The 144179-nt window shown below is 40.5% G+C and overlaps 2 protein-coding genes across 6 annotated transcripts; both read right to left on the reverse strand.

Moving 5' to 3' along the window:
* Nucleotides 1–20945: 20945 nt before the first annotated feature.
* Nucleotides 20946–28846, reverse strand: KCNJ2 (potassium inwardly rectifying channel subfamily J member 2). The gene is made up of 2 exons (XM_032870738.1): nucleotides 28674–28846; nucleotides 20946–23640 (listed from the first exon to the last, which is right to left on the reverse strand). The coding sequence occupies exon 2, from the start codon at nucleotides 23423–23425 to the stop codon at nucleotides 22142–22144; it is 1284 nt and encodes a 427-aa protein (XP_032726629.1). The 5' UTR covers nucleotides 23426–23640; nucleotides 28674–28846; the 3' UTR covers nucleotides 20946–22141.
* A 30544-nt stretch (nucleotides 28847–59390) lies between these two features.
* Nucleotides 59391–103985, reverse strand: KCNJ16 (potassium inwardly rectifying channel subfamily J member 16). Of its 5 annotated transcripts, none has more exons than XM_032870741.1 (4): nucleotides 103887–103985; nucleotides 62631–62799; nucleotides 61418–61561; nucleotides 59391–60932 (listed from the first exon to the last, which is right to left on the reverse strand). In XM_032870741.1, exon 4 carries the CDS (start codon nucleotides 60842–60844, stop codon nucleotides 59585–59587), a length of 1260 nt encoding a protein of 419 aa, XP_032726632.1. In that variant the 5' UTR covers nucleotides 60845–60932; nucleotides 61418–61561; nucleotides 62631–62799; nucleotides 103887–103985; the 3' UTR covers nucleotides 59391–59584. The 5 variants fall into 5 exon arrangements, with proteins under 5 accessions (XP_032726632.1, XP_032726631.1, XP_032726634.1 ...); XM_032870740.1 differs by lacking the exon at nucleotides 103887–103985 and adding an exon at nucleotides 82459–82671; XM_032870743.1 differs by lacking the exons at nucleotides 61418–61561; nucleotides 103887–103985 and adding an exon at nucleotides 82459–82671.
* Between the last annotated feature and the right edge of the window lie 40194 nt (nucleotides 103986–144179).

Raw genomic sequence — 144179 nt, forward strand, 5'->3', positions numbered from 1 at the left:
TTTACTACCTACCCAAAGTAGCCTTCTGACAATGGCTTCCTGGAGGGATCATCCTTAAACCTTGAGGTTAGGGAAAAAATAAGCAAGTTAGGATTCTTAGATATTTGTTGCCATTCCAAATATTGAACAGGAGTTGGGTGTGGTAGGGACGTGCAATTCTATTCCCCAAAGTTGCCCCTTTGGGGAAAGATGGGAGAATCAACATTCAGAGGTAGACAAGATAATCCCTAAGCAGCTCAACCTTAGGAGTGTATCAGTTATTCTATGCACTTACTTATATTAGCATCTTGAGATGGGTATTGTTTCTGTATATACATATATATAATTTTCATATGATAGAGACGTATTTGTATAAGCATATAGTAATATCTTTAAATGCATGGGAATGCAAACTGGATGGGATTTGTTTTTCATTTGAAGGCTCCCTAGCATGTCATGGGAGTGTAGCATTCCTGGCTCCCCCTGGCATTAAATATTAAAAGTATGCTCCAGTGGCCGTGAAATACAAAAACACCTCTATAAATTCCCAAACACCAGAGAGTGGGGCTGCCCTGGGTGAGAACGAGTCCATGAACAGAGGCTGAGAGGTTAAGTCTCAGATACTTCCCTTTTGAGGTCCGGGGCCCCTGACTCCACCTTCACTGGTCACAGCAAAGACCACAGCTCTTTGTAAGGAGCTCTTCCCCATCAGGGATGGGATTGGCAAGAAACCACCTTCCAACTTCTCCCACTTAGAATGTTTGCCTTCACCAGGCCTGAAGCTGATCCGCCGTCTTTGAATCTCTGACATTGACAAAAGGAAGTACAGAAAGTACAAGGAAAAAAAAAATCAACTTGGGGTGTTGTACCAACTGTAAAGGACAAATGTGTGCTATACCCTCAACCCAATAGGTAACCCTTTGTTTTCAGGTCCTATTTTAAGTTTAATGAATCATTTGAAACATTTTAGAAATGTCACAATTTGCTTTCTGTACTTTGTAACTTTTAAATATTTTAATGAGATGTAAACAATGGTTCCAAAGTACTCTGGGAAAGAGAGGCACAGAAAATCCCCTGTCTAAAATGAGGGGAATGTCTGTCAAATCTGTCAAATAAATAAAATATTTAAAAATAAAATAAAATAAAATAAAATGAGGGAAATTAGACCTGTACAATGTGTCAGGCACCATGCTGGATTTTTTTTAAGATTTTATTTATATATTATTACAGACAGAGATCACAAGTAGGCAGAGAGGCAGGCAGAGAGAGAGGAGGAAGCAGGTTCCCTGCTGAGCAGAAAGCCCGATGCGGGGCTCGATCCCAGGACCCTGAGATCATGACCTGAGCCGAAGGCAGAGGCTTTAACCCACTGAGCCACCCAGGCGCCCCCATGCTGGATATTTTGTATAATGTTTTTTGTTTGTTTGTTTGTTTTTTAATATCCTCATACCAGCCCTGCATGGTTGATACTATTGTCACGATTTTTTTTTTAAAGATTTTATTTATTTTTTTGAAAGAATGAGAAGAGAAGGAGAAGGGGGAGGGGCTTGGGGGAGAGAGAAGTGGACTTACTGCTGAGCAGGGAGCCTGACATGGGGTTCGATTCTGGGTTGTGACCTGAGCTGAAGAAGGCAGAGGCTTACCCAACTGAGCCCATCCAGGCACCCCAATTGTCACCATCTTGATGTATGAGGAAACTGAGTCAAACAAAGTTTAAAAAAGCCTAAAAAGTATTAGTAAGACATATATCACTTTTAGAAAGGTTGATTTTAAATTTTTTTTAAAGATTTATTGATTTATTTGAGAGAGAGAGAGAGAGAGAGTAGGGTGAGGAGCAGGGGGAAAGCATCTCCAAACAGACTCCCTGCTACATGAAGAACCAGACACAGGGCTCGATCCCACGTCCCTGGGATCATGACTTGAACCAAAGCCTGCAGTTGGTTGCTCAACTGACTGAGCTACCCAGGTGCCCCTTGAGTTTAGAATTCAATGTGTCTCTAACTTTGATAGCAAATACTTCATTTGACACCTTTTAAAATGTAAATACATATTCTTCTATCTCACCCTCGTGGAATCCAAAGATAACCCCTCCACTGAAATTAAATTTATTTCAGTTATTTTTAATGACAGCTCCAAGAAGTGTGAAAGAGAAATTGTATCTGTCGATTATTCCGGGACTTCTCAGGAGACCCAGACTCCTGTCGTTGTGCCCTGTGAGTTAAAGATAGAACACCATGAGCTATTCTGGCCCAGATGCAAATACACCCGGAGTATCACATGGGCTCTCCATGTTCTGTAGAAAACCAAGAAAGAAACAAAAGCTGCATCTGTATGTGGCGAGGGTGTAAACATGGAAACAAGGAAGTGTAGGTGCCTGCCACTTGCTGTCCATTCATCCGTTTAGATATCCCATCTCCCTGTCTTCCTGATGCTCTGTGGCTGAAAGAGGGACTCCATGGAACCGAGTGGTTGTACGGTGTTTCTCCTGGGCTAGCTCATGCTCCTATATTTTGGTTTTCCTTTTTTTTTTTTTAATATTTTATTTATTTATTTGACAGACAGAAATCACAAGTAGGCAAAGAAACAGGCAGAGAGAGGAGGAAGCAGGTTCCCCACTGAGCAGAGAGCCCAATGTGGGGCTCAATCCCAGGACCCTGAGATCATGACCTGAGCCAAAGGCAGAGGCTTTAACCCAATGAGCCACCCGGGTGCCCTATATTTTGGTTTTCTAAGAAAGGGGTCATTGGCCAAACCTTTGATTTTTGTCACGTTTAGGGACAAAAATTAGCTGCATTGCTTAAAAAGCCAACGATACAATTTCTCCTACGGATCTTATTCAAAATGATCCCACATTCACTAGGCTTGACAAATAGTCATCACCGTAACTGTCAGAGCTACGGTCATTTCCTCATTCCCTTGAGCAAGCTATTTCTTCTTTCTCTTCTTATTCTTGTTAATTTTGTTGTTTGGGGTGGGGTGTCTTTGGTGGAAGGCTGCCCAGTGAAAGTGCTTTTCCTTCTCTTTTAGAAGTACTGACTTAGGCAGATTAAATGGGTATGGGATTAGTTACCGCACTTAAAATTCACCGGAGGCAAACATGGCTCAGCCTGCTCAACGCCGTGATATAAACTGGATGGCTTGAATGTCAACTCATTCATGATGCTATGCCAAGCTCTATACAGCCATGAGAATTCCAAGTCTCAAGCGAAGGATGTGAGGGGTTAGGTTAGTATGTTTTCTACCACAAATTCAGTAAGTCTGGATTAAAAAACAACAATGACAAAAAAGTCATTTAAACTAAAAATAAAAATGTGTGCTAAAGAATGAATTGCATGTTTCCTAAATATTATTAGCCTTTCGGGTGATCAATATGGCAATTATTTTTAACTTTGTAAACCTTCACTTCATAAGAACAGATCCACAAGTAGAAGGGCCCTACCTTTGACCTCTACTTAGCCAGTGTTTTAGAGTTTTTTTGCATGGGTCTCCTGAGAGTGTGCCATTTACTCACCCCTAGGGACTTTTGAAATTGACTTCTGACAGTTTTTCCTATAGTCAGTGTGATTTTGGGATTTAAAGAAACGAATGGCCGTGGTATAACTCATAAGTTGCCACCAGTGAATCTGAGGGCCAGAAAAATGCACATGTGGGAAGTAGAGTTAACACACGAGCAAGTTAATAATTCTTTTTCTCGGAAGCTTGCACCTTGCTGACAAAACAAACAAATAAAACAAAACAAAACAAAAAACCCCACAAAAACCAGGAAGATCAGTGATTCACAGCACGTTAAAAAAGGATAAATCTGGATCAACAGCCATCCTGCACAGTGTAAAGTTGTAATTAGTATTTATCAGACTCAGAGAGACCTGAGTTAAAATCCTGGCTCACCTTAGGACAATTTAATTTTGAGCAAGTTTCTCAAAATCTCTTCAATAATGCAAAAAATGACAGTGGTGATACCAGTCTGTTAAGGATTAAATGAGATCATACTGTATGTCAAATGCTTGTAATAGTGTGTAGCACATAGCAAAGTCTTTTTTTTTTTTTTTTTTTTTTTTTTTTTTAAATCACAAGAAGGAAGAAAGGCAGGCAGAGGCAGGGGGGGGGGGGTGGGAAGCAGGCTCCCCACTGAGCAGAGAGCTGGGTGCAGGGCTCCATCCCAGGACCGTGGGATCATGACCTGAGCCGAAGGCAGTGGCTCAAAGCACTGAGCCACCCAGGCACCCAGCAAAGTCATCTTTATTATTGTTGTTGGTCTCATGGACTTTTTTTTCTTTTTTGGTCTTGTGTTTTAAAAAGTTATTTGATTAAATACGAAACAAGCAAAGACAAATTTCATTCCAATTACAAACCAATTCAGTAAAAATTATTTTGGTTTGTTTTGTTCAGATCAACACCTACCTGAGCAGTCACCTAACATTTTGGGGGCAACAGTGTGAGAAATAAAGGTGAAGCAGTCCACGAAAGCAGTTTGTGGTGATTCCTCTTCCATGATCTTGTCTCATACTTCAAAATCACCTAAATGTGAGCAACAATGATAGTTTGACACAGCACATACGTGACTTCAGAGCAGAATTTCCAGAACACAGCTTCATCTCCGACGTCATTATTCGTTTACTATTTGTGAAGTTGTTTTTATAAAAATGCCAAAATGATTCACTTCTCAGGGATTTTACTCTTTGACAAAGAGAAAAAAGTCAGAACTCCCCCAACCTCAGAAGCATGTTCATGACCATGCTTTTCCAGGATCATTGTGGCCCTTTTCAAAAGCAGTGTTTTTTTTATAAAAAGTTTTCACAAGTTTCAAAGGTTGTCCAGAATGATCCAGAACAATTTCAGCTTTCCTGTAATTCTTTAAAAGGAAGACCTAAAGTTAACAACAAGTTTGCCAAATACCAGGTCAGTGGCCTTGAGGGCTAATTTTCCTTGCCATTAAAAATATTTATCTTTGGCTACTTACACTAAATCATTGTCTGATGACGAGAGGAGATGGAGGCTGTTAGCTAAGGCAAATCTTTACCCTGGGACGCTGTGAAGGGTGACACACCAGACAGTGGAGTGTCATTCGGTTTAATGAACAGAAGCCTGGATCTTACTCATAGGGTCTGCACTCGTGACCCAAAGGACTTTTTCCTCCCAATAGTTTCTGGATTAATGTAGGTAGTTTAGGAATTGATTTAAAGTTCTAACAGTAAATTGTTTACTAATGATGGCTCCTAAGTGACACAGAACCAAGGGGTTGGTAGAAACCCCAAGAAGTTCACTAAATCTATAGAATTAATAAATCCCTGTCCCAGTTTGCGAGTAGAAAATGTGAGTAGAGCTTTTTCACCCATGAGTAGAGTTTTTTCATCTAAGGTTGTCCTAGGGAAGAATGTGACAGAGAGAACTATTGAAGGACCAGGGGAAGATGATAACACAGGTGTGTGTCTGTGTGTGGATGCATCAAGAGCTAAAAGTTGGAGAACCCAGGTGGTTCTCCCCAGGAGCAGCTGGACTAGAAGAGTTTTTAGGTAGTGATTGGCATCCGTACCCAACCCAGTCCTAGTGATCATTTCTGACAGAATCCGAATAGGAGGGCTCTTTGGGACGGGAAACACTTGCTGGGAATAGAGATATTATTAATGCCATACTTTCCATTTCATTTCTATAAAATTATATCATTGTTGTGGAAGGTGTAGAGTCTGAAGATATTTCCCAAAAACTGTTCCAGATTGGTAAAACAAGAAGGAAGAAAGAATATGACTTAGGTCTTATAAGGAATAAAGGAGAATTTGTAAAGGTATTTTCTCCTTCCCAGGCCCCTAAGGAATTAATTTTTCCCAAATACTCTTCTGCAAGTCCCTTCCAGAGCCCCCGAGGATCAGTTTGTCTGCCTGGAAGTTCCGACGATTAAATAAAATATGGATTGATCCATCTAAATCCTTTAGACAAGAAACGTCAATCCATTCTATAGCTTTTCAAGAATTTATATTTTCTAAGTTTTTTTTTCTTATTTTTTTAATTATCCCACTCTTCATTTTTTATTGTTCTTTATCTTCTTCAAACTCAGGATTTTCATACAAACTTCTACTTAAAGTAGCCAGAGAAATAGGACTAGTTATACAGAATTGTGAGATTGGTTAAACTCTTCTTTTTCTCTCTTTCTTTGAAGTCACCTGCTATGATACTTTTGACTTTGAAAGCATTTTTAGGGGATTGTTACAGATCTTTGGGAATGTAACTATTATAGTTTCTATGGAAAAAACATAGAAGTGGCAAGGAAGGGAATCATGGCTTGCCAGCTGGGCAAAAATATCCAGGAGCTAGGTTCCCCAATGATGAGATGTAGCCTGGTAAGATGTAAGTTTCTTAGGATCCTGGTCAGTGAGGGATTGATGCGTCCACTGGCAAAAGTGTCCAAGCCAAGTATGGCAGATCAATGGCGTTGACCAATTTTTCTGCCTAGAAGGTGTTTCTTTGGTGGCATGTAGAAGGTAGTAAACTGGGAAGAAGAACCTTCCCTTTGCTACTTCCTATGAGTAGGAAGACAATGCTTCAGCAGGTTTCATGGTGTATCATTCTAGTCTATGTTTATCATCTCGGTGAATTTGACTAATGGACATGGAGATGAGTAGTGCAAGGAGCTTAGGTACTGAATCCAGCCCAGTTGATAAAATGCATAAAATATATATACTCCTGCCACTGGGACAGCTCCCTAACACACCAGTTAATAGAAAGCTCATGGGATATGGATAGAAAGAAATGTCATAATTGACTAGAGATCGTTGCCTTACATCATGTTTACACTTTATATCTTACACTCAAATTGCACGGCAAAAATATGGGTGGGATATACAGCATAGGTAGATACAAGCATCACATGATTCTACGGAGCTGGGAGCATGAGGAAATCCTGAAGTGGAAACAAATGGGCCTTGCATAAGTCAGAACAAAGTAAACTGGCCATGCTTCCATCTAATGAATACATCAAAATGCCTGTTTCTGGCTGCTGTGTACATCAGCTGTGGGCAGTGATTAATTCCTGGCCTCCTCTACTTTCACTCATGCCATCAGAGGAGGAGGGAGAGCGTATTTGCCCACTGCAAAGTAAGACATACATAATAACGCTAACAAAGCACCGTGGGTCAAGTTGCAGCAGGAATGATGGCAAGTACATAGGAATGAGTCAATGCAGGATTAGAACAAAGAATGTAATTCATGGAAACCTCTCAAATGTACATGTTGGGATGTGCTGAATGTCGACTTGAGTGGATTTGCAGCAGCATGTGAAGATGATTTACATAAATGTGAACTCATGCCCAGAAAACAAATGTGACTTGCAAATTTACAGCCCTGAAATCATGGACAATGCACACAGAAGCAGACACAACTTCTAGTAAACAAAAATCATTACTTTCCTTGACTACTGGGAAATGTTCAGTGCACTCCCATCATACCCTGCTGGGCTGAGCGTGGAGGAGGGGTCCTCTCTAGGGGGATTGCTGGAAAGCCAAGCCCATGCCCCCTGCCACCGAAGACTGAGAAGATTTCATTGTGGCGAACAGGGTGGTACCTTGGTTCTACTCAGCGGAAGAGTTTAGGAATGTAGACAGGAGTGTTCCTCTGATTCTGTCTGTGTTCTAGCAGCCTGTGTGATGTGTCCGTCTGTCAACATCCTGCCCGCACTACAGACTCAGTGGGTCTCCCCCCACATCCAACCAGCCCTCTCTCCTGACTCCCCTTTCTTAATTCAGCCATGCTGTGACCAACCTTTGATTCTTCCTGCCACCTTCCCCTCTCCTGTGATTTAAACAGTTCCCAAATCATGTACATTCTTCTTCTGTGGAGTCTCTGGAATGGACCACTTCTTTTCTGTTCTCAAGTTCAAGCACTTATTACCTGTCATCAAAATATTGCTGTTGGCTTTTAACCAGCTCCTATCTTCACCCCTTACTCCTCCAGTAAACTCTATGTATTTGACATTTCATCTTCCTAAAAGACACTACAGCTACACCATTCTCTTACTCCAAAAAATTCTGTGGTCGCTTACAACTTTGTTTCAAATAAAATTATTTAAAACCCTTAAGCTACTTTCCAATCTTATTCCCCACTAATGTCTTAGAGAAGATACACCCTAGACCCGGGCTTCTCAACTTCGACCCTATCAACATATTGGACTGGATAATTCTTTGTTGTGGGGGCCTGTCCTGTTCATTGTAGAATGCTGAGCAGCAAGTCCATCTTCCACCCACTAAGAAGCCAGTAGCAACCTCCCCAACTTGTGACAACCAAAAATGTCTCTAGACATTGTCCAACATTCCTGGGGAGAAAAATTCTGGCCCTAGACGAAATGGGTCTCTTGTGGTTAGCAATATATGCCTTAGGTTTCCCATAGTCTTTGTGTGTGTCTGCAGTGGGCCCTCTGCTTGGGATGTCCTCTCTACTATCTCTACTCAAAACATAACCATCATTTTGGTTTATCCAAAAAACTCCTTATTCTCAAAGTCTTCTCTGCGTTTTAACCAGGCTCCTTGAATTGAGGTATTTTCCTTCACCTTCAGATGACAAATAGCCCTTTATGAATTTCTTAAGCCATTTATCTTATTTTGACTGTTTTCCTTTAATTTGGTTCCTAACAACATGTACACAGAAGCATATTTTTGGCCCGCTAGTTAAATATATAAATATTAATGGCATGACTTATGTAAGCTACTCTATTCTGTTGGAACTTTACTTCCCTAGTTGTTACTGGGGTCATTTGTTTTGTTTTGGGTTTTTCGTTTCTTGTTTTTGCTTCTAACAAATCTGTTGCATCTTTGTTTATGAAATTTCTACCAGTGTATAAATACTAAAAACGATAATCTTGATGTAATTATCTCAACATCACTGATAAATGCATGAATGTGATGTCCTCTCTTACTAAATGAGATAGAAAATAAATTGTAGTGTCTTTATGGGGGGATGGGAAGCAAAAACTAGAGTTAGCTGGACCTTAGGGACTATCTAGTCCTTCCTCTGCCTCTTTCTCCTTGAGGAAACAGGATTCTTTAAAGGGTGAATGTTCCAAGGTGGTAGAGCTAGTCTGTTACAGGCAAGATAAGTACCCAGAGCTCCTGTTCAGAATTTATTGAGCTAGAGCACTTGTGCCCCCTGGGGGGCCCTTGGGCCAGTATCTTTGGCACCACTTAAGAACTTGTTAGAAATGCAAATGTTGGGGCCTCACCCCAAGCCTACTGACTTAGAAACTCTGGGGTGGAGCTCATCTATGTTAGGTCTAGTGCAGGAGTCCTCAAACTTCCATGACTCAGGATGACTCAGAAGATCTGTTTAAATACCAGTGGTCCTTTACCACACACAATGTTGGGTGAAAGGTAAACTATTGTGGGCTCTCAAGAGCAAACTGTGAAAGGCAGCTGTGCTCAATATCAAATTCACAACTTGACCTATTTCCTGGAATTTACAACTTAATCCAGATTCCTCTGTTGACATAGTAAAAATTGTACTCTGCTTGAATCACTGTAATGTCTGTTTCGTCTTCATGAAGAGAGAGTAATGAAATTGCACCAAATTTAAAATAAAGTCCAAGAAAACGCATTCAGCTCTAATTTGTACCATGTACAATAGGGTGCAGAAATGCCAAGCACGGGGATATGAGGAAAGGGAAGAGAGGTGAAGACATGTTAAGTTTTTGTCTTATTGGAAAAATTGATATACATACGAACCAGTCCTAAGCATTTTTGGAATGGCTTGTTTATATACAACTATCAAATATACAAGGACAACCACTAAAATAAAAGAATCAGATCAACAAAAGCAAAAGTAAAGACAAAAACATCAATATAGTAAAGGGCAAGAAGGAAAGAGAGAAGTGGCAAGGAAAATAGAAAACATGAGTATTCATAATAATGATAAATATTCTCAAATTTGGTATAAAAATCAGACATATAAAAAAATGACATAGAAAGATGTAATTATATCTAATTACAGAGTACAGGGAGGAAAAAACATATACTGGGTAAATACACACAAGAAAGGAAGAAAGAGGAAGAAAGAAAGAAAAAGGAAGGAAGGAAAGGAAGGAAGGAAGAAAGAAAGAAAGAAAGAAAGAAAGAAAAGGAAAACCACACACATACACACACAAAAAAACCTAAAACAGCATTGCCATGTTACTGACAAAAAAATAATTCATAGCAAAAGAGAGGATTATTTTATTTGATAAAGTGACAATCCTCCAATAAGATTGAACACTCATTAACATGAATATACCTAACAATATTTCACTGAGACGTACAGGAAGCAAGTGCCATTTGAAATACAAGTAGTGGGGTGCCTGGGTGGCTCAGTAGTTAAGTGATCAGCTCTTGGTTTCAGCTCAGGTCATGATCTCATGGGTCCTGAGAGCAAGCTCCAAGTTGGGTTCAACACTCAGCAGATGAGCCTACTTAAAGATTCTCTCCCTCTCTTCCTCTCCCTAGCTCGTGAGTGCATGCACTCTCTCTCAAATAAATCTTTAAAAAAGATAAATAAAACTAGAAATAGATTATTTCATCATCATTATAGAGACTTAAACATACTTATCTCAGTAGTCAAGAGATTACACAGATGAACATATTTAAAGGTATGGAATATTTGAATTATATAATACCTGAATTATAGAATGATACAATTAACAGGCAGATAAATGCATAGAATGTGTACCTCACAAAGTATAGATATAGTTTGATTTCAAATAGCCATGGCACATTTACAAATATTGATCATCGTATTTGAAAGAAAATAATATATTACATGTTTTCTGATCATGGTTCAGTAAAATTAGAAATTAAAAACAAAAGGAAAGAACCTCCTTCCACAAGAATAAAACAATACAAAAAATAAATATCCAACTGGATATTTTCAAAGATTGTTTTTGATAATCTTTGAGTTATTGCAAACTATTCAGAAATTTTTAAATACATTATAATGCTACATATCCAAAAGCCTATGGGTTTTGGCAAAAGTGGCATCCAGGTGATATTTTATAAATTAATGCATGTATTATAAAACAAAGAAAAAAAAAGAATGGGAAAAATGAGCCTTGTGTTCAACTCAACAATCTTGCATAAGACCTCAAACCATGATATCTTTTCACTGGAAAGTTATGGAAATTGTAAATAAATTATAAAGCAAAAAGTGAGACTCGGGTTAAATGATCTGGATTATGGGATGTTTGCACCATCTCCGGGCTGGACTTCTCCTTTGGTCTTACCAATATCACAAGAGAGACTGCTTAAAAGTAGGACTCTGGGAGTAAATGGAAACAGTGGAGTGCATTCCGTCTTATTCACACACACGTAGGTGGGCACACGTGGGTGCCGGTGCATGTGTGTGCACGTGGTAGGGTGTGGATGATGGGCAAAATGAGTTCCTTCCAAACTAAACTCCTTGTCAGGAATACTGCTTTCCTTTTAAAATAATTTGTCAAAGGAAAAGCAATGGTTCCTTCTAGCAAATTTTCCAGAAAGATTTCAGTGACATGAAAATGTAGTGATTTGGCTTGCCAAATGATTTGATGAAAGCAGTGAGAGAAAAAAAAAAATCTGTAAGGAAGTGATAGAGAACGAATCCTTTGGAATCTGATGAGGGGAAATTGCTGCAGACACAGAGATGGCAGAGAGGAGTGCCTTTCTCCTACAACCAACCCTGATGGAAACATAACCAATCCCCGGTGACAGATCAAGGCCACTCTAGATCAGCTCCGGCCCCTTGCACTTGGAAAGCAGCTGTGTTTTTGGCCAGCTGAAGCCATTTTCTTCAGCAGAACCCATCTGGGGTACCTAATGCATTTCTTGTTTGGGCATTGACCCTACTAGAAGGTATGCCAGGAGACTACACTCTTCTCTCGGAAAGAACGAGAAGAAGAAATAGCTAGCATGTCTTAACAAGTTGTAAAATCCTATTCTTCTTGCCCCCTGAATAGAATCCAATGCCCCAAGATAAAGGAAATCCACTCTGTAATCTGATAGGTTTGTTACTGAGCATTTTGCCAAGAACAACGCCTTTCCTTCACATAGTGCCAGGGTCCAGGTGCATAGACTCCAACCTTATAAACTCCAGTACAAAAAAAAAAAAAAAAAATTGGCATTTAGTCCATATAATATAACATGACAGGTAATGCCATAGATTTTCTCGGCAAGGGTGGGGAAGACTAGGCTTACATCTCTTGCAAAGACACTATAGTGGAGGTCTTTTTGACTTGAGTACTAAAGTCAGAGCACAAATATAGAAATCTAAAATTAGTTTACTGTGATTGTTGTTCTCATTCCCCTCACCCTGCGGCAAGCTCTTTGAAAAGAGTACTTTTGAATCTCCAACATACATCATAGTTCTAGGTGCTAGATGGTGAATGTTTCCAAAATAAGAAAGGGCAATTTTCTCTTTCTTTCTCTTTTTTATTTTTCTTTCCTTTTTTCTTTCTCTTTTTTTTGGGGAGGGGGGAATGGAGAGGGGAGATGGACAAATGTTTTGTATTTGGGGAAAAGTTGATCTATATTAGGAAATTTAAAAAATGGTTACTATAAATATAAAACTAATACATATAGTACTTTCAATCATAAAACACTCTTACAAACACTATCTCTTTTTAAATCTCACAAAATTCTGTTTTTGTTCTTATTTCCCAACGAGCAAACCAAAGTTCAAAAGTCAAAAGTAACTGGATTCTAAAAATCTAAAATTCCCAGACTTTTGTACCCAGAGGCAGGTCATAACCACTGAGAGGTTCCTCAAACACAGCTTTAAATATCTGCTTGGCTCTGAGTTCAGATGGACCCTTTCTGGTTTTTAGTTGCTGTTGTTGGTGTTGGTTTGATTTTGGTTTTGTTTTCCCCACATCGACCCACAACTAGAATTCAATTCCTCTTTGAGTCTTTCCAGAATGATTTAAAAATCCATTATTAAGCAATGTGGGCTCTGCAGAAAATTTCATATGGGAGGTTGAGTAAGGGTTTTCAACACAGGAAAAACACAAGAAAAACAAAAAAACATCTTGCAGGTCCTATCTCAATAAGGACATTTTTCTTTTCCCCCTACCCCCTTCACGAGGAGTGCCCAGCCAGACTTGGCTTTTTTTTTTTTTTTTTTAAACCTCCTAAAACCCAGGAAAATGCTGAGCAAAACAAATGGCCATGGGATTAGTAAGAACCTCCTGGCTAGCAACGGGCATCTTTGCAACTGCACAGATTTCTTTTTATATTGTATAATAACTAAGATGGACAGAGTAATAATCTCCTCTGAGTAGTTGTTACGTACCTCTAGGTACAAAGGTCTGAGAATTCCAGGTTCGTTAAAGTAAACATTTCCAACCTTAGATTGGCAAGCAAGTTCTTTAGCTCCATATGTTTTGCAAGCATGTCGCTCGTTCCAGCATTAGCAACCCAGCCAGCTTGGTTTTGCAAATGGCACCAGCTGAACCAGCCAGTTTTTACCTGCAGGCTGCCATCTCCATAAAGGAGAGATTCTTTCATATTTTATCCACAGGAAGGACTCATTTGCCTTGCAGAGAACCTCAGTGTAGGACCCACACACTATGGAACATGGTGAACGGGTGTACCCAGTCCTCCCAACCAAGAGAACATATTCATAGGCATATGCACAGACCACAAGGAACGTCGTATTCTTGCTTATCCGACATACCTTGTACCTTTGCATTTTCCTTTTTAAGTATATTCCATATCGCACACCAGTTCATGCAAATCACTACCAGGAAATGGCAACGCTTTTCAAATCTAGCCAGCAGGTAGGCTCTGAATGGTCTTGTTTCCAGAACAGGAGAGGAGGGAGAAGAGGTAAGCTTCTCTTCTGATCCATTAGCCCATCAGAAGGGTGAAAAACAGGGACCGCCACTCTTGTACCCACCCTTTCTCCTAGGGAAATATTACAATAGGACCGCTGTTGAGGTATGTGTGTCTCCCTCCTTCTCCTCTTCATTGTGAAAGGAGCTTGTATTGCAAGTAGCAACAGGATTGGGGGGGAAAAAAAAAAAGGAATTAGATGAAGAAGAAGAAGAAGAATTCTGTTAGCTGGCTTTTCCGCTGACTGCTTTCCTGGCATATTCCTGTCCAGTTTTTTTTTATTAACCTGCACAATGATCCTAAACCTATAGAATGTTTTAGACCAGGGAGTGCCTGAAGGCAGAGAGATTTCAGTAGGCCCTGGTGAGTCCAGGGGGGCTAATAACAAATGAACAGACACTAGAAATGGACCCTCTTTCAAAAGACTTCACATTCAGATGTTGAGTATGAGCTGGGAAAAGATAGAAATGCAGCAGACAGCCTCATCCCCTTATCTTGGCAAACCTGGGCTCACTTCCCTTAAACCTTAAATGAAGACTCCCGTTTTGAAGGGTTCAAATGTCTCGAAATAGAAGGGAGGAGCGAGCAGCAGGCTGAGGCTAAAGTACATACTGTATTTATCATCGAAAACAGCTTTTTAAATAATGACATCCTTGTGCACTTTTTATTTTTGGTTCTTGAATCAAGTCACTCAGATGAAATTAAAGAGGATGCGGGAGAAGGTGCCTCGAGGCTTCTTGTGGTTTCTATGGCAACGCCGGGGCATCTTATTCAGCTGCCTCATTGACAGAATATGCCCGAGCCGTGCAGGCTGCAACTTTTGGCTGCTTCTGGAAAAGGCAGGGAGGAGTGCTGTTGATCTTACGGCCACCCAAAGAGCTTCCGACAGAAGTGAAGAACATCTCTGAATGGCTGATTCGACTTTCCCTCGTTTTTGCATGAATGGCTGCCATCGGAGAGCACGTTTGCCAAGAGTATTTTGTTCCGGGATGTGCATACACTTGACATTTCCCTGTTGGTAAATAATCTGTTGGCACGGGTCTGTGTCTAAACCCCTAATGCAGCTATTTATAGATTTTAAAAGAAACTCTGATACCTTAGTTAGGGGAACATTCTGCAGGATCAAAGAAAAAATTGCTTCACTGGGACCTTAGATGTGGAAATGTATTAGCAAAAATTTGAAATACAAAAACCAAATAAAACGCTTACCCTGTGAGATTTGGTTCATTTCTCTGTTAACCAGGAGTGAACCCAGACACTTGCCCAAGGGATGTTTTTCTGCCCACGTGTCAGGATAGGGAAAGTGTGATTCCCAAGACCTAATCTTAGCAGAGACTGGGGTCAGAGGGGTCACTGAGCCTGAAGCGGAAGAACAGCATCCTTGGGAGCAAAATTTTTGCAAAACCAATGTAAGCAAGTCCCAGTAAGGTGTTGCAGAAATATTTGACTCCATGGCAACATCCCTGAAAAAAATACTTAATGAAGTGAGGATTCCTGCAGATGGAGGGCAAGAATTCTATCTTTGTGTAGTGCCTAATGCAAGTACCCAACTGGGAACTATTGTTGTTATACATAAATTTCTTATATCTGAAACTCAACCGCTTTTCTCGGCTGCCAGACAGAAACGGAGATCCCTCGGCACGGCTCATTTTCTAAACTATGATCTACATAAGACCAAGTCCATGTAGAAAACTCTGAATAACCCACAGTGTATCGTAATTCTTCAATAACTATCTGGTCAAGTTGAATAGGATTTTTCTAGAAGCCAAACCCCTTCCCAGCCTCAACCTCTTAGCATATAATCTGAAACCTGAAATTTAAAAAACAAACAAAAAACAAACAAACAAAAAAACAAACAAAAAACCAACAACAAAAAACTCTGAAAATGAGTGTGGTCACCCTATAGACCCACCATTCAAGCCATACTTTGGTGTCTCATCTGTGACTTTCCTGATTTGCCTGGCTGGCATTCTGATGTTCGTCATATAGTCCTTAGAATGGATTATCTTATTTCCTGGGCACAGAAGATGGGAAGCAAAGACCTAAATGACCCGCTAGGGGACTCTGGCGATGGACAAAACAGCAGTTGATGATTTCATGGACAAAATTTACAGACACATCCCACGAAGCAGAGCAGCACCCATTAGCTCGTGTACCACAAGAAAACATGAAATAACACTGAGAATTATGTAATATTTTAGAAAACCATTCCTCCAAAACAACTGATGCCCTTGAGGCAACAACTTTCAGTTATTTGGAGAAAGACACTTAGAGGTAATTATTCATCATTATTATTCTTATGAGTTAATAACACTCCTGTGTTGGATTTTGAACTCCTCCCCTTTCACGTTCTTCTTAACCGCATCTTTCCTTTCCTTCCCCAACACTCCACTCCTCTAGCTTCCAAACCAGGGGACTGACTCATCCCGGTTTGTCCAGCAGGTTCCCAGTTTTAGCACTGTGAGCCCTACGTCTGGGGAAACTCCTCTCTCCCGGACAGACCAGGACAGGTGGTCACCCTATTCTGGAAGCAGTGATAGGATTGTGCTGGTGCCTTGTGGGTATCACCTTGTAATCAGGCAATTTTTGAAGTCATGATAACAGTCCTCATATAGTGGCTCAAATCATCAGCTCACTAGAACCCTTAACTCGAACTATTTGGGGAAAAAAATAAAAAATAAAAAAGGCTCTGGATTCTTGAAATATGCTGATCACGGACTCGGTTCTTTACTTAAAGTGGGTAGAGCTAGCCTTCCTTTACTTATGCACCAATTTATTTAAATTGGGGAAGGAAATCTGATTGACTTAATCCGTTCTGCCAGCTCTAAGATGGAAATTTCTAGAGGGAAATTTGTTTTCTTCTTTGCAAGTGTGATCTGGGCTGCTATTGCTTCAGAAGGCCAGCATTTGGAGGTTTTTGTTTGTCGCTGAAAAGAAGCCTAAGCTTCTCAGAAGGACCCAGATCCCACCTCTGTCTTTTCTTTTTGCACAAATATTTAATAAAAATTCTTACAAAGTAGAGATGAGGCCCATATTACATTCAGCTCTCTGCCCGGAGGTACCATTATCTTGCTCCATGGGATCAATCACCAAGAAGCTCATGTTACACCTTTGGCTCCCTACAGTGGGAAGAGAGCAGAAGTGTGTGACGTGCTGGGGTGCCTGCAACTGGCTTAGTAACAGGGCTTTGTGGTTTCACCTGGAGTCAGGACTAAGCAATTCCTAGTTAACTGAAATTAATCTGTAGTTTGAAATTTACCCGAATTCCACAACCAGTGCCCTTAGTGTACCCTCTGTGAGTTGTTCCCTCTCTCTAAGAACTGGATGAGAAATGGTGGAGAAGATTTTGAAGGAGGTGGGAATCCTGGGCTCATGCGTCCCATGTGGAGAAACAGAATGCAATTTCATCATCTAGGAAAATAAAAACTAAGGAGCAGAAAGACCCCAGGGCAAATAGTGAAACTTTTACCAAGAATGCCTCCAAACGAAAAGCAGAGAGTACTGACAAAAAACCCAGCCAGGTGCTCAATGGCCTCAGTTTTAAATCTCAGCTCTCATACCTACTTGCTGTGTGTGCTTACCCAAAGCACTCCACCTCTCTGGTCCTGGTTCCTCATTTCTTAAGTGGGGATAATACCACTGCCTACTCCACAGAGTTGCTGTTAAGATGAAATTACTACTTATAAAGAATTCAAGAACCATGCTTGAAACACAGAAAGTGCCACGTGAGTATTTGTTAAAAGAATTAAGGAGCAACCCATATTCCAGAATGCAGATTTTCTCAAGATTTCCAATCATGTGATAGCAGTGAAGTTATTCTAAATATGCTAGAAGAAGTGGCATTTTCTCTGAGACTATGGTAACTTGGTGTCCTGGAACAATATACAGTTTAGTGGATTAAACTAAGCGTGGAGGCAGTTAAAACCTGAAATTTGAAATACGACCTCCATGGCCTCTTAGCTTTCAACTGAGCCTCAGTTTCCTCTATACCGGAGGTTGATAAATTACAGGCCATGGGCCCCACGTGGCCCATCACCTGTAGTTACAAGTAAAGTTTTATTGACACACAGGGACAATATTTGTTTTCCTGTTATCAATGATTGCTTCTGCGCTCCAAGGGCAGAGTGGAGACAGGCCCTCTATTCCACAGAGCCAAAGGTGTTTACCATCTGGCCCTTTACAAAACACTTTCATCAACTCCCAATGTACAATACAAGAAGAATATTATCCTAATCTGGGAGGGGGCAGGGTTGAGATAACATACAAGGCAGAACCCTATACAGAGTTTAGGCTCCACAAGGGATAACTATTACCATTAAACAGAGACTCAACCTAAAGATTAGAACTTGTTTCATCAGTGTTGTTTTCTCACTTGTTTTCTATCCTCTCTACCTACGACTGTTTGGTCCAAAAACAAAATATGAGCTTGACTTCCTCTAACTTGGATTAAGCTAATCTGTCACCCACCACCCCTCCCTGTTGAGGCCATTTCTATGGCTCTATTCATCCCAACGCTCAGCCTTTCTGCCCTGTGGTTCGGGAACCTTGCTTTGTTTCTTAGCAATGCTACAGTAATCATACAGGAGGCCCGCAGATGCCTGCACCAATGTGTCTTCAATTTTTAAATTTTTTATTTAGAAATAATAAAATAAGACATAATATATAAAAATATGTACAATCCATGGTTTGTGCAGTACAATAGGAAGACTTTTAGATACAAAAAGACGGCAAACGGGAAAATAGTAACTATCACGATTGTCAAAGGCCGGGACTGTTCAACGCACCAGAGCCCAGAGCTGAAACCCAACGTCACTAGAAAAGATATTCTAGTCAGGAGTCGGGAGTCGGGAGGGGGCTACGCAACACTTTTATTTTTTGCCTTAACATTATTAGACAACAGAGTGAGAAAGAACTCGCCCTGTTTTTCAGAACAAGCTCTTTGCATTTACCGAGTGACTTATTATAAAACACGAGCTGACATTTGTCATTTGCATGGGTAACATGATTCAGGGGATAGAGCTCATCACATAGACAGTCAAGGTTTGGGATGGGAGTTCACAGGGAAGAAGGAAAGTGAAGAAATAATGCATGAATAGTGTTTTTTGTGTTTTTGTTTTTTAAAAAGGTAAAACAGACTTTCTCCAGGAATTTGGAAATGGCTACAGTGCTGTACTGACATCCTTACAATGTCTGATTCAAGTATACTCTTAGAGGGTTAGAAAACTATTCCATTCTCAATAGTCAAAATAGAATTCACTTTGTCTATCTTTTATTTAAAAATAGGAGAACCAGGAATCTATGCCTCCTACCAAAAATATAATGCCCATCCAGATACGAGCAAAAATTCTTTGAAAGGGAGTAGTAAATTCAACAGCGGGGGTGGGAGGGTTTGCTTGCAACAGAGAAGCAACACGGAGCTGAGAACAGACCCCAGATATTCACGGCGAGTCTCCTCTGACTTCATTCTAATGATGTATGTGCACTAATTAAGGAGACCCAGTCAATAAGGACAAATGCTTTGAAGGTAAAATGCAACAAAAAAATATTGTGCATTACCTGTGTCTTGGCTCTTGACAAAAAAAAAAAAAATTGCCATTTAAAGCTTGTAATTGTTAAAATACTAATAACTAGAAAAAGCTTTCAAAGGAACAGTCCATGCTGAAATAAATAACAGAACATAGCAATACGAACCTTATAAGGCTGGTAAATATTTGCTAAAACCATGCTAACCGGTAGCATAGAGGTACTAGCTCTCCAAAATTGCTGCACTGAAATTGTACTTTCTATGGCAATTTTTTTTCCTTTACAGACTTCTATTTACATTTGGCTTTAAATATGAAAATATCTGATAAACTTTATAAAATGTACACTTTAAAAACATAGCTTCTGCAAAATTTTCTTGGAAAAACAAAACAAAAACAAAAACAAACCTGTGCACCAGAAATTTTAGATTTTTTTTTTTCTGTTTTTCAGAAAGAAGTTGAAAGATTTCCCTCCCTCGTTCCTGCCCCCAGACCACCCCCTTCCAACTCTCTTAAGTCTTTTGAAGTGGCAGCACTCTGTTTGGAAGGAGCCCTCTTCGTGGCCCTCTCCGTGCTCCACTGCATCTTCATTTGATTTACATATCACAGAATACTCTTTGGTTTGATTATTTTCCTTTGCAAAATATCGAAATAGCAGCAGCTGAAGCCCTCAGTAACCTCTCGCCCTCGACAGCCGAATCATTCCCTTGTCTGTCCATTCTTTTTGTCCACCCAACCCCAGTTCCTCCAACTCTCTGAACAACTTCCCCAACCTGCCTCTAGATTTGGATTTAAAATAGCAACCACTTGCTTGACATCTCTGCCTCGGTTTCCAGGAAAAGAATGCCCCAGTCTTCAAACCCATCGGCTTTGAGGGCTGAGAGCAGCAGACACTGTCCTATTATTGCAAGCAAGGCATTTCAGAGATGGCTCTGTAAGACCCAGAGACCATCACACGCTTCGACTTACAAAATACAGGATTCCAGAACAAGCTGTTTTTTAATGGCATACAGGAATATAATACCATAAGAGAGTTGATTTTGAGACTCCAATGAAAAAGAAAAGTCAGCAACCCCCAGATTTCACACATAAGGAACTTTAAACCAAACCAAAAAAGAGTTCCATGATTGAGTTAGAGCAGGGGAAAAAGAAAAAAAAAAAAGAAAGAAAAAAAAAATATATATGTTTTGATCCAGTCAGGCAGCCAGGCAGGACAGACTTCTGGAAAACAATGTGTCCTTAGTAACCTGCTCTTTGGCTCTACAGGTGACAAGAATCAGTTCAGATCCCATCTCAAATGTGCATCCATAAAGTAGAAATAACCCTTTTAGATCATTATCTCCTCCACTTGTGGCTGTGTTATATTTTGTATGGCTCTTGTTGACCCCAAAATACTGCGACATTTTCATTCCTACCCACTACCATGAAGAAAAAAAAAAAGTCACTTTTCTCTCCCTCCCGAATACTTAAGTGGAAGTGTTACATCAATGTGGTTGGTCCACACCTCACTGGCTCCCCCCCCCGCCCCCCGCCGTTGACATCTGCAACCTCCCAGATGTGGGAGGACAAGCTCCAGACAGGCTGATTGGAAGAACCAGCCTAGAGGCCAGGTGTGGAATCCTTGCTATCTTTCACGTTGGGTAGCTCAGATTTTGAGCCAACTAACTCCAACCTAGGTCTTATGGAATACATTTTGGAATGTGCAGAAAGGGAAAATCCAAAAAAATCTAAGAGCACATCACCTTCTTTCATCTTGTGCGTTGACCTGGCCAGCCTTAGCAAGCAGGAAAGAGAAGGTATTTTGATTGCATATGTGTGAATTTTAATTCACCTTTCTTCTTCCCCTATCATAAACAAGTTGCATGAAAGAGTGAAATCGGAAAAGCAGGACACTGACTAGACTCTGTGCGTATGATGTTGTATTTCTGAGTAAGTGAAAGAGGAGAGGGTAGTTCAAGGTCTTGCTGAGGTTCAAAGTTATTGTTTCTTGATTTCAAGGCAGCCGTGGGGCTTTCTATTCTTTTTAGTCTAAGCTCCACTGTGCAAAAATGTGCATTATCTTTGGTATTTATTTTAGGTAGTCTAACTTAAAATTTGAGATAACCCATTAACATCATGGAAGGGAAAAAACAAAACAAAACCCAGAGGCTACCATTTGGCTAGTGTTACATAATGCCCTTATGTAACCAAAGAGAGAGAGAGAGAGAGAGAGAGAGAGAGAGAAAATCAATTCTAGCAAACAAATTACTGGCCTCAAAAAAATCAGGCTCTCGTTTTGGCAGCTTAATAGCCAAATACTTGCCACTTTGAAGCACATATCATGAGCTTTCAACAAAGTTCAACACTGACTTTTAAATTACACAAAAGAAAAACTACACGGCAACAAAAATACAATTTGTGTTCATGTAGTTAGCAGCTTTTCAAAAATTAAGGCAGAGTCTTGCCTTTGTTATGCCATTAAAAACATTCTTGTTCCCTAAAGAGAAGCATTCTGGATTAGTCAAATACCCAACCAAGGCTTGCCTGCAAGTTCAAGTTTTGTAAAAACACAAAACAAAACATAAAAACCCCATAACTTATTCTACAACATGTATGTGCCATTGGGTCACGGGGAGGGGGGGAGGGGGTGGGGAGGGAGGCATGTTGAGTGCTTTATGTTCATCTCCGAGCTTACAGTCTTTCTTGGAAGCCATCATGCTCGCCTCGGTCCCTTGTGGCCACTCGTCTTGACCCACCTCTTCACCAGTACCGTCGTCTGAGTAACTGTTTTGGGCCTTTGACCAACAGACTGTTATTTTAAAGTAAATATTCCAGAGAAGGAAGCAGTCATATCTCCGACTCTCGCCTTAAGGGCCTGGGCTCTAGAGGGACACTTGCCTGGTTGTGAAGGTCTATGTCAGGGGGTGTGTCCGTACTGGTGCTTTCTGGAACCCCATTGTCACTGTCATCTTCCTCTTTGCTTGTGAGGGCAACTTCATTTTCATAGCAAAATGAATTAGCGTTTGAGAGGATATATTTCTTTTCTGCTAAGTCTCTGGCACTACAAAGAGGAGTGTTGGGCACCTCATAAGTCTTGTGGAACCTTGAATAGTCTACTTTGTAATAGTGCTTCTCCTCAAAGAGTACAGGCTCGTAGCGGTGGCCCCAGAGGATTTCATTTGCCAGATAGGAGCTCCGGCATTGTGTGGTCATGGCGGTGGCTTCCACCATACCTTCTAGAATGACCACAATTTCAAAGTCTGCGTTGTCAATGTCCTGTTTACTCAGATCATATAAAGGACTGTCTTCATCTATTTCGTGAACTATCGTGATCGGAGACACCAGAAATATGCGGTCAATTCCGCTGTCAAACCCGACGTTGATATCTATTTGATCCAGGGGGATGTACTCCCCTTCCGAAGTAATTCTGGATTTGAGCAGCTGGGCTCTCACGTGAGCTTCCACCAGGTGGCTTTTCCGAAGGTTGCCCACCCGCCACATCAAACACAGCTTGCCGTCTCTCATGGCGATCACAGCGTTGTGACTGAAGACCAAAGTCTCGTTTCTCTTCTTTGGCTTTGCCATCTTCGCCATGACGGCGCCAATGATGAAGGCGTCAATGATGCAGCCCACAATTGACTGGAACACCACCATGAAGACAGCAATCGGGCACTCGTCCGTGACACACCTGAAGCCGTAGCCTATGGTTGTCTGGGTCTCAATGGAGAAAAGGAAGGCAGCCGTGAAGCTGTTGACCTCAGACACACAAGCTTTGCTCTCTTTTGACGCATCCAGATCCCCATGGAGCAGAGCTATCAACCAAAACACACAGCCAAAGAACAGCCACGAGAGAACGAAAGCCAGGCAGAAGATAACCAGCATCCACCGCCAGCGAATGTCCACGCATGTGGTAAAGATGTCTGCAAGGTACCGTTGTCCCTTCTCCCCGACGTTGATGAACTGAACATTACAGTGGCCATCTTTCTTCACAAAGCGGCTCCTGCACTGTTGTCGGGTGTGGACTTTGCTCTTCCCGTTCCCAAAGCCGTTTGCAACCGCCATGGTGGCCAACTTCATTCCGTCTTCTTCTGAAGAGACAATGCTATAGCGGTTGGTTCGCACACTGCCCATCGCTTCTGCTGTGGACGCCAGTGCTTCTGCTTTGGAAAACAGTCTGAGTTTTTGCAAAACCCTTTGGAGAAACAGTTTTGAATGTTCAGTGAGGTCACACACAAAAAAGAAGAAGGAGAGATGGGGGTTTCCAGGAGCCTTGAGGGTCTACCAAGGTCTGTCTACGGACATGCAAAGCTACTTCAGTAACTCAGCTGACATCCAGAGTACATGTCCTGAAAACAACAACAACAACAAAAAGACATTATTTTTTTTAGAAAAGAAGTCATTATTAATGGGTTCTACTCTCTAAGTAACGACGTTTCCTAGCAAGACACAGCCAGATACAGATAAAAATACCAGTAAATTATAAGGCATTTCATTTCTTCATCCCCTAAAAATATTCTTATTGTATTTAAAAGCATGAAGTTATTACACACGGGAGAGTTCATTGTTTGGGACAGTCTTTCAATCAAAATTTCAGGTTCTTTTTCCCTCTATTGTTTCCAGCAATCTAGGAGATTCTATTTTTACAGATAAACCTCTCTTATTCTCTCTCTGGCCTCCCCTACTTGCTAGGGTCCCAAGTTATTAAGCAGAAGAAAGACTTGCTTAGTCCAGGGTTTGTCATGAGGCTTTGAGAACTCAGACATATCTAGAGAACAGTTCGTATCAAGGCAGAATGTTAATATTAATTGAGGTGCAGGTGCATTATGGGAGAATACCGGAGCCCTCGATGACATGATGGAAATCAGAAGGCACAGACTATTTTGTTTAAACGATAATTTAAAAAGAAAAGAAAAGAAAAAAAAAAACCTGAGCCTACAGCCCTTATAATGATCTGAAATCGGTCCCGATTTCTGAAGGCTGTTTGGGCTTGCTTCATCACTTCACATGCTACAAGCAGCCACTTTGCAGAAATGCCTGATAACATCTCTGTTAGTGCAAGTGATTCTGACTTGAAGGCGTAGGTTTGCTCTGGGGGATAAAGAGCGAGTCTGTTGCTTAGCGATGAGTCCTGAAATTCTCCAGAGATGGGACTGCCATGTGTAATGACAGGCTAGGAAGTAAGCACCTTTGTGCCAAAGGACCAGGTCTTTAGCGAACTGAGATAAGGCAGGAACTCATTTCATGTGGGTCCAATTCTGTGTTTTCCCAAACAGAGACAACTTTGTGGGACCGGATCATAATTGTCAGTCAGCTTACTTTCACTTCGAGCGCTGCTGTTTGCTATATGTTCCCATGGAGAAGGCACTCACCTTTACCTAATGTGAACAAACAGTAGTTTTCAGTTTTCTCCTCTAGCCTCATCCTAACCTCGAGAAAAGCGATCTATTTACTTCAACTTCCCCTCTTCACTCTAAAGAAACTATTTTTTTTTCCTTGACTCACAAAAGTCTAAGATAAAGTCCAAAGTGTTTCCCTGTATCAAACAGAAATTAACAAAATGAATACAGCATAGAATGCAAAACTAGTGATTCTCCCCTCATCCAGCCACCCAATCGATCTCCTATTGTAAAGGGGGACGAGGGGAAACAGATGGAAAGGAGCAGACATTTGCTGAAGCCCTGATAACAAGGACTCCACTTTTTCGTTCTCCCCCAAAACCACATTGAGATCAAGCTGAACCACCTGCAAACAAATCATGCAAGTCATTTATCTTGTTTCTGAACACCCCCTTAAAGAGGGGCAAGGTGCATTGTCTTTGAAAATGCCTTGTTAGAGTCTTTTCATTTCTCCCTCCTTATCCAAGTTATTATGCAAGAATGTGCCCCAACACATTTTTCCTGAGATTAGTCATCTGTGAAAATTGCAATGTGTGTTACATTTTGGCAGCTTTTGACACGTAAATGATGCCCGATTTGAAAGTGCCTTTGAATTACTTTATAAAAAGAAGTTACTGTGCCTTCCCAGTCTTCCACCTGCTTCAATGTTTTGTCTGCTTCCCTGTGAAGTTTGTACTTGGACAAAGAAATAAGACTCCTATCCCTCGGGGTTCTAGATCCTGGACATGGGAGGAATTTTTTATTTTAACAGTGATTTCAGATTATTGGACTCATATGAAATTGCCGAGGATTTCTACGCAAAACTAGAGAGACGTAATAATAGAACACCAGATGCAGGTGTACTCTCCAAAAAAGGGGGAAGGGAGGGAGGCCTCATTTAAATAGTGCTTGTATCTTGAGGTCTGAATGACTTCAGAATCTTACAAGTTGACCTCAAGAAATTCCCTTTTCATGATTCAAAACAACCCTTCCGTCTGAGTTACCATTAGGGACCGTGAGTAGACAGTTTCAAATTTCTTCTGACTTATTTCTGCACTCTTTCCAGATTAAAGCATAACAACCATATGAAATCTAAAGACTGAATTACGACCTCCCAAAAATTGTGACCCCAGGACATTCGTTCGAATTCCATAAAACACACAATACCAGTTCCCTACCAAGAGCCTCCTGCCTTTAGAACTTTGAAAAGAGCCTGTATTGAATGACTCTTATTGTCTTATTTCCACTGTTAATGACAGAATTTGTTCCACATGCAGAGCATCATTTAGAAATTTTACCATTCTGCCTGGAAAGGGGGGGGGGATTTTTTTGGCAAAGTGGAAGCTTCTGTCACTTCAAATAATACACTCCAAGACAGATTGGAGTGTGTATATGTGTGCACACACATTACATGTCTTCAGAGTTTTGGGGAGCTGACTACATAGCAAAAATCTGGAACCTGCCAGTCTGCTGGGGTGATTGTCTTAATAGTTCATGAAGAAGAACACTCTCCTTACTGACCTGCCTACAAGCCCAAGTGGCTTTAGGCAAGCAGAAAATTTCCTTGCCTGCTTTTTTCTCACTAAAAAAAATCACCAATTCGTGAGTGTCTGGGAAAAAAAAAAAAAACTTTCCTTCAGAATAGGGCTTTTGTGCAACTTTATTTTAGGCCTATATTCAAAAGAGTTCTTTTGAGAAGCATTTGATTGAGAGGAGATGAGAACACTAAGTGATCCGACTCCTTGATGGGTGCAATTCAGGAGAAACCGTAACTGATTTGACGGACAATGTGTAAATTCCCCTCTTCGCCAAAATATTTAAGGGCCTGATGTAAATCTCATAGATACAAATAATCATTTTACCCAGGCTATCACCAATGAGGTAGAAAGTATTTCTGGGAAATTGAGAGGCTACATGTGGTGCTGTTCATGTTAAGACTATTTATAGGCTGAGCCAAAATTAAGCATAAGCAATGGAAAAAAATAGTTCAGCCATTTCAGTCTTAGGTAGATGTTAAAGAGAGAGAGCCCTATAGATCAATTCAAGGTCAAGGAGATAACACTGTATAAATGAGTGCATCTAAATAATTTTTTCCCATTTAGGAAATATCTCCAATAGAAAACTAGAAAAACATAATTATGACAAATAAATGAGGATGAATGTACCTCATAATATGGTCATGTGTGCAATGGGTGAGAAAGTTTGTGGACTGCAAATAAGGACAGTAAAAGAAAGTGTGCTGGGTTGAGAGAGACGTCTGCTAATGAGTGTTCAGAGCAGTTATTCCCCAGCTGACGCCATATAGACCAGCCTGAGTGTGCTCTGGGCACATGTTGCTATGTGGGCACAACTGCTAGCAAAGCAACCTCTTAGGAGCTCAGTAAACAGAAGGGAGGGGGAGGGGGAAGAAGGGAAGGGCAGAAGGATCGGCATTTATCTCTGTGAGCACTTTAAAATCTATATTCAGCAGTGCACGGAGCATCACTCAGCATTTGCGAATGCTGAGAAATACACATATCTGGTGATTAAAAAAAAAAAAAAAAAACCCTGCAACGGTCTATCTGTTCAGCTAAAGATGTGGCCAATCTTTCATGCTACTGAGAAGTCATACAAGGACTTTGCAGCTACCCAGAGATTCTACACCTGGGGCAGCAGAAGAGAGTAGAAATATGGTGTGTCCAAAAAAAAAAAAAAAGGCCAAATTCACAGGAGTTTAGAACAAATATTCCTATGGATACCAATAAGTTTAAAGAAAGTATAGGCAAAACAGGAGGGAGACGGGTTAAAAGTAAAGTTAAATGACCTTGACCCCAACTTTGACCCCTCTCACCATCCCTGTAGTAACATCTCTTACTCCTGAGCCTTGAGATTTTTCCAGCTATTGGCAAATATAAATAAAGCATTAGGGATGGGGGGTGTAAGTGAGCTTACAAAATGTTAACAAGTGTACAGGTAATATACAACAGACCTAGGGCACTGGTTAGTGAGAGGGAAATCTAACAGCGGATTGATTATTAATGGGAAAAGAAAGCAAGTGATAAAAGGCAATATGCATTCTTCGCATACCCCAAACACGTTTTCAATGCCCTGTTTCCTAACAGGTAAGGTCCATGAAAACCCCCAGGATTCACAGCAGTATCCTAGTTACTATCCTACTGGTAAGGCTCATCCAGGCACAGATATTAAACTGCCCATTTCCTATCTCGATTTTTTTTTTTCAATTGTCATGAGGAGTCTATGCTATGATGCAATCTTTTTGCAGAATCCACTGTGCTTTCCTGAAACCACGCTGTCTTCAACTTAGGTATTAATGCTATTGTTACTAAGAATAATACGTTGCTTAGGAGAGAGTGGCATAGGATGTGAAAGTTTTGCGGGCTTCGGGCTCAAATCCAACTCGGGCTCGCTCTCTCTTTCCCCAGCAAAGCAACTTTGAGACGCTCGCTCTGTTTGGAACTCGACGCTACACTTGAAGCAATGACAAAGGAAAAAAAAAAAAAAAAAGAAAAAGAAAGAAAGAAAAAAAAAAAAAGACGCTAAGGATCAAGACTAGGGCTGAGTCCCAAGTCTGCCTAGGTTTGAGACCAGTGTTCTAGAAGCACTCCCCAGCCCCCGCCTATTTTTTTTTATTTTTTTTTTCTTCCTTCGAGCAAGAATCGAACACAGGCTCCCTCGCCCTTGTCTCCAAACTCAGTATCTCGCTACAGCTGGTGCATTGGAAGTAATGAGCACAAACAGATGCTGCGGAGAAATCTGTTCCTATTGCTCAACTGTTCCAAGCATGTCTCAGTATTTTTAGCTCTGGGGATGTTCTGGTGCGCACACAAACTCTATAGGCATGATCTGGGACTCCGCAGCGTCGGGAAGCGCTACAGCAGCGTGACAGCTGGGCACCTCTGGAGCAGTGGGGCAGGGTAGGGTTGGGGACGGCGGCCCGAGTCCACTCCCCAGGACACCCAGGCAGCGGGAGACAAGGAGGGAAGAAAACACACAGCAGCCCTTACCTGTTGCTGGCGCAGGAGCATGGGGACATGAAGTGGAAGTGGGGGGTACAGAGGCATGTAAGATCCAGTAGTTTGTAAAAGCGAGTGAGCCAAAGCAAACCAGAATCCCCAAGACCCAGCTTGCCGGCGCCGGGGAAGGCTGCGCGCTGGCCAGGGCTCCAGTGCGCTCTGCAATATCCTGGGCTCTTTTGAGATACCGGCCCGCCTGGCTCCGCCCCCCCGGCCCCGGCCAGCCAATCGCAGCGCGCCTGGCGGCACGGGCCGGCCCCGGGAACCGCGGCGGGGAGGGGACGATGCTACACCCGCGGCCCGCGACGCTGCCAGCGAGGAGAACCTGCCGCCGCTTCCTCCCCCCACCCCTCCGCCCTCCGAGCCGGGTCTGGAAGTCCGGCCCCGGCCGGGGAGGAGGAGGTGGCGCCCCAGCTGGGACAGCAGCAGCAGGTGGGAAGCTCCGCGGCCGGGCGTTTGCGGCTGCCTAATTGCAGCGTGGCCTTGGGCAAAGCTTCCTAGCCCTCTCCGAGCCCCACACTTCCCTTTCCTTCTGCTCGGGGGCGGCGGTGCCGTGCGTGCTCCTAGAGCGGCCCGCGAGGTGCCAGGGCCGGGCGAAACGTTTGCAGGCGGGGAGGGTTGCCTTTCAGCCCAGGCGCGTCTCCCTCTCCCCTCGCTCCCACCCACTGGCCCCCGCACGCCCCCCGCCCCCGCCCGAATTCCCCGCAGAACCTGCGGTGCGCGGAGGAGCCGCGAGTCCAACGGGGAAGGGGACCGGGACCGGGACCGGCTCGCGGAACCCGGCTGGATTTAGACTCGCACAACTGTTGCAACTGCAGAGCCGCTGGGCTCTTTCTGCTCCGGGCTGCTGGTGAATTACTTACAAAGCGCCCAGACTTCTCTGAAGGGTGAACGACTCGTTCCCTCTCGCACTGTCCGCCCTCAATCGCTTTCTCCACCACCGCCCGGCACGCTCTACTGATCTAAAATCAGAGCAATTAGAGTAATGAATTCTCTGGAACAGCAACTCCTACAGACACTCAGCTCTGCCCTCGCATCAGCGCCTCCCAGCCTCAATTCCCAGCAACCAGGCAAGAGCATGCAGACCCTTTAAAAAACCTATGTTAGCTTCAGTGTTAATCGCGTCTGGATCCTGGAACTTTGCAGATTGATCCGTGTGCCCGTGTGTCGGTGTGTGTGTCTGTGTGTAAATGGGGTGAGTGCGTGTTCCTCTGAGTACTGTGGTGTCATAACGAAGCTTTGCTCTTAAAGGACGCAATATATTTAGGAGTCTTCCTTACACGGAGTTTGAAATTCCTGCGTGTGTGTGTAATGTTTATTGCCTCCAGCGAGCAAATGCGTCTTTCGTGCAGTTTGGTTAAACCTCTAAAGGCCTTCCTAGAGTCGCCGAACTGCTTCGCCAAGCTGGCTCGGATTCCCGGCGGCACAGACCGAGTGCAATTTGCGTGTAGGGGACGGGAAACTGACAATTCAAGGAAAGGGTCTGCGCGGGTACCCGCTTCCTAGCCTCATACCCTCCTACAGCCCCTAGGAGGTGCTGGTGAGATAGGGAAGGTTTTGCAGATGCGTCCTTAACCCTGCTTTAGCAAGTGTGCCGCTTTTCCTAGCACTGAGCGAGATACTGAAATTTAAAAGTGTGGAATAAGTTGGGCATGCGGTGTTTCTGCTATGAGAGCCAAACGTATTGCCGTTCCATTCCACTCGCTGACATTATGCAGTCTTCCAAGCCCTGTAACCGCCTTGCCTTTTAAAACCCTGTGTGCGCGGCTGGGGGTGGGAGGGTGGAAAAGCCTCAGGCCATGGGGGCTGGGGGGGGGGGTTGCTGGGGAAGGAGGGGAAGGGGTCTGTCTACTTGAGTATTTATTAAGTAATGCATTACTTTTAAACAGCTTGAATTAACTCTGCAAAATAGATGGGTGTATAGAAACCCAGTCTGTAGCCCTGAGACAGAGGAGCTAAAATTCTATGTAGTCAAAGGGAGGAGAAGGAGTAACATTTCACCCCACCACAATATGCTTCTTCTGAAATGTGTTTCAGCATGGATTTCTTCTAAGAAACAGGTGGGAGAGGTCCAGTTAATCCCTTAAAACATATTAAGCCTAAGTGGGAAGAGGAAATTAATCATGATGTATGTTCTCTTCTTTATTATGATTCAATCCGTGCATCTGTGGATGGCTAAGAATTTTCCAAACCATGAATTCAGAGAGGCAGCGTTTTTATTTCCAGGTAATGAGCTCTTTTTGAAAATCAGTTACCCAGCAAGGGATCCCATTTCTCTGGAACATGGATTGAAATTGTTTTATTTTAATATTCTTCTCTAAATAAACTGAGTATACCATAGGCCAAAATAGTTTCATATAATAGAAGAATCTTCAAAGAAATGAACACAGAGTTATAAGATTATGGTTGGTTGCATAAATTTAGTTATGGGAGGTGGCAAATAAATACACATATCCTAATCTTTCTTACCAACATCACTCTTCCCCACCATGGGCTGATATACAGCAATGCTTATTTCTTGAAGTAGAAAGTTAGAGAAAAACTGATTATTTGAATAAGTACCTTCCCAGCCTGAATCGAAGTAGTACCTTAATTATTTAGCTACATAAGGAAAATGAAGGATTATGTTTTGTAAGTAAATGTAACTTTGTGAATGCAGGATAGCATTGATTAACTCCACTGTTTCCTGTATAAATGAAAAAAATTAAATGTGCATTTTAATTAGTAAGTGACTCTTCACTATATGCCTATTAGGAAAATTCTAGTGTTCCAAAGTCTTCAGCACTTTTTGGAGTGATGCATGATACAAATTTCTCTAGTCAGAGTATCTTTTTTGGCTGAATCAGTCCTTATTTAGCAAAAATCCCCGTTAGTTTTGGACACCAGTGCTGTTGGGTGTTGGGATCCATCTGTGGATTAATTTTTTCCAAGGAAATGACAGTTATGCTCTTACTGATTCCCTCCACAGTAACCACCTATAATATTAGAGCCAAATATTAGTCATAATCTAGATCTGTAACTCAGATTATGAATGGTTGTGTGACGCAGAAGGTGATTGTTCCACTAGCAGCACAAATCTTTCCTTTGCACTTATATAAATATCTCTAGCAATTTGATATATTTTCAGACTTCCATTAACTATATATGGCTCTCATATATAGTATATGAGTATATGTTATATAGTAAATGCTATATATATGTGTGTATATATATATATATATAGCAGTCCAATTTTACAATGATGAGAAATGAAAATCTCTCATTTGTATTTGCCGGTATTGAGAACCCCTTACTAATCTTCACAGTAATAATTAATAGCATAAATAATAAATGTTGGGTGAACTTAAAGTGTAGGAAGGATGAGTTTGCAATCTGCTGCAATGAGGACAAGCCATTGACTATGGTATTTTAAGGCACTGAATGTAATTTTTTTTTAAGATTTTATTTATTTGTTTGAGAGAGAGAGGGAATGAGAACAAGTGGGAGGGAGGAGAAGCAGCAAAACCAGAGGGAAAAGCAGGTTCCTGGCCAAGCAGGGAGCCCATTGTGGGACTCAGTCCCAGGACCCTGGGATCATGACCTGAGCTGAAGGCAGACACCCAACTGACTGAGCCACCCAGGTGCCCAACACTGAAGTAATCTAATCAATGGGAAAACAGCTCTGGCAATTTCACTTACCATCCTGGTAAGATTTCATCTTCATGTTAAATTCCATAAATGTATTTGTTGAGTAAACACTTTATAGCTTTGTGATAGGCTGAGTGATACGGGAGACTTAAGAGTCCTAGGAGGAACAGTTCATTCCCTCTGAGTCTCTCATTGACAAGATAAGCAATGCACAAGTGAAATCGAATGGCCAAATGACAGTATAAATAAGGCAGCTTATGATTGAAGTGCTAAAATCAATCATGCAAGGAAAAAAAAATTCTGGAGAGTGTCTGAGGAGTGAAATCAACTAGAATTCATGGGCATGTTTAGAATGGAGGTTTAAATACATGTGACATATTGCCATGTAGAGCTGGGTTAAGGATACTAAGAGAGAACCAGAAGACAGGATTGCCTCTTCATTCAGTTTATGTCCTAAAACGCCTGTTATGCTTCCAGATCTGTCAATACACATGTAATCATGTGTGTAAATTAGAAGCTGCTTCTACAAAGGCTGCATGTCTCTGCTTACACAGACTTTTTTTTTTTTTTTCTTCTAAAGCAGTGGGCTTTATTCCATAAGGCTTACTGGCCATTTGTGACCACTGGGGCACACACAGTGATGATGCCTTATTATTCTGGCATACATGGGAATGCAGCATATCACATCATAGCTTTTCCAGCTTATGGACATGTGTTTGTGCTCAGAATCATCGTCTCTAATACACTGTATGCATCCTCAAACTCTAGCTGATTGCCCCTGGAACACTCTAGCATGTTTTGAAGTTTTGTTCTTCTCATGCTATTACAAATACGTCTCCCTATATTTTTTCCACTTTTCAATATCCACTGCCATGTCTTTTTTTCTCTTTATATCCTCATTGCCTTGCACCCAGGCAAGGAAATACATCAGTTTCAATAAATGTCAGCTGAATGAGGGAATGAAAGTAACAGTGTTTTTGAGTAGACTACGACTTTTGAACAATGACTCAGTATCATTATAATAAACATAAACTATTTCATTTTTACCTGCAACAGAGGGGGACTATCCAAATACAGTGAAAGCAATGTCGTCTATGTTAAATGACCATAAACTAAGCTTATTTAAGTCTTCTGTTTGTTTTTTCTCTCTTCTCCACCAATGACAGCCTTCACTTCTCATTTTTGCTTCTGCCAAATATATCAGGCTGTCACCATGCTCTATCTAATTCGTTGATTCTCGTCTGCACTGGACTGAGAAATTACATAACCAAGGTTGCTTAAAAATATATGCAAAGTGAAAGCAAATATAATCTAAAGGGCTTAAAGTGGATATATATTTTTGAAATAGTATGAGCAGATACCAAATTTAGAGTTACCTTGTTTTGGTGAGTTTCCGTTTTGGGTCAAGAAGCTTCAGGATATGGATTTATGACATCTATTTTGGCTTCTCAGAGCATTTAAGTGCGTTAGTCCTTGCATTTACTGTGTAATGAATAGTTGAGGGAGACCTCTGGGTAAGGGAGGTGCCTTTGTGTCTGCAAATGTGCATATGTTTACATATATATATACAACAAAGTCATATATAGTCATTTATCAAAAGATCGTCTGAGTGCTTACTGTGTCCATTAATATGATCTTTATTTTCCATCAGATATGTTAAAGCCAACAATAGTGAGTGGGATTTTTTTTTTTTTTAATTCACAATTCCAGAGCAGCTGAATTATTACTTAGCAAATTACTCTTTTGTCATGCTCTGGAATACTTTACGTATTTCATGTGGGTGAGATGACTACACTCTGAAAATGCTGCATCCTCCAGACCCCCCATGACCGTGGCTCTTAACACAGTGATGATGATGACCATTTCATCCCTGTTGTCTGTGGCACATTAGCTCCCTTAGAGGTAATGACCCTAAAGTCCCGGGTTCATTCTCTGTTCAAGTGGATGGCACCTCCTCGGGTCAGGTAACTTTAATATAAAATGCCTGCAACTTGGTGTTTTCCAGAACTAACAACAACAAGAAACAACTTCAAACAACCATTGTAGTCACCATTGTAGACATTTCAGGACTATGCCACAAGATACAAAGAATATACAAAACATATTTTGAGTAATGTCAATGATCCTGTCATGTTACTTTTTTTTTTTTTTTGTCATGTTACTTTTGAAAAAAAGGGTACATACCCAAATGTCTATGTTTTGGGATATTGGTTTTAACAGTGTGTGTGTGTGGTTTTTCAAGTGTTGAGTATGTGCAGGTCTTTTTTTCTTTTTTTGTCAAAGCAATTATGGAAAATGTCCAAGATAAACATTAAAAATGTAGATAGATGAATGTAGGAAAACATAGAAAATAAATCCATATTCCCACCATTATAAATACTTTGGTATACTCCTTCCCCCTTTTCTTATCTTTCTGTTTCTATTTTTATATCTTTATAGATATATTTTTTATGATTTTAGGATCCATTGTATGATACATGAGTATCATTCTTTTTATGTGTGTTTGTCATGCAACTAAAATTCATTTGAAAGCATATGTTTTAATGTTTACATATATTTCACATCTATAACATGTATGAACCATACTTGGATGAATAATCACCTATTCTTATACCTTTATATATATTTTTTTGTTTTATACTTGTATAAAGATGCATTAACTGCTCCTGTCAATTATTTATCTTCATCTCCTCTTATCTTGTTAGGTTTCCAAATGTGGAATTACTAGGCCAAAAGGTATGCTTTCTTGGGCCTTTTTATTTTTTAAATTGCATTGTTTCAAGGCAAATGCCAATGCATTGAATCTCAAGGATATTCTAAGTTGTGTGACCTTGACAGTGGTGATGGCATTGCCTGGTGGGGAGTGTTTGGGCTTTGGGTCAGCCTGCCCTGTGTTTGTGACATTGTCCCAGCCAGCTGTAAGGGACTGTTACAGGGATTAGAAATAATGCCCCTCAAGTGTTTGACACATAATGAACACTTAGGCAGTGGAATTAAATACACTAACTCTTGGTTCTACTACTACTACTAATGAAGATCAACTTAATAAATAGAGTAACTTAATTGGGGGAATAAGATGTCTTCAAGAGGTATTTATATATAATAAGCCTTTAAATAACACATCGAGCTCTTGCAATGCCTGCTTCAGTGCAAAAATGATAAATGGAGAGGAAGCATCTGAGGAGGTTAGGGACATTGTCCCAGCTATATGGAAGCATGGGGTTGGCGTTAGAGGGAGAAGAGCAAAGCAGATTTTCCAGGTGATGGTCAGCATTTGAACACATTTGTGAATAAAGGGATATGAGGACTGAACATTAAATTGGGGCCAGACCATAGACCCATAAGACAAGCATGAGGAGTGACCCTTCAGTCTTTAGACAGCGAGGGACTTGCCAATGAGTAAATGCCAGGCTAAGAGAAGAGAGCAGGGCTGTTGGAACACTGATCCCACTGTCATTTCTCTGTTGGTGGCCTCTGGCTGCCATCCTACCCTGTGATCTTTTCTTCTGGATTTCTCTTCCTGTGGTTTCCCAAATCCTAATAGTAACTGATAAGGAAATAGAGAAATTCGTGTTGCAAGGAAGGTCCTCGTGTGAGGGGAGGCTGCGGATCCAGCCTCTAAGCCTGCGGATTTCAAGCCCAAGTTCCCCTCCTCTGCTTTTAGCAGAGGATGACTTTTCAGTTTCAGCTCAGACAAATCTAGAAATCATAGAATAGGACTGATAATTTTCACAGCCAATGACTAATTCCCCCCAAATGGTTCCTACATTGACTATAATACATAAAATTTGGCCTTGCACGCCTCCTACAGGACCTATTGCCAGATATTTGGCTCAATTCTTATGCTTCCCGGTGAGAGGCTTTCTTCCACTTTAAAAAAGTAAATTCGGGGGCGCCTAGGTGGCTCAGTGGGTTAAAGCCTCTGTCTTCGGCTTGGGTCATGATCCCGGGGTCCTGGGATTGAGCCCTGCATGGGGCTCTCTGCTCAGCTCTCTCTCTGCTTCCTCCTCTCTCTCTACCTGCCTCTCTGCCTACTTGTGATCTCTGTCTGTCAAATAAATAAAATCTCTAAAAAAATAAAAATAAAAGTAAATTCGATCAGTATCTGAGGAGATGACTGATCGTTTTCTCCTTCATTGACTTGTGTTCTGCAGGTAGATAGCCTTCATTGGCCCTTGGTCAATTTATCTTTTAATATTCAAATCCCTGTGTACAAGTTACAGATGAGTAACTTATATCACAACTATACAGAAATCAAATGTTAGACCTCATAGTCGCCGATCACATTAATGACTCCTGATAGCAGGAAAAACATCACTGATAACATTATATGATTTTTAAAAGAAAACCCAAGTTATGTTACTGCCCATTTTATAAGTGCTTACTTAGATATTTTAGTGTACTAATTAGGATCAAATTCAGATATTTCTTCCTCCCTTTGGATCTGAGCTCCATCCAGTCCATTCTAAATATAAAGAAATCCGAAGGAATGATCACTGGAAAGGAGCATTTCAGAAAATTGTTTCTATAGTTAGCAACAGAGAAACTGAATTTATTGCACAGACTTAAATTCTGTCATGGTGTTTCAGCTTCTGATCTTATCAGCAAGGAAGATCTCATTTTAAAATGTATATTTATGCTAAATCTGTCCGTTTATATGGTTGGCATAACTGAATCACCAAATTTTAGCAGACGCTATAAATAATGCCTTCTTGTCACCTCATGGTCATCTTCCTGCGTGTAAACTGAGACACAAAGTCTACAACTTGAGGGAAAAAAAAATCAATTAAAATACCTAGCTTTCTGAGATTAAACCTCTTATATGTGTTAACTTCGCCCACAATAAAGCTTTCCAAAAAGAAAAATCCTTGAAAGATAATGATGTATTTCCTACTTGGGCAAAGGTTAAAACCCAAAGTTATTGTTCTTAATGCCTATTATTTTTAAATAAAAATCTAGTGCCTCCTTAGTACTGGTTTAAGTGAAAGAAGGAATGTACTTGGTAAATTAGTGGATGCAAAGCAAAATTAAAGTGCATAAATGTGAAAATCACGCACACACAACGTTCTATCTCTTGACATCATGGCATCATATTTAAAAACCTCATAAGACGTGGAAGACGGTTCAATTTTGGATCTGTAGCTATTTAGTTCTGACAAAAGATTTGTAGCCTGCTTCCAGACTTCAATTTCTCGGCAACTCGCTTTCATGATTCTGATTTTATGGTGTTTAAGAATTCAGTTATATTTTACAATTTGCAATTTAAAAAATTATCTACTCACCCATTGCACACATATTTCTTATGCATGAAAATATGAAACTTTCAAAGCAGATAGTGGCGACTCTCTCAGTATTTTCCAAAAATAGAATGATCTATAAAGCTCTGAGGCTAAACAGCTTCAGTCTCTCTGCAAAACGCTAGCTAAGTACACATGGTAAGCAGTTCTTCCCTTGGAGCAGCAGACGATGAAAGTGTTAACTTGGATTTCCTGGCAGAAGTTATCTGAACATCTACTTGGTCAAAGCATCATATAGTGCAAAAGACTGTCACCGGTGCCATATTCACAGTGTCAAAATCCAGGCAGTATAATGGAGATGTAGGCAAACCTCCTTAATCCTGGGCTCAAAATGAATCGGCGCTCTTTCCTAAGTGAATTAAGCACAGATATTAATTCACTCCTCTCTCTGTTCTATCTTCTTTCCTCAGGCACTGCTCGCCTTGGTTCATTTTTCCTCTCCATGGTCCACACATTTTTTCAAATCCTACAAGATAAGAGGACCCAGACATAGCCAGCGATCCAGGCAGAGCACTTAGAATTGTATTATTAACATTATTCAGCATTTGATTCATCTCTGCAAATGCATCTCAGATCTGCATGATTCCAGCTCCTCGAGCTCCATTACAAAGGCACAGCCCATCAAAGCAACTTGCCAGAAAAGCCTCAAGCACCCTTAATATAAAAACCAATCCACACCCTGCAGGTAAAAGAGTCCGGGCAGCACAAAATAAAAATAAAAACATAAAAACGATTTTTGAAATTATTTTTTCCACAAGGGAAAGCAATTCTCTGTGAATTGACTTATGGGCCATGACATAAAACCCCAAAATGAAAGAAAGAACGGGAACAGGAGGAAGACCCCCCCCCCCCTCCAGGCATGGACAGGTGTCCTGTTCGTTCTCCTGTCTCCTGAACCCTCTTCAGAGTCTCTGACACAAGGAAGGCAGCCTGACCTGCAGTCCCATGTCAAGTAACATGGAGACTGGAGATCTCTCCTACAAGGTTTCACCCCCTAACTCCTCTGAAGACCTTCTCAGACCAAGAAAAATTTTTCTCACAGGAGAATTGGAGAGAGTCTATGAGTTCATGCTCGAAGTGAATTTCCTAATTTCCTCTCTGAGCAAATACCAGGGTATTTATTTCTCTTACGTAATTTCCAGGGAGTCCGCTCTGTGACCCAACTTCTATTCTGTTGGTCTACTGAGGGACCTTACCGTCAAACGGTCACCCGTGGTGAGAACGTACCCAAGGACTGATATATGACTGCAAAGGAACTTAACAATTCCTGGAAGGAAAAGGGTTAAGAGCCAGTAAAAACAGCATAAATTTACACATGACCTAGTATGATTACACTTTTATTCTCTTCCTTGCAAGGAACAACAATGGCGACATCCATAAGTAATGCTTCTGGTCTAAAAACCTTCTCGACAACCTTCTGGTGCAAAGGGATCTCTAGACAGAGAGATGTATTTGCTGCTGATTTTTCTTTCAGAAGGTTCTAAAAGGGTCATTACATCATGGAAAAATAATCTCAACTATTGGGAGCAGGGAGCAGCCTTGGGTGATTGGTTTGTGACGGTCTGATTCTCACTGACAAATTCTGGAATTACAGCTGTTTTGTCCCAATCTTAACCTTACTGTGAGGAGGGGAGATGGCTTCAACAGCCAAAGGAACTTGACTTCAGAAAGAATTATGAGCAGAAAACAAAAAAAACAAAAACAAAAACAAAACAAAACAAACAAAAAACGAAAATGGTCCTGGAGAAAAATAGGGGACATGCATTTGTTTTCTCTTATAGATGAGATCAAATTCTCCAAAGAGTGAACGAGCCAGACACTGCAGTCCTCTAGGTCCTAATCCTGCAGTGGAGGCTTCCCTCTGGGAGCAAACTAGTTGCACACTGAGCATTCTGTAGAGGGTCCAGTTTGGGGCGGTGGTGGGGTGGGGATGGAGGGATAGAAAGTGGCAGGAGCTAGAATGCAGCCCTCTGCCTACCTCCCAGCCCCCACCCCCCCCCCCCCGCCCTGATCCCCTAACTCCCCCCCCCCCCAGCAGTCCCCTTTCCTTTTTCCCCTTTCTCCTCTAGGAATTTTCCATCAGCTGGAGAACAAGGACATCAGTAGTCACACTAATGGGAAAAGTTGCATGTTTGTCTTTGGCCCTGGCAGTATCTGGGTAGCCATGTACTCGCCTAAGAAGCCCAGTGATGATGAGTGGTGCATGGCTGCCCCAGGGCCCTGTCCTACCAATGTCACTCTCTTCCTCCCCTCTCCTCCTCCTTCCTTGTGGTTCCTATACTAATGTCTCAAGGAAAACCTTTATGATGCTTCCTGGCAGTGGAGCTCAATGGCAGATCTAGATCAGAATGGTACCTGGAAGAGGTGGTCTTGGGAACTTTTCAATAGTTAACTCATAACTCTATAAAGAAGGACTCAATTGAAATGAAAAAGGTAGCAACCCGGTGGGGGGGGGGAGAAAGACATTTTGAGATAGTGTCTTCAGAGACTTTCTTCCTTTAAATACAATTTTTTTTTAAAAGACTTGATTCCTTGTGTAGAATTTTATTTTAAAATCCCCTTTATTTTGTTCATGGAAACGATTTAAGATTGAGGATTTTGATGGGAGAGTATCGACATCAAGAAAAGGAACCAGAGCCAAAATCATGATTTATATGCAAATGTCCCTGTATTACAAGACTCTTAGAAAATGAAAACTTTTTCCTGAAATCCGGACCTTTCTTTTTAAATCAAGGATGTCACCCTTTCACCTGTTCTGGAACAGGGTAGGATCTGCAAAGCTGTAGCCCAATGGACCAAAATCTGGCTCACCGTCTATACAGCTCCTGAGCTAAGAAGCATTTACAGTTCTTAACTGTAGGTGGAAAAAAATTGAAAGAATAATGTTTTGTGACACTAGACTATTTTATAAAATTCAAATTTCTATCTTCATTAATAAATTTGTAACTGGAATGTAGCCACACTTGGATGCTGACAGATCGTCTATGACTGCTGCTTCTGTGATGTAACAGCTAAGTTGAGTAGAAGAGACAGAGCCCCCGTGTGGCCCACAAACCCTGGGATACTGACTCTGTCCCCTTATGGACAAAGTTTGCTGACCACCGATCCAAAATACTGCTGTGGGCATTAGGCCAAACTGAGCATAAAGAGTAGGAAAGCCATTCCTCAGCTCTAGTAACTAGCAGCTGAATACATTTAATGGTAGGATTTATTAAACTGCTGGTGCCTCCTTGTTAAAATGGAGAGAAAATGCTCATAAACTTACTTTTAGGAATAACCATATATGGAGTATAAAATATGTATTCAAACAATAAATACTTTCTGTCAAACTAATTATAGCTGGCATATTTTTTTTTTAAAGACTTTATTTATTTGACAGAGATCACAAGTAGGCAGAGAATGAGGCAGAGAGAGAGAGAGGAAGGAGGAAGCAGGCTCCCCGCTGAGCAGAGAGCCGAATATGGGGCTCGATCCCAGGACCCTGGGATCATGACCTGAGCTGAAGGCAGAGGCTTTAACCCACTGAGCCACCCAGGCGCCCCTAGCTGGCATATTTTTGATCAAGTTCACGTCCATGTCAAAATTCAGTACCTTCCACGAAGCCTCCTAAAATAAAACTAAGGTTACTGTTCATATCAGTCCTTAAATCAGTGAACATCAAAACTGATTCTGTGAAGACTGGATTTTTGCAAATCTGTAGCTAGTCTGTTTTAGACTTGTAGATCTAGAGCAGACCTGAGAGTCTGTGAAACTATAAGACACATTTCTCCCTTTGAGTTGCGTCAACTCAAGGAACCTTTCATTCGATCTCATTAGCAATCGTTAAGTGCTGCATGTAAGAGTATTTAGTGATTGAAAAATATAAAGAAAAATAAATAACAGAAGAAAATGGATTATTTTGCAAAAGAGAAATTGTGTCCTGAAAAATGTTTAAGGGCTTTGAATTTTGAATGCAGATTATATCATATGATTCCATTTCTTTGAGAAAAGAAAAAATTTTTATATTTAAACCAGTTTCCAAATCTGAACCTCTCTCTATATTTGTCTTCAGTGCTAGGATTAGGGTGTGGTAAAGAAGGCACTACACACCTCAAGTATGAACTTCAAGAGGTGCAAAACAACAATGACAATAACAACCCAGTAATCAAGACAAGTAAGAGTTTAATGCATAATTTTTGAAAAATAAGAATGCAAAATAACCCATGATAAACAAGATAGGTCAAAATTGTTATATATATTCAGATTTGTTGAAATTGCCTGCAATAGTTGCCAAAATATTAATATATAAAAAAATACAAACTTGGGGCGCCTGGGTGGCTCAGTGGGTTAAAGCCTCTGCCTTCGGCTCAGGTCACGATCCCAGGGTCCTGGGATCGAGCCCCGAGTCAGGCTCTCTGCCCCGCGGGGAGCCTGCTTCTTCCCCCTCTCTCTCTGCCTGCCTTTCTGCCTACTTGTAGTTTCTCTCTCTGTGTCAAATAAATAAAATCTTAAAAAAAAAAATTAAAAAAAAAAATACAAACCTATTTCTCTTTCATGTAAAAAAACATCTGGAGACGGGCCTCCAAAATGGTATTCTGGGGACCCCAATGTAGTAGATGTGATTATAATTTAATTTTATTTCCTTATGCTTGTGTATTGGCATTTTCTCATTTTTCTCAAAATATTTATTATTTCGTGACAAAGAACAATGCCAAATATACTGTATCATTTTAAGACTAAAAGGAAGATGCCATTCCTTTTTTATTAAAAGTTTGTCTACTTGATTAAGACCAAGATGGCACTTTGATCCTTCGTTTGCCGAGGTGATTACAAGTAAATGCTCTCCTGGTGCACACAGATTTGCAATCATATTTCCAAACTCATTAGGGAAGCATGTTGTATCTGTCTAGAAACACAACTAAATCATTCATATAATATTTTGTCCTTTAGCTGTTAAATAAGTGAATGCAGGAAAGTTCTAAACCAGTATAAGTTCACTGGTGAAGCTAGGGGAAATTTCTTCCCTGGATTTAACAGGAAAAAAATGAAAAGCAGGATGCCTATTTTTAATATAATGCAATATATTGATTAATATATCAATGCAATGTACACCTTTACCACCCTGCCTCACAGAGGCAAATCCTGGTAAATTCCTTTGAGGAACGGAAGTACAAAGTCACCAAAACTTCTTCCCAGTAGAAATTTCTAAGAACTAATAGGAGTTTGGTCTTTTCTCTCCAAATGCCACTAGACATGCCTATAAGCCTAATTTAATCCTGTTCTGTAAATTACATTGTCTGTTTATTTTACTATCAGAAGCTCAGTATTAAATCAATAGGGCTTTGGGCTTCCGCTCATTTGAATACTTCCTTTAAAAGGGAGGGAGGTGGGAGCACATCCTATCATTAGCCCTCCTGCCCCTGGTTTGTCATCGCACTATTAATAATATGAAATAATAAACCCATAGTTGGACCCTGAAAACCCGATTCTAACGTGTGAAAATCTTCCTAAACATACTGATTTCCAGTGAGCTTATTCTGATAGGTTTGTCACCTGACATTAATTTTTCTTAAACCTGGTAGATAGAGGCATAACAGCTATGCTTCCAAGAGAACAATTTAGCCCTTAAAACATGTGGCATGAGGACAACTGGGTGGCTTAGTTGGTTAAGCTGCTGCCTTTGGCTCAGGTCATGATCCCAGGGTCCTGGGATTGAGTCCCACATCGGGCTCCTTGCTCAGCGGGGAGCCTGCTTCTCTCTCTGCCTCTGCCTGCCACTCTGCCTGCTTGTGTTCTCTCTCTCTCTGACAAAAAAAAAAAAAAAAATGTGGCATGGAGAAAAAGTTCAGAATTGCCTCTAGGAATCAGTCAAAGAAAAACACAATAGGGAGAAAAATCAAATATGATACTGATGGGATTTAAAAACTAATAAATTATTACATTTCCTGAGAAATTGTAGGAAGAGAATTCATCCAACGTTAAAAAGAAATAAAGCCAGCCCACTGATTTCAACGGAATTTTGAGTTTCAGAATCTACTGCAATGAAATGGTAATCGTGATACTAATTCTCTCAAACAACATAGGATCCCTCCCCCAAATCCTTTCTATTTAGTTTAATTATTTTTTTATTTTTAAGAAAAGGGATGCTAATGATCTTTGGGGTTAAATATTTTCCATCAATAATCCATGGATTGGGGCACCTGGGTGGCTCCGTGGGTTAAGCCTCTGCCTTCAGCTCAGGTCATGATCTCAGGGTCCCGGGATCGAGCCCCTCATCGGGCTGTCTGCTCAGCGGGGAGCCTGCTTCCTCCTCTCTCTCTGCCTGCCTCTCTGCCTACTTGTGATCTCTGTCAAATAAATAAATAAAATCTTTAAAAAAAATCCATGGATAAAAATCAATGATCTATTTTATCCTGTTTTAATAGTGTACAAACTTGGAAGAGGGGTTTGAGCAAGATTTTCCTTGCGGGTCTGTCCGAAGTTATTTTTCTGTGATTTCTTTGGCCAAACTAAAATGTAAGAAATTTTACCTTATGTTATTGGCCCTCTTAACTTCGCCTACTAGAAATAAAATTGTTATAATCTCTGTTCAAAACTTCCGCATGAATGTAAGTCCTCTGAGAGTCGTATAATTTAAATGATTAAGATAGTAAACACAGTTAAGTATGAGTTATTGCCTTAGTTCTCCATGACCTTGGTGGTTTCAGTCCTATGACATTTAATATGACATCAATATGTATTTCTTCTGTTTGTTTTTGCATAGTTATTTAATCTGATGATCTCTGAAGGTTGATATAAAGGTGCTGTTACTATTATTACTATTATTGTCATCATTATCATTGTAGTTTCCACTTCGGAGAATGCTAAGCTAGAGACCGCCTCTTTCTTTCTTCATGGCCAGTAATTGTATGTGAGTTTATTATGGATTATGTATATTATGGATTTCCTTCATATAGTCTCCCGGAAAAACTAATTAGATGGCAGCTATCATTGCAAACATGCAGAAAATAGGAATATAGTGCTTTTGATGCTTTCAAGAGTGTTCCCTTTGTAATAGTTTGTAAATAAGTATACTAACAAGTTTTTGTGAGCCTCTATCTTGTGTGTATCATAGTCAACAAATGCACCGTAGCTACCCAATAAACAGCAACTTTAATATAAACGAAATATAAGTTTAAATACAACCCTCATCCAAATGTTATAATTGAACTTATAATGACAACCACAAACTATGCCATCAGAGTTTTGTTTACATCATAAAGGCCTCTTTCTCAATACCTCTAACAGTATACATTGAACATTGTTCATTAATCAATACAATAATGCGTGCACTAATATGCACCCAAACATAGCTCTACAAATAGTGAATGCATTAATTGAAAAACCCATTATCAGACTTGAATCCATCACCCTCTCTCTTTACAATACATTACTTTTTTTTTAATTATGCTCAGTTAGCCAGCAGCATCTTTATAATACTTGAAATGAAAAGTGAACTTCTCTAGTTTGTATATTCTGTTGACTGAGTGAAAATCTTCCTATTAGATTTTAGCATCACTTAACTATGTGCTCTGTAATAGCAAAGTTCAAAAACATGAAAAGTAAATTCAAAAATCAAATTTAGGGGCCCCTGGGTGGCTCAGTCAGTTAAGCCTCTGACTCTTGATTTCAGCTCAGGTTAGAGTCATGAGCTCAAGCACCACATAGGGACTCTAAGTTGAGCATGGAGCCTGCTTAAGATTCTCTCTCTCTCCCTCTGCTTCCTCCCTCTGTAAGCAGGCACACTCTCTACCTCCCTTTCTGGCTCTCTCATTAAGAAAAAAAAATCAAATTTGAAAGGACTTTGTTACAATGAGATATCAAAGAATATCCCAAAGCAAGGCAGGACCCAATCCATTAAGATCTCTCCTTGTCCTCCCCCAAAAAAGAGTGGTCATGGAAAGTGTCCATTGGAGAAGTAATCAGTCGTAATCCAGGGTAGATACAGGGGGATAGAGGCTGACTTTAACTGAAAAGACCGGTTTTGACATTCCACGCAAACACATCGGGAAAAAAATCAAGCCCACGGATGGAAGAAAAAAAAAAAAAAAGTTAAACTAGCGTGAAGACAAACAAATGTCTGATTAAAAATCTTTCCCCTCAGTGGATGGCTCATTACCTCCAGCACCGACCCACGGCTGCCAGGGAGCCACAGTTCTAGAAAAATCTCAGCTCCAGACTCTGGTTCCCCAGCTCGAGTACTCTTTTTACTACACTACAATACCAGATCCTAAAAAGCTCGTGAAATAGTATACAGACCCACGGGCCAGGATGGAGTCCCAACACACTTTACACGTTTGCTTTCGACAGTTGGTTGTAATCGAGGACGAGAGAGAGAGGGAGCGCGAGCGTGTTGAGTCAGAGGCTTTTTTTTTTTCTCTTTGGTACATTTACATGGTCAGATGTTCTTGCTGAGCCCAAATGGTCATCAAGCCACGGCTTTCTGCGTCTTCCCGGTGAATGCTTCCATGGCAGATAAAATTACTTCTCTCTTTTATTGGGTTGTGTGAGCCCCTGTGCTACTCACAGAAATGAGATGTGTTAATTTCGAAAGCTGGGCTTCTTTGGGGCTTGGGGTTCTTTGTTTTTGAAACCGTTGTTGTTTTTTGTTTGTTTGTTTTTTTAATTGGTAAATTCTTGGGAATTCAATTTTATGTCAAATGTGATGTGACTTTCAACATGGTCACAGGCCTCCAAGGGGCTTCAGGAGCTCCTGACAACCCCATTTTATTTTCCTGGTCCATCCACCCTCCTGGACTCCTAGAGGGGTCCCGGAGCCGTTTCCAACTCCACTCAATCCTGGAACATATGCCTCGCTCTCAGCTGATTCCCTTGCTTCTCATCAAGAAATGGAAGCAGAGAGAAGGTTACCTTTTCCACCTCCCGGTCCCTGAACACTCCCCCGTCTTCATCCAGACGTGGTCACACTGTTCTCCCTCCGTGTCCGTAGCTAGAAGGTCCCCCTCCTTCCTCTTGAAGACCGGGTACCGTCCCTTCTCATCTATTCAAGGCCTCTTCTTTATTTATCCCCTCTCTCCTACATTGTCTATTTTTTTCCTTTCTATGGGATCGTTCCCATCTGCTCATAAGCATGCTGAACTACCTCCCACTAACAAAAGAAAGAAAAATACAAAGAATTAAATTAAAAAAAAAAAGTAAAGAAAGCTTCCCTTGACCCTGTACCTTTCTCCAGCTGCTACTTCATTTATCTCCTCCCCTTTTTATCAAAACTTTTCAAAAGATGTCCCTGTCTTCTCAGCCCAAATTCTCCATCCAGTCTCCTTGAGTCAGGCACCCACCCCCGCAGGCATTCTTCCATGCCCCTACACCCCGCACCTGCCCCTATCAACTCTGTTTCCTCACACTTGGCCTCCAAGCACTATTTGACAGTCAATCACTTGCTCACTTTTTTTACTTGGCTAAGTAACCCCTCATCTGTCTTTTCTCCTGCCTTATAGGACAACTACTTCTTGTCTCCTTTAATGTATTTATTCGCTTCACCCTCCCCATGTTGCAATGTCTTTGGCTCTGGGGACCATCCAACATGCCCCGTCCCCATGTCTCCACTCAGTTCCTAGGGCATCTCAAGCAAGCCTGGGCCTTAATAGACCTATGTATGCAAAGGGCTTCCAAATTTCCTTTCTCAGGTCTGACCTCCCACAGTGCCTCCGAATCCACATATACAATATCCTACTGCTTCCTCTACGTGGGGACATCCAATAAGGCATTTGAAACACAGCCTGGTTCAAACTGAACTCTTAAGTTTTGCTTCTCCACCAGGCTCTCAAACTTGTTTTTTGCTCCAAGGCCTCTGCCCTGGCTTGGAACTTTGTTTCTGCAGCTAGCCACACGATTTGTTTTTTCTCTTCTACATTTCTGAGCAAATGTTACCTTCCCTCAGGGGCTGTCTCTTACCATTCTGCCTAAAATGGCACCCATCACTCTCTGCACAGGTGGAACCCTTTCTTTTCTTCTTCTTCTTCTTTTTTTTTCTTTGCAATTTAACTGTGCCTGGCATTAAATGACGTTTGGTTTCTTGGTTTGTTCATTTGTTTGTTTTACCTCTCCTACTAGATTGCAGGTTCTTAGAAAGATCATTTATTCTGTTTAGTTTATTAGTGCTTTCACAATGTCTGTGAATGACCAGACATGATGTAGATGTCCAATATATGAATATCGGAATTAGTGAATATTAGAAAAATGAAGCGTTGCAATGGAAAATTTTTATCTCACTGGCTGCATTAATTCTAGTCCTGGCAAATAAATAGAAGAATGAGGGATGATAGATAGATAGATGATAGATAGATAATAAATAATAGAAAGTTAGTAGAGAGATAATGATAGCTGCTAAATAAATAATAATAGATGATAAATAATAATAGATAAGTAGATAAATAATGATAAGTAGATGATAGACATACAATGATAGATGATGGATAATCGATAATGATAAATGCTAGATAAACAATGATAGATAAGGAACAGGGAAAGGGAGGCAAGGAGAAAGGAAAAAAGTAAAACTAGCCAAAAAAATAAAGCCATGGTTTAGAATGAGGATTGTTGTTCATTGCAACCAACTCTGGGTAAGGATGTACAAAGAGGAGACAAGGGTTGGGTTGGGTTCTGTTACTTGATTACACTACTGTAGGCAAGATGTTCTCTGATTCTTAGCATCTCACTGATAAAGTTGGGCGAAGAGGTACATGGGAGGTATTTCTGTTACAGAATTCTGTGAGCTGCATCTCTAATTGACGGTGACATCATACCTCAAAGGGAGGCAGTGCTGGAACATGTTGACATGGATCTGAATATTAAGAATGGGTACTCTTTTCCCAGACAATAAAAATAGAGATGGGCACCACGCACTGTCCATGTACTCTGTGCTAAGTATTGTCTTACACGCTTTTGTATGCTGTGAGTCATTCAGTTGTCACAACAGTTGTGGGAGTCACATCCTTGTCCTCCTATGTAACACACAGGGAAATGGAGTTTGAGAACTTTGTGCGCGGCCACACCACTAGAAACCCACAGAACTGGGACTCCAATCTAGAGCAGGAGACCCCCGGGATTTCAGTCTAAATTAAATGAGAGAGTGTAGGGTGCCTGGGTAGCTCAGTCATTAGGTGTCTACCTTCGACTCAGGTCATGATCCTGGGGTCCTGAGATCGAGGAGCCCCATATTGGGCTCCCTGCTCCACGGGAAGCCTGTTCTCCCTCTCCCACTCCCCCTGCTTGTGTTCCCTCTCTTGCTGTCTGTCTCTCCCTGTCAAATAAATAAAATCTTTTTACTTTTTTTTTTTTAAATGAGAGAGTGTAACAGAGAAAGAGAGATGCAAAGAGACTACCATATAGCCTGTCATGTAGCATGCTTGTGTGGCAATGCCTCTGTGAGAATTTGTTAAACTCTCTGGTTCTCTCTCTCTCTCTTTCTCTGTCTCATTCTCTACACATACATACTACTTATAATGAGAGAGTTTGGGAACTTCATTCTTTTCTACTAGCTTCATCCTTGATAAAAGCTATAGCCTTGATCAAACAAGCCTTGATAATATACATCAGTGGCCATTAAATTTCTGAATTTGGTACAAAATATATAATTTAGTTCCAAGCTCACAAATAACTCTGGGGGCAGGTGAGCTGGTCCTGTCTTTCTCTGTTCTTTACATCAGGATGCTGACATAGTGGAATTTAGAAATTAAAATAAAATCATTTAAACAAATAGCACAACTCTTAGAAAAGCACAAAACTTATGAGACTATAACATATTTACAAAGCAAATCTTTACTCATGATAAAAATTGTGTTTATTAAGCTGTTTCTATATATGCATTAATGTGGTTATTCTAAGCTAGTATTGGGGATGGATACTTACATTCTGGTTGCTTTCTCTTACTATAATTAGATTACTGGATTAATAGATTCTCGATGGACATGATTCAGATTTCCATGTCTATATATGGAGATCAAGAATGACAGCCTAAATGAACTTTAGTGTCTTCTTCTAAACACATAATGCACATTGAGGTAGCAGAGGGAAAATCTAGTACATGGTATCCATAACTAGACCAATGTTACGCTAGTTTCTGATTTGAGTGGTACCCGTCATATTTTATTTATAGCCTTTATTGGCAATGTGCTTCCCAAAGTATTCTTCCAAATATCCTCCCAGAGTAGCAGGGAGAAGATAAAAATTTAATCGATTTACTTCATGGAAAAAAAAAAAAAATGTGTTCCCTTGTGACCACAAGGTGGCACAATGGTGACCAAGAATATTCAACATCCTAATAGAATTGCAATTACCACAGGCTTTTACATAATTGTTATTATTAATACTGTGTCTTATTATCATTATGATATTTCAAAAGATCGACATATCACCTTAGCCTTTCGGGGGAAAGATAAAGTGCTTTTATTTATTTTTTATCATCTTCCTTCTGCCTGCAGAATTATTAATATTTTGTTTTTCCCCAGTCCCCCACCCCAGGAATGACAAGTAGGTGTGTAGAGCCTTGGTTTAATAATTGCCCAAAGCTTTAAACTGAAGAGTAATGCCGCAGATAGTAAGTGATGTATCTGGAGAAGGATAAACAAAACTTTATATTGTTTGATGTAGATGACGTTGTTCTCAATTTAGTTTTCATCATCCTATGACCATTCTAATATTTATTTGTAATATAAGAATACAGAAGCCACCCTAGAAACTTTAGTTTACAGTAAAAGTTCAAGTTTGTTATTTGCAAATTGCTCTTTTTTTGGTCCAACACCAGACATGATCTTGGGAAGAACACCCAGGAGATTCTAATGTGCTGTCCAGTTCTTTTGTCATTGTTTGGTATTGAGATTGGACCATCTCTCCTCATGCTCAGGGACCACTAGAGCCTGGGAAGCAAGGTGCAACAATCATAAACAGTTGTAGTTATTTGGAGAGTATAAAAAAAGCAGCCACTTTTTCCCAACTGGAAACATAACACAGGCCGGCCAGATACAGTTGTTCAGTTGTTCACTGCATAAATCACCAATCAAAAGAAGCACATTTTAGTAGGAATACAAAGGGCTAGTGACATCCTTCACTGAAAATTTTTTCCTCAACTTCCATAGATCAAGTGTACTGGCATTTCACAAAATTTAGTAGCGTATTTGGTGCCCTTTGTGAGTTTGTCATAAATTTAGGCTGTCCTCATGAGAATTCTGTATTTTTCATGCCAGTACTTGCTTCCTGCCAGTGTAATTAAAAAGCAACATTTTACCCTTAAAAAAAATCAGGCTTGTATCATTTTTAAATTCCTTGAATGTTGTTATTTACAATAGATCTTATGTCAGAAAAAGACTGTAGTATCAGACCTGAAAACTAAGTTCAACAAGTATTATTGTAGCTGCATTGTCGATGTATTATCATGGAAAGTAAAAAGGCACATCACAGTTACACATTAAAAAAGGATTTTATAGGGCACCTGGGTGGCTCAGTGGGTTAAAGCCTCTGCCTTCGGCTCAGGTCATGATCCCATGATCCTGGGATCGAGCCCCACATCGGGCTCTCTGCTAGGTGGGGAGCCTGCTTCCCCCTCTCTCTCTGCCTGTCTCTCTGCCTACTTGTGATCTCTGTCAGTCAGATAAATAAATAAAATCTTTAAAAAAAAAAAAAAAGAAGGATTTTATAGGGGCGCCTGGGTGGCTCAGTGAGTAAATGGTCCGACTCTTGATTTCAGCTTAGGTTATGATCTCAGAGTTGTGAGATTGATCCCTGCATCAGGCTCTGCGTCGGTCTCCATGCTGGGCATGGAAGCTGCCTGAGATTCTCTCTCTTCCTCTCCCTCTACCCCTCCCCCCCTACCAAAAAGAAGAATTTTTGTAAGAAGCAGGAAATAACAAAATAGACCTTTCCTATAAAATTCAGTTAGTACAGTAATCATGTGAACAGGGAAGATTATGGGAAATTACATACACTAATGAAGAAAAGCAGAAAAAGTCAACAAGAAAAGGAAAGAATCAAGAGAAGAAGTAGAGGGAGGGAAAATCATCATATTTTGAGGCTGCAAAGAATTATGGGATAACATAAAACAACGTCCCAGCCATAAGTGTTCAGAAACAGTGGAGCAGAAGGGTTGAGTAATTCCTCTAAATCCCACAGCTGATTAGTGGCAGTTCTGGGACTAAATCAAGTTCTCCTGGGAGCAGGCAGAGAATACATCTAGAACGTTGATTTTAGACACCAAGATGAAAACATGGTTAATTAGAAAAAAATAATTCTGTGATAATACAGCATTATTATCCTAAAGCTGATGATGTGTTTGCTTGCAAATCCTTTTGAAAGATGCTACTACTAAAGCACCTGGCTGGCTCAGTCTGTTAAGCATCTAACTCCTGACTTCTGCTCAGGTCATGATCTCAAGGTAGTGAGATCAAGGCCCACATCATGCTCTGTGTTGGGTATGGAACCTGCTTAAGATTCTCTTTCTCCCTCTGCCTCTGCCCCCTCCCTCTCCCTCAAAAAAGAAAGGAAGGAAGGAAGGGAAGGAGGAAAGGAGGAAGGGAGGGAGGGAGGCAGGGAGGGGGGGGGAGGAAGAAGGGAGGGAGGGAGGAAGATGAAGGAAAGGGAAGGAAAGGAAAGGAAGAAAGATGCTATTACTGATTTATATGAAGGAAAAGAGGGAATATTAGTTTTATCAAGCAAATCCCATGTACCAGATAGTTACATATATGCTTGTATATACATACATAGGTACGTGTGTGTGTGTGTGTGTGTGTGTGTGTGTGAGAATATCCTGGTACACACTTCACGATTGGTCCATGAGGTAAATACTATTATCTGCATTTATGCTCATGCAGGAACACAGGCTCAGTGACAACTAAGAATTGCTCAAGTTCACATAGCTCTCAAGGAGCACACATGGAATTTGAACCCGCTTCTGTCTGGTTTCAAGACCACAATCATCATACTACTGTAGGTCATACCTTAGAGAAGACGGATTGTTCTTCCCTCATCCCAGATGACTTTGCCACTCATTGGGACACATGCAGTGTGGCTCTCAGTCTTCTGGGTGCTTTGCCGACTCATGGGGCCCCGCACATTGCAAGCCAGCAAAGGTTTTCCAAGTTCAGTTAGCCATGGCTTGACAGGATTATGATGGGTCATTTCTGGATAATGAGCCTGCTTCTTCCAGAAACCCCTGAATTTGCTGTAACATGTTGAGAAGTTTGAATATGATGCATGATATTATGACATGAAATGGTTAAATCGTTTTTGAAGGGGCTTAAATGCAAGGCCCAGTTGACGATTTACACAGCAGAGTATCCTGTAGGATCTGCAATCTGATTTTTTCCTTGGGTTGGTACTATTCATGAAACCTTCTGGGTAGATGAGTAGAATAATATTTTTATTCTCAAAGCACCATTTTACTAAGTCCCGATGCCTCAATGGAGAGGAAGTGTGGCTTGCGTAATCCATTGTGGTTTTGGTAAGAGGACACATATCATTTACCTTTGGATGAGAATATTTTATATTCCTGCTACTAAATGTTACTTTTAATAGCTTTTGTTTCCTTTTTCTTCTTTTTTTGGTTGGTGGGGGTGCTTAAGTCAATGTCAATTGTCAAGGAATATGAATTAATTGACAAAACCCTACAAGAGATGAGGAGTTTGTCTCTGACCACAATAGCTTATACTTTATTAGCCCTCATTATGAGCATTTTACAAATGTTACTGCACTCCATCCCTGCAACAACTGTGAGGTGGGAGCTCTTATTTTCCTCACTTCATAGCTGAGAAAACTGGGGCACAGAGAGATGAAGTAAATTGCCCAAAGTCACACAGCAAGAGTATGGTAGAAATGAGATCTAAACCTAGGCCGCCTGGTTCTTAAGCCTGCTGTCTTAACGATGGCTTAATTCAGCAAGAACTCTAGGGTAGGGAACTAAGAATCAGAAATGCTACCCAGGTTGTTCAAAGTTGCACAGTTAATAAGATGACTGAATGCTGTGAGCTCAGATCTATATAAACTCTCTCAGCTGGCCCCCTTCCCTTGTAGGTCCGACCTCAAAAAAATCCGTGCCCGTATCCTGGATGAAAAATCCCACTCCACATTGTGTTTATTTATTCCCTAAAGGCCAGCCCTGCTAGAGGACTAAAGGTTCCTGCTTCCAAGGCAAAAAGCCTGGTGACAGTAGATTAGTGCACAGCGGTATGTCCCACTGGGCATTGGCATGGCCCTGGAAAGGAGGGGAGGGGGCCTTTTTTAATACAACCATTTTTTTTTACATCTTGGAGAAGATTATCCTCACTCATCCTGACTCTTACTGGCTGTTTCTCACATTTTTTTTTTTTTTCCTTGCTTACTCTCCAGTCTCTCTAAATAATCAATGACCATATAACAGTTCAGTTCAGAAAAACACTTCTAGAAAATAACGGACTTTTATTTGACAAAGGGTCTTGGAATGATCGCTTTTTCCATTGCATGATTACAGAATGAAAATAGCCCAACCTCAGGTAGCAGCAGAACAGCTCAGTGCCCTGGGCCCTGAGAGTTTTCTTGCTCGGCCGCTTCTGCATGGCTGGTCTCTGTGGCCAGATAACCTCTCTAAAGTAGGACGTTTACGTGTTCGTAAAATAGAATCTGATTAAATGAACTAATACCTCTCTGATGTCTGAAAAGTCTTTGGTTCTGGAATTGGCAGCTGGCAGAGGCTAGCTCTGTCCTTAACCCGTCCCCTATAGCTAGCCTCCCTTTCCCCTGCAAACTGTTATCGAATAGAATCAACAAGTAGCAAAATACATAATTGATCTCTGATATGTGCTCCTAATTCAGATAAAAAGCCTTCCCTACCCACAGTGCAGAGTGCATGTGACTGATGCATTTTATGGGCAAATTTGTAGGTTTTTGATAACTTTCTGTAAAGAAGTTTTCACGGGGTCTAAACCTCTTGGGGCTCTTTCCGTCTCAAGTTCAAGTTACTTAGTGATTAAGGATGTTTTATAGGCTCTTGTGGTAAATGATAGCATAGAGAAAAAGCATTCCTTGGCCGTGTAATTTAGCAAGACTTAAGCTGTTTGGGTTTTCATCCACTGGGCTTGCTGAAAACTTTAAATGATTAACCTATTTCTCTGCAGCCTGCAGAGGCTCCAACATTTGCATCAAGGGCCCGAGTTCAGTGATTACCCAGCTCAGGTTGCCTTCTTTTTTTTTTTTTTTTTTTAATTTAGAGAACTCTTCATCTCAGTCCAGCTGCTTTTTTCCTGGGACAACAGACTCTGGATACAGTATTCTTTTACTCTGCAGTATTTATAAAATAGTAGAAGTCAATGAGACCAAACAGCAAAAGTCTGTTGTTTCTTTAACTTAGTTTATTTGACATTTTTCCCTGCTTGGTATTTAGCGACTAAGAGCCTATTGAACTTTGAAACGCCCAGCTGTGTCACCTGAAATCTCCAGACTCTGCGAAAGATCCCAAACCACAGCCTGGTCGCTCCCGAGGGAAGGAGCACAGGGTGACCTGATGGGACAGATGCGGGCTGCCCTCAGTCAAACGTCACCCCCCACCAGCCACACAGTCCTAAAAGGATTGTGTTAAGTCGCTTTAGAAAAGTGGGCTCTGTGCAAGAGGAACTTGGGAATCCCCTAGGTCCTACAGTTTTGTTACCCAAACAGAGCTCCAAAGCAAGGCAGACATGGAGGACAGTTTCCGGGCAACGTTCTGATTTTGCCTTTTCAGGAAAATGGAGGCCTTGCCTGCTCTCTCTGCCCACAGAGTCATCGGACAGAGTCTCCACTAGGAGCTTTCATTTTCGAAGACCTCCTATCCCGGAGAAACTTCTGCGGTGTTTGCCAAGCCCCTCCCTGGTGCTTCATCTCCCTCTGTGTCTGTGTCACCATCCCTCCTCGCCTTCTGTCAGTGGCACCCAAAGTCCTTTTTTTTTCCCCCGGAATGTAGGTCAGGCTGCTTATTTAAAAATGAAAGTGAGCGAGCCAGAGAGGTCATGCCAGATTTGGAATTGAGGGAGGGTTTTGTGTTTTCTAGGGTATCCCAGGGAGGATAGGGGTGGTTTCTGGGAGTCCACAGTGGAAGCTTACGGGGGGAATGGGGGGAAGATGGGCTTATAGATATGCCTTAGAGAGCATTCAGAACTGAAGAATCAATGCTTATAATAATGGAACTCATAAAATATTCTAAACCAAGTAGAATTTAGTGCCTCATCATTGAGGCCCAGAGAATCAATTGCACACATCTCCTGGCCAAATCAGAAGTCATTCAGTACCAATCTCTAAAGAGACGATCTAGATTTCTTGGTGCATATTTAGTGTCCTTTTGAGTCCCTGGAGGCCGTTGGGTCGCACTGAGGGGCTGAGCCAAGTATTAGCAGAATTTTGTTTTTCTCCCAAACTGCGCAGTACTTGCTTGCCCGGGTCTCTGAGGGTTTGGGTCACTTGTCCTAGTGAAAGTCCTATTGATGTAATTCCAGGGGAGGGAAAGGAAGGAGATAAAGGGCAGCCCCACAGCAGGCCTCCTCAATCTTCTTATCAGGGTCACTCAGCCGTCCATGTCTCAGAGGGATTTCCAGGCCCAAAGTAATTCTTTCATGTTTGTTTTACAATATAGTGGCATTTCCTCAAGTCCCCAGAAAATAGAGACCGGCTCTATCCAGTGTCAAGTACAAGTACGAGCTGGACCCAGACAGCCCATCATTTTTTTTTTTTTCTCCCTTACCACTACCTGTTCAGTGAGAAATCATTTCTTTTCACTCACGCAGAAGAAGTCTGGAGATAGGCCATCCAGGGCTGCCTACTTTCCTACTTTTCTGATATCCCTTGTAAGGGCTGTCCTCGACTGCCCCTCTCTCTGAATGGTTGCAGGACCTTCAGCTACAGAGTGTGAGGTCTAGGGCAGAAGGATGGATGCAGGCAGTCAAGGGGCATATGCCCCTAACTCTGACCCAGGGAACGGGTTTTATTAAAGGTCACACCCAGAGAGCTCTACTGTCATCTCATGGGCCAGATCCACGCCATTTACGTCACCACCCCCAACCCCACCTGCCACCCCCTAGATGCAAGGGAGAAGCTTAGTTATATTAGTTGGATACACACACACACTCACACACATACACACATATATTTTCTTTCCTGGCACATTGTTGCCCCAGTTGGGAATTGGCTAGTTAGGAAGAAGCAAAAAATGAGATATTTGATGATACGGAAATTAAAAATATCCACCCCACTATTCTGTTGTGAGGACAAAGTGTATGTGTGCAATGCACCCAAGCGTGCTTGACGAACCAGGGTGACGTGAAATGGCATTTCCTTCTCTCTCCTGGTGCTCCCTTCTCTTTGGGGGCCCCGTTCACAGGCGGAGCACACAATGGAGAATGCCTTGATGCCACAGTGTGGTTCCCATCTAATTACATCCACTGAATAATTTCATCTTTAGGGACAAAAATAACTGCTACGAGAAAAAAAAAATCAGCCTCCCTCTCATCGTGGACTGAGCGTCTGAAACTAGAAATGGAATTTTCTTGGGAGCCTTCCTGCAGAGCTTACAGAAACAACAACTATTAATTCAGATAGAGCCGTCCTACAAGCTGTTAAAAACCCATAAAAAATGCTTTATGATTCTGCCTACGTTCTAATTCTGTGAGGCAGCAGTCTCATTTTTGGGTGCCCTGTACCTGATGCTGACCATGTCGACAAGAGTTTACACTAACCTGAAATATAGGCAAACACACACAATTTCTGCATTACTTAAGATCTTTATTATTAAGTAACTCATTGGGGGTGTCAGAGTGTGTTATGAGTCTAAACAGAAAATTGAGATAAATGTGACAAGAGAACACGGATTTTATATTCTACTCGGGGTAAGAGGATTTAACCAGTGGAAGCGCATAGCACAGGGAAATGTAATTATTGGATATTGACAGTTCTATTCTGATACTAACAAAATGCGAATCCTGGTTTGGCAGAGTCCAGGAAGCAATGCAAAATGAAATGAAACTAGAGGTGTGTGAAACAATCTTAGAAAGTCGGGTTGGTGGTGGGGAGGGCCTCTGGGTTTGTCACAGTGGTGGTAGATTTCTACTTGGTAGATGGTGGCCTTCTAATTTATCTGAGTAATTGTTGCTACAAAATCTGAATCTACAAGGCATGTGTAATTTTAAAAATGGGTTTTGCATTTCTGGAGCAAGACAGAAAAAAATGCATTCTTTAGATCTGTGATATTAAGCTTCAGGACAGTTTTACAACCTGGGACCTGAATGAATCTCTTATCCATAAAACAATAGGAATAAAAGATTTGCACACATGCATTTAAAAAAGTTACTTCAGTGCTCATGGTCAAAAGAAAGAAAGAGGGAAAGGAAGGAAGGGAGGAAGGGATGATGGAAAAAGAAAAAAAAGGAGTAAAACTCTTTATATACCTACATATTTTACTTTGACTGGTAATCGCACACTTTATGATTCAGTTCAATTTACTTGTAAGCTTTCATTTAAATGGGGGGGGGGCAGAATGTTTCCAGAAACTGCAAAAACAATTTGTGTGTACATATATTTAAATAAAATAAGCAAAGGAAAAACTGTGGCATATGCTTACAGCAACAATGTAAAAAAAAAAAAAAGAAAAGAAAAGAAAAGAAAAAAGAAAGCGAGTAAAGAAACACATTAATTCTGAATGAAGTTAACAACTGTTCAATTTATAAAGCTGAACGTGACTTTACTCATAGGGAATTGGGCTTAAAGTAATCATGATTAACATCTTTTGACACAGAAATAGAGCAAACAAATTTACTTCCCCCAATTTAAGCAATTCCATAACACCTAGCTTATCTGTTTAATAATGTGCATAAAAATCACCTTCATTATATTTCACAAAATCTTCCATTTAAATGATCATTCTAAGTTCAATGGGAGAGTTGTTGAAAATCTAGAATTCAATCATTTATGTCTTATAGAGTGACCAAGACAGAAGACATACTTAACTGCTTCTGGGCACAAATAAATTTCTTTCCCCTTGCTGTCCCCTTATGTCTCCCCCCGCCTCCCCCCAAAATAATGGTTCCATCCCTTACGTAGCAAGCAAAAGCAGCTACAGTCTTTCAGAACACAGCACAGTTGTCTGAGAAATGTTTCCCACTGCCATCCCTTCCCTCATCCCACCTCTGTGATCCTATCTTCGTATTGTCCTTGGAGAAGATGGGGTTGGGCAGAGGAAGCTCCCTTGCTCGAGAAGCTAGAAATGTCACCGTTGCCTTATTTCTGCTCTTCCATATAAAGGCATTTGTTGCCGTTACTCGGGGTGTTTGAGAGAGAAATACTGTTCTGAATGTCAACTTTTTTTTTCTGCCGTATGAATCAGAAGAAAGAAAAACAGCTTCTAGCGCTCTTCAATCATTAACCTGCCCAAGTGGCAGGTGTCTCTATCTCACAGTCACTACCTCTTTCTGTGGATACCAAGACACTATGAGGGGCAAACACCGAGCCTGCCAGGTGATTTCAGTTAAATATCTCAATGTTACAATCTACTGGATGCATATCTTGCCTATCTTGGTTAGAAAGACGTGACGTTTTTTCCAGGAAACTACTATCCATGTTGATACATTTAAAAATTAGTTATTCATGCTGGCTGTCTGTCTTCCTTATGCCAGTATCCTACCTTTGTTCTCCTTTACCAAATAGGACACCTGCAACTAAAGATGCAAGTGTGTGATATAAGAAAAGGAGGTGAAATGTAAATTAATCAATTAGGCTCTGAATAGCATCCCTAATATCAAATTTGCTAACACACACACACAAAAGTTTAAACGATTGGATACTATGTAATTTTTAGATGATCTTTCACCAGATTTAACCTGCTCTTCTTTTCCCCCAAGTCCATCAGACGTAGCTATACCATTCCTTAAAAGCCCTGCTTATAACTACTTGCCTTAAAGTGATGGGCTACAGAGTAAAATGATGGAGTGGTGGCCCTGGTCATCACAATTTGAACTACATTTGGGATTCTACAGAGATTCTATTTAAAGTCAAGACAGCTTTCTGATAAGGTGCTTCCTTACACTCATCCACGGCGGAGGTGATGGTCTCTTCTGGGTTCTCACAACTGCTGACAATGGCAATGGCACTAAATGACCTTCTTCTGACCGTGGTGTCCGATGTGCCAGATCCTCGGACCGGGGGGCCTTTGTCCATGTTGTGGAGCTGCTGGTCTTTCCAGTCTAGCTGTTTGGCGCTGCAAAAGGGAGCGTATACCTCAACGCTCCCCTCAAACTGTAAGCAGTTCACTTTGTAGTACTTTCTTTTAACTTCCAGGACGTCATTAAACCTATGACCCCAGAGAATTTCTCGGGGAACGTAGGAACTTCTGGATTGGTGGGAAGTGCCCGTGGAATCACCAGTGTAGATAAATGTCACCAAAATCTCAAAGTTATCTTTGGCCACTGCTTTTCGGTCAAGGGCATACAGAGGGCTCTCGTGGTCAATTTCATGAACAATAGTTACCGGTGTGACAAGGATGATCTGGTCGTTGACCAACTTTAGGTCTTTGAATGCCATGGTCATTCGCCCTTCGCTGTCTTCTGTGTAGCGGAGAAGTTGGGCTCTCACTGTGCCTTCTACCACATGGTTTGGCCGGAAATCACCAATGCGCCACATGAGGCAAAGCTTCCCATCCCTCATGCCTATGAGGGCAAAATAGCTAAACCGAATGGTTTGGGCTCTCTTTCGAGCGGTCGCCATTTTGGCCAAGGCGGCTCCGATGATGAAGGTGTTTATGATGCAGCTCAGGATGGATTGAAGGATCACCATGAGCACTGCCACCGAGCATTCTTCAGTGACACAGCGGTACCCGTAACCTATGGTGGTCTGGGTCTCAAGGGAGAATAAAAACGCCCCTGTAAAGGAATGGACATTGTCAACACAAGGCGTGATGTCCGGATCATTTAACAGATCGCCATGATGAAAGGCAATTAGCCAAAAGATGGAGCCAAATATCAACCAGGAGAGAATATAAGATAAAGAAAATATGACAAACATATGGCGCCACTTGGTGTCTACAAGAGTAGTGAAAATGTCAACCACATAGCTCCCCCATTCTCCAAAAATGTGCTTGAAGTACACGTTGCAGCTACCATCTTTGTGGAGCAGACGTCTTCTGGCTCTTCTCTTCTCAGCTAGGATGTGCTCTTGGGGGTAGCCTGGGTATTTGGGGTCCACGTTTACAATCGGGTAGCTGCTGCCGTAATAGCTCATCCTTTCCTCTGTCCTTCCAGCATCCAGGTGGATTTTGTACAAGGAGTAGTTCTGTTGCTATTTGTTGATTTAAGTTTTCAGTTAAAACCTGAAAAAAAGAAAATTAAATACGCCTTAGCTTTAGCTTTTAATTTCCATCTTTAGAGCAATTTGCCAAAGTTGAAGCAATTTCATGCCATCCGAAGTGGCAAAGACTTCATTTGAACGACAGAGACACTCAGTATTGATTACTCATTTCAGCTTAGAATTCAACTCAGTCATTATAGGAGCAAAATATGCAATTAGAGAAAATAACATTTTTATATATGCAAAAGGTTTGGGCAAACACTATGATTATCCCAAAAGAAGACTTACTACCTTTCCTGACCTGACATAAACAAAAGTCTTGTTTTTATAGACTCTTCTGGCATGAGGGCGCTTAGAACACAAAGCAATCTTTAATGTTGAAAGGCAAAATAGAATTCAGATATTTGTCTAGTAGGGTTAGAAGCTTTCTAACTGTTGAAGTCAGTTGGGTTTTCTAAGAAGGATGGCTAGGAAGGGTTGCCACCTTCACTCTGACATGTAACTTACATACTGAATGCCACAGACCCTCCCCTTCAGTGTCGGCCGTGTCCTCTCTTTCTTCCCAGGAGGTTTCTCTTCCTCGTGTACTTCCCAAGACAGAACAGAACTGACAGCATCACTCTCTCAGATTCAAGTCCTTTCCACTAGCTCCTTTAGTTTTAAGAGGGCAAAAAAATGTTCTTAACCCCAGAGGAGTTTAAAAAAAAAGCAAAAAAAAAACCCCACAAAAACATGCCCAGGTAAGCTTTCAATAAGGTATAAAATTGCTTTTGCTTTTGTCTCATGACAGCATCCTTTTTCTTTCTTTCTTTTTTTTTTTTTTCTTTTTTCTTTTTGGACACTGCCATCTCTTCTCTTTCCCTCTGAATAGAAGCCGAAAATTTGCCAAAGTTCTAATCTCGTTTCCCTCTTAAAGGGAGCATACTACAATTGGCCCCTTCTCTCCAGCTCCGCAGTATTCCTGATTCTTTCACAGCCATCCATAGGCAAAATCATTTTTCCCCCTCCGAATTCAATCTTTAAAAGATCAAGGCAGAACATACAGTTCCTAGTGCTTTTATCATCCCTAGAATAGGCCCATGGTTTTCCCAGATCAAGTCTGAAAGTAAGTTTTAAAAATTCAATGTTAAGTGGTCTTGAGTTATTTCTATGCCAAAAAAAAAAAAAAAAAGTCATTGTAGCCCAGTGGTTTAGTAATTATTAGAATATGCTTTCCACACACCCTGCCTCTGCTAGATAAGGGAAGGAAGGATAAGGAGGGAGAAAAGAGGTCCCACTAAAGGATCCAGCCCACGCTGCAGAGAAACTAGTCAGAGTCAATACTGCGGCTGACATCGAGACCCACTCGCCTTTGAAACTGACCATTGAGGAATTTAATCACAAAGCTCTTATCTGACACCTTCCCTGAAAAAGGGAGGAAAGGGTTAATTTCCTTCCAGTCAATAAGAATCACTTTTCTTCTTCTTCAGGGATCAGGCCCACTTCACAATAAACACTTTGTTTGATGGACCACTGCAAGGATGAACTCTGCTTTCAGCCAAAAAATCCTGTAAAGCCTGCGCAAGTTTCTCTCCGTCCATCCACACGCCCCCGCCACTCTGCCCACTAGACCTGCGGATTTGCTTTGACTAGTTACATCTCCGCCTTTGTCCTCAGCTGGGTTTTGGAGGAGATGGTTGTATAATTTCAGGATGTGACCCCGGGCTGACAAAATGCTTACCGGAATGTCGGATGTTAAATGGTTCCACAAATTTGGCCCACAACATGTATCATTCTTGTAGGTTCCTGTTCCATTTGTCATCCAATGACCCTTGACAACAACAAGAAGCTGCTCAAGGTTTCTGGGTCTTCATTCTCTCACCCGACCATTGGAGGCATGAGAATGGGACCTATTATAATCAAAGGCCCATATGATTTCAAATTTAAAAAGTAGATTTCGAGATAGAATTGTTTCCTTGTTAAATGCTCCCAACCTTGTTCCTTAAAGGGAACGGCACACACTGTGGGAGTCTGAGAATAAGAAAGTGCAGTTCATAAATCAAGAGCTACTGTGTGACTCTGCTCTTTTCTGCTGCCAGAAGAAAAAAAGAAAGGTTTTTATTTGAAACGGCATGCAGTGTGAATTCCGGTGGTGCCAACAACTGTTATAAACAAACCATTTTAAAAACACCTTCAACGTTATGCTAATTGGGGAACGGATTTTCAATTAATACAAGCCGTAACTGAGCAAATTTGAGGATGTGGAAAGTCTATTTCTGAATAGTGTAATAGATTCAGGGATACACCTTATGGCTGTGAGAATTCTGCCCTAAACCCACCATGCCCTGTGTCCCCACCATGGCCCACCATGTTGAATTGATCATCCATTCATTTCAACTTATGCAGACAAAAGCTTTCATAATCTGTTCTAGTGCAGACCCTTGATTGATCTTTGATTTTTCTTTTAAGATTTTATGTATTTATATGACAGACAGAGATCACAAGTAGCCAGAGAGGCATGCAGAGAGAGAGAGGAGGGGAAGCAGACTCCCCACTGAGCAGAGAGCCTGATGCGGGGCTTGATCCCAGGACCCTGAGATCATGACCTGAGCTGAAGGCAGAGGCTTTAACCCACTGAGCCATCCAAGCGCCCCAATCTTTGATTTTTCCAACCAGGTAAATGATACACTTTTGAAAAGATGATGGTCTTTAAGCTAAAGGCCGGATTTTAACCAAACTAATTGTATCAAGTCTTAATCATTTCTCAGATTACCCAATGAGCAAAGAATTTTACGGACACTCTTTTGTCAAAATGACTAGACAAACTATTTGTTAATCTGTTTCATACATTGTGTTCATTTGTACACTTTTTCCCTTGTTTTCTTTTTTTTTTTTTTTTAAGATTTTACTTATTTATTTGACAGAGAGGGAGAGGTCACAAGTAGGCAGAGCAGCAGGCAGAGAGAGAAGGGAAAGCAGGCTCTCCGCCGAGCAGAGAGTCCGATGTGGGGCTCAATCCCAGGACCCTGAGATCATGACCTGAGCCAAAGGCAGAGTCTTTAACCCACTGAGCCACCCAGGCGCCCCTTCCCCTTGTTTTCTATTAAATGATAGAGAAGACTGGCCAATTGCGTGGACATTCTGTGTGTAACACTGGTGTTACTTAGAATTAAAACCTGGCTTTCCAAACACCTCCATGCTTTCATAATCATCTTGTCACTTCCCATTCTGTCCCGAAAAAGCATTTGCAACCTTCCTCCTTCTGCATTTCTCTTTGCATGCTGTTCTCCTTACCCTCTAGAAACTGATAGTGGCTATTTCATTGGGGATAAAATTCCTCTTTTTATTAAAAATGGGAATCTGGGGGCACCTGGGTGGCTCAGTGGATTAAGCCTCTGCCTTCAGCTCGGGTCATGATCTCGGGGCCCTGGGATCGAGCCCCATATCGGGCTTCCTGCCCAGCGGGGAGCCTGCTTTCCCCCTCTCTCTGTCCGCCTCTCTTCCTAATTGTAATCCCTCCTGCTGTCAAATAAATAAATATATTTTGAAAAAAAAAAATGGGAATCTGAACACTGCAATGACAAAATCGTGGAATATAAAGTACGGAAGGAAATGCAGAATTTGCAGTTCCCCTTTGTACCAGTTTCAAAGTATTCTGCAGGTGGTTAATGGCCAAGGCAGAAGAAAGACCGTGACTTCGTTGTCATGATAAGGAGTTCTAATATAGAGGTGGCTAGAGTGAGGGGAGAGGCAGGGTCAGCATGGTGCGTCATTTCCCGAGATCTCGTTGTACTAACTTCAGATATTAAAAATAAATAAATAAAAGCTTCTTAATCGACTTGCACTGGTGGGACCTGCTTTTAGTCCTCTAGATCTTTGTATGGATTCAAGGAGAAACCTTTACTGATTTAGCATGTTTCCAACGGGCTACACACATGACAGAATATTTTCAGCAAAACAAGTGACCGACCTGAGTATCTGTCCTCATTTCTCAGTATGGGAAGTGCCTTAATCAGACTCACCCATTCGACAGCAAACCCTCTGTCATTTGCCTATATCCTCTCAAATTCAGCTCTTTTACTAAGCAGAATACACTCGCGGGTAATTCTTCAAACTAAAACTTTTCATTAGCACGTTGAAGGTACAACAAAATGGATAAAACTCTAGAAAAATCCCATGTCAACTTCAAAAATAAAATCCGATCTTGTCTCTAGCGTCTGCTTACTATAAATATATTAATAGGGATACAAATTGTCTGGGTAATTTGAGACACACCACAAATAATGCTCTAAATACCTCTGGTGAAACTCAATTATTCATGCCCAGGGCCTGTGATATTAACAAGTATCATCTTTAGCATGTCGCTGATTTACATGAAGTCCTTGGGAATCAAGTTACTTTCCTGGCGACCGTGAGATGAGATAAATTGTAGTGGACACTTGAGAGCTGAGGAGGCAGAGTGTAGAAAGGATGGCCTAGATTCTGTGTGCAAGTCATTGTCTTTGGGGACTGGCTTGGGTGCAGTTCTGTGGTTCGTGGAGAGGCCTGAGCAGGGGGTGGCTGGCTGGTAGTGAGAGGAGATGTCATCAGATGGCACTTGTGGGTGGGCCCTGGTTGCTAAGGAGGAAAGAAAGAGGGGTGTTAATGGGATGGGACAGAACCCAAACAAGTTGGGGTTATTTTGCTCCAAACCTGTCCCACAACTTATTGCCTTGGAATTAAGCCTGAGCCTTGTGTTGCCTGGAATCATCATAAAGAGACTCAGACACAGTTAGGTGGAGCTCTTCCTTTAGCCACCGACCACCTGCTTCACTCAGAGCCCACTAGATGCTGCCCAGACGTCTCCAAATAGACCCTGTCTCCCGCATGGCAAACAGTGTCTCCTTTGTTGACATCCTATGGTGTGCTCGTGTTTCTTCTCAGCTGCTCAGAGCAGGTCTCTGGTTAAGCTACAGCCTTTGACCTCTCTGTTCTCTTCTCCCTCCCAACCCCAGCCTCCAACTCTGGTCCAAATCCTCAAGGACAAAGACCTTTACCTCTTTCCTGATATAATTCTACAATTTCTCCTGAAGCTGGGGCGCCTGGGTGGCTCAGTGTAGGTTAAGTATCTGACTCTTGATTTCCAGCTCAGGTCCTAATCCTTGGGTTGTGAGATCAAGCCCCACATCAGGCTCCGAGCTGGGCTTGGAGCCTGCTTAAGATTTTTCCTCTCCATCTCCCCCTCCCTCTCTCTAATTAAAAAAAAAAAAATATGTGCCAGTTTATGATAGGGAAGGGACTCTCAACTATATTAACAATTGAACTGAATCCAGAGCTGGGAAGGAGAAGAAGAAATCTGGTTTTACAGCATTGCGAGTAATTATCTGGAGAGCCTCTTTCTAGCTCATTTTTTTTCTTAAGTAATATCTACATCCTAACCATAAATCCTGCTGCATCCCAAAAGATGCTGTGTTTTATAAAGAAGTAGGAAAAATTTAGAGGCTGGGAGTATGTCTCCCCATTTTTCTGGTATGTCAAGATCATACCAAAGTAATAAGAATTATAATTCTACATTATCTTGCCTTAAAAACAAATTGCCTTCAGAAGCAATTGTCTGAAATAAAACATGTTTGGGTCTTGCAGAGAAATCAGGAATTGGGAGGCAGATTCCAGTTCCAGGGCTGTCCCCAACATCCTGAGTGGCTTAGGAAAGTAACTCTTCTCTGAACCTCAGTGTCCTCATGCCTGAATCAGGGATAAGAGTACCTATGTTGGGACGCCTGGGTGGCTCAGTTGGTTGGACGACTGCCTTCGGCTCAGGTCATGATCCTGGGGTCCTGGGATCAAGTCCCACATCGGGCTCCCAGCTCCATGGGGAGTCTGCTTCTCCCTCTGACCTTCTCCTCGCTCATGCTCTCTCTCACTGTCTCGCTCTCAAATAAATAAATAAAATCTTTAAAAAAAAAAAAAAAAAAGAGTACCTATGTTACTGAGTGACAATGAGTCTGAGTGAGATAAGGACCGGGAAGCCATCTTTCACTGGGCCAAGATCATAGTAATTATTCAAGAATTGTTGAATGAATCAGAATCCTACGAGGGCTCAGTTTCCCCCTCTATAAAATACCAGAGCTTCTGCTTGTACCCTGTCAAAGAGCTCTCCACTTGCATGACACAAGACTGACAAAGTGGCTCCCAGTAGACATTTCTATTTAAGCTCAGGGGTGGCACCATTGTTTCCTACCACTAAAGCAGGTGGCCCAGTTCTCTGCCTCTCCACTAGCTCCCCAAAGCTCAAGGGCCCAGATCATTTTGCTTTCCTTTTCACAACTTTCACCAAATGGGAAATCCCCTATTCCTTGTCCTCAACACACACGCACACACACACACACATCCCTCTCCCCTAACACACACACACACACACACACACGCGCACACACACACACACACACACATTTATACACATGCTTTCAACTCATTTTTTAAAATGTATTGCTTAAAAAGAAATTGTATCACTCTTTCCTCTGAGCAACGAAGCTAAAGGAAACAAGCCCGACAAGCTTGGCAAAGTTACCAGGTTAGAGAAATTCACAGGATGGTTATCATGTTTATTCTTTGTCTTAAGTGGTATGGGCACGTTTTACCAAGATGGTTCTGAAGGTTTCTCTTGTTTTTATCATGATAATCAGCCCATCCCGGTCTTGGCTGGAGGCCAGCCTGAGTTGCTCAGAACTTATTTTGAGCTGTATCTGGGTTGGTTGCAGAAGCTGGATATCATGAGGTCTTACGTCCTTTTAAAGACCACAGTTCAATTTCCTCTCGGTGTAGAAGGTTCCCCAGGGATCTCTAAAGCTCTCCAATGAGAATTCGTTGCTAAGTGTTTTCATTCTTGTTTTGTTTAGTCATTCATTCATTTTTTTTTTTAATTGAGCCCTTACTGTGTTCCAGAGTCATCCACTTTAGAGAATTAGTAGGAGTCCTACCTCTGTGGAACGTGTCTTTGTGGGCTGTCGAAATGAAGTATTAAGTCAGAGAATGGCTGGAGGGAGGAGGGAGGTTGCCTTCTGGGCAGGGTGATCAGAGAGCCTTTGGTAAAGGACTTGATCTCTAAGTGAGAGCAGGCTCTTCACTGCTCCTGCCTGTGGCCGTCGGTAAACATGTTCTCAACTCCGGCCTTGTTCTCTGTCCCATTTTGTTTGTTTGAGACACAGTCACTATCTAGATGTTACTATCTCGCTATTTCCAGGTGTAGTCTGACGGCTGCGCCCTTTGTTCTAAGCTAATTGTAAGGCCTGGTTCTCACAAGAACCTATCATTACAGGAATTCATCTGCATTTTATCATTTGAAATCAGGCTTCCCTGATCAGGTAAAAACCTGGTTTTACCTGGTCTACATAACACCCTTCTAACTCATCTCTTGCCACTTGCATCCAGAGCCATAGTTCTGACCTGAGATGTAAATAACCCTTCCTGCTACTGTAGATCCCATCCCAGCTCCCTATTACGGTTGGTCCTGCATTAGCGTTGTTAAAGGACAAAAGTATGGGGATCGAAGACTTGGATTCTAGTCATGGTTCTACCACATCTCAACTGCATCCCACAAATATCTTTCAGCTTCATTTATTTATTTTAAAGCATAGGGACAGTGCTTGACCCTCTCAAAACCTTTTGGTAGGGAATGAAAGGCATAATATAAACGAGTACCCGCACCAGCACCTTGCAAACTGTCCTTATTTATAGCCTCTGTTGAACCCCTGTTTAACCCTTAACTTGAATACATAGTTCTCCTCTGTTTCTTGCCATAGCTTATAATACTGGGCCTTTATCTAGTCTGGGAGAGACGGCTGTCTGAGCTACAATCTGAGAAATAAATACAAGTTAACCAAATAAGAAGAAAGAGAAAAAGAGTTTCCCAGGCAGAGGAACAGCATTTGCAAAGGCCAGGTGACTCAAGGATGCATAGGGCATGCTTTCCAAAGAACTGAATTTGGGCCATGGGGGGCGGGGGTGGGGTGCGTGGAGAGTCGATGCTGGGAAGAGAGAGACAGAACGTAAATAAGTAACCTGGGAGGGAGAATTTAAGATTTGGGTCTTTTTCCCAAGAGCAATAAAAGCAATCGAAGCACCTTCACCAAGAGCACTGCATTACATTTCCATTTTTAAAAAGAACACTCTGGCGATCCAGTGGAAAATCGGTTGGAGAAATTTAAAAGCCGATGCGGGGAGCAGCCCAGGAAGGCATTTCAATGATCAAGTAAGAGACGATGCTGGCGAGGATTAGGAAGATGCAGTGGAAGTGGAAGAAGCCACTTCGCACCGGCGTGTTTCTTCACCTGCTCCTGGAGCAGAGTCACATGACCTTGGAGGGACCAATCAGAACTTCGCAAGCAAGACGGCCTCTTGCGGCAGGGATGCAGGGATGCGGGATGCAGGGATGCAGGGATGCAGGGATGCTGGAGCCTGTTATTCCAGGCAGATACACGGAGTCAAGAGGCTACTGGTGTGGCAGGGCATCTATGTTGCTCCAGAGAAGGGCCCAAGTCACAGCTCTAGGGAAGGCAGTCCCCGAGATAAGATCTCCATTTTGTCCTGCCCCCTGCTTCTGCTCCTATCAGGTTTTCTCTTTTCTCCCTTCCTTCGATGTTATAAGTTACCTGTTACCTTTCCTATAATGTTTTTGTCTGCTTGTGATACCCAGGGATAGTTTTCATCACTTGAAAGAGGGAAAATTCAGTTAAAAATCTGTCTCATTGTTTTTTTTTCTATTTTTTTAAAGATTTTATTTATTTATTTGATAGAGATCACAGGTAGGCAGAGAGGCAGGCAGAGAGAGAGGAAGAAGCAGGCTCCCTGCTGAGCAGAGAGCCTGATGTGGGGCTCAATCCCAACATCCTGGGATCACAACCTGAGCCGAAGGCAGAGGCTTTAACCCACTGAGCCACCCAGGCACCCCTTCACTGGCATTTTAAAAACATCTCCCAGATGCAAGCGTATGGTCTGGTCATCACATAACCCAGCAGCAAGTCCTGTGGGCTCAACTTCAAGGCATATCTTAAATCTGATCATGTCTCCTGGTAGTCAAAACCCCCATGTCTTCAGTGGACCCCTAAGAGATCTTCTCTTTCTGCCCTTGTTGTACTTCAATCTACCCTTTTTAAAAATAAAATCAAAACATGTCACTCTCCTACTTAAAACCCTCCAGCATCTTCCCAGTCTTCTCAGGGCAATTAGAGGAATTTGCATAATCTGTATTGTATACAGAGCAGCTACCTCTGACCTTGCCCACCTCTAGAAATTACCTCCTACCATTCCCCTTCCACTCTTCACTCTCTAGCATCACTGTGTTTCCCTCTTTCACTAACACAAAGGTCCAAAAATTATAGTCTAAGGGCGAAATCCAGCTCACTGGTCACTTTTGTAAAGTTTTATTGGAAGACAACATTCAGATGATGATTTATAAAATTGTCTGCAGCTTCTTACTGTCACAATACCACTGCAGACTTGAGTGGTAGCAACAGAAACAATGTGGTTCACAAAGCCAAAATATTTGTGATCTGACTCTTTACAGAAAAAAAAATCTGCTAAGTTCCACTCTCATGAACAAGGCTTTTCCTGCCTCAGGACCTTTGTACTTCCTTTTCTGCCCATGTGGCTTATCATCACTGAAGTCTCCTCTTCAATGTCACCTTTTCAGAGACGCCATGTCTGATGAGGAGTTAAATGAAAATCCTCCCCCACGTCCTTATTTTCTGGATCATAAACATGACTTTCATTTCAAAATGCTTGCCATGACTGGATGATGACTTGTTTGTTGGCTGGACGGCCCCATGGAATAGATTATAGCTTCCATGATAAAAGATCCCCTTGCCTTCTTTTCCACTGTATCCCCAGCACCAGAGAAACACGTGGATTTCAGGTACTCACTAAATAGACATTGAAGGAATAAGCTAATACATCCTTAATGAGATTTTCATCCCAGTAAAAGAATCAGTAAAATAATTTAACAATTCCTAGAATTGTTAAAACATCAATGCTGACAGTTCTGCAAACATCAGCTCTTGGTTCCTTCTATTTACCTTGTCTCTCCCCTGTCCTAGCCACCAGTTCACACATAGTTTAAAAAAAAAAAAAATACTGTTTACTTCAGGTTAGTAGCTTCCCTAGTATGATAATTCCCGTAATCATGCTGCAGAACTCTGGAAATCTGGAGTTGGGAAGGAAAATGAGCTTGGCATTAAGAAGTATTTTGTAAAGTCTATTAAAGCAACAACTGAATTATTAGCAATGTGGTACTCCCAACACTGATGCATGTAATTATATCGTCATATTAAAGATATGCTCAAATATAATATATATTGTACTATTTAATTTGAGCTGTTTCTGGAGGTAAGCCTGCATAAAGTGACAGTAGTCTAGGGCTTTGTTACAGCCTCTGATCCAAAAACTCCATTTGTGGCAGTTTATCCTAAAGAAATCCTCTTGGATGAGCATAGTGATGGTTACTAGTGTAACTAATTTGTACCACTATTTGTAGTAGCAAATTTTGGCCCTGACCTCGCCCTCTAATAAGTGTGGGATTGCTTCATAGGTAATGGTACAATCAGAACATTACTCGTTACTTTTAACATAGCCATTAAAAGTGCAGGAGTAGAATGAGAAACAACTTGAAACATATCGTCAGGTGGAAAAAAATAAAACAGGACTAAAACAAAACAAAACAAAAACAGCTTGCATTATATATATATACATATATATATATATATATATATATATATGTATATATATATTTTAATAACAGAAAACTACATGACAGAATGTCAATTGTGGCCCTCTATTTGGTCTGATTAATTTTTTGCTCTTCTTTTTCCTTATTTATATTTTATAGTGAACATGCGTTGCTTTAGCAAAGAGGAAAAAACAGCTAATTTCAGTTGGTACCAATTCTGAGTCTCCACAAAGGGAAAGCAAACCAATAGCAATCTAAAAGCATTTATTAGGGCCTTTAAAAGGCAACTATAAATAGCCCAGAGAGGCAGACAGTGCCACAGACGTTTAAAGTCAGACATGGATGCTGTAATTTTTGTTGGAACAATTCACAGAAACAAATATAGTGACATTTAATTCATCTAAGTAAAACCAGATCTCATTTAAAACAAGGGGGGGTGGGTGGGATGGAGGGAATCGGGTCAGATTTGGCCACTGGAGACCAATTGCAGAATTCATGAAAACAGTTGGTAACAAATCAGGGATACATAAAGCAGAGTTAAAATTAAACAGGGATCAGATGCAATCCTTCTTCTCAGTGCCCCCTTTTCTCCCTTCCCCATTCCAAAACATATTAAACTGTTAATATCTTCATTTCTTGGCTGGCTATCCCAAAGTCTGTTTTAGGCATCTTTCTTTTATCTTAATATTTTCAATAACTTTGGAAAGAAAATGTTAAAAGTTGTGCTATTTTGCAACTTTACTACTTTAAGGCCTATGTTGTTAGATTTTAAGACCCAGGGAAATGGTCCTTTGAAATGGGTGGATTTGAGAAGGGAGGTCAGATGTTTGTGATGTAGATTTGCCTATATAGGTGGCCCTAGCCAGTTCTTAATAATTCATTTTCATGAACTCCAAAACTTCATTAAGACACCTCGCCAAGCAATACAGTACAGTAGTGTTGCTTCAAGTATTGTCTACCACCAACCCGATGGGAAAATCCTAGGGGAGCACATTACACTTGCAACCACTGGGCTTCAACACAATAATTTTGATCCCTTCCCCCCGACCCCAGCCCCAGCTGATTCCTATATCTTTTTTTTTTATATTTTATTTATTTATTTGACAGACAGAGATCACAAGTAGGCAGAGAGGCAGGCAGATGGGGGAGGGGGGGAAGCAGGCTTCCTGCTGAGCAGAGAGCCGGATGCGGGGCTTGATCCCACGACCCTGGGATCATGACCCGAGCCGAAGGCAGAGGCCTTAAACCACTGAGCCACCCAGGCGCCCCCCTATATATCTTCAAGATAGAGATCTACTACCTTAGAGTTTCAAGAATTGAAACACTGAGATGGAGTTCAGATATCTGTTTAATCTTTAGTGAGACTAGGCACTTGTGCAAAAGTTACTCAAACTCTTTGAGCCCCGATTTGCCCATCTGAAAATTGCAAATCATACAACTGCCATGAGGATTAAAGGAAGCTGTGTCCCCAAGTCTCCTTTCACGGTGTTGGTGCTTAATAGGTATTTAATTTCAGTGCTTCTAGTTATGACTACAGTCCATTCAAGTACAGATCTAAATGATGAGAGAGAGGCTGCCATTTTCTTTAACCATAAATTATTAGACGGGCAATTTCCCAGACTTATTTAAAAGTTCCCTTCTAGCATCTAATTGTCTGGACATAACCTTTAGGGAGGCATGGCAGAGCTGCCCAGAGAAGCCACAAGTATCATTAGGAATAGGAGTCATTATGGACTAGTGACCCACCTTGCTTTCTAAATCTCAGGTTACCTATGACTGACCTTTAGTAGCTCCCCTATAGTTTGGTTCGGGAGCTGCTTTGGTTGACCCTAGCTGGGCATTCCAAAACAAATGTCATCTATGAAAAACACAAGTGCCATGACTTTTGACCTTCTTCCAGTTTGGTATTTATGGTATTCCAAAAGAAAACCTAGTCCTATCTCTGCTGGCATTTTCCCATTTTGAGTAAACTGCCTGCAAATTGTCCGCTTTGGGAATTTACAGAGAATCTATTGATTGTCCTATTCAGTCTTCTGGGAATCACTGAACTCCTACATATGATTTGCCAGAAGACTAGGAACGGCCTGAATAGTGTGTACAAGGTCTCTACCCTTTAAATGATCGACTTTCTTTCTACCTTAAACTGTCAAAATGAAAACTCAGGACATCTTCATTGAGGAGCAAAATAAAGCAACTGTTATTGGCTGTTATCTCCATTTCCACTCTCCCTCGTGGATACAGATACATTGAGAAAAGGTCTTTAAAATGCAAGACAAAAGAACTCCCTGGAAAGACTCAGATAGATAGCCTATTAAGGCAGTACCTTAAGCTTGGTGTTGCCTATCACAAGAGATGAGCTTTCTATTATTCTGTGTCTTTCAAGGGCACTTGACAAAAAAGCATTGCCACTGACTGCAGATAATAGAAGATTTAAGTAGCTGTTGGAAGTTAGAGCATTTGATAGACTCTTACATTTCTATGTATGTCATTTTACATGTTTTCTCCACCAGTTATAGTTCTGTCTCTACTACAGTTGTTATAGAAGCAGAATGAATCATCCTACCCTGAGTTGGAAGGTTTAATTCTATTATCTGTGAGTGCCTATGCAAACAGAAGTGACCCACATTAGTAATAGTTCTCTTACAAAGAGAAGTGATTTTATTCCAAGTATATTTTTCTTGATGGGCACTAGGGCTCAGTGTGGGGCATGCTAAGATATTTGAACCTTCATTGTAAGAAACTGTTTCATTTAGCTAAACTATACTAATGCCTGTAATGAGCTAGGAAAAAAAATCGTGGAAACAAGTTTTGTGTATTCTTCAGTTCGATTAACATTCAACTATATCTGAGGCATTGTGAGGGCTATTATGAAGAGTATGAGGATGGTTACTGCCCTGAAGGAGCCTCCATCTTGCCCAGTATACCACAGACATCTGGTCAACCCACGGGAGTGTGGAGGTATCTGTGGTAGAATAACAAAGTGGCGTTATGCTGTAGATCCAAAAGAAATGTGGTTGGGTTTGAGACCTTCCCAGCCTCTAACATGCAAAGGTGCTTCTCCAGCATTTCACTTTTATGGTTAAGCTTTGACTTTCTAAGCTAATGAAGGAAGATGTTGCTATAGATAAGTCACAGGAGGAAAACAATGAGAAATCGATTTGCATTTGGCTTCGAATAAATCATATGCTTTGGAAAGAATGCCCCATTTCTGTACTTTGCAGGCTATTAAAATGATTTTTCTGTTCCCTGAATTCAAGCTATCAGACAGGCAGGATGTAATCAAGGGGAACATTCTGGGCAGCTGAGCAAAAGGCAGTTTAGGAATTTTTATCTTTAATTTCTTGGGCTAATTCATCCAGCAGATAATCTGCCTATGGAAATTTAAGTGGTGCTTGGCTTGAACAAATAGATTTCCCACATCCAAATCCAAATTCATTCTTTGCCAAGAATGTACACAGCATAGCTATATGTAAGAAGGTTTCCAATGTGTTTTGAAAATTCAACAATTTTTAGCTACTGATTTTATCAAAAATTATTCACGTAATTTTAATTGTAGCCAACATGGTCTCCTTTTATTTGAGACTGATTGGAGGAGGGGTGGAAATGAATGCTTTCTCTGGTAATATAATTACCTTTTGCTTCAACTTCATAAAAATGCCACTTTGCACCCGTGTCTGGTAGATAACATTTACAAAAAACTCATTCAACAGATGAGCCTTGGCAGTACTGCAGAAATTTAAAATCTTAATGGAAAGAATATGCTATGAACTAAAATAGCTTTTTCCATTCATAGAGTTTAGGAGCAGAGGAAGAAATACTGGGTTTTAACTGAGAAATGTAAACATCATTGACATTTGAACTTCCAAATTTCATGTAACTTTATAGAGAGACAGATTGGATGCCCTCATTGAAAAAAAAATTATAAACCAATCCTCAAAGGCAGATTTTCAACAACTTGTGAATAGGCTCATGCCAGCTTCCATATCCACAAACATTTAAGAAAGGAAACATAATAGGCTGAGGGAGTATTTGTCCTGTTAGTCACTCATAGTTGGGTAAATGGCACTAAAATCTCGTGAAAACCAAAGGCCCCACCCCTTCCTCTCCAGCACCACCAACGCAGAACTTCCCCTTGGGTCTTGGGTTCTTGGACCCAGGCTTGCCTTGGCAACACAAGATCTATGCCTGTGCTATCAAGCAATACTGATCTCCACTTGCTCTTCCCAGCAGTGCCCTTCATGTCCTCTATCCTGGTCATCTGAATCAAAGAAAACTCTTCGTATGGAAACAACACATTGGGATTTGTGGTCTTGCCCGTGTGTAAGCATATTTCCCTCATCCTTTTCCCCAAGGAGATTTTACTGTCAGTTCAGTAGACCAACACTAATAAAAATCTCAGCTATCAAAACAGTGATGGCCAGGAAGTCAAAGAGTACCACTAAGGAGCTCAGTGTGGTGCCACCTTGAAGGTCCAGCCAATAGGCAATTTGTGATGCTAATCAAGGTTTCTCTGTGTTCTTTCCACCTCTACTTTTAATGACATCTTCCCTTCAGTCCAGCTGGATCTTTTCTTTAAGAGTCTCAAAGATGTGTCATCCTCCGTTCATCCTAACAACCATCTCAAAAAGCAAGTTTTATTATATCCTTTGTTTTGCAAATTAACAAACTAAGGCTTAGAGTAATGAGGTTGTTGACTAAACAAGTAGGCTTCAGCCCAGGGCTCCATAACCAGGTTATAAGTGGTGCATAAAGGTGAATGTCATGCTCTTGGATGTGCATGTTTTTTGTCTATAAGGCTCAAACCAGATCTTCTAGAATTGGGGAGATTGTGTACTATTCCTGAAGGTCCAAACACCAGGGTTGTAGGGAAACATTTCAGCATCTGTGGTTGTTTTTAAGCTTTCCTGAGATGTATGTACCCATTCTACAGATAAGATCAGCCCTTGATGTGCACTCCAGGATACCAAGATAATCCTACCTCATCGAACCATTAAGAAGTGTCAGCAAGGAAAGAAACCAAAGGAAATTCAGAGCTGGAGTGGGGGGTTGTTGGGGAATGCTGTCAATGAGAGCTTATTGGGCGCTGCCTTTTCATGGAGAGGAATGTTTCCAATTGTGAGATTACACCATCCGTGGGTGGGCTTGTTGGCTTTGGACGCCCTTTGGAATGAAGCCAGTGTTTGAACACAAAGGGAAAAACAATCCAGTGTGGATGATGTCACAGAGCATCCTGAGGAAAGCAGCAAGGATAACGCTTCCTACTGCTTGGATCCAGAGAACACAGATTAGTTCGGTATGAATTCCTTGTGCAGCCAGTAGCTTGGCTCTTATGGAGGGATCCGTCCTAATCATAAAGTCTCAGCCCTGGAGAGGAGGGTGTGTGGGTGTCAGTCTGATTCCTGATCTGTGAGTTAGAAAATCAGTTCTCCTACCTCCCCTCCACACACGCTCTTGATTGTTTACGAATCCCTCTAAGAAGGAAAAGGCCATTTCCACTGGGGAAGACAGGACTCGGGCTTACTCTCCTCAAGGACACTTTCAAACTCTGATCAGAGATCTGCCTTCTCATATAATAATGGTGATTATTAGATATGGGAGGGTGGGTGTAGGGAAGAGGGACCCAAAACAAAAGGGGCTTTTTGTCAGTGGCAGACAGGCAACAGTAAATTAAAGAGACATTCATGCCCTAACCAATGACTGAGGACAGTCTATTTGTCAGGTCAAATCAGAGATGAAAGAATATCTATGTATTGTAAATATTTTTACATTGTCTGTGTATTTTTGATATCTTATCTTAAAAAGAAAACCAAACCAAACCAAAACAACACAACATTCTGGCTGGCTGGGGAGACACTTCCCCTCCAGGGCTAGGGAATTCTTTGAGCTAACAAAAGACCCAGCCTGGAACATGCTTCTGATTATAAAAACCAACTGATGCAGAGCCCTATCTCCTCCATCTGACCCGTCCATTCAAGGAGGCAATATTCTTCTGTCTTCGTCATCCCACAGCCAAGTATCAAGCTGCTAAGGTCAAACTCCCATAGCCCCAAGCCCACCAAAATTATTTACACTAACAGAGCCTAACCTATGCGTCCTGTACTGCCTTGCTTTTCCCACACAAATCCCTATAAAGGTCATGGCTTCGACACTCCCCTTGCTCCTGTCTTCTATCTTCTGACCACCCTGGCATCTTTCCCTTGTGGTCCCATGCTATGCACTGAACCTCCTGTCTTGAGGGCCTGTGAGAAGAATGTATTGCCCATTATAGGCCAGAGAGTTTAGGTAGAAGTAGCACCTTCCACTATGGAGAGGTATCTTATAACATTGTAGGTGAATGATAGCATATCCTGAGTCTTCTGTCTTGAGGGTATTGGCCAAGGTTGACCAAGCAGCTGGTGGTAGAGTACAGCAGCCATAGCTTCTTGCTCTCAGTATGTGGGTCTAGGAGGCTACAAGGGTCACCTTGAATGGCTGTGAGCACTAACTTAGGGAGAAGATGGCAGGACCCTTCCAAGTATCAAATCAGATATATGCAGATCTAGGTAATACGACGGCCAGACTATTAAGGTCAAAGCTAAGGACTTAGGATTTCCACTGGAGTGGGGCACAGGCTGTGCTTGGAGGCAAGCCCAGGTACGCAACTGCAGAAGGACACAGCTTTAGCTGAGCTGCTGGAGGAGAGTAAGGAGAGAAAAGAATTACAGCTAATGGGCTGGAGGAGAGTAAAGAGAGAAAAGAATTACAGTTAATCACTTAACAGCCACCCATGGAGGGGCCAAGGGACAATAAGGAAGGGAACACACAGAGGTGGGGAATTTAAGAGAAGTGAGACAAGGTAGCAGGTACAGACTCCAGCAGGCAAGCATGACACATTAAAGAGGGAATGCCCAAAGTCACTGGGCTCTAGGTGGGGAGCTGGGGTTCAGGATCTGGGCTCCAGACTGAGAAAGGATGAGGGTCAGATACAACCCTCAGCCTGAAAAGAAAGACATCTTAAGTGCCAGACACTCTATGTCCATGTATCTGTTTTTATTTTTCCCCAAATTCTGACAACAAGTTATCAGCATCAACCCAATGTTAAGGATGCAGAGTTAAAGCTGAACTAGTTCAGTAGCTCCATTCAGGGTCACTCAGAGAATAAATGTTGGGGAAAAAAAGACTACAAGAGATTCATTACATTCTACTACTCAAGTTTGAAACCTTATTGAGAAGAGGAGCTATTAGAAACAGAATCAGGATGAAAGTGGATCTCTGGACCTAATCTCAGGGGAAAAAAAGGAAATTCAGTCACTACGACTGGAAACAAGTTCAGGGCAGAGCTAACTGTAAGAGATACTGGGTAAGTCCTGTAAGGTGTGTTCCAGAACCCCTTAGGTGCTCTATGGATTGACCCATCTCAAAACCCGGAGCAGAGGGACCCTCATGTAGGGTCAATGCCCTTAGCTCTAGAGATCAAAGTAATTCACAGCAGGGAAATATAGGCAAATGATTTCTTTCAAAGCTGATCTGTTTCAAGCCCAGAAGGTCAGCAGAGGTGAGCAGTAAGAAAGATTAAGTGAGCTTAAAAACATATCTCTTCCAGAAAATCAAGACAAAGATGCAACGAAAATATTTTCATCCACACAGAATTTCTTGTGAAAGTCATCAAAGTTTCTTCCACTGGAGACAATTCATACCTGAAATGTGATGTTCAACTCTGGATATCTTCCTCTTTAGAAGTCACTATCAAGGTAAGACGTGGAGCATAGCAGGAAGTGAGGAAGAAGAAAACATCAAAGAAAATATAGAGTCATGTGTTCAAAACCTTTGCTGAGTACCAACTATATTCCTGTACTGTGAACTAATTGTACTGAGGTCATCACATGCCTCTGCTCCAAGAAGCTCATAGGCTTGAATTTCAGAGATGGGACATCTCTATTCATCAGGAGAGAAAGGTATTTGCTGTGTGATGCCACAGAAGGTGGGGTGGGGGTCTGGGTGTGGGATGGAAACGGAAGCAAATTTAATATCTGCATCGAGAAGAATATTTTTATTGTTAGTATCTCTAATAATTGAATGAAGATTAGGACTCTCAGGGCACCTGGGTGGCTCAGTGGGTTAAGCCTCTACCTTCGGCTCAGGTCATGATCTCAGGGTCCTGGGATCGAGCCCCGCATATGGGCTCTCTGCTCAGCAGGGAACCTGTTTCACCCTCTCTCTCTGCCTGCCTCTCTGCTTATTTGTGATCTCTCTCTCTGCCAAATAAATAAATAAAATCTTTAAAAAAATATTAGAACTCTCTACTCAGAATTTGGATGATCAGCTTAAAGGATAGACAGACATTTCCTGGACTTGTTAGGAGGTTTCAACTATGTAACTCTGAAGGTCCCTTGCTCAAAGATTTAAGGATTTTTGTGTGGTGTTTCATTAACTAGTAAATAGCATCTACTCCAAATCTATAAGGTGAATTGTGGTGAAAGACGGGCCAAGAGGATTAAAAATAAAGTGTCTGAAAGACCTCATTGTCTCATTAAAGTAAACACACTTGAGTCGTCTGATTTTTTTAAAAATTATAAGCCATATTGTCATAGAAATAGGAAAGATCATACTGAGATTTTTTTATTTCACTTTTTTTTTAATTTTCGCTTCTGTTTTTATTTTCATTTTGTATTTCTGTGCATGCCCTAAACTAAAAACAAACACACACACACACACACACACACACACACCCTCAGCCTAGATCATGGGATTTTTCTTAAAGAGCAAAAAAATTAGAGAAACCCAGGGTAATGGTTGACAGGGAAGTTTCCAAGGGCAGGAGATGCCTCTGGATCAGCTCACTCTTGTGTTCCAAGATGACCCTGAGTCCTACTGTGAGGTTGGGCAGACCGTCTCTTAGAGGTGAACCAAATTCAGGTTCTGATGGTCTGGTCTCAGAAAGGCCTTACCCAGGTTCCTATCACAACCTATCATTCCAGATACATTATTTATTTAATGGAAACAAAGTAGTACCTTTGCCTTAATCTGTTAGATTTGACTACTGGAGTCAGACTGATTTCTCTTTGCATCTCATCTCTACCACGTACCTAGCTGAATTCAGAGTAGTTATTTTCCATCTTTGATCCCCTCCTTTTAAAAAGGGTAATTCAGAGAATTAAATCAGATAGCATTGCCAACGAGTAGGTGTCCTATAATGTCAGGAGCTTAGCACTTGGACAAACTAGGAATTTTGCCTCAGCTGATTTGAAGCAGCTCCTGTGACCATGAGAGAGACAGAAGTTTTGATTGCAAGAGATCAGAATGTGAAGTGACTGATTTGCCTTCATTAAACTAGGTCTACACAAAAGTACATCGCCCTCACTCTCTCATTGACTTTCATCACCCACCGTGCCGGCCCAACATATCTTAACTGACCCGCCCCGCATCGCTGGGCTGCAGAAACTCAGCTCATCAAAGAGGTGAGGCCCAGGGCTAGAAGGCGGATGTCTGAATGTTCAATACTGCTGGTCAGAAAACCAAGTCAGAAGCAGGTGGAGGCTGGTATACCTTTGACAATGCAACAGGAGCCTACCTTCCTTATGACAAAATTGCAATCGGCCAGACTTCTCTCAAGCCTGAAAACCGGAGGATATGCTCCTTGGAGTGAAGTCATTTGAGATATTACTGTGAGCTTAGCTTGTAATCCACTATTACGTCCACATCAGTTTCCCTCCTCTCTAACACGGAGCCAGTAACCATTGTCTCCACGCAGCTTGTGCTCATGGGGTGCCAGATACCCTATCAAATGAGATTCAGTGATATCTCAGAGACAGACCTTATTACAGGCGTCTGAAAAGGAGGCAGAGAGAAGCTAGGTAACTCGGGAAGGTCGTGCTTCTGATAAGCAGCCAATTTGGGCTCTACCTGCAGGATCATGGGCTTTCAGAACCTCTGGGGATATTATCCCTAGCTCCTAAACTCTCAGCATTATGTCAAGGCTCATTAAAATCAAAGAAAGAGCAGGGGAAGGGGCTTTTTTAAAAAAAGCTTCAGGAGTTTCATCAATAAGGCATGTTTATGTGCCATGGCCATGCACCTCTGCCATCCTGGAATTTCCAGGTAGATGACCTGTATTATCTCAGCCTCTGCTCCTTCCCCGGCCAAATGGGATGCTAACGGCACGGAATGGAACAGATGCTCTTTACTGAATAGTGACAGTACAGACTGCAAATCAAAAGACAACAAGGAGTCGAAGAAAACCTTAAAAAGTTAGAAGGCTCAGGGGTTTTGTACCTCATCAGACTTTACAGCTTGAGAAGCTTATCATGTACTGGAGTTAACTTTTAGCAGCTTTTTTTTTTCCCCTAGTACGACTTTCCAGTATTTCCGTCTCTATTTTTAGCAGTAAGGACGCAATGAATTACAAATCAAAGACAGCATGTTTTAACACGGCCTTTCAAATTCTCGATGCCACTTTGTTGTCACTTTGGAACAGTGGAAGGGTGACAGAAACCTTCAAAAAAGAGGGTTTTATGAATGATTGTTTCCACCGGAGGTTAAAGACTCATCCTTTTCCATGTCGCCCCCCTCACCCAACCCCCGGCAATAAGTAATGTTCAGCTGGCTAAGTCATCATGCTTTCAGTCTCTCTCGTTCTCCGAATGTTACTTCCCTTCACTGATCTATAAATGGCACTCACATTCTTAATCTGTTTGGTTCAGCTCTCCCCAGAGATTATATGAGAGAAAGAAAGACTATTCCCACCCATAGATGGTACGGCATTAAAGAGCCAAAGGAAGCACCCTTCAGGTGCCTATAGCAGGCATACATGCAAGCAAGAACGAGCTCAAGACCAGACAAGCAATTCATTGAGGCTTGGATCATTCTGTAACCCGCTAAATGGTCTTACCTTAGCTCCAGATAATGAAGTTCAGACCCAAACCCGGTGTCCTTTTCATCTCCTCAGAGCACTGCAACTACGCATCCCAGGCTCCTTTCTCTTTTCTCCTTCCTGCTCCCTCTGAAGCTGTCAGCACCTACCACCATGGAGATGAGAAACCCCACAGGAGAATCTTGTCCTTCTTTGCTTTTCCGGACACATTCACCACACACAAAGGCCAGTGAGTTCTCAGCTTCACTCTAGTGAATCAACACTTTTTTTAACTGGTTCCCATGCCTACACGTAGTAGACAGTCTTGCCAATGGCGGCTTACAGAAAACAAGCATCGAGAAGGAATAGCCTTCCTCCCTGCCCATCTACATCTTTGTCTTGTGATCAGACCATTGTGAGCTTATTCAACAACAAGGATCTCCCCAAATCGCAAAGTGGCCACAAATGGCCCCCTAAACTTCTTACTGTTCCAGAAGGCTGGATTTTCTCTTACTCACACCTCCCAGACTCGTACAACTTCTTCCAAGTGTGTTCTTCTTAGCTGTAGGTGCTCTATTATAGCCGTAAAGATTTTTCTGTGCAAACACACACCCTCTCTAGGTAATCCTATACCTAAGGCAAACAGCATCTTGCCCAACATCATTTCTTTTGGGTTCCCGGAAAATGTGTGCCCCTAGATGACCACTGACAACCTCAGTAGTGGTTCCAAAGCTAGAGCTTAAATCTTTTTCTAAGAAACTTGTTTTGTTTTCTGGCTTGTTTGCTTGCTTCTTCTAAGTCTGGGATCAGGAAGGGAACACATTTCTTACTCAATGCCCATTTTTATCTATCGAGAAGTCTTAAAATTTGGAATGAACTGGTCATAAAAGTGTGGACATATATAAGTAATTAAGCAAATACTGGTGCCATTTACTGAGATAATGGAACTGGGAGAGAAGGGATTTAGAAGTTGAGGTATTCTTGTGGTAACTGGATATTCTCTCTGGCAACCCAATGAAAATGTCAGGTAGACAAAATAATACTCTGGAATTGAGGGAAGAGGTCTAGAAGTAGACGTTGTCAGTACATATATAGTATGTATTTATTCATAAAACCATGAACATAGGTGAGACCAGACAGGCAGTGAGAATAGTTATAAAAGAAAGAGATGCCAGTGATCAAGCTCTTGGGCAACCCAAGCTGGGCTTGGGAAGATGAGGAAGATCCTACAAAGAGGACCAAGAAGGTGAACTGTTTGAAGTTAAAAGAAAACCTCCAGATGGGGTATGAAGTGAAGGAAGTATGATAAGGAAAAGGGAGTTATCTGTGTCACAGATTAATGATGGGTCAGGAAGAGAAGGAAGAGTCGACCACTGGTTGTGGCAACATGATATCACTGGTGACTGATGAAAGATGTCTCAATAGCGTCCTGGAGTCAGATGCTTGATGAGACCAGGAACAGGTAGGAACAGGCTGGGAAGGAGTGGAAACTATATGTATCCCATTTGTAGGGATCCCTGCTGTAAAATGGAGTAGGAAAATGCTTGAAGGATGGGAAGGGATAGAGGGAGCAGCAAGGATTTATTTTTCAGAGAAAGAGTTCTGCTTTCTTTTATTTTAATATGGGAGATGTTATAATTTGTCACTTAAGATGTCGCCAACTTATTGATTTTTTAAATAAGGTACATGTCCTACAATTAGTTCTGTGTGTTGTTTCCATTACAAATAAGTACTTTCAGAAGATTTGAAGAAGGTGTCTTGTTTGACATCATGGTTTCATTACAAAATCATAGGGAGAGAATAGAATACTATTATTGGATTTACAACTAGGTCTGCTCTGTGCATGATGTATTACTAAATGCCAGTTTCAACTAACTGGGTGAAAAGTGAATAATCAACTCTTTTCTCTCAATATATTTCTCTCCTATTTCTCTCCTACATTATGTAAAATACTTCACTTAATTTCAACTGAAATAAAACTGTTTTTATAATTGTGGAACATGATATAATCTACAGGAAATATAAAACCCACATTAATAACCTAACATTGATCTACAACTTAATCACAGCTACATCCTCAACTATTCACTCACCTAGAACATTACTTGATATATAGTTTATGCTTAACACTTGTTTCTTAAAAAAATTTGAACGGGGACACCTGGGTGGCTCAGTCAGTTAATTGTCTGCCTTTGGCTTGAGTCATAATCCCAGGGTCCTGGAATGGAGCCCTTCATTGGGCTCCTGGATCAGCAGGGAGCCTGCTTCTCCCTCTGCCTGCCCATCCCCCTGCTTGTGCGCTCACTCTCTCTCTGTCAAATAAATAAATAAAATCTTAAGAAATTAAATGTTCTTCTAAGAAATGGCATATATACACCATGGAATATTACTCAGCCATAAAAAAGAACAAAGCTTTTCCATTTGTAATGACGTGGTTGGAGCTGGAGAGTATAATGCTAAGCAAAATAAGTCAGCCAGAGAAAGAGAAATACCATAAATTCTACTCGAATGTGGAATTTAAGAAACAAAACCATGAACAAAGGGGATAGAAAAAGAAAGAGAGAGGGAAACCAAGAAACAGACTCTTAAATGTGAGAACAGACCGGTAGTTACCAGGGGTGGGGGGGATGGGGGAAATAGATGATGGAGATGAAGGAGGGGACTGGCTGGGATGAGCACAGGTGTTCTAGGCACGTGTTCAACCACTATATTGTCCCCCTGAAGCTAATACTGGACTGTACGTTAACTAACTGGAATTTAAATAAAAACTTTAAAAAATGAATGGAATTCATTGCTATTATAACCGTTTTCTGTAAGAGTCACATTTAAGACTAAATTATGAATCTGTGTCCTTTATAAACCATTCAGCCTTCTGAGGGAATAAAATATAAGACATATAAATTGAGCCTACTTAATCTGACAGACTGATATATTAATACTGATAGATTTAATTTTATATGCACATAGTTTTTATAACTTGTATAGTACTACTGAGGAGGTGCATAAAATGTCCTCAACAGAATCATTTTAAATGTACAGAATACCCTAGACCTGGGTTTCGCAGTCTTCACATTTGAGCCAGATAATTCTTCGTTGTGGGAGGATGTTCTGTGCCTACAGGGTATTTGGCAACATCCCTAAATTTTGTCCACTACATGCCAATATGACTCCAACCCCTGATGTAACAGTCAAAAATGTGTCCATTGTCAGATGTCCCTTGGGGGGAAAAATTACCTCACCTCCAGGTTGAGTATCACTGTTCTAGATTCAAAGAACTCAGTAGACAAGTTTTGTTCCTCATTAATGGAATCCGTAGTAGAATAATGGACTCAAAAATTGGGAATGTAATTTCTATCATAAAATATAACAAATGTGAATTCCTTAAGGAGATGTGTAAAAGGATAAAATGTATGTAAAAGGATATAGTGTTTTGAACATCAACTTTCACAGAACCTGTGTATATGTAGGTTCATAAGAAGAAAGGTGGGCTTCAGAAGAATGGGTAGGGATAAAACATATTTCCATGGAGGGATGACTGCCAACCTTGGGTTTCAGAGAATCATATTAAGGTTGACTTAGTTCTTATCTTTACAGGAAGAGATGACATCCTAAGAGCTGAGATTTATAACCCTGTTGATTAGAAGATATCTCTAGCTACTTTATTAGGCACTCTGTCCCTCAGTGCTCTCATCTATAAAAGATAATGGAAACATCTTTCACGTAGCTCTCAGCAGGTATAAACGAATGAGTATTGGTGAGCCACTTAAGAAATATCAGGCAGTAATATTTGCCATCTCTGTGCTGTTACATAGCAGTCCAATTGGTAGACCGTGAAGAGAGACTCATGTGGTTTGGTAGATCAGAGTACAGGTTTCTCGTTGGCGAGAAGTCAAACAAAATATGGAAAGCATTGGAGGAAACTGCATCGCTGAAGGGATGGGCAGAATCATTTGTGGTAAGCTTAGAGGTGTGTAAATGAAAGGCATTGGTCTAGGAGAAAACCCCCACAAACGATTCTTATGATAACCCATATGATAATCTACCTGACTAATTCAGGGAAGTCATCATCTGAGATAGGGAAAAAACAGTCTGACTTCTATGTGGTACAGTATAGTAAGTACAATAGAGTGGGTAAGGGGCAGAATTGTTTATTTTAACCTGGTTTTCCGTACCCAGTGGACAATTTTGGGTAGTTTCCTATAACCTCAGCCCCTACTGAAACCATGCCTTCAGAGAGACCCGAACAACCTTCACAGGTGCTATTTTTGCTGGCCTAAGGGCTTCCTGTTATCCTAACCCTGGCTACTATAGGGTACAGAGAAAGTGCTCGAAGTCCCTGCTACTCACCGGTGTGTTCCTCTCCCACTGCTTATGGCAGGCTCTCCCACTATTTCTGATACTAAAATTATTTGAAACTCATTGACTTATGTTCTTCTCTTTGGTCACACTGTGCTGAAGTAGAGTATCCTAGTAGAGTTTTGGAATCAGAAATAAATCTGTGTAAGACGGTGAGCATGTATTTCCTCTCAAATTAGTGATAATTATTTAATTTTCCAGCTGAACATGAGGTTTCATAAGCTTTCTGGTTTGGGTTAATTTTTTTTTTTTTTTTAATTCGAAGGAATTATTTTCCCAGCTGGTTGTTGTACCAATTACAAAACACACGTTACCAAGCAAAGACCCCCTTGGGAATTGCCAAAATGTCTGAGTCAAGTGCCGTCAGAGGAGGATTCAACTCAAAATATGAATCCTCAAGAGGGCATTAACGCAACAAGAGATCATTTCTTGAGTTTTTCTACCAGATCCCCTGGAGCTGACCCTGAGTATTGTCATTGACAAGGAGCTCACTGAGCCCTCATGTGTTCTGTTCCTGTTTTAAGATGAGTCAAAGCCACCAATGAGGAAGTCCTTCCTTAAACTCAGATAAAATGTCTCCCCTTAGCTTTCACAAGGCTTTCCTGTTCTCCTGTTGTGCCTCTGAAAAACAAGTCTTGCACTACTTCCGACGGCAAGTTCTTCAGACAACGTCAGATAGAAATCTTCCATTTGTTTCTTCCTACCTCAGTCTTCACTTTTTCCAGTGAAAAATCTCCAAAACCTCCAACTATTTCTGGCCCGCAGGGTGTGTATTTAATTTGTCACTTCTGAAAGCGTAAAAGGTGGGGACAAACGCTAAAATGACGAGTCACTAATACAACAGGGGTCAACCAGGACTGCAGAGATATTTAGTCAATTTATTTATAAGCAACGATGGGCTGGCAAATTTTAATAGGGCTCTCTGAGGAAAACAAAGGACTGCCCGATAGAGTTTACCAACTTCTGTAGTGTAAATGCTTTAACCGTGGTTGATTTCAAGTGACCAATGTGATGTCTCAGAAGGTGAGGTTGATAAGAGGTTCCTGGGTCTCCTGGGCTGGTAGGAGCTGCTCAGCCAGAGTGCTATAGGATAAGCTAGGCTTTTGTATCTGCTCAATGTTCTGGTTGTTCTCCTCTGACGGTACTCTACTTCAAAGGTCCAATTCCCTCAAAATTCAACATCAAACTGTCAATGAATGGGGGAAGTATACCACATCACAGAAAAACCCTCTAGCCTCTAATATTTGGGTCAGAAAAGAAAAACTGGTATCTCCACTGGAAATAAAATCAACTGCAAATTGATATATTAGGGGTACATTCTCATTAAATTATATATACCACTAAGCAATTATTATATACCACTAAGCTTAAGTATAGGTACCACTAAGTTGTGTGTGTGTTTTTAATGGAATGGAAAACTGGATTAAAAATAACTGCAGGAGGGATACTGCAAAACATGATTTAAAGTTTTAAATGTTTCCATATAATTCAGCAAGCATGTATCAAGTCCTTATCGTGCATTAAAGAAACTATAAATATTCAGCTTAAAATTCCACAATGAGGGGCGCCTCACCGGGTAAGCATCTGACTCTTGATTTTGGCTCGGGTCATGCTCTCAGGGCCGTGAGATCGAGCCCCACATCGGGCTCTGTGCCGGGCCTGGAGCCTGCTTAACATTCTCTCTCTCTCCCTTTGCCACTCCTCAACCTCTAAAAAAATCCAAAACAACAACAACAAACAAACAAACAAACAAACAAAATGAAACAAAACCCCAAAAATTCCACAGTGAATAAATTTGTTTTCTTGTTCAGCCCTTTTCACTCTTGGATAGGCTCCTACTTCCTTTAAAGCCATGGATATGTTTGTTTTTGTTCTCCAGTGAATCCGCTCTGCAGTAGGGACTCGTGAGTCCCATTTCCCCGAGGGTGTAATTTACACCCTTATTCTATTCATACTGAATGCAACTGTTTGAGGCAAACTGTGTTAGCGCTGAATAAGCATTCGCAGGAAAAATAAAAATGCTTCTTTGGCTCCATCCTGGGATCTAGGATGGCGAGACGTATGAGAAAAACAGAGCTGGGGTGGTGAGCAGTACCCGGTAAGTCAGGTTAAAGAAGGTTGCTTGTTCTAAGGAAGAATTAAAGGCTTCTGATCCAGGGAGTAATGATTAGCATTTCAGAGAAGATATTCTGGCAGTGCTGGTGGGAATGGATTGGCCAGACATCTGATAGGGGAGGTAGGAAGAGAGGTATTGCATAACCCAGGGGACTACAGCAAAGGGAACATATCGGAGAGATCCTTGGGAGTCTGAATCTACAAGGATCAGAAATCCATTGGGAAAAAAGAGGGAAAGGAGGAGATCCCTCGTGGAGGGATGGGGAACTGTCAGGGATGAGCCCAAGGAAAGAACGCATATACAGTTGGAATCAAGCCTCCAGGCTGGGTTGCAACAGGTTTGTGACTTTATCCTCTGGTTAGGTAAAGAGACCGTGGGGCAAGGAGACAGAATAAAGAGATTTAAGGAGAATGGAAAACATTTGAAAAAGCCACGGTAGGGAAGTTGAGAAATAGGTGATATGGGGCTGCACCAAGGGTCCCTTCCTTACTGACATTGCATCAAGGATCTACGAGCATACCTGTACTGTGAAAAAGTGTTCCAGATGTCCCCAATAGGTCATCCCACTTCCTTCTAATGACCTGGCCTCTAATTTCTTTCTTCCCTATTTTTTTTTTAAGATTTTATTTATTTATTTGACAGAGAGAGACACTGTGAGAGAGGAAACACAAGCAGCGGGGGTGGGAGAGGGAGAAGAAGGCTTCCTGCTGAGCAGGGAGCCCGATGCAGGGCTTGATCCCAGGACCCCGGCATGATGACCTGAGCCAAAGGCAGATGCTTCACGACTGAACCACTCGGTCACCCCCCGTTCCTCTAGTTTCTAATGAAACCCACCATACGTAACAAAAGCTTTATGATTGAAGAATTGTAATAAGGTAAGTCATTCCAGTCTTTATTTCCAGATTGACTACTAAGTGGCTTTTGTGACAAAAACAGTAAAATTCCCACAAGTATTTGCTCTGAAAATGTTGGCTGGAGACCCCCCGACCTCCACCCCAAACAAATCCCATCAGCGAGGAGACAGGAACACCGAGGCAATGCAATCCACGCGGTCCTTCTGAGGAACTCCGAAATTCAGTCAAAGACCAAACCCCATGAGGTCATGTCTCGTTTGGGATTAAATGGCTAACTCTGATTCTGTGATTATATTAAGAAAAACACACACAAAATGCCCAGGAGTTTTTCCTTTGTTTGATTCAGAAATTAAATGTGCTTATGTCATGTCTGTAAAATGAACATTTCAGTGTCAGGTGTTTTCTTTGACTGTAATAGGATGTAGACGAGAAGAGAGAATGAGCTACCTTCTTTGGCAAGCTGTGCCGTGTGCCTTACAGCACCTCCAGAGTTAACCTATTTTATTTTATTTTATTTTATTTTTATTTATTTATTTGACACACAGAGAGAGATCCCAACTAGGTAGAGAGGCAGGCAGAGAAGGGGCTCCCTGCTGAGCAGAGAGCCCGATGCGGGGCTTGATCCCAGGACCCCGGGATCATGACCTGAGCTGAAGCCAGAGGTTTTAACCCACTGAGTCACCCAGGCGCCCCAAGAGTTAACCAATTTTAAATGTAGTTTTGTCTACATTCTAAGAAACAAAGTTGATAACCAAAAATCTTAACCAATTTACTAGCTGTCACTAGCTTAACCAGCAGAGGCCATTGAGAAGGAAAAGGTCAAAACATCCTTGATTGCCTCACGCCAAGTCAGTCCAGCTCCGAGATGCTTGGTTTTTAATGCAGCAGAAGGTGTACATCAGCTGAATTATGAAGACGACTGCCTTCACTCTCCATATGAGGTCATGCATATATTGTCTCTAACAGCGCTTATCTGATATGTAACACAATTGGAAAACTGAGCAAGTCACCAGCAATTTCTAAATCTTGGCTTGAAATAGTCTGTGTTGGGGCGCCTGGGTGGCTCAGTGGGTTAAAGCCTCTGCCTTCAGCTCGGGTCATGATCCTGGGTTCCTGGGATCGAGCCCCGCATCGGGCTCTCTGCTTGGCAGGGAGCCTGCTTTCCTTCCTCTCTCTCTGCCTACTTGTGATCTCTGTCTGTCAAATAAATAAATAAAATCTTTTAAAAAAAAAAAAAAGTCTGTGTTGAGGCCCCTGGGTGGCTCAATTAAGTGTCCAACTCTTGATTTCAGCTCAGGTCATGATCTCAGGGTCCTGGGATTGAGCCCCACATCAGGCATCCTGCTCTTGGGGTGGGGGAGTCCAGTCATCTCCCTCTCCCTAGGGCACACTCCCACCTTGCACTCGTGTTCTCTCTCTCTCTCTAAAATAAATAAATAACTCTTTAAAAAAAAAGAAATGTTCTATGTTGTCACATAAGATATAAAGAAGATTGCTCATTGGAACTATGAACATCTATTATGATAGAATAAAAATGGCTATCACTTATTAATACATATTACATACTGGGATTTCGGTAACTGTTTTACAGAAATTCTGTTTTAATTCTTGTGCAACCCATAGGATATAGGTGCTAAAATCATTAGCAAGTCTTAAATAAGCCAACCGAGACTTAAGTATGGTAAAAGACTCTCCTCAAAGTCACATGATGAATGAAATTTATTGGTAGGATTTGAATTGAAATCTTGTAATATCAAAGATTACATGCTTTTCAGCTAATCAAGGCAAAAATCGACCTTCTCAAAGACAGAGAGCCAATTTGATCCCACCACAGGAAGTGTCCATTACACCTGACCCGTTCCACAGAGAAAAGAACCACATGAACCAGACTGTATGCAAGAGACTCACAAGCAGTGAGACCTTTGCTGTAATGACTTAGAAGTAAGAGTGAATAATACAAATGCCAGATCATCACAGATCTGAGCTAGGTTGAAGGAATCTTGATCCAAGCGTGAACCAATTCTAATCATTTTTCTGGTTTTCTGATTGTTGGCACTATACTCAATATCCAGTGGCCCTAAATGGTTTTCTAGACCTGGGTATAGCTCATCTTGCCATTGAAAGGTTTCTATATGGAAATTATAATAAATATTGTAGAAATAAACAAAGATTACCCAAATGAGAACCAAGCAGGGGGTACTATTCAGAGTCTGATATAGCAAGGGAGTCAGCCATCATTTCTTGTGTTTGACAGAGACTCAAAGAGAGGCAAAAGATCAGGGAAGCTTTATAGTGAAAATGGAAAATAAAGATATGATCAGAGGTTACTGACATGGGAAGCTAGAATTAGGTTAACTAGAAGCAAGGCATTCTCTGTAATTAGTTTGGGAAGCAAGTTTTGTTTTCTCTGGTTTGGTTCTAAGAAGTCAGGGGAAAGATTGGGATGTTGGAAGTCAATGACCAAGTCTAGACCATTTGGGGCTCACTGCTCCAAAGATGGTGGTTTGTCACCTGGCTATTTGTTACAAAGGCTATGGGTCACAGCTGTATTATCATACATGGTCTCGGCCATTGTCCATTTGTATACCCAGTCTCCAAAACAAGCACCACAACATGGTGGTACGTGAAAGGTGGGACAAGCTACTTTAACCAAAATATAGCTTCTTGAAACTCTAGCCTCCACACCAATACTTGTAAATCGTTTCATTTCTGATTAAAATTCCCAAAATAAAGTATTCAAACTCCTCCATTATAGGACCCCCCAAAAATGCATTTGATCACTTTTTTTTTTTTTTTTTTTTTGTTAAGGACAGCTTGGCTTTCTTAGAAATCTAATTATCTATTAGCTAAATATTAATGCTGGGTTGATTTAATTATAATTAAATCTCCTCCGTCTTAATGAAAACTATTGTAACAAATACCCAATGATGATGGTTTTTCTGTGGAGAAATTGGATGACCTTGTAGTTTAGAATCTTGAGGACAACATCTCCTGCCATCTCTCAGAACTGGTAAACTCTAGCATGTTGGATACATCATGTTCTTAGACACATGGTATTTTACCCACTTTGTTTTACTTTAAAGTGGGACTCTAGGGATGTCTGGGTAGCTCAGTCATTAGTGTCTGCCTTTGGCTCAGGTCATGATCCCAAGGTACTGGGATCAAGCACTGCATCGGGTTCCCTGATCTGTGGGAAGCCAGCTTCTCCCTCTCCCACTCCCCCTGCTTGTGTTCACTTATTATAAATAAATAAAATCTTAAAAAAAAAAAAGTGACTCTATTTTAACAGTCCAAAATTATTTTAAACCTTGGTGTTGGAGGGGGACAATGTATAATAGATTTCAGCCTTGATAAATCTACTGAATCAAATTTGTTTTAGCACAAAAAGGAAGGTAGACGTATTTTACCACTTTCCCCACCTTTTCTCCCAGCTCTTTTTCTGTGGCTTCTTACATCGTTGGGTAGTAGAGTCTACTGGATGGGTGTGGTGACTTGACCATTTTGCCAGCCCTTTCTTTCAGTCTAGATGGTGACTGCTCATACAGTCAGTACACACTTTTCCTAATTGTTAGCCATGTGAGTTCTTTTGATTTTTGCAACTCTTTCAAAGTCACAAATGCCAACACTCACCTATCAACAGTCTTTGTAGCTTGTTGATGCTTTCTTTCACAGAAGGATTTACTTGATATTCTCATCCCCCCACACACCGTCCACTGTTTGAAAATATTGTAATTACTGCCCTGAAAATAAAGACCAAAAGACAGGCTTGGCCAAAAGAGCTGAGTCCGTTATTCCAGGCAGACATGACTTGAATGTTACTTTTATTTTCACTTTGTTTTTTCCAAAGCCTTAAGTAAATGCAAATGTGACTATTATTTCTCTTTAGGCTAGGAAATCTGGAAAATATAGAGGAAGCTTCAGAACACACGGCCGTCTGGGGCACAAGAGAAATGATGGAAGAAAATCTGAGTCATGAGTTCTTGCGTCAATACCCAAATCCTTATTTTCTCCATGTTTATAGGGTAACCATTTCTGAGAATCCTTCATGTCTTTCATCTTTCCTCAATCTACAGTGGTTTGTTCCTTTTATTTTCCCTCTTCATTTGGCCTTTCTTTTCCTCTCTATGAGATACCTTCTGCCATTTTGTTCATCACCAGCATTAAGGTGGCCTGCTTACTGACAAAAATTCAAATTTTCATCATCACAGCAAATTACAAAAGAGCAGTCAGGCAGTGCCCCTTCAAGAAGTGAAAGATTCAAAACAATAAGTGGAAAAATAAATGCTTCTATCTAATATTCTCTAACCATTTTATAATGGCTGACAGAAATAAAAGGCACGATAACAGAAAGAATGGCAAGAGAAGGAAAGGAAGGTCATCCTTCATGTCAGTGTGTTTTCAGCGTGTTTCTGAGGAAAGCATGGAGTCTCTCCTTTTTCTGCCATCCTTGTCTGGTATGGGTTGGACTGAGTCCTCCCAGAAAGACATTTTGAAGTCCTCACCTCTGGCACCTGGGACTGTGACCTTATTTGGAAATAGGGTCTTCGCAGATGTAATCAAGTTAAAAGGAGGTTATTAGTTTAGGTCCTCGACCAGTATGACTGGTGTCGTCCACCCAGAGAGAAGAGTAACAGGTGAAGACAGAGGTAGAGGTTGGCAAGCCATTGCCACAAGCAAGGAGCCTTGGGCTACCAGAAGATGAAGAGGGAAACAGGATCCTCCCCCAGAGGCTGTGGTGGGAGAGTAACCTCGATTTCAGACTGTGGGCTTCCCAAACTGTGAGAGAAGACATTTCTGTTTTAAACCACCCATTTACAGCAGCCTGAAGAAACTAATACAAGACCCATACTTGCATTTGAAAGGTGATTTCACACCTTCTAGAATTTTCTCCCATCTGCTCCGTTGTCTCTGAGGGATCTTCTACTACCTTTGCATCTATGGACTAGTAAATAATTCTGTTATTTCCAACCATAAAACCAGCTGCCCCACGGAAAGCCAAGGTCCAAGTTTGTTTAGATACTGAGCTCAACTCTCTGGTTGTGACATATCACATTCCCAAGAGGAGATGGAAATCTTAAAAAGTTGCTCTTCAACTTTACCTGCCATCAAGAGATCTATTTCCTGGGGTGGGGAGGCGGGGTTGAGTCTGCTTATACAGTTGATTTCATAATTTTGAACAGACAGGCTAAAGGGAGCAAGCACATTTTGGGAAGACATTATTTAAGTAATTTTGATTCTATATGAAAACGGAGACTCCTAAAACAATAAAAACTAAATCCACAATAGGAGTAGCCTGCTGGGTTTCACCTAAGTGTGCTTTTAAATAGTTACATTAGCATTCTGTTATTTATGAGACAGACCAAATTTTAGATTTTTTAGTAGTGTAGAACGCCTGTTTTCCTGGCCTCTGAATGAGGCTCTGCTTAAACAGTACAAGTGACCCGTCCTCCCCCAACTGCCTCAGATGAACCCTCACCCAGGCCCCCAGAGTACTTTACGTATTAACATTATTCATTGTACAGGTCTGTGCACCCAGACCTGTACAAATTAAATGTAAATATTATATGAGAAAGTAAAAGAAGAGAGTAGTGTCTCTTCATGGGATCGATCAGGATGATTTGAGAGTATAGGCTAAAATCAAGCAAAAAGGCCCTTCTGTGTCTTACAAAGAAAGCCCTGTGTGGGCAACAGCAAGAAAATGAAAACCCACCTGGAGTAATATAACAAAGAACCAGGCCAGCAACCAAGAGAAAGATAAAATCAGAATATCAAAAAGAGGGGTGTGTGTGCATGTGTGTTGGGGGGATAGAGTGAGGTTCCTCGGGGAAGGAAGGCTCCAAATAAAATAACTAACTTAATGTAACTTGTTTACAGTGTATCCTATCAAGGAGCAAATTCTATTCTGTATCCTGTCTAAGCCTAACTTTTCTATTCTTTGCCTCAAATGAGTAAGTGCTATTTGCTAGGCCTTTTCCTGCTTCCTCGATTCGAAGTAGGTAACAGGTTGTTGGCCAATGTATGATTTCTAAGGCATCGTGCCTGTCCACAAGAAGTTCGCAAGCTATTTAGAAGACAAGATGTAAGAAACGGAAAATGACGACTTGAATTGTAGTCTCATTTCAGTCTTGCTTTGGTTGACCGTCCAAGGAGTGGAACAGGGTCATGGATGAAGGTCAAGTGAGTAGAAGAGGAAACAGTTAAAGGAGGGCAGGATCCTGGTTGGTTCAATTCAAATTCATGTGTAAGGTGTCATGCAAAAGGTGGATTTGTCTAGAAGTTTGAGAAACATGCCGGGATAAGAAAGAGTCAAATAGGAGAGGACTTAAGTTCTCCAGATGGGAGCACAGGACACAGCATTTTTATAAGCGAGAAACCTGGATTCATAAAAGAGAAGTAGTCGCCGAGAACAGAAAAACATTATGTTGGGCCCCAAATGGCAAAGCTTTAATCTGCTTGGATAAGGACTTTGAATGTTTTTTTTTCTTTTTTTAGTAGCCATATATCTCTTTAATTGTTTTTTTAAGATTTTATTTATTTATTTGACAGACAGAGATCACAAGCAGGCAGAGAGGCAGGCAGAGAGAGAGGGGGAAGCAGGCTCCCCACCGAGCAGGGAGCCAAACACCAGGCTGGACCCCAGGACCCTGAGATCATGACCCGAGCCAAAGGCAGAGGCTTAACCCACTGAGCCACCCATGTGCCCCATTAGCCATATATCTCTTAAAGAACATTTCTGAGGGTGCCTGAGTGGCTCAGTGGTTAAGTATCTGACTCTTGATTTTGGCTCAAGTCATGATCTCAGGGTCATGGGATGGAGCCCTGTGTCAGGCTCTGCGCTCACCGGGGAGTCAGCCTGGGATTCTCTCTCCCTCTCCCTCTGCCCCTCCCCGCACCTGCTCCTGCACGTTCTTTTTCTCTAGGAAAAGGTATTTCTGAACAAGGTTTTGGTCATGTTTCTGAAAATGCAGGCAATGAGGAATGGATGACCCTTCCATTATTCAGGTGTTGTGTTTGACCAACTTTGCAAAATTATACCATACACATTCTTGGTTACCTAAGTGGATGAATCACAGCTTATTGGAGAGAGATTATAGAATTTGATAATTCAAAATGACAGTCACAGACTTTTAAGTGTCTTTAACCTTATGAATATGCTAAATGCTCCCAGTGAATTTAACTCGATCTGTAAGTAGGACTGTGTACCTAAATTAGGTCCATAATTCAGCCCAGAAAAGGAAAGGACCTGGGAAAATGACGTCGGAGTGTTTTCATTAACCTCAATTGCCCATATAATGTGTGCATTTTCAACCAGCCAAAGTGTAACAAAGATGATCTGTTCTCTCCCAGTGAAAGGTCGGTGAGAAGGCACACAGTGTTTTTAGGTAGACTTTCCCCCTTATCTTAGAGCTCTCAAGCCTCAGAATTTTCTTTCAAGGGAAACACAAAAAACCCCCGAACAATGACTCCTTTCAACTACAGAATCCCTGTGATCAGCCTTTCCACGGCTGACCCTTCAGACAGGAGTAGAGACATACAGGTTCTGTCTGAATTGCGTGGCCCCGTTTTACCAGCACAAATGCTTGGACAGGGAAATACCTAAGTGATTAAATCCAAGGAGGAGCCTAAAAATATAAATGCTGAGCAAATGACTGAGTAGCTTTTTTTTTTTTTTTTTTTGCAGGGCAAGGTGATAGCTGAGGCCGAACAGACGTGGCCACCACCGGTTTCCCTCCAAGATGTCCTTGCGTAAGTGCCAGCGCATCCGGGCTGGACCCAGCAATGGGAGCAGTTACCACAAGGACAGGGAAGGCTGGCAGAGCATTTCAGGGTGATGTAACTGGAGATTCTGAGCAAAGTCAGTCAGAGCCCTGTGTTCTCTGTAAATACTGGAGTAACTAGCTTTTAATCTTTTTGTCGACATGCAGCGTTGGTAAACAGAGATAGGGAAAACCTTCTGAAATAATGTTACCTGCACTTGTAAAGTCTAGTTTATACCTAAATATTTCCCCTTCTTCCCAGTGAGGTAAGCTACTTAATTAGCGTGACCTCGGATGACAGACTGCCGCAGTGACAGAAACCCTGTAGTGTCACGCTTTAGGAACAGAAAGGCTTTTAAGGTTTTTGGGGTTTTTGTTTTTCTCACTGCCTGCCCCCCCTCCCCCTGCCCAAGTCAGGAATCCCACCTTTGGGAACTATGGAGAAAAATAAGTGACCAAAAAAACCATGGCTTCGGGTGGTTGTTTCTCTTCAAACTTCAGGAACTTAAGTTGAAAGCAGGTAACTCCTGCCCCCTTCCTGGTAGTGAAGACCCACGTACAAATTATGTGAGACTCTTAATTCCATCTAAAACCAAGAACTTGGGTGGCCAGTTGATGTGGCTTGAGCACCAGAATTTCAAGAACACCTCCTACCTGGCTTCCCCATAAGCCCCGAGCATACAACATAGTACCTGGAACATGGGACATGTATTTAACAGGTATTCTCTACTTTAAAAGGTCCAGGAAGAGGACAAAGAGGGAAATCAAAGAGAAATTGACTGAATTTACTGGCCCGTATCTACATACTCCATAAGCCTACCCAAGACCAATTTTCATATATTTGGGTGAACATAGGCTAAAAAATGTTTTCATTGAGTTTCAAAATTAAATTTTTAGATTTTTTTTAAATTAAGAGTTTTAAAATTATGTGTGTATATATATACATACATAATATACATATACACATTATATATATACACATATATGTTTATGTATGTGTGTATGTGTGTGTATATATATATAAAACAGGACAAAGGAGCATGAGCTGAATTGCAGGACGGGAAAAGAGAGAATCTCAAGGAGATTCCCCAACAAATGCAGAGTGCAGGGCTTGATCTCACAACCCTGAGATCATGACCTGAGCCAAAGTCAAGAGTCAGATGCTTAATTGCCTAAACCACCCAGGTGCCCCCAGATATATAAATTTTAAGTAATTCAAGCCATGGGATGACATTTGGCCATTGGACAAAGCTATCATGAACAATTGCCAGAATCACACAAACAAAAATCAAATAAAATGACAGTGACAAAGACAGGCCCTGCCCCTACCTGATTTTTAACTAAAAATCACTTGGCTTCCTTGATTTCCTTTCAATGGCAGCTACTGACTACTTTGGACATAGCCAAAGTATACCATCGTTTACCCACAAGTTAGAAATAGTTAACGACGACTATTTCTCTGAACTCCAGGTTTGGAGAAAAGTGCTGCGTTCAAGAAGAGTGATCACTTCACTTCTGTTCCCACATTTATGGAATGAGCTGGAATTAACTCTTTCAATAAAATTCAGTTCCTTGGGAATGTCAACGTTTCTCAAGTGTCTGTCTACCGTGGGCTGTGTGACATTTATAAGAGCTACCGTGGACCCAGCTGGAAGACAAGACAGAACTTCTGCAGTGGTGATATGCCTTGGTCTAGACCCGTGGTTTTCAAAACTTTGTATTGATCAGAATCACTTGAAGGGATGGTGAGGAAGAGAGATGCTGGACTCCAGCCCCAGGGATGCTTCTTTGCTGGGTCTGAGGTGGATCCTGAGAATCTGCATTTTGCATAAGTTCCCAGGCAATTCTGAAGCTGCTAGTCCCAGACCACACTTGGAGAACCACCACAGGTCACATGTGGCAGAGTTTAGATTAAACCCCAGGTCAGTCTGATACAGAAATGCAAACTGATACCCGACGAGACACCTGCTAGCCTCCTAAGATTTCTCCAGCGCGGAGATAGAAGAGGTGAGGAAGCATGGGTACATGAAAGAGAAATGGATCTAGAGGCAAACCCAGGAGGCTGAGTTCCCCTGCTGGCCCTGTACAGGCCCATTGCTTAATTTGTCTGATCCTTACTATTTCCATCACTATGCGAAGAATTTTCCAGTATTCCCAGTACTCTTGCCAAGGTGTTCTGAAGACAAAACATGATCTTTGCTGTCAAAGCATTTTCTAAGCTTTGAAATGCGACCACAAGTGTTGTTTTATGATATTCATTAGGAATCCAGAAAAAAAAAAGAAAAAAAGGGAATAAAGGTGAACCAAACAAGAAAAACAAAAACATGCCTGTGAATGATCTGGTCTTTAGTTTAAAAGCTGAGACTACGTAAAAGGAAATGCCAAACACAACAGAAAAGTTTATTGGAAGCTTCAGGAGCTCAGTGATCTTAAGGATGAATGCACTAACGGCTTTAAGGGTAGGGCAACTGCCAAATTTTTTCTAATTTTTTTTTTCAACTTGAAAAGTAAACATCATTATTTCTTTAAGAGATGGCCTTATGATGAATACTGAAAATGATTAATAATCATGTAATTATTATTTGATTATTATGTTTATATAGTATATAAATATTTATATAAAATTTTTAATAAACCTATATACATTTAATATAAATTTATAAATATAGTTACATAAATAATTGCATCTTATTGTCTGATGTAACTATTTTTGAAGAGTAAAAATTTATGTTAGCAGCTTTCTTGGGAAATATGGTTTTCTTTATTTCATAGAATACTGAAAATATTTGGGGCACCTGCGTGGCTCAGTCATTAAGCATCTGCCTTTGGCTCAGGTCATGATCCCAGCCCCGATATGGGGCTCCCTGCTCAGTGGGAAGCCCGCTTCTCCCTCACCACTCCCCGTTTGTGTTCCCTCTCTCACTGTCTCTCTCTCTGTCAAATAAGTAAATAAAAATCTTAACAACAACAACAAAAAAGACTCCTGAGAATATTTTATTTAAAAAATACAATTTTACTACATTGATCGTTGGCTTTTGTCTGATGCTTTTTCTGAAACTATGCATTTGACTTCATTTGTAACACATGGCCAAACCAATGAAACACAGGATTTGCTCCCAATAAATGATTTCATCACTGTTAATCTTCACTGAGTGTTAATACAAGAGTAAAAACTAAGATTTCTTCTTCCTACTCCATGAAAATTCTCATCATAAATATTTGCATATCAAGAGCAGTAATTTCTAGCAAAATTAATATTTACTAGCACAAAGAAAAAGGGCTATTTTATATTAGATTAATAAAGGAGAGACTTTGCTCTAAACTGAGAAATCTCTCAAGACCCTTTGGGCTCTGCTTTTGTCTCTGTCTTTTCCCTCAAACAGATGGCTTATTCGATCTTAGTTCAATATTTGATATTAAAGCCAACAGACTTTCATATGTCATTGGGACCGCGAAGAATGATTGCATTTCCCCCCATCAATGAAATATTGCTTTCCTTAGACTATATATTATCTTTGCTCAACAGAGTGAAATTCTTATTGATTTATGGTGTTAAACTTCTGTTTGTGTTTACTCACTTTTGGTGAAAATGGCAAAGCCCTGTATTTGTGTGGCCGGGGTTCTGCCCTTAAATAGAGTGCAGATGTCTTCTTTTCTGTCTCTGATTGGCTTGTTTTTATCTTTTAAGTGGCTTGACAGAGGACAACCAATTTAATGCCTAGCATGCAAACTAGAATACTTTAAAGAAATCAGTAATTACAGAGTAGAGAGCAGGGTCCCACTGGTACGGTTTCACACTATTTTATCATTTCAATGCTTATGCATTTCTCATGCTTCCCCTTTGTGTTGTGTACAAACGTTTCTTGAATGCTGGGTATATACTCTAACTTATGTGTGAATGTCATTTAGCATTCTTAATAATCACGTGGCTATGAATGTACAGAAAAACTGAGTTTCCATAGAGGGCACAGATTAGTTGCTCAAATCGGATACTAGGGACAAAGACGGGTCCAAAATCAGCTGTGCCCTTTACAAGCTGTGTGATCTTCAAAACATTGCTTGGCCACTTTGTGCCTGCTTCCTCATCTGTAAAAATGAAATTCATTGTGGAAATGGAAGGGTTAATATCTGTGAAGCACTTCCCATGGGACAAGCATGTCGTTGTTAAACAAAAATTGATCAGTAAATTGAAAATATTATTTCTGCAGTCAAGGGACACATGTTCCTTTGTTACCGGTAGGGGAAACATCTCAGAAGTTTCACCATGTGGTGTCCTCTCATTCATGGAAGATGGAGCAAAAATATCTTCTATTCATGACTGGTAACACAACGTTTAGGTTGTGGACACAGTGAGGCCACGTCATCATTGTGACACTACCCCTGAGATACAGAAAATGTGAAGACTCTGAAAGATGCAAAATCTGCCTACCAAGACAGCTTCCAAGGGAGAGAAAATGAGACAGAGGGCTGAGTTGAAAGGGTGGGTCAAGTACGGTCTAATAAAGAGAGAGCAGAGACAAGCTACGCAAGACTGTGCTGATTAAAAAGGAGTTTTCTGGGGCACCTCGGTGGCTCAGTGGGTTAAGCCTCTGCCTTCAGCTCAGGTCATGATCCCAGTGTCCTGGGATCGAGCCCCGCATCGGGCTCTCTGCTCAGCAGGGAACCTGCTTCCCCGTCTCTCTCTGCCTGCTTCTCTGCCTACTTGTGATCTCTGTCTGTCAAATAAATAAGTAAAATGAAAAAAAAAAAAAAAAAAAGAGAGAGAGAGGGAGAGAGAAACTAAAAAAAAAAAAAAAGGAGTTTTCCCAGGACAGATCTGACACAACATTTTGAGGATATCTTCAATGCTTTTTCTTCAATGCTTTTTTTTTTTTAAATTAACAGTGGAGGAACTTAGTTATCGGCTTATTGTGTCCCATTTTCTCAGCTTAAAAGAGGGCTAAGTTATGCTGAGCCAGGACAAATCTTGTCCCTGTGGGGAAATAGCTGGTGACTTCAATGAACAGGTACCATCTCATGAATGAAAGGACTGGGTGAATGCAGAAGTTTGGTTGCTATCCATTCAGCACCACCGCACTACTCAAGTGAAGTAAGACGAAGACGAGGGGCTCTAAGCTTACTAAAATACCTAGAATGACTTTATTCCCAGTGTTCAGTTTCAAGTGTAGAGGTAATCACATAACCAAAGTGAGACTCTGAAAAGCCATTAAACCTTTAACACTTCCAAAGCTCATTCATGTGCATGAGTCTCACTTCTTGCTGGTAAAAGGGACAAATCAGTGCTATTTCAACATATACCAGAGTGAATTAAGACTCTCTTCTGCCACAGGGATGGTTCTTTGGAGGCAGGAACTATGTCTCCATCATTTGTTTTATATTCTGAATGGCAAATATCAGGAGTGGCAGATTTAGACTGTATGGATTTAGCTAACCTGGGACCACATGTTCCAGAATGCCATTCCTGTCATAGTTCCATATTGGCCTGGACCCCCTGGGAGATGTTTTGGATGAGATTTGTAAGATGAAAGGGAAGCAAGAACCATATTCTTTTTATAGCAGAAAGTTGGCATAGGGCATGAGGCTCTGTGGTCATTCACAGAGGTTGTCACTGATCATCTGCCTTGTGTGATTGGTACGGACAGCAGGTCAACCCACAGTTTCTGTAGCTCTCTTCGTTCAGCTTCTATGGCTCCTGTTTACGTGATGGCAGGTACCAGCTTTTCTTGCTGGCTACCCTCATTATCTAATTGGAGGCTTAAGCATCTCATCTCAAGGTGAGAGATGGACATGAGCTCCGTTTTATCCTGGTAGCTTCCAGCTCATTTTCACTGGTTTTCATTTGTTGTCTTCCTTCACTTCACATGCATCTGTCACCCTGAAAATTCTATGTGTCAACCACTCAGAGCTTCTCACATTCTTCTGAACATGTCAGGTTCTTCATAAATCAGGAAGACATTTCTTCTTTCTTCCAGGTTCCCTCAATTCCCCAGGCACAGCTGGTTTTTCTGCCTGTGTCTTCCTTTGCTAAGTTTTGACTTTCTCAATGGTAAGCAACTGAAAAATTTATCCTTATAAACCTAGTGCCCAGTGACAGAAGCATTGCTCACTGAGTTGGAAGAATGAAGGTGCCATTTGTTCAATTCAAAAAACAAAAGTATAAAGGATGACAATGTTCTGTCCATTGAATAGCAGTGGGGGTTACCAAATGCTATGATTGTGATGCCTACAAAAACCATGTCCACAATACCATACTAATGGTATAGTGATTACTGTGGTAATTCACTTGTATATAACTAGTATAGTCCCTTACTTTCCACACAAAAAGAAGCATGGTGACTCTAAACAGCTCTTGTCTCCAGGACACAACGCTGGACTTCTACTCACCTCCTGGTTCTGCTCAGTCCGTGCTCCCGTGCTTCTGTTTCATAAGCTGCTGCAGCAGATGAATACCAATTTCCATGCCGAATGGAGAAGTCGTGTCCACTGTTTACAACAAGAACAGGAATGATTTGATGCAGTCATGCAGAAGAAACACACAAAATAATCTGTCTATAGCAATATAATGCATGGAAACATTGTCCTGGTTTCTCCATCATGCTTAACTTCCGTGAGTGTAAAGCACAGTACATTTTGCTTCTGTTGGGTTTCCTTGAAGTCTGCTGGTTTGTGATTTTGCTCTCCTTAGTTATTTTTCTCCAAATGTTTCTTTAGCTTTTCAATTCCTGATGCCAATGACGCAATCTTATCATCAGCTCAATATTGTTATCGAACACAGTTAAATAAAACTTTAGTCATAAGGAAATGGAACCACTTTCTATTCCCACAAAACCTAAATTTAAATATGTGTAACTTTGCTCAAATTAGTCACACCACTTTCTCCTTGAGTGTTATCTAACCATCCACAAGTTGGCTCAATTCTGACCCAAATAAAAGGCAAGCTAAACACACAACAGGAACAGGCTTCTTGCTGTGATGATCCTGGTGTATGGCTCATAGTCTTTAATGTCCTGACACCTTCTCAATTTTATTTGCAAGTCCATGGAAGGATTTTACTCTACCATCTATAAATAGAACTCAATAGTACATTACCAGAACTCTAGAAGGTCAGTTAATAACTTAATAGGTCATCAAAGATGGCCAAATGTGTCTTTCAGGTAAGTGCTAGTTGGACAGAGCTATTTTGCTCATGTTCAACTGACTAGATGGGCTGGCTTCCTGCTAGGGGGTGCCCCGAATCAGAGACTGACTGCAGAATTTTTGTGGTCCGGCTTTATGCTAGGTGCCTTGTTTTGTGAGGTTACTTTTGGATTATTTTCCCAAAGTAGAGACAGAATGTCCTGAATTACCCATTGTTTGGAAAAGTCTCACATGAGATGTGAAGAGTACATAGTCGTGAAAAGACTGGCCAAGTTTGTGGGTGAGTAGATATTTTTCTGGGGCAGAGCCAACTAACTAATCAAGTAGTAACCTAACCCAAGAATTTAGTCTCACAAAAATTATCCTTTAATAGTACTTCTCAAAATTTTCCATTAAATGAGAAACCTAAAAAACAAAACAAAACAAGAGAAATGAGTATGTTACTGTTATCCCTACCCCAAATCCTAGGGAGATCTGAGAATATAACACAAAGAATTGGGCTGAAGCTCAAAATATCCTGGTTTTAGGATTTTTTTTTTTTTAATCTGTGTTGATTTTGAATTCTAGATATTTACCTCAAAATACCTGAACTATGGGGCGCCTGGGTGGCTCAGTGGGTTAAGCCTCTGCCTTCGGCTCAGGTCATGATCCCGGGGACCTGGGAACGAGCCCTGCATCGGGCTCTCTGCTCAGCAGGGAGCCTGCTTCCTCCTCCTCTCTGTCTCTGCCTGCCTCTCTGCCTACTTGTGATCTCTCTCTCTGTCAAATAAATAAATAAAATATTAAAAAAAAAAAACACCTGAACTACAAAAATAATTCTTTGCACTACTTATCAGTTAAATTATTGAATTCTTCTTATTCTCAATCCTAATTCTGGAATTAAATTAATGCTTCTGAAATGTATACCATGTTTTTCTTCTGGCTTCTCATAGATCCTGGCAGTGTTACTACCATGAACAGAGTCATTTGGAAACCGGACTCTTATATGTGAAAAATAAACTGCAGGCAAATATAGGAAAGAATATATAGTAGCTGAAAAATATGGTGTAGCATGTGATGGAAGAGGAGACAATGCCATTAGAAGGACAGACCATGAGGGCGCCTGGGTGGCTCACTGGGTTAAAGCCTCTGCCTTCGGCTCAGGTCGTGATCCCAGGGTCCTGGGATTGAGCCCCGCATCGGGTTCTCTGCTCAGCCGGGAGCCTGCTTCCCCCACCCCCCTTCTTTGCCTTCCTCTCTGCCTACTTGTGATCTCTGTCAAATAAATAAATAAAATCTTAAAAAAAAAAAAAGAAGGACAGACCATAGATGTCTTTTAAAGTAACCTGTTCTTTGTCTTAATTAAGAGAAATGACTTTTTCCTTGGCCAGATTGCATGGTAAAAAGCTGTAACAGTGAGAAGGCTGTATTAAATTAATGGCTACTTCTCTACCCAAATGATCACATTTTTAGGCATATCTCTTTTGCAGAATTAAAAATGTAGTAACTATTAAAGTGTGGTTCTTAAGTTCTTTTCTAGAAATTGAAGCTTCAAACTTAGAATGTCTGTATGACAAAATACAATCAGGGTGAAAATGCCCTCTGTCACTGTGATGGTTAATTTGTATCAACGTGATGTGACTGGGCTGTGATGTCCAGTTGTCTGGCCAATCATCATTCTGGACGTTTTGTGAAGATATTTGATAGATGTGATTAACACTTACAATGTGTCCACTTTCAGCAAAAGCAAATGATCCTCTAAACGCATGTGGCCCACATCCAAGCAGTTGAAAGTTTTAAGAGCAAAACTGAAGTTTCCAAAGGAGAAGCAATCCTACCTCAAGATTGCAACATAAGAAACTCTGCCTAAGTTTCCTGCCTGCTGGTCTAACTAGCCAATTTTGTACTCAAGACTACAATATCGGGGCATCTGGGGGGTCGATTAAGCAGCCACTCTTGATTTCAGCTTGGGTCATGGGTCATGATCTCACGGTCCTGGGATCCAGTACCCTGTCTGGCTCTGCCCTCAACAGGGAGTCTGCCTGAGGATTCTCTCTCTCCCTCTCCTTCTGACCCTGCCCTCATTTGTGTCCACTCTCAGTCTCTTTATAAAATAAATAAATCTTTAAAAAAACCAAAAGACTACAATATCAACTCTTACTTTAATTTCCAACCTTCCTCCTAACCTACAGATTTCAGACTTCCTTCCCTGACAATCACATGACTGATTCTTTAGAATAAATCATTCTCTGTCTCTCCTTCTCTGTATATCCTATTGGTTCTTGTTCTTTGGAGAACTCTGAATAATTATCAAATGAAGGGAAGAAGATGGCCAATGTAAGGCACTGAAGCATCTTGTTGTAAAACAGTTCATAGTAAAAACAGTATCTCAGGGCACCTGAGTGTCTCAGTAGGTTGAATATCTGACTCTTGGTTTTGGCTCTGGTTGTGATCTCATTGGGATCAAATCTTGGGTTTTGATTCTGCTTGAAGATTCTCTCCCTCTGACCCTCCATTCTCCCTCACACACATGAGTGTGCTCGTTTTCTCTCTCAAATAAAGTAATCATAAAAAAAAACACAATATCTCAGTGTTTAAACATTTTGAATTCTAAAAACAAACACTGAACAACACCCACAGGCCCCAAAGAAGGCCATCCCCCTATTGCTTTCCTGAAAAAAGTTCAGTGGGCTGGTGTGCTAGTCCTATTTTATCACGGTCCTAGGCCACTGAATCGCCCTTAATGACGTACAGACCTGCCTTTTTCTGCCAGACTGAGGGCAGGGACCACGTTTTTGTTATCTTTGTATCCAGATTGAATAAAAGATTATTGATTGCCTGGGAACATGGTTCTAATTTAAAATGGAATATAACAAAAAATCAAAATTCATCATAATAAAAATGGTTTTGGTCATGTTTCCTCAAACATACTTTTTTCTTTAAAAAAATTGAAATAGTTGAATGTTCACTTTAAGTCAAAAGAACAAATCATATTCAATATAATCTGAAGCATGGAAGCATCTGAAGTCTTTTAAACTATACATATGTAAGTAAAACAAAATTAAGAATTGAGGTGATACTTCAGGACCATATTTAAGGTGAAAATCATCTTTATTTGGAATTGTCAAGTAAATCTACTTTAGGGCTATTTTTTACTCAGTTTGACTTTTCTCCCAATTTCCTCTGCATCTGTGGGCAGTTTCCGGTCTATTTTGAAGAGAAAGTGAATGTGGGGCCAAAATAACTGGAAAAAGATGTACTTAATATTGAAAAGCATCTTTAAAATGCGATGTACATTTTGCATCTGAATTCTTGGTTTCAGAGTAGAAAACCTTGGAGGAAAAGTTGATCCCATCTTTTTCATGCAAGAGCAGCTTTGAAAAAATAAAGTCATCCACTCCTTACATTTTAAAACCACAAAGTTCAGGGCGCATAGGGCTTAAAGGATGATGAAGATTTCTTCTCCAAGTCCTCTGAGGCTGGCCAGCTGAGAAAGAAGGATACAACTGTCTTTACATAATGCAAATGCATTGCATTTCAGACTGTAGACCTGCCATTATCTCCCCCCCACCCCCCGCCAAAGACCTAGAACCTCAACCAAAAACAACCTGAGTTTATTTCAAAGCTAACAAATGTTTGTGTCCTCCCAAATTCACACATTGAGTCTTAATTCCTAATTTAATGTTACTAGGAGGTGGGGCTTTGGGAGAGGTGATTAGGTCGTAAGGGTAAAGCCCTTGTGAATGGGATTGGTGCTCTTATAAAAAAAGACCCCAGAGAGCTCTCTTGCTTCTTCTGCCATGTGAGGATCCAGTGAGAAGGTGATCCTCTGTGAACCAGGAAAGGGGTCTCACCAAACACTAAATATACTGGTATCCTAATGTTGAACTTTCAGGACTGTGAGAAATAAATATTTGTTGTTTAAGCCACCCAATCTGTAGTATTTTTGATACAGAAGACTGTATGCAGTAAGACAAAATGCATCTCAGAAGGACTATTTGTTCAGAGCTATTATTCTTATGGTTTCCAACAAAGGGACCACTTGAAGGATGACCTACTGGTCATTATTTGCTCAAAGCTGAGAGAAGAGCACATACAACTCAGCAGAGAGGCTTTTGGAGAAAGCCTCCTAGAAAGCCTTCAAATACTGTTTACTGCCCAAGAAAACTAGTTTTGCTTTGTAGCCCCCATCTGTTGGAAGCAGCTGGCATGGCCCAAAGAAGACCTGGTTTCTGTGGTGATATGTGTGTTCTTCTTACAAGTCTCATTTGGTGAGAAGGTCATTGGCCTCAGCATAGTCTTGATATTAAGATACCTCTTTATTACCCCATTGGTCAAACTAGAGGAGCCATGTCTTCATTTACCCTCATCCCCTTTTCTGTATTTTCTTCATCCACATTACCTGCCTGCCATCTACAATGCTCTTCCTCCCTTTCTACCTATTTAAATGGATACCTCCCTGTGGTCCTTCATAACTTCCCAAAAAAACATCTCTGACACATTCAGTTTGCAGAATCCTCTACATTCTGGAAAAATCATGGCACATCCACATGACCTCATCTACAACTACTCTTCCGTTTTCAACTTTGGTTCAGCCACACGGATCCCCTTGCCATCTCTCAAACATGCCAAGAACACTCAGAGCCTTGCCATAGCTATTCCATCTACCTGAACCATGCTTCTCCAAGGTATCCATATTGTTCACTCCTGACTCACCACCTCTAGGTCTTCCATCAAATATCGACTACTTCATGAAGCTCCCTTTGACAATCTTATTTAAAAATGTAGAGCTATGACAGGCAGCTTGGAAGATGGCTCCCTAAGATCCCTGTTTCCTAGTGTTCACACTCTTGTGAAATCCCTCCCCTTGAGTATTGGCTGGAATAAGTGACTCATGTCTAATGAATAGAATTTGGCCAAACTGAGGGGACATCACTTTCAAGATTAGGTTTGAAAAAGACTCTGTCTCTGTCTTGTTTACTTGCTGCTTGCTCTAATGGAAACCAGCTGCCATGTTTTGAGATATTTTATGGACAGCCCACATGGCAAGGAACTGCGGAAGGACTCTCGCCAGCAACTAGTGGAGAACTGAGTCCCCCCACCCCATCCAACTGCCCCAAAGGAACCAGTCCTGCCAAGTACCATGTGATGGAGCTTGGAAGAGAAACTTCCCCCATGCAAGGCTTGAGATGGTTAGTCCCAGTGGACACTTTGACTGCAGCATGTGATCCAGAGGACCCAGACAGCCTGGATTCCTGACCCAGAAAACTGGAGATGACAAACGATTGCTGCTCTCAGACACAGTTTTGGGGAAATTTGTTACACAGCAATAGATAACGAATACAATACTCTCACTCCTCCAGCCCCCAATTCCAGTAACTCCTCCTTCCATCATGTTTTCCTCTATAGTGCTTATCACCGCTAACATGCTTTTAATTTTACTTCTTGATAGACTCCTCCAACATCTACTCTAAAATGCAAGATTCATAATGCCAGGAATTTTTGTCTTTTTCTTTTCACCAATATGTCTTTTTCTTCAGTTTATGTCCAATCAATGTCTGGCACAGAGTAGTCAGACAATAAATATTTGTTGAATACATGCTATATTATGCATTGTCAAATAATCTGTTTTTCCTCCTTCAGTAGTCTCAAATTCCAAAAGAAAGTGGTTTCACCCATTAAACAATCTCCCATTCAACCCTTAAGATTTAGGACTTGTCACTTAATAAATATTTGTTGAGAGAATCAATCAATGAATCAATCAGAAAAAACAAATGTTTCTTGCTAAGTTCAGGACCAGCTAAATCAGGGAAATGACAGGATGATCCATTATCTCTATGTCAGTGTCTTATAGGGGTTAAGGAGCTAAGACGATGATGGTAAAAACAAAATAAAACAAAAACAAAACAAATTTTAAAAAGCAAAGAAAAAAGCAAAGAAAAGCTTTTTCCACAAACTTTGCTTTTCCACAAACAAAATGTTGGTCATTGTCTTCCTAAGAAAATGAACTTCTTTCCCATTATTAAAAAAAAAAAAAATCTATTAGTGGCAAAAACAAATGGAATTTCCTCCATGCTGGAGGAATTGCTTTTACTAATGCGACATAAGTAATTGTAGAAGAAGAGCAATGCCAGCCTTCCCTTGGTAAAAAGAATCAAGGTATATTCTTGAGGACTAAGTCTTCAGTCATGTTGGGTTATAGAGCTGTGACGATTGGTTCCAGGTATGTTAATAACAATATCCATGAACAAGACATCACTCATAGGTTCATAGAAAGAGCATACTGGTGACCTACATGTTCTCAGACACATCCATGCACAAGGACCACACATGAGAGATCTTTGGGGGGCATTTCCTCTTGGCCCTTTATATCAAGCCTATTGTGTGGTAATGGAAAGCACGCACATTTTATTCCTAAACTTAGGTTCAAGGCCACTGTTCCTAGAACAGGGAGATAACATAGGAGACTTGAGGATAAATTCATATGGGACAAAAGCTGGGGAATTTGTTCAGATGATGGGTATTATAAATTTGAAAAAAAAGATTTACCTAAATATATGAATTGCTTTGGTACTAAATATTTGCTCTAAATATTCTTTATATGTCTACCTTCTTCCCTAAAACTATACTTTTTGCCAATTCCTAATTTTCAACTAACTCATATCCAAGCCTTCACTTGGACTCACCATATATATAAATATATATATATATATATATATATATATATGTATATAAAATGGAAGAAACATAGTTTTCCAAAATCCTTGAAAACTCTTGTTCTCTTGCAAGTCAAAATATACTTTTTTAAGAAAGTGATTTCAAATAGCATGCTACTCAAGTCTTTTCTTCCAATGTCAAATGTGGTCATGGTCTTGTTTTGAATGAGACTAATGTCTTGGATTTATGACAGTTTTCATGTTCTAAAAATAATTGTAAGCAGGAGTTACATCTACCAGTTACCTCCGGTTCCTCACTGTGTCTTCCTCCTTCTCTGTCTTTGTCTCTGTCTCTATCACTCTCTCTCGCTCTGCTATTTGAATGGACATGAACTCTGGACCCTGTTCACTTTTAAACTTCTTTTTAGCTTCATTTCAAGAACTCCTTAAATGGCATTCTACAAAAGAGCTGTAGGTTCGGTTCCTCATGTCATTTTACTGGTTAAGATCTGACATAGAGAGTAGTTGGCCTACAGTTTCCAAAGTAAAGTGGCAAAGATACATTAATCTAATGTTTCTTCCTGAGGCTCTGACTCTTGCCTAATTATAACATTAATGCTCAGCAGAAATACTCCTCAGGACTATTTTCCTAAGGAACTTTCAGGATAGTAAGATCATCTAAGAGCTTAATGCACCTGATCAAAATCCACCTGGTTTGCAGAAAAGTTCTTGTTTACCAACCATACCCACTGCCAACAGAAACAATTCAATTAGAAAAGATAGAGAAGTCATAGTTTCCAGAGAGCACAGATAACATGCCCACACTTGTCTCAATAAATACCCAAGAACAAAATTCCTAAGATTTTAATGCACAAGGGGAAAAAAAAAAAAAGCTGTAGAAAATTTAAAGTGAACACAACAGAATGAAATTCTCTACTTCTAATTTATGATAGAATTAGTCTAGAACTGGGGACCTGGCTGGTCCAGTCAGCAGAGCATTCTACTCTTGATCTCCCAGTCATGAGTTCAAGGGGCATAAAGCTTACCTGAAAGTAAAAAAAAGCCTCACACAGGAGACTGGAGAAAAGAGAAGGATATTAAAATAAGTCTATAGATGTGCATATTTTTATTTCCTCTCATATCATTATTTACAATTCTCAGGGAAAATTAACCTATTTTTCTTGCAGTTTTTTGAGGGGTTGTGTAAAAGCACACTTACATGCTTAAAGCTATATCTCCATACATGTGTATACACTTAAACAGGATGCAATAATTTGCTTTCAGAAGAAATTACAGAATATTCCATATGGTATTGAATATGGAATACAATAAAGTCACTTTTAGATATTTACATATATCATGTCATGTAAAAGTTATTTAATAAACTCTGTAAAGACAAATTTGAGAATACCTTGGACCAAAGTTTCAAAAGAACTCAAGGAATATGACGCTCTGCTTACAGCACTTACATAGGAAATTAAATTATCTCAGTTGTCTTTAACTCAACATTGACATTGACATTGCTGCCCCTTAGACAGAAACTAGCGTGAACAAAGCACAGGCTGAATGACTTTGTATAATAACAAAAATAGAGCAATGCTTACCTTTATTCACTCTCCCCACAGAGGATCTATGAGCTGGGTGCTCCCAACTGAGCAGTGGTAAAAATGTTCTTTAGTTAATAATAAAGGAAAGAAAAACTCCAGACACCAAGAACCTGAGTTAACCATTGACACAGGTTTGTTCCTACAGTTCCACCTGAAAATCTACATAGGCAACCCTTGGCATCTTATAAAGCAGGCGATAGCCGGTCAGCTGAGACAGAGGTTACCTCACCGCCCCGTCCCTCTGGAGGAGGTACAGTATGAAGGGCATTCAGGCATACCCTGACTAAGTTTTCACCAGGTCAGGGATAAAAAGGAGGAAGATTTCCTGGGCCAGAAATATGTTCAACAAATATGGATAAACAGGGTTTTTGAGAGGTGACCTATGGAAATGCTCCTACCCAATGCAAAGAAATCCTTCTTTCCAGAACTCTTTGTCTACCTCTCAGCCAGTGAGGGCTGAGATCCAATGCCAATGAAAACTGAGACAGGACAGCTAGAAATAACTAAGCAATAATTCATTCCTTTATTTGCCATGCCTCTAATGATTAGTCACCCTGTGCAGGACAGTTCCAAAGAACTAGCCTAGCATCTTTGAATAAACCCTGATAAATGGAAGGCAGAGATTGAAGCTGGAGGCTCCTCCCTCCCTGAACCCCAAGGATCAGAGCTTAGAATAAAAATGATTAATAAAAACCACAGGCTGTGGTTCCCATCCAGGATACGCAGTCTGATCGCTACTCTGCCCCAGCAACAGGTCCTAAGAGATGACATGAAATGGTGAGTGGTCACATGGTCCAGCTAGTGGACCAGAAGTCAGAAAATCGAATAAGTGAAGAGGTGGCTTTAAAATGGTAGAGTCAAGAGAAAGGTCCAGAAGAATGTGAAAGGCAGCCACAAGAAATGAAAGAAATAATAATCCCAAGCTCTTCAGAACCTGGGGGAGCTGTACCCAGAAGAGCTCAAAAGGAAGACTGGAAGGCAAGGGTTTCATATATTTCTTTACTCCCAAGAGCACAGGTAGCCAGATCAAGGAGCTTCCATCCAGTTTGGTAAGCCCTACAAATTTAGGGGGTCATTTCTGTGTTCTGACCACAGTTGCCATTTTGGGGTTTTGGGGTTTCATTTCCATTTTTAAAAGCGCAAGCACTTGAGGAAGCAAGATAATGATTTTCATTTAGTGCTGTCACTAGGTTTGTGATAAGGGGAGCTATGCATGCTGTCTGCATCCCAGTTGCCTCATCTGTAAATGAGGAGGATAATAATAAATACGACCTACCTTAGGAAGATAATTAGTGTCTCCAAACTGCCAGCTATCATTAAGGATTTGACATTCTGATGGGAGCACTGATTTTCAGCCTGCTACGCAGTAGAGTCTGAATTCTCTAAGGGAGCTATCTTTTCCATTACCAGTAAATGTTAAGAAGGTGATGGACACAGAGTTGCCTCTTCTGCAAAGAAGTCTGAATACCAGGAAAATGGGACATGTGCATACTAATCAAGGCAACTTACACTGTGGTTTATCCATAATAAGTCTGACTGGGTGGTTTAGTGAGTATTTTATCACTTACTCTGCTTGATTACTTCCTTGTTTGAAAGCTGAGCTCTCTTTGTTAGCATTCCATCTGAAAGAATTTTTACAAGAACACCGCCACACACGTAACACCCTCCGCTCTGGGAGGACCATTTCAGGAAAGGTAGCTTTGTTTGGGTGAGTGTTTGGATTGATCTGAGAAGATGAGACATCTAAACACAGCCTAAAAAAGACTGCAGAGAAGAACAGGACAGAAGGCAAGATAGAGAAATTGGATGGTTTCCCAACTCCCACTGAGTCAGAAAATCACAGCGTGGCTTCATTCCTTTGTTTGAAGTAAATTCCCAGAACATCAGACACACCCATACTCACATGTAAGTAGAAAAACACTTTCTAAAGCCAGATGAAAATGATATCTGGGTTGGCTTTTCTGTTGCATGTCTATGCCTCCTAAATCCACCTTAACTGAAAATTAACTTTACTGAAGGTCAACTTTGGTGAACTATGATCCTCCCCGAAACAGAAAGAGACACAAAGGCAAGTCGAAGGGGCAAGTTCGTGTTACAATTTGTCATGCAACAACATGATGAAAGAATTCATAATAAACTATAAAAACTTTGTGATAAATAATTCTCTTTCAATAATTTGTACTTAATGGCTGTTCAACGATTTCTGTAATGGCCTAAAGGAGATAGATTACACGAAGAGACGATTTATTACATAGAAGTGTGGAATAATCACTCTAGCTCTGTCTCTGGAAAACTTTCTTTCTTTGTTCAGTCTGATTCCTGTTTTTGGAAGCCCTTCGAGCTAAAAATAGTTTTTACATGTTTAAATGGTGGGGGCACAATTAAAAAAAGAAGAAGAAGATTCTGTGACATTTGTAAATTATATGATATTCAAATTTCCAGGTTCTACAAATAAAGTTTTATTGGAATACACTCACACTTGTCCACTCGCATATTGTCAATGGCTGCTTTCACTATACAATAGTAGACTCCAGTGGCCCTCAGAGCCTCAAGAGAGGCTATGTAGCCCTCAAAGACTAAAATATTTAGTATCTGGCCCTTTACAGAAAAATGTTTGCTAATCTCCACATTAGCTAACCCATAAGATTCACTATTCTCCAATGACAAAGTTCTTCTTTATGATTAATGATTAATACATGGTTAACTCACAAATCAACTCTATAATCTAAAATCTTATCTCTCTATCGTACAATCCAGCTATCATGCTCCTTGGTCTTTACCCAGAAGAGTTAAAAACTTTGCCCACACAAAAACCTACACATTGGCATTGACAGCAGCTCTATTCACAGTTGCCAAAACCTGGAACCAACCAAGATGTTCTTCAGTTGGTGAATGGATAAGTAAGTTGTGGTTAAAGCACGGAGGAATCTTAAATGCATATTACTAAGTGAAAGAAGCCAATCTGAGAAGGCTACATACTAGAAGATTCCAACTATACAATATTCTGGAAAAGGCAAAACTACAGAGACAGTGGAAAGATTTGAGGGAGGGTAGCATGAACAAAGGAATAGGCAGAGCACAGAGAAATTTTACAGTCATGAAAATACTCTGTAGGGTTTTATAACAAAGGATACGTGTCATTATACATTTATCCAAACTCATAGAATATACAAAACCAAGAATGAACCCTAAGTTAAGCTGTGGATATGGGGTGATTATGATGTGTCCATGTAGGTTCCTTCTTGATAAAAACAAAACAAAACAAAACAAAAAAACAAAAATAATGCACCATTCTGATGAGTGATGTTAGTAATGGAGGAGCTATGCTTGAGTGGGGGCAGGGACCAGATGGGAAATTCTACCGTCCCTCAATTTTACTGTAAACCTACAATGGCTATAAAGAGAAACATCTTTCTAAAATATCTTTCCGTCAAGTTTCCTTTTACTAACTCCTTCTCTGCCTACTGTAAACATCAACTTGTACTTTATTTAAAAAATAATTTTAAGAACAAATGTTTTAAACGCACTGTCCCTTTCAATTTATATATTACAGTTCTCTATTGTACATCTCATTTCATTTGCTGAATTTCATTCATTTATTTTGTTTTAAGATTTTCCTTTTTTTTTTTATTTGAGAGAGACCACGTGAACGTGAGCAGGGGGGAGGGGCAGAGGGAGAGGGAGAAGCAGGCTCCTTGGCTGAGCAGGGAGCCCAACAGAGGGCTCCAGCCCAGGACCCTAGGATCATGACCTGAGCTGAAGGCAGATGCTTAACCGACTGAACCACCCAGGAGCCCTTCATTTACTGAATTTTAAATACTAGTGGATAAGGATTGACTAAGTCTTACAAATCTTTGAATTCAACAAAGCACCTAGCAGATAGATGTGACACAGTAGACGATAAGCAATGAATGCTTTTCTTAAACAAGTATGCCATATTTGTAGGAGTCAAACACTTTTTTTTTTTTTAACTCCTCTGGACTCCTTTCTTTAGTTCAATGTCTTAATGAGCTTTCCTATCATTCCCTGTCCATTTCCCACCCGTCGTGACACAGAAGACCCTCTTGCTGCCCAGATACTCTACCCAGCATCATAATTACTAGAAGGTGCCTGCATTTTCGTTTGTGTTGTTGTTGTTGTTTGTTTTCTCTTCATCATCCCAGCTCTCAGATTTTTCTTTGTTGTGTCTCATTTCACGTGAAGGGGTGATGTACTCTGTTCCAAGCCCCTCAGAATATATACCGTAAGAAGCAGAGGAAAAAGGGCAGGGGGAGTTAATTTGAATTTGCTTTCTTAAGAAGCAATCCAGTCCAGAATGGATATAAGATGATGTGCCATAATTCAACAAATAATTTAAATAAACATGATGAAGGGGACTGTATCAGAAAAGCCTGATGTAGTGAATCACACAAACAGGTTAAAAGCTGCATGATCCCTCCTGAAGGGGGAAAAAATATACCTTTAAAAATCTCTTCCAGATATTAAAATTCTATATGTTTATTGGAGGTAATATGGGTAAAGGTGCAAAGAAAGCAATAAAGATGAATCACAAACCTCAGTGTCTTCCGGTAAAATGATTTGCATGCTTTCCCCCTATTTTTTTAAGATCAAATTGAGATTCCAATTGTATTAGCACTTTTGAATCTTGTTTTTTAACGTTGGCCGAGGACCTCTTGTCTTAACGTTAACAGAATGCATTCCTAACCTTGGAATTCCCGACCTCCGGGAGATAAAAGTCAAGCCCATCTTTGGGAGCCTGTACACTGGCTTCCCAGTACTCCAGTCCCACCCACATTTATGGGAATGGTTGATACCCTGCGGTGGGCATTAACTGAAATCATGCCTGGAGAGAGCTTTATAAACTGTCAAGCATGCCACAGGTGTGATGCAGCATTTGAAGGTGTACCCAAACATTAGGTAAATCCTAATCCTGTGGGAGAAGAGCTTAAGTATTGAGAAGCTGTCACTCCCAAGGAGGCATGCCTTCTGAGTCAGTGAGAATGGCATCAAAGGCAGCTGACTGGATTTCCAAAGACACCCTCATTTTAGAGACAGTTTAGCTCTTATTGGTTCTGTCTTTGTCTGTCCAAGGGAAGACTGGAGGTAATTACCTGAATACTTCAATACTTCAAGCTCTATACCCCTAACTAACTTCCTTACCACACCGATGACTTCATCGGGAATTTCTTGCAGGAGACCCATTTACCTGCATAGTGACTTCACTTCTTCCTCATTTTTCCTGCTGGAGGCAGAATCCTGTCCTTCTCTCCTTGGGCCCTTTTGTCCTCTTGTCAAACTTCAGGAATGAATTATAGAAAGGAAGGTTCTTGTTGCCTCATTCCCTTCCAAGACATTTTTTTTTTCTAATGCTTTCCTTCCCCGCAAAATAAGAATTAAAAGTGATATTTCATTTGACAGCTGGTAACTAATCCCACCTTAGCAGGAAAGAGAAACAGGAAGCCAGCAAAGGAATTTTCCATTCCGATGTCCCTTTCAATTTTTTTCCACATCAGGTACTTTTCAAAATCTAGACGTTTCCAGTGAGTCTGTATATCTTCTTGTTTTGTCTACTGGAGTCACATGTCCTTTAACTTCTTCCGTGCCGATAAAAAACCTCATTGAACTGATGTTTGTAATTGAAGGAGTGAGAACTCGAGAGCTTTTGAAATTCCAAAGGGAATATAACTGAAATGGGATTCCTTGGCTTATGCAAACGGGATTTTTGCTTTTGTAAAGATAAAATTCACCCCCCGAGTCCCTCAAACCACACATCAAAATGCTTCATGCTGTAATGAGAACTACAACTTTGACTCCTGAAATAAGTCTCTGTTCAACTGTTTCCCCTGCCAGCCAGACTGCTTTCCTCCATCCCTTCTTGCCTTCCATCTTTCTCTCCTTCCTTCTTCCCTCCTTTCCTTTCTTTCCCAAGCCCTTCCGTCTTCCCTTCCTCTCTGCCTGCCTCCCTCCCCCATCCATTTCTTCATTTCTTCTCTGTTTAAATCCTAAAGGGCTCTGTGCCTCTTAATATGTTCTCAGCCTTCCAGAATGTACTTTATAAGAAGTGGAAGAAAAAGGAAAGAGCCAAGGAAAGACTCGACTTGAATGTGTTTCTTCAAGGAACAATCCAGTTCAGCATTTTCAGAAGACAATGCACGACACTCCAACGAATGATATCTTTTAATATTTATTTACTTATTTGAGAGAGAGAGAGAGAAAACACATGCGTGCATGAGCACGGGGAGGGGCAGAGGGAAAGGAGAGAGAGAATCTTAAGCAAACACCCCACTGAACGCAGAGCCCAAGGTGGGGCTTGATCCCCTGACCCCCCAAGAACAGGACCTGAGCTGAAATCAAGAGGTGGTTGCTCAATTGACCAAATCATTCAGGCGCCCCACAATGAATTATTTTAATAACGAATTTAGAATTTCCTAAAGTGGGTGATTTGGACAAAATGTGAAAGAAATATATTCATGTAAATTGGTATCATTTAAAATGAAACAATTTAATTAAGATGATATCTACAGCAGCATGTTAAATTCTGTGTAAGTAGCATTTAACATTGCTCTGTTTTTCTGAAATTTTTTCTGCAATTTTTTGAAATTTCCAAGTACCTATTTTTACCAAAGCAATAATGATTAGAACCTAAATAAAAGCAGTAAGAAATATTTATTCAGTGCATACTAGTAGCAGAGACTGTTTTAGGCTTTTGATGTATTAAATCATTTATTTTTCTCACTTAACCATGGGGTAAGGTGAGGAAGGCACAGGCATCTTATATTATCTGCTCAAGGCCTTATGTCCGGTCAATAAAGGCCCCAGGGTATGAACCCAGTTGGCCAGAGAGCATATCATAGCTCATATTACTCTGATAAGGTCCACTCTGCCTATTTCACCTGCTTATTTGTTTGAATAAATTCCTAAGACTTTTGCATCAGTCACAGAGCAAAAAAACAAACACCACTAAATGACAACTCCTTGAAACTTTTCACTGAGTCTTACACCTGTTATATAATGAAACAGATACAGAATTAGAATCTCTACATTTTTCTAGAAGAGATAGAAGGGCAAGGAAGGAGGGAGGAGAAAAAATAATAGGGCAGAAAGGAAGAAGATAGGAAAGCATCTTTATCTTTTAGAATAGAATTTAGTTCTAATATATATATATATATATGATTTGATTTAACGCACATTTACTGAGCACCAGGCAATGTGTATATAGTGTTTGTAACACGACAGTTATGAACTTAAATAAGACATCGTACTCTGCCTGTCCTCAAGTAATTAGTAGTCTAGTAGGAAAATATGATAAGTATGGAAACAACAACAAAACTATTGGATTTTGGGTAACAGGAATGCTTAAAGGAAGTACAAATCCAACCAGTATGGGATCAAAGTAGGAACAATTTAATCACTGGTGGAGTTCCACAAAAGCGGCATGCAAGTGGTAATTTCATGAGTTTTCAAGAGGTAGGAAAGGTTATGCATGTATTCTAAACCTAAAGAAAAACGTGAATGAAGACAGAAAGGAGAAACTCTTGGGGAAACAAGAGTGTTGCCAGTTGATGTGGTTTGGGGCACCTCTAATGAAGAAAAGGCTAAAAAAAAAAAAAATGGTGCCAGACGTGTTGTGATGAGCATGGGGTGTTATACTTAACTAATGAATCACTGAACACTCCATCAATGCTAATTATGTACTATATAGTGGCTAACTGAACATTAAAAAAAAAAAAAAAAATGGTGCCAGAGCCTGAAGAGCTTCATCTTCCGCTGAGGAGGCTGTTTTGTGTGAGAGACAACGTGGAGCCACCAGAGGTCAGAGTCAGGAGGGGAATCTGCCCACAGATTTGAGTGGAAAGAGATAACTGGGCGGTGGGGGAGGCGTGGGGCAGTGCACACAAAAAGGGGGTGGAATCAATCAGGAGTCATTTGTTAATGAGAGCTGGAGTTAGAGAGTAGAGGGAGAATTTGGCAAACATAAACGGAATACAAATGGTTTTATGTTATTTAGCAGTTGATAAAACTAAGCCTTAAGGGAGGAAAGAACCAAAGATAATTCTCAGTTTTCATTATCTGAGTCTGCGGGAGGAATTCTGCTGAAGATTCATATCTTAATGAGAATAATATTTTTCAATGGCAGCAACTAAGTACAAGCAGCCAGTGCAGGGGCAATATTACTAGAGAAAAAATCAGGAAATTGGGTTTTACCTCCATACTAACAACTAACCACAGGTATGACCCTTGTCAAGACAATTTATTTCTTCGCATCTTAGTTTTCTAGCATGCAAGTAAGAGTTGGATGATCACCATTATTTCTTCTAAGTATATAATTTTAGTGTTCCATATTATAATGAAGCTTCTTTATGAACAGGGATTGTGTCTTTTGTTTTATTCTACACTGCAAAGTCAATGCCTAACATTGGTACCTAAAAAACAATATGTGCTCAATAAATACAGCTTAATGAATGAGTGAATGAATAAATCAATAAAAGATTGTGTGTTTTGGGGTGCCTGGGTGGCTCAGTGGGTTAAAGCCTCTGCTTTCGGCTCAGGTCATGATCTCAGGGTCCTGGGATCAAGCCCCACATCAGCTCTCTGCTCAGCAGAGAGCCTGCTTCTTCCATTCTCTCTCTCTCTCTCTCTCTCTCTCTCTCTGCCTGCCTGCCTCCTTACTTGTGATCTATGTCTGTCAAATAAATAAATAAAATCTTTAAAAAAAAAAAAGATTGTGTGTTTTTATCAAGGCAAAAGGACCGATTGATTCAGTTATTTATTTTTTTAGGATCTTATTCATTTATTTGAGACAGAGCAAGAGTGAGAGAGATCACAGAGGGAAAGGGAGAAGCCGACTCCCCGTTGAGCAGGGAGCCCGATGTGGGACTCAATCCCAGGACCCCAAGTTCATGACCTGAGCTGAGGGCAGATTCTTCACTAACTGAGCCATCCAGATGCCCCTTGTTCTTGTTTTTAAGTCAAAAGAGCCATTTGAAGTTTTAGCTTCATTATTAAAGCTGGATTTGACACCAAAAAAATTACAGCCACACTTCTATAGACTTCAAAGTTATTTGCTATTATACACATGTAAATGTTCCCAGCAATGATTACTCTTCAAAATGGAAAACTTCTGTACATTTCTGTAGATCTCTTATTCCCACTGCTATCTCTACAGGCTGCTCATGCTATGTAAAATAGAGATCTAGCTGAGGCTGAATTGGAAGGAGTTACTTTGAAATTTCGCTGGTGTAGAAATCTTACATTTGGTTGTGCATTTCTATAGTGCTGTTTGAAGATAATATACATCTTGAGTAGTTTTTTTCCTACAATATATTGGCTGACTCTTTTTATAACGCCCAGTTACTTTGCTACCTTGTAAATCACGACCCAGCAACATATCTCACGTTGCAACTATTGCTTTGATTCACAAGGACAAAGGATGAAGGAGCCAAAATTCAGCAGAACTGTTTAGACAATTCTGCACACAATTATTCTAGAAAGTGTATTCACAATTTCTACTTTCCTGATCTATGAGTTTCAAAAGCAGGTTGATAATTATTAATACATTCTCTCCCCCCCAACAAAAACATACATTACAAAATACCTGAATTGTTAATACTATGTATACAAAATGCCTAGATGATAGATTGTTTGCTTGTAATAAAGTTGTTTGGACATCGTATCTAATGGCTTATATATTTCTTAACCCAATCCTAACCCACTATTTGTTCTTCTTATATAAAATTTAATAATATAATGAATTGGAAATGCAAATAGCTCAGTTTATGTTATAGACTAAGACTATAATAAGATAAAATCTGACCTTCATAAGATGAATATTTTGATAAGTCATAAGATAAATAGTACTTTGTGAAATTATATTTAATATTATCCCAAATAAGTAAATGTAGTAAATACCTATGAAGTAAATAAGTATAAAGTAAATAAGTAAACTATTCATTTCGATGACTTCTAAATCACAGGTGTTTTATAGTGAATTGCACTCACATTATAGCAAAGATGTAATTACATTGTTTATCCACAGAGTACTTTTAATAACTTCAGTGTTAGAAAGCATTATATTCCTAATAATGAATTAAGCATGGGGTTTAAATGAATCTATTCTCCTCTCTTACGCAAACTGATATCTCTACAAAGGTGGGTTTGGTAGAAGAAAGAGATGTCACTGTGCATGCACGTGTTTGTGTTTTTGTTTTGTTGAAACAGCTAAGAAACTAATGAAGTAACATTCCTGTTTGTTACGGGAATAGAATGTTCTTGAGCGGGTGAGATGGCTAAGCTCTCTTAAAAATGGGAAATAAGAATGTTAGCGTTACACTTCTGATTACTGAACCCATCCATTTTATTTTGCCTGCCCACAGGGCAGAAAGACATACATTGTTCTAGTGGGACAGAATATGCAAGATTGACCTTCTCATTCCCCTTGAACCAATTTCCACAAAAAATAGAACCCAGTGAAAGAAAACACAGGGATCCCCAAATGCATACTGAAAAGTAATCCATTTTTCACTCATCAGATAACAACAGTTAATGACTTGGGTCACCCAACTCTGCTCTCCTATGGCCTTAATGAAAAGGCCAGTTCATTCCATTAGGAAATCAGTGAGATGAATCGTAATGAAAAACCATCATTCTTTGCCAGGATTTAGCAAAGGCCATGAATAGCCCAGCTTAAAAGTTGAATTTCTTGTTTTCCTTCCTGTGTGGCTCTCTTTGAAAGGACAAGAAAATGGTGCATTTGGTCTTTGGAAAACCCTTCTTAGAGTGGGAAGCCTTGCCAACTGGTTTAGGTTCATTCTAGGTAAATGAAGCCACAGGGGCATTAGGAATAAAATGACCAGAGGGAAAATTTGCAAATGAAGACAAAGTAACATGTTTAGATTTTCTTGCTAATATAGTGAGGGTATCAAACAGATCCCATTTCACAGGAAACAGCACCTTCAGGGCATGGAGTCCTGGGACAGCCCTATCACCCCTGAGTTCTCCTTTTGGTGTAGTAGTTCTGCTATCACATGACCTAAGTGTTCTGAAAAATCCACCTTGCTATGCATGACCTGGGGGTGCGGGGGGACAGACAAAAATAAGGTGGTGACATAATACTTAAAGGTTTTGTCAGCAATATGTAATTAAAAATAAATAATAAAAGTAATAAGGAAATTTTAAAAATTCAGGATGCTAATAGAAAGAGTAGCAGAATTCTACACTTGGTCGGTATTAAGGAATGCATAAATGCTACAATAAACATGGCACTTTGCCTTGAAAAAGGTCTGAGGTTTACTTGTGGATGTGGGCATCAGAAGAAGGGGGGAAAGCTTATGAGTTTATTGCAAAGTGGTGGAAGGAAGATTGTCTGAAATCTGATGGAAGTTGTAACACTGGGGGATGGGTGAATGAGCCTGTAACACACGTGGGGCCCTGAAATGACTGGGAGATGTCCTAGGATTATGCGGATGGGTTTGTGCATTCCTGTGTTTCTCATGTCAAGTAGGTAAAGTTGTTTTCATTTACCTAGTGTTTCCTGAGCACAAAAATCACACATAGGAAACACAAAGCTTAGCTCAAATTACGTGGTATCCTCACACTGTTCCCTTGTATATCAAGTGCATGAAACTAACTCACATTTTCAGAACAAGTGTGACCCAGAACTGACTGCATATTCTCAGATTATACTTATTTAATACCTGAACAGTCAAATGAAGAGTTAAGTTTTTCCTATCCTTGTGGAGATTTCCAGATAGCTGCTCAGTTCAGTGTTGTGTTGACATATCATTCTAACTCTAAATTCGTTAGCTGGCCCCAATAATACCATTCTCTTATTTGTACTGGAGGACTGTAATTATGATAGAGTTGAAGACATTGATCAAGAGTTTCCTTTCTTCTTGCATGATGGAGTGTGTTATTGATCCGATTATGTTACCCTTCCAACTCCTCTTCTATCTCTATCCCAACTGTTTTTTTTTTTAAGATTTTTTTTTTTTTTTGACAGACAGAGATAACAAGCAGACAGAGAGACAGGCAGAGAGAGAAGGAGGGGGGAAGCAGGCTCCCTGCTGAGCAGAGAGCCCGATGTGGAGCTTGATCCCAGGACCCTGGGATCACGACCTGAGCCAAAGGCAGAGGCTTTAACCCACTGAGTCACCCAGGCGCCCCCAACCGTTTTCTTTTTTTTTTAATTCTATTTGTTCCAGATCTCAATTATAGCATTCTATAGCCTATCAACGTATTATTGCTACATTCCAAAAGTTTATCCAGCAATCTCTTATCCTTGAAATGTTCTTTCCTTGTTTCATTTAAAGTTGGATTTTGTTGTTACTGTTTTGTTTTTTTGGTGTTGTTCCAATTCTGTGACACTAATCCGCTTACTTAAAATATCCAAAGCAAATGCTTTTCACTATACTTCAACTGTTTTTTCAGTTCTGCAGAGTTCAGAATCTTCTCTGTCTAGGAATCTTACTCACTCTTTGGAAAAGATTTTACAAGGATCCAATGTAAACATAAAATAACAGGAACACGCACAACATGTTTGGCCTCTTTTCCATCATGTTTTTAATGCTAATAATCCAAGAAAACAGCCTGTAAAATATGCACACACGTATGTACATGGCAGATCTTCTTGTAAACATCCCTTCTGTGATTAAATTGATTCCTGAGGAATTGGTTAAGACAAGCAGTATCAAAGGTCACTTTCAAAACTTCCTGTGCCCCTGAGAATGTTTTGTGTTAATAATATGCATTAGTTTTATAGTCACTTAAGAAGACCTCATTTATGTCAAACCAGAAACAGAGAGCCAAGTTGAAAACAAGGGGAAAATACTATCACTTCTATAGAATCAAATGAACGAAGACGTCTGGAAACAAAAGAAAGCTGAGTTTTGAAATATTCACTGAAAATCTCCATCTCTTGTTATTTTATCCCAAAGCCTACAGACCATGCAGAAAGCAACAGGAAATTGTGCCATCCAGGGACAGGAGCTGTGTATTGATCAGACAGGATGATAGATGAGAAACAGAGGAAAGAGCCAGACTTAGGATCACAATTGTGAAAAAGCAAAGCAAAACAGAAGAGTTGGATTCTCCATGCTAATCAGCTTGCTAAGCAGGAGTTCTTTGCCATTGTAAAGAAAGTAGAACTCTTAGAGAACCTTTTAAACTTCTTCACATTTAGGGACATGTGTTTTTTAATTTTCTTGAATACAAATATGTAAATATCAACAAATCAATCCCAAGCCCTTTGGGGGGCAACTTTGCTTGAATCTCCAAATGGGGATAACATGTGAGAACAATACTGGCTTTCTCGAGTGAAAAGAAAATCAGCAGGTGTTTCATACAGAGAACATGATTTCCCTGACAGTATTAAACCCTCTTACCTACATCTCTGAAGACAAATGCTTCTAGTCTCTTTATGGAGCCAATAGGTTTTGCTTTCTCAGAGTAACACGACACAGTTCCATAAACCATAGATGGCTAGTGAGTCACTTATTTTTTTTTTCCTAGAGATCAGAGCTTATCAGAGCTTGAAATTTGAATGTTGTGTAACTGCCCCAACTCTCCAACATTGCTCATGAAATTCTGAAGTTTTAAGCAGAGAAGGAAAACATGTTTAAAAAAATCAGATTTTTTTTTTTAAGTGGGAACTCAAATTACCAATGTCCTGCCCTTATCGGGCTGCTGTTGTCATCGTCTGCAGGGGAGACATCTCTCATATGATTGTAATTACCAACATAACCAAGCTATTAGAGTATGGTATCAGGGCCTGTCTGTAAGGGTGCCTAAGGTGATTTGTTTTAAAAAGAAGAGAGAGAGAGCTGCAGATGAATGAACTTAGGAAACTGAATTATGCAAGTTATTCAGTTCAGCAGCATCGACTCAAATCCAGCTTATGGAGCCCGGCTCAGGCATCAGTAACTGGAGGAGAGCAGGAACAGCCATCATTCGAAAATACTCCTGTCTGATCAGTTCTAAGCTTGTGACAGATGACGCACTGTATAGTTAGTTCCTCCGGGAGAAGGGGCGAGGAAGAGAAGAGTCTAATGGTGGGAATAACCCACTGAAACTCCCAAATGTGAGTCGACATTAGTTGAGTATAAAGGAAAAAGACAAAGAAATAGTATATGACCATTGCACAGAAAATATACCCTGGATTTCTCATCATTTCTGCCTCTAGCAGATTTTTACTATTTATCTTAGATTATTATTTATTTTATTTGCTTGTTTAACTAGACGTTGATGCTTTGTTGGTTGCTGACTTCCTCACTGATGTTAGGCTTCGGGTACTGACACCTGCAATATGCGAGCTCTTCTGAGCACCATCTTGGATGCAGCGATCTCGAATGATTTGCTTGAATCCACTCCCTGAAATCTGCTGACCTATTGGCTGGTCCCCTGAGTACTTAACCACTTGTCCGGATAGAGTGTGGATTTTCTATTCTTACTTGGTTACCATATTTGCAGGCAGTGCCTCTTTTTCCAATAGGTTTGTCCCATTGCCAGGTGAACTCCTCAGTGCAAGTCTATTGTTGGTTTCCTGTACTTCCATTTGGGGCTATGAAAGGAAAATGCCAGCAGGATTGGGGAACCCAGTCTGGGCGCCTGATGCATGGTAAGCAGTCTGCATGTGTCAATAAAACAATGGGTTAATGAATCGACTTGGCAAAGTCAGACCGTTGAGTCATCTGAACACGCAGACATAGCTTGTGCTATGACAGCACCAGTCTTCATGCATCGTGAAATAATGGGAAGCAGATTGCTACCAGTTCCCTCAAATTAGTCTGGAATGAACAAAATAGCTTCTACTAATAACCATTTCCCAGCATGCCTGTGTGAAGAAGAAAGTGTATAAAGGAAACTAGGTATTTGTCTCTGGGGTACATGATTATGATAGGTGGTTATGACTCATGACCTTTCCTATCACTCAGTTATCCAAAAAAAATTTCAAAAATTACATTTTATATATATATATATACACATATATATATATATACTATATAAATTATAAATATATATAGCAATATATAAATGCATATATATATTTGTAAGACACAAAAACAGAACTCCTGGTGGGGCACCTGGGTGTCTCAGTCAGTTAGGCATCTGCCTTCAGCTCAAGGGTCCTGGGATCAAACCCCACACTGGGCTCCCTGCTCAGCAGGGATCTGCTTCTCCCTCTGCTCCTCTCCCTGCTTGTGCTCTCTCTCTCTCTCAGAAATAAAAATCTTAAAAACAAACAAACAACAAAAAACCCCCGAAAAAAACCAGAACTTTGGGTGGGAATGATTTCTGAAATAAAATAAAAGGTAAATTCTGGATCATTTCATTAAATCTCAGCCAGCTGATACTTGTTTCAGAGGGTATCCATATGAGGTAGTAGGAACTACCTAGGTGTAGGAAATCATAAATATTTATTAAATCATATAAAATTGAACTGTATAATGTTGAAGAGAAGACAGCTTGACTATGTAGTTTGAAGAGCACTAGTTTAAAACTGACAGATCCAGGGTGCCTGGGTGGCTCAGTGTGTTAAGCCTCTGCTTTCAGCTCAGGTCATAATCACAGGGTCCTGGGATCAAGCCCTGCATCGGGCTCTCTGCTCAGCAGGGACCTGCTTCCCCTTCTCTCTCTGCCTGCCTCTCTGCCTACTTGTGATCTCTGTCTGTCAAATAAATAAATAAAATCTTAAAAAAAAAAAAAAAACCCAAAACTGACAGATCCAGCTCGGGGTCTCAACTTCACCACTTACTCATCCATGACCTTGAGAGGTCACTTTACTTCCTTTAGTCTCCGTTTTTTATCTGCAAAGTTAAGATGACTAAGAGTCAAACCTGAAATTCTTTCCGGCCTAGAAATTTCATGGTCTTGGATGAGTTTTTGTCACATTCCTACATCTTAATTGTAATTTACTATTCTATGAGAATAAGCCAAAGCTTTAGATACATCCTCATTTGCTTTCTTTTTAACATGCAACGCAACTATCATATGGTTTTTAATTGAATGGATTAGAATGAAATAAGCCAAAGCATTTCACCTTAAAGGTGACTGTATAATATGTAATTCTGATATTCAATAATAGTGCTGGCATATCAACGTATGCTGATCAGGCCCATCTCGAGAAATGGAGCTACAAATACATACATTGCCATTCGGGCATAGAATTTTCCTCCACCACAAAGAAGGTGGTTTCTTACTGAAGTGAGTTAGAAATGTTTTGTGTTTGAGTACAGATGGTTTCAAGTCATGCACGGAATCAGTTCATGGAGGCTGCTCCTTTAGTCTGTCCAATGGGATGGTAATGGTAGTATATGAAGCTATGGAAAAAAAAATGTATCCTCTTACTAAAAAGGAAGCAGGATCCTGTCATAGAAACACACTCATTCTGGCACCTGTATCCTGGTAATTTTTGTTCCTGACCCTTAACTCTTTGTTGGTTTGGTCAACGGACAAAAGCAGTTGCTCCAACACAACCAGATGGAAATCTGTAAGCTCAGGGAAAGCTGAGACTTGCTTGAACAAGTGTCGTATGGAGCAAGGTGAGGGTGCCAAAACGGGTCAGAGTGCCCCAAAGCAGAGAAGTGTGAACTACATGTTACGGGGAGGTTATAGTATTCATTGTCATCTGTCCGACTTTCAAAAAGCAGTACCTGCTCTGTGTGTGGAAGGAATGAGTATCACTTTGAGCCAACCTCAGTCAACATCAGAGATGGGCAGAACTGAGTCACTAAATCGTGGTGCCACAGTGTCCTCCTCTTCTCTTGTATAGGGAAGGCAGGGCACCCATTCTCTAGGGGGCAGAATTCTCTCCTTCAGACCTAGGTCTTACAGTTACACTACTTCTATGCTAATGACATGAATTCTAAAAATAAGTCTAGTAGACCAAGGATAGCAGTAAGACATCCTGCCAAGGTTCTCTTGGTCTTACCTTAGTTAGATAGCTATTCTTAAATAATGAACCCTCTCATGATCCATTTGAATTACACTTGTTTCAGGCATTTTCTGAGGAAAAGTTGGTATCATGACAAAGGAATAGAAACCAGGTTGGTTCCATACGTCCTTATTTTTCCCCAGAAGAGATACAAATCCATGACTGCCATCTAGTTAAAAGAAAATCAGTGCAGGGAGCAAAAGGCCCAGGGAAACAACCATCTTGAGCTATCTATAGCAGCTTTCTTCCATTGTAGCATTTGTTCTAAAGGTCAGGCGCCATGTTAAGCACTTCAAGTGTGTTATCATATTTAATCCTTATAACCTCATGAGTCAATACAAAACTATTACTCCTATTTTGCAAATAAAAATATGAGCCTTGAAAAAGTTGACCTCAAAGTCACACTGAGAATAAGGGTCCCAGGTTTTCTCTTATCACTGGCCTTCCTCCTGTACCTGTACTTTTGCATATGGCCCTTGGGGCAGAAGTGAACTGGGCAGTCTCTTTCATCTAAATGAGAAATTTCCTCTTGAATTAAAACAGATTGCTTCTGAGTATTCTAAAAAAGAAAAAAGGTAGGGGAATGCACAGGGTCAGAAACCCGCTATTGACTGCAATGTTAGTTGTCCTGAATATTGCAACTCTCTTGAAAGTAAATGGGAAATAGGATATGCCAAGCTTTTTTTTTCTAGGACTCATATTCATCAAGAGTGGGGGGATATGTTGGGTTAGTCACTTTTCTTCCTCGGACTCTCACTACTTCATTTAAAAATGTCTGTCTTCCTCTGACTGGTAGAATAGGGCTTACGTTGTCACAGAAGTGATTTTCAAGGTCGCTGGGGGAAAAAAACACCGGCTTCTCTTGAACTAGGTTCACATACTGGAGGTCAGAGGGGGAATTCATTCAGTTCCTGAAATTACGTAAGCGCTTGAAACCGATACTGATCTGCAAGTTCTTGGATGTTCTAGACATCCAAACCACAAGGGGATTGCGGAAAAAGAAGGTTGCACACCGGTTCTATGGTATTAACCTAATGGAATTTTCATTTGATATTACACTGAGCAAGTTAAAATTCAAGAATCTGTTAAAAATCTCAGTAAAGAAAGAATATAAATCTGAACAGGATGTTATCACCCTCACTTTAAAATCTATAGGAGTTATCCAGCTCTATTCAGTCTTTAACTACACCTACAGTTTAACAATCCTTTTTAATGACGTCCCCCAGAGGCTCAATTCCATTCAAATTATATCCAACCCACATTTTAAATCTCACCAGAAAGTTTCCTTTAACTTTCTATTTTCCAAGCTATGCCTTTTCACGTTATTATAATCATGGGTAAAATGACCAAATTATATGGAAAAAAAAATCAGGATATACGGTCCAGAGGAATATGTTTCTGATTTATGAGTTTATTTCCAAATAAACAAAATCTGATTATCTTTTTAATGAATTGCCTTTTTTGAAAAGCATATAAAGGCACAGAGGCGGACTGCCATAGAAAATCTGATTTGCCTGGTCATGGGGCACCTTTCCTAATTGTTACACAAAAATAACAGCTACCACTGTGGAAAACTTTAAAGACTCAGCAATGTCTATATCCTAACTGTAAAGAATAAATAAGCTTTTAAATAAATAAGCCAAGAATTAAAGTAACTTATTGTCCTCTTGAAAATGAGGCACAAGCTTAACATTGACAAGTCAAAATAATTATTTGAGTTCAATAAGAAGTGATACGACTTTTTACATTTTTAAATTTTATTTTATTTTTAGACATGGAGAGACACAGGTGGGGGGAGGGGCTGAAGGAGAGAGAATTTTAAGCAGGCTCCATATCCAGCATGGCCTAGGGCTTGATCTCAAGACCCCAAGATCATGACTTTGAGCTGAAATCAAGAATGGGACCCCAGCCTACTGAGCCACCAAGAAGTGATAGTATTTTTATAATTAGCCATTAGTTATAACATTTTGAAATTCACACATCAAGGTTGTTTTAAAAATACAAAGGACTCTCCTATATTAACCCATTAAAGTACACAAGAGCCACTTAGGGTTTTTGTTTGTTTGTTTGTTTGTTTGTTTTGGGGGGGGGGCCATTTCTGTCTATACTATCTATTATCTATTATCCAGGATCATCAGAAAACCAAACACAGAATTTTGTCCCAAGCTACCATTTCGTAGGCATAATCTGGTTTCACTCCATCTGCCTTTCCATTTTGTTCTCTGTGGATGTACAGTACTTGGACCAAGGACTTTCGAGGAAAAGGGTGTTCCCCAAGTCATCAGGAGCGAACAATGCAAATCTGGGGAAGGAGGAAGCATGAAAGACCAAAGAAAGAGAATCCGCTCTACCCTGGAGAGCTGGCCTTTTTCTCCCTTTCCTTCTTGAACAAACTTCTCCATCTTGTTTTTCACTTCCCTCTGCCCAGTGCTCCCTTCTAATCTTCCTGAATTCCTGGTTAAGGTCTAGCTAGAATTGCCGCAGGCACATGTGCATGTGCACCGCAACAGCTAGTGGGGCGGGGGCGCGGGGACGCCCACACCTTAAACCTCATAAGAAGCATAATGAGATGACGAAGGTGTAGACATACAGGGCAGTTTGTCTGTTTACTGGGCTCATTTCCAAAGGGCAATCTGTTGGTGCCTCTAACCCCCCCTTCACGCCACCTAATTCACTTTGACCACCAGAGACCCAAACTCAGAAGACCCTTGAACATGAAAGGCTATCAGCCCCACACCACCTCCTGTTTCCTGCTTTTGCATTTCAAGTCTCAGCTGCTCAGTCCAGCTCCTGACTTGCTTACGAGGCCATTCATAACTGTAGTATGAAAATGGATTGGCTTATTTGCCTAATTGAGAAAGTTTAAAGTCTAGAACAGGTAGATCTGTTTTACCAGTGACGTACAAGTGGTCCATGCATCTTCAATAAATCCTCCCTCTTTCCCAGGCTAAATGGGTCCTTCCACAGACCACTGTGCAAGGCTCTATAATCACACTTGTAGCTACAAATGATGATTATTTATATGCACAGCATTCTTCCCCATCATACTGGGAACTTCTCAAGGCCTTCTCATCATTTTGGCGGCTGCCACCCACCCTCTTCTGTCCCTCTAAGTCTCCATGGTAACTTCATAGTAGGAATTTCATATTGCCTTTTTAAATAAATATAGAAGTTAAATCTCTAAAAATATATATATATATTTAAAAAAAGGGGGTGCCTGGGTGGCTCCGTGGGTTAAAGCCTCTGCCTTCAGCTCGGGTCATGAATCTAGGGTCCTGGGATCAAGCCCCGCATCAGGCTCTCTGTTTGGTAGGGAGCCTGCTTCCCCCTCTCTTACTCTGCCTACTTGTGACCTCTGTCTGTCAAATAAATAAATAAAATCTCTAAAATATATATACATATTTTTAAAGAATATATATATATATATATTTAAATAAATATAGAAGTGAATGAATAAATGACCTTTGGTTGTCCTTCATGTCAACAAATGCCTTGGTCCTAAAGAAAAATACAGCTTGTGTTATTTTGCAACAACTCTTTATCACAGAGCAGGTAGGTTCCAGGAGATACGGATTACTTCCTCAGTCTGATCTTATTTACTCTTTCTCCTGTACTACGAAGGAAAGGCAGCAGGCTTCCTGTTTGCTAAGAGCAAATTTGCTTGCCTTTGATTGCATTTTGTAGCTTGCTCTCAGTTCCTCAATGATTCTTTCACCCAGAAAGGCAGCTTCGTACTTAGCTGTGGCTGCATTGTTACTAGAATCCACATTTTCTAGGCTGTTAAAAATGACCTTTGTCCTTTAGCAACCCCACTCCAAATGAATGTGTTTTGGAAGACGTGCGGGGTTGATCTCCGGACTCAGAGAAACAGAATGACATGTAAATCAGTGGCTGTTCACAGTGATTAGATACCTTTGAAGAATATTTTTTTAAAAATAAATGACTAAATTTCCTTTAGGATATAGGCTAATATATCTTAAATAACATTCCTCACTGCAGCCCTGATTTGTGGTAAGATTATGATGATTGAATTGGATGGTCTAGATTTTCAAAGTCCATCATTCCTATTTTCACAGGAATTTCTGGGAAAGAAAAACACAGCAGAGGTCAGAGGGCTTGGGGAAGGAAGAAGTTCACAGATCCAGTTTCGAAGTTCCGCCTCTACGCATGCCATACCCAGCAACAAGACACTTGCCTCTGGAGAAGAAACAGGCCTTCCAGAGTCAGCTGGAATAGAGAAACAAAGCCCCAAAATGAAATGGCCTTCACACCTTTGAAGCTTATGTAATTGTTTTTTAAGTTTTTTGACACCACTGGGTGTGGAGAGACACTATGAAGTCACGTTTAAAATTTTCTCCAAGTACAAAAGAAAATTTAAGTACCACATTATAAATCAAGGCTACAGTACTGCCAAAAGACTGTGAGAATAAAAAGCTTCTTGTTGTTGTTTTTGGTTTTTTGGAGGGTTTTTTTTGTGGGTTTTTTGTTGTTTTTGTTTGTTTGTTTGTTTGTTTGTTTTCACCTTCTGTGCATGCAGGAAGGGACAGGTCTAGCAGTGAAAACTTAGAGAACACATCCCAAATCTGAAGAAATCTGCCTTTGGCAAGGTGAAGGTGGCATCTGACTGATACACTGGCTTCCCACGGAAGGGCTGCATCCAAGAAAAAAGTGTCAAGTATTTGCCTCAAGGTAAGTGAGCCTCGCTGACTGAGAAGGACCCCCTGAATCCCAGGGCTTACACTCCAGAAATCGTCTGCAAAGTAAAATAATTTTATAAGTTTAAGCAAGGAGGACAACCTGAGCTCTGTTTCTTACCAGCGTATTACCAGGTCTTCTGCAATATTAGGATGCAAATATATCCAGACAAAAGATGTTACTGTCTGAAAGACTTCAGGGACAGCACAGCTTCCATCACCTAAAGGCTAGTAATGGTGAATCCACCAAAAACAAACAAGAGCTCCACAGGCCTCACTTGGGTTGGTGTATTGTGCTCTGATTCCTTAAATGCTCTTCCATTCATCTTCCTTCCTTTCCTTTAGCAAAGCTCATTTGCAACAGACAGGATTACAATGAAGCACTGTCGGCGCTCCCCTTCCATTGTGGGCGTTCCCCTTCCATTTTAAGCACTGTGAGTTGATACATAATTGGAAATTTACCAAAACTCATATGGAAGGTCTCTTGAGAAGACAAAATTCAAACTTTAATTCAAATAAATTTAGATTGAAAACTAGGGATGATTTGGAGTTTTTAGGTAAAATATTCAGGCTCTATTTCTGTTGAACTAAATTGTCTACAATCCTATATTTTCCAAGTATATCTTCCCTCCTTTCATCATTGTCTTTAGGAATTAACCATTTAAAATGACCTACTCTGCATAGATGTATATGGAAACCTGCCTCTAATAACATGATTAATTGACTTCTTTACTAGATGGTGACTTTGAAAATGATTAGAATCCAAGAATGAGGTCTCAAGTCCAGTAGTTTAAAAATGTCATTAGACATAGTCTCTGCATCATAGCCCTGTATATCTAGAAGAACGTATCCCTCAATTTAAAGCACCATGAAAGTTTAAAAAAACGAATGGTTCTTGTCTGGGATATAAGAAGTTTGGAAGTTGTCACACCATGCTAACAACAAATAAAAAACTGATCAAGCTGAAAAATCAACAACTCTTCTCAGATCTGCCAAAGCAAATTGCTTCCACCAAAATTGGAGACACATACAGGGAAATACAGAGAATCACAAGTTACCAGAGCAGAAATCTCCATGGGAACTAGGAAAATCTAAACTGTTGCTAATCATTGCTGGAGGCTCAGGAGAACAAGTCTGATAAAAACTCTGGGGGGTTGCATATTATCTCTTTAAGATTCTTATTTCAATTCCTTTGAATATATACCTAGAAGTAGGACGGCTGGATTGTATGTAAGTTCTAGTTTTAATTTTTTGAGAGACTACCAGACTGCTTTTCTTTCTTTATTTTCTTTTTCAAGATTTTATTTATTTATTCATCAGAGAGAGAGAGAGAGAGAGAGAGAGAACACAAGCAGGGGGAGCGGCAGGCAGAGAAAAAAGCTAAGCAAGGAGTCCAATATGGGGCTCAATCCCAGGATGGTGGGATCATGACCTGAGCCAAACTCAGACGCTTCACTGACTGAGTCACCCAAGCATCCCTAGACTACCATACTGATTTTTGCATTACATGTGCCAATTTCCATTCCCATGAGTAAGATACAAGAGTTCCTGTGCCCTCACATATTTGCCAACACTCATTATCTCTTGTGTATTTGATAACTGACATCCTAACAGGCATGAAGTAATATCTCATTGAAATGGTTTCAAAGGTGTATCTTATTCTCTTACTGATCATGAACCTCAATAAATGTTATCACTCTTTGATTGATGACCTACAACAGTGGGAAGAAGCATCACTAGATTTTGAAAAGCTATTAACTCTACTCTCTTCTTTGCCATTCAAATGTCAAGGAAACAGGAATGTTTATTTTATATGAAAACCTCGAGACAGAAATTCAGCTGAAATTCACTTAGAGAGTTCTCATTTATGGTTGTAGAATCCAAAATGTGGCTTTGCAATCAGACTACTTCTTCAGAGCAAAACCCAACCTGTGATTTGAGGCACTTATAACATCAGTAACATGTACTTACTGTCTGGACTGACAAAGGCCCTGGGCTAGAAACCTTACAAATATGATCTTTTATCTCCCTAGCCTCTAACCCCCATTTCACAGATGAGAAAACTGAGGCACAGAATTTAAAGTAATTTATCTAAATTCACACAGATAAGGAGCTCTGAACTTGGAATTCAAACTTAACTGTATATGATTTGAAATCCATACCCTCCCCACAAGAAGAGATCAAAATATGAACCCAATTTATAGACATTCTAGCAAGGAAACTGAATTAGAAGTAAGGACACTTGTTCCCATCACAAACCTCGACCAACTGTGTTACTCAGATAAGCCATATCCTTTCTCTGAGGCTCAGTTTTCTCATGTGTGGAATGAAAAGATCCAAAACAATCTTTAATTACAATACAGCCCAACATTAAATAAATAATTATATCAGAAGGAGAGACAAACCATGAGAGACTGTGGACTCTGAGAAACAAACTGAGGGTTTTGGAGGGAAGGAGGGTGGGGGATTGGGGGTGCCTGGTGGTGGGTATTAAGGAGGGCACGTATTGCATGGACCACTGAGTGTGGTGCATAAACAATGGATTTTGGAACACTGAAAAGAAAATAAAATGAAAACAAACAACAACAACAACAAATAATCACTAAACAGTTCTTATTAACATTCATTTTAGAGACAATATTAAAGGCATATGACAGAAGCATCTAGACCAGAGCTGATAGCTATCACTTAATAGAATAGAAAAAAAATCTTCTATTGCTACAAATTACTATTGCTACAAATTTTTGAAGTTTAAAGTTTTGACTTACCTATTCACGGGCTCAAAACTTCCTGAGTTAGCTGCTTCCTAAGCGTCTCTCAGTACATCTGACTCAGACTAAGCAAAGCACCTTCCCTTCTTTGACCAGTCTCTGTTATCTCCTTTTATCAGAATCTTGGTTTGATGTCCAGCCTGGTCAGTCCCTTAGGATACAGATATCTAGGCCATTTTGACGCCAATATTCTGCTGTGTTCACAAACGGTCTTCCCTTCAGCCAAACCACATGGTCACCAAATATTTGAGGAGAGACTCCTATCGGATTGAAGTGTTAGAAAAAAACCTGAGCATCTTATCACTTCATCATTGGCTCTCCGGAGACTCACACCCCTTTTTCCAACACAGCCCGGGGACAGCTGTGGAACTGGTCAAGAGCCTGTGGTTCATTTTGAGCCTCAGGTTGACTTATAGGCTGAGATGTATGGATTCTCCAAAATCCCGGATTCATGGAGATTAACAGACTATGTTTTTTCATACCTTCATACTCTGACAGATCTCATAATGTCCTCTACCATTTCAGAATCCTGGAAAACTCCTATCCATACTTTTGTGCTTGGTTTAATCATCCATCTTTTCTGGAAAAGTTGTCCCTATACCACGGCTGCTAATTATAGGCCAACTATTTGCTCCTAAGTTATTTTTTTTTTAATTTTAACACCTACCATATTGTAATGTAAACATATTTTTACAGGTTTGTCTTTGCTCATAGACTAGAAGAATCTTCATGACAAGACCCATGGCTTTATATTTTTCTAAATCTTTCAGAGAACCTATCAGGGTGCCTAGGACATAGGAGGCCCACATAAAACATTGTTGTAGTTCATTAATGCATCAAAATCCTAATTAAGCACAGATCCCTCTACTCAGAACAACCTTGAAAGACAGAAGTAATTTGTTCTTAATCTCCAAGCAATGTTGTTTTATCCATCCAACATATATTTATTGAGCACTTACTATGTCCCATATTCTTTTAGGCTCTCTGAATGTACTGAAAATTAGATACACTCCCTGCTCTGTGGGAGAGACAAGTGGTACGAGAAAAGTTGAGTATAGTAGAAGATGAGGAATCCAATGAAAAAAGTTGGGAGAAAATGCTGGATGTAAAGGCAAAGGTAGCTACTTTATATAGGACAAAGATGAGGATGAAGAAGAATAAGGAGGACAGCTAAAGTAGCAACGACAATTAGCAAGTACCATTCAATTTGACTGATGGACTTATATTTAACAAAGCAATCACACATACATTTTCTGGAGCCCAAGGAAAGTGATTCACCGGGTTTGCCTGTACTGTGTTTTCCTCATTGTTGCTCCTGAATATAACATAATTCACTTCACTCTTTACCTGTAAGGGTAACAGCCAGAATCAGAGAGAAAAGTCTTCCCCTTTAATGAGATTGATGGGCCAACGGATCACCTTGAATTTTAGAAACCCCCTGTTCTTATAGTTTCTTCGGTTGCGTAGGGATCTTTATCTTCTGGGGCTCTAATTTCAAATCAGAAACCCTCTCTTTCCCTGAGAGTGACATTCATGTAGCAATTGCCAATTGTCAGGAAATTCCCTGGCAAGATTATTTCCAAATGCTTGATATTTTAATTGTTCTGAATAGCCTATTATTTGATGGACAACAGTTGACTACAACTTCCTCACACCTGTGTAGCTGCACACATATATGTCAGGGGAGGTGGAGGGGGGCATACAGTTGCCCAATTTGTCCATAAAGTGGTACAGACAGATTGATCATAACATTTAGGAATGACAACAAGGTATTGAGAGAATGAAAAACTCTAGTAGATGTAGTAAAATACTTAAAAGCCAGTAGTACACTATTAACTTCTTCTTACGGAGAACAGATGAAAAACGTCAAGGAAGTTATAGGAGAGATTGCTTACTTGCAGGAAAACTCAGATTCCTTCTCTTGGGAGTCCATGGACCTTTTCATAGAGAATTATCACTGGTCATGTTTCTCAAACTCTGTTTTCAAGACAGAGGGTTGGGTTTGTTTTGTTTTGTTTTGTTTTCCCTCAAACTACCCAGGTTATTCTGCTGCAAATTATTCTTTTCCCAATTTGCAAGAAAAAAATTCAACAACAAACCAAATTTTTTAGTGGATACATGTCAATTTTAGCTTTCTTTCTTTTTTCCTTGCAACATAATCTGCATCCAATTTTCCGTTTTTTGTTTTTTTTTTTAAGTCTCTCAAAGTAGATTTTTGCTTACAAACTATAAGGGTTTATAAATAATAGGCAATTATTTTTCCTATGTTAGCAGTAACCAATTAAAAGGAATATTTTAGAGGAAAAATGACCTCATTCATACAGCCACTATGATAATCTAACAATTTTCTCAGTATCTAATGTACATGATGGGTATACCACAGAATCTAAGAACATGGGCTTTTGGAGACAGACTCTGGTTCTGACTTTGGACCTACAGTGATTAGGGACAAATCACTTACCCTCCATGTTCCTCAGTGTCACGACTGTTAAATGAGGATAATGACAAACCTCTCCCTTATAGTCTTAAGAGTTAAAAAATATTAATACATGGGAAGTCCTTAGAGCGATGCCTTGTACACAATTTTCAATAAACTATTTTTACATGGTATGGGGAGTGGCACAATGCCATTGAAAAATAGGAAAGAAGAGGGGTGCCTAGGTGGCTCAGTTGGCTAAGTATCTGACTCTTGATGTCAGCTCAGGTCATGATCTCAGAGACATGAGATTGAGCCCTGCTTCTGCTCCATGCCCAGTGATGAGTCTGCTTGTCCCTCCTCCTCTCCATCTCACCCACCCCCTTGGATCCACTCTCTCAAAAATAAATACATAAATAAAATCTAAGAAAAGAGAAACATAGAAAAGAAAAATTGAATAAATGAGAATATACATTATGCTCCAGGATGGGAAGAATCATGGTTATCACAATGTCAATTCTCAAATGATTCCACAAGTAGCATGTGCTTCTGATCTGAATTTACATAACAATTCTTGTTGGAAATTGACAACATGGCTAAAAATACAACTGGAAGAGTAAACTTACGGGAATGTCTAAGAAAAAAACCTGGTTGATGAGAGTGATGCAAGTAAGTCACATTATCGGGTATTAAAACGTTATAAAGTCGTAATAATTAAGCCAATGGTGAAGAAGTTAGAATAAACCAACAGATAAACTTAAGACACTAGCTTTCCCAGAGGCAGATACTAAAATGGGAAAAAGCAAAATATTTGATAAAGGTCACAGCACAAACTAATGAAGAAGGAATGTACTATTCAATAATAAAAGAATAAAATTGGGATAATTGGCCAGCTATTTGGAAAATCAATCAATTTAGAGCCTGTCTTCATATCTTACAGCCAAATAACGCTGAGGGAAATTTTTAAAATTAAACCACAATGAAGAGAAAAGAAAAAGCATTTGATTATCAGATACATAATGAGCACTTAACTAATGACAGAATTGTGCCTTCAGTTATCCACCGAACATTTACTATGTGTTGGACAATACATAAAGGGCTTTACATTCTTTTTTCAGAGCAATGACATAAGGTAGATATTCTTATTGACTCCATTTTAGAGCCATGAAAATTGAGGCAGAGGGAGGGTTAGTAAGGTCACATGACCAGGAAGTGGCAGAGTTAAGGTATGAATCTGGGCAGTTGGACTCTAGAACCTGGGCTTTTAGATTTTTACCACCTAAAATATATCTAACAGAAATAAAATTGGAGAGGAAAAAATAAAATGGAGAGAGAAAGAAAACAAACCAATGGGTCAAGATACAAATGAAAACTTCGAAACAGAATAAATGTAAATGGATAATAAACTTGAAAAAATGTTGAACTACTGTCATCAGTCACACACACACACAACTATTTCACCAAGATACCATTCCCCCCCCCCTTTTTTTTAAACATAAAATCCACACAGCTTTCTTTCTTTGCCTTTCTTTACAAATGATCATATTTAGAACTACTAAGATCTCAGGGAGGCATCAATTAAGCATTGCCAAACTGTTTTCCAGAGATGACACACCAATTCACACTTCCCACAAGTGGCAAAAGAATAGGTAGACTGAAAAGTATTTATAGCCTTTGACCTAGAAATCCCACTTCTAGGAATCTATTCTAAGGGCAATGGAAATGCAGAGAAAGTTTTAATCATAGAGATGTTTATTTAAAATTTTTTATTAGAGTAAGGAGATTTGGGGAGTAATCTCAATGGCCCGCAGTAAGAAGGTGGTTAAGTAAATTCAGGTGTATCTAGGAGATAGTACACTGTATTATACTGTAGCAGAGGGATCAGCGATCTCTTCCTGGGAACCGAGACCAGCCCACTGCCTTTGTCAATAAAGTTTTATTGGAACACAGCCATGTTTTCATTTACATATTGTCCATGGTTGCTTTCATGATAAAAGGACAGAGGTGAACAACTGTTACAGAAACCATACAGCCTGCACTGCTAAAAACATGTATTATGTGGCTGTTTACAGGAAAAGTTTGCTGATGCCTGTTGTAGCCAGTCAATTAAGTTATGTTTATACAGAATTTTTAACAAGGTTAAATGAGAAATTGGCCGTCTTAAATGAGAAAGAAATTATATTTATTCTGATCTATTAGCACAATATTTAATTACCAATAACAATGCTAATCATAGTAAAGTTCTGGTGCAAAAACTGTGCCTTGGTATGTCACAATAGTCAGTTTTAAAATGGAATGCATCTGTATTAGGATTTTAGACTCACTTAAACAGAAATATCTTTTTTTGTGGTAAATTCTTTCCTAGTACTGGTAATTCCTACAAAGTGCATCATATCTCTTTTCTTCTATACAACTCGTGCTGCACAAACATTGATCTGCGATAATTTATGAAACTCTGGTCCCCAAAGGCAAGCAAGGCCACTGCCAATGATGATGTCATCTGTCATCTATCTTCCCCTTAAAGGCCAACTCCCCTCTCCCCCCAGCTGACTTTTTGATCCAATGACCATACTTTTTCACAGTACATCAAAATCTGGAATTAGCTGACTGACCTATTGGGTAACCCTCGCCTGGAAAATTAGGTCAGTATACTATACCTAATTTATATCTGTTTTTAGGATCTTAAGAAATTGCAGAGATGAGTGTTGACCTTCCCTAACTGCTCCTCCTTGGAAAGCAAGCAGTACCTTCCAGTTAATAAATCACCAGGAAGGGGATGACAGCACAGAAATCCGTGTTCACGTCTCTCTGTTGTTTTTGTCTGGTTCAGAAATCATTAGCACCTGATAGCGGTTTCAGTGTTCTCCCAACGGGGAAGGCTAATTCCCAGGCCAGGTTTCTGTCAGACAAGAGACAATCTATGGAGACAATACCTCGGAAGGAAAGAGGCTTGCAAACTTTCAAAGAGCATACCTAGGGGGCCTTATAGACGGAGTCACTCATGCGAGTTTTGTAGTAGAAATCATAAAACAATATAATTTCCAACAAACATAAGTAATCCCTGGTTTGTTTTTTCATTTTGTTTTCTTTTAATTTAGAGAAGATTAGCATCATGCCAAAGACTAAATTGATCTAGTTCTACAGTATCTATTAAAGAATTTCCTGTTTCAAGAGGTGTATGTATTATTTATCATTGTTTCCATTAGCTGAACTAGGGAATGGGAAAATCGAACTTGGCTGTGAATTTGAATACTAGTTCTGATACAAAATGCATTCATTATCTTAGGGAAAGATGTTACATTATTTATTTAGCCAACTGGTATGTCTCAGACATGTTTGTTTTTTTTTTCAAATACACAAATAGACAATACTGAATGTTTAGTTGTTGCTTTTGTGGTTTGCATGCTCACTTTTTTTTTAAAGTTCCCCCACCCCCATCTATCCTACCTGTCTTTAAATATTTTGTAGACTCTGTATGTTACAGATATTATGATACCTGTGGTGGATACAGACAGTTAATAAATTACAATCCCTGTTCTTAAGAAACCCAAAGTCCAAATGGAGTAGTCAGTAATAGAGAAAGAGAATGAGAGAGGCTATGTAAACAAACCAAAAAGAAGAGGTGGGAGAAAAGAAACTTCACACAGGTAACAAGGTACTTCTTAAGGAAAAGAAGGAATTCTTTGGGTAGACAGGGTGAGTAAAAGGAAATGATGTCCAAATCCTAGAAGCATGAATAGCTTGAAGCAGCTGGATCCCATGGGGAAAGTGAGAAACAGTCCAGGGAAAGTGTAGAGAGGTAGAAACTACCCTCCCCAGGGGCTCTGTGTGCCAAGATGAGACTGGATTTACCCTTGAGGTAGGGGGAAAATATTTTCTAACATTTTAGAAGTACCAGCCAGACAACAGTGTAGATGGTAGGTTTGAAAGTTTTTACTTAAAAAAATAAGACCAACAAAAGAAATTAACTTTAATAACATTTAACCAGATATACCAAAAATATTATCATTTTGACAGACAATCAATACAACATTTTTTCCTGAGGCAGTTTCTTTCTTTTCTTCTCTCTCTCTCTCTCTCTCTCGGTACTTTTTTGAAGCCCAACATTTTAAACTTAATGCACATCTCAATTTTGGTAAACTGTATTTCAGGTGATTAACTGTCATGCATTTGTGGCTGCCATTTTGAAGAGTGCGGGTTTAGAAAATAGAATCTTCAAGTCTCCTTCACCAGTTGGGCAAATAATAATAAAAAGAACAGCTACCATTTGATGAGTTATTATATAGTTATTATATAGAAGTTATTATATAGTTATTATATGAGTTATTATATGGAAGTAGGGATAATAACTATATATTATTTGATCCACACTTAATCCTATGAAGTAGGATTTTTTTTTTTTTAAACAGCGAGCTTAAAAAGGTCAAGTAACTTGGCCAAAGTCACATAGCTTTGGTAAGTGACAAAACTTTGAGCCAAAGTCTGTAGGG

This window comes from Lontra canadensis, unplaced genomic scaffold (assembly GCF_010015895.1).
Source record: "Lontra canadensis isolate GAN:19392208 unplaced genomic scaffold, GSC_riverotter_1.0 scaffold41, whole genome shotgun sequence".
Classification (NCBI taxonomy): Eukaryota; Metazoa; Chordata; class Mammalia; order Carnivora; family Mustelidae; genus Lontra; species Lontra canadensis.

Coding starts and splice junctions, on each gene's coding strand:
- KCNJ2 (XM_032870738.1), bottom strand. CDS start 23,425: ATGGGCAGTGTGCGAACCAACCGCTATAGCATTGTCTCTTCAGAAGAA.
- KCNJ16 (XM_032870739.1), bottom strand. CDS start 60,844: ATGAGCTATTACGGCAGCAGCTACCCGATTGTAAACGTGGACCCCAAA.